Source organism: Haemaphysalis longicornis, unplaced genomic scaffold, assembly GCF_048455015.1.
Source record: "Haemaphysalis longicornis isolate Haplotype H1 unplaced genomic scaffold, Haemaphysalis longicornis Haplotype H1 scaffold_8, whole genome shotgun sequence".
In the NCBI taxonomy this organism is placed as follows: Eukaryota; Metazoa; Arthropoda; class Arachnida; order Ixodida; family Ixodidae; genus Haemaphysalis; species Haemaphysalis longicornis.
Window position 1 is genome coordinate 108,005,687 of NW_027526445.1, and position 128,466 is coordinate 108,134,152.

Below are 128,466 nucleotides of genomic sequence, written 5' to 3' on the forward strand. Positions count from 1 at the left end.
CGCTCCGAATACGTCTGGTATTAATTTTCAGAAGCATTCCATAAAGCTGCCTCATTAATCAGACCAAAATTCATAGTCTATGCTAACGGACTTAGACGAATACTGCCACCAGATTTTGATGCCTAAAAATGACATAATTGCCTTCAGTAGTTTGTACAGATGCCTCACAGAAATGTTTGCCGCGATCCGAGGCCGGATTCACATCGAAAATAGATTTTAATTGTCCCGGCCGCGAGCTACCGCCAATCGGCAGGACTAGTGAAATCGCTATCGGCGTGACGAAACATCGTCCGGCGTATCTGGCAGGTTTAGTTTGACGTCATATAGTCGTTTTGGGAACTGGAAACGATAGCATGCGCTACCGTTGTCGGTGGTATTCGTTTCTGCAGGAGGCGTGAGCGTACCACTGTGAGCAATGCTTGCAAACTTTGCGCACCTTGGGTGTTCGACGTCTTTCCTCTTCAGTTCATGGCCGGCGCATTGTGCTCCCTTGCGCTGGTGGCGAAAACTGCGCGATGTCTTATCTGAGCAGCCTGTCCGCGTCGCCAAGATCCCCACATTCTGCTTTGCAAGCTCGCGGACTGCGAAGCACTGCTCAGTGGAAGCCTGTCCGAGCAAATCTGCATTATTTTCCACGTGACGACGCGCAGCGCGAAACATGGGCTGACAGATTTCGAACGTGGCGGCGGCCGCAAAACTGTCGCCCTCGGCACAGTCGGGTGACTCGGCACTCGGATGACTGCTACGGGCCGAGCCCGACGTTGACGGAGGAGCTGCAGTAAAAGCGGAGTGGAAATGATTAGGCAGCTTTGGAATAGGGGAAGCCGGCGTTGGGTGCCGCAAAGAAGTTAGGGGAAAAACCCAAACGCAACGCGCTCGTGTGAGGCGAGTTTTTGAAGAGGGGCGTCGTTGCTCGGATCAGCTCGGCTGTTGGGAACTTTAGGCTCAGCATCGCGACGAATATTTGATCGCCGCTGTCTGTACAACAGCGAATGATCATCCCTAACACAACTTTCCACCACGGTATCATCTCCTTTTTCGCATGGGGAACTGTATTTTTGCGATAATTGCCGTTTGAGTGATCGGAGACCAATACATTTGCCGTGGGCTGTTTTCATTCTACAACGCAGGTGGCGCCATCTTTTGACCGCTCGCAGATCCGCTGTGCCGGCAGTGCCTGATCGGACTGCTGAAGCTCCGCTTCCAGTCAGCGTAAGCTTAGCATCGCGGGAAATATCTGATCGCCGCTTTTAAATTCAGCGCTGATAACAATCCCTAGCACAATCTTACACCACACTAACATCTACTTTCTCGCATGTGGAACTTTTCCGTGATCAGATTAATTGTAAGAGTGGCGACAAGCTGTTGGTATCATGCTCTACGCCGGTTCGAGCCGCAGCGACATAAAAAAACGGACGACGGCGGAGACGTAGCCGGCCTAATCGCCTCAGCTGTGGCAAAATAAAGTTGTTCTGTCTGTCTGTCTGTCGGGTGACAGCGACTCATCGGAGTGTGATGATTCAGACGACATGTCACCTGCGTGGGCGAGTGCGGGCCATGTGAAGCCGTAGCAGACGATACGGAAAACGTTCCTGACGTCACTTTGATTGACGTTAGCACCAGCATTTCTTGCGGCCACAAGACCGTGACGTAACACTTTCCGTGCTGCATTTGAACGGCCATTTGCAGCGCGATGAAGGAATTTAAAACTGATTGGAATAAATGCGTTATTATTAATTCTACGCGGGCGGCTGACAGCTTCTGGTTTGAGCTTTGTAATTACTGGACCAATAGGTACACTTTAACGCATAAAAACCAAAAGAGAGAAATTTAGTGTCAGTACTCCTTTAAAATGTGTCGCCTAGTGGAGCTCTTCGAGAGTATTTTCAGTTGGACGTTCTTCTGAACTTCGATCAGCTCGCCTCTGCAGGCTCGGTGCATCCAACCACTCATTGGAGGGGTTGACAGGTGTGCCTTGTGGCTGTTTAGAAGGCCTTGCTTATTATGGTATCTATCTTGTTCCTTTCGTCGATCCTGGGCATCAGGGACGGGGTGACGTAGACTCCGCTGCTTACGACAATGCCTTAACTATATATTTAATTGGATGAGGTTATCTTCCTTCATCCTGTGGTGCCGGTTGGCCATTCGCCAGGCGAGTCGGGTTTTGGGCCCGTATAGCTTCGAGCCCGTATGGTGTCGATATTATGCCCGTTAGGCTGAATTCAAAGGCTACGCACCCTGATGATGTTTACTGTAGAGATGGACTGCCCGCCTCTTGCATAGAGCGGGATTGCTGACGTTGTAGTTGCCGATTTGCGTTCACGCAGGGTCAGTTGGTAGAGGAGGGGCCTGATTTTGAGGAGTGCAATCCAAGAGTCTCGGTAGAACGTACGCTTCTACTGCGTCTATCGCCCTGTGAAGGACGTCTTGTAATTCTCCGGCGCTGTGTCACGTCACCGAAATCGTGACACCGTCCGCATAGATATTATTGTGTAGCCATTTCAGTTTCTTGCGATTTGTTGATCAGAACCACCAGAAAAACATCGCAGCCGATCGGTCCACCAATCAGTCATCGGCAACTCATTTTAAAGCGAAAACTAGGTAAAAGACGCAAAATTTCTGCCGCTATTACTCTGACTTGTTGTTGTTACTTTGTAGGAGATTTTACCTTGACGAGGTCCATGGCGCTTAAAGAGCTCCACGCTGGTACATCTATGCAAACCGCGTTTTAGGTTACGGCGATTCGCTGCAACGCTTCAGTGGGGCTAAGAGCTGCTAATCTGCAGTGTCTGCAACTGGTATAGTCTCGAAACAAATTTATCGCAGTTAACAGCAGGAGAGGATTTTTCGGAATTATATTGCTTGTAGAAATGTTTAATACTTTAAATATAATTCAGAACATCTTTCATCGTAAAGCGTAATTTAAAGGCGAGACAAACATATTTTGTGGGGGTGTAGTGAAGATTTAAGGGACGTGAAGACACTTTCGATAGCTTTATCTGTCTTAAGTTATGCAGTCCTTGTGATTTGCTATTCGTTGAGTCTAGGGGGAAGCTTACAGAGTAAGGGTTCTTTAAGAAATGTTCAGTTTAGTAGCCGGGAATGCTGTATTTAAAGTACACGTTCGTACGTAAACAGCAACTGTACAGAAGCACTTTGTAATCATCTGTCGGGCATTTTGTGTCCCATGGAAGCCGGAAATTCGACACCCCATGGTATATAATACTATTGCATAGAAATCTAGCGTCGATTACACTGGAACCGCTGACTGCTCCAATAATAAAAATATGAGGTCAATGAACCCACCAAATATTGCCACATGTCTCTTAATTAAATTTTGTTTGAGTAGTATCTGAGCCAGGGTCCTCCGGAATGTTGGAGGATGGCAGAACCACGAGGAACACCAAAGCTAAGTAATTCTGGCTGACAACAGGTTGACATAGCACCCGCTTGCAACCTTTTAAACTAAAAAAAAAAACTTTTGTTAGAGACGCGCAGTGGCTTACGGAGTAATATCAGCGTGCAATTGCAAAGTTGGAATAACGGAACAAGCGAATTGAATTTCCTGTCATGGCAGTAAAAACGACAATTGGTCATGTCTATCAGCCGCAATAGCGAAGAGAGAACGTAAAAGACGCCGAGGGTAAATAATGGTGATGCAGATGAGACGGCACACTGGCAATCACACTAAAACGTGCCGCGCGAGCAGATATGAAGACGTGGCACCATTGAAGTCACCGCCTCATGACGGCACGTAAAACGAGTGCGCTACCTTGCACGCGACATGTGTTCTTCGCATTCTAACGGGGAGGGGGGTGTCTGGGGATTCCACCGATAGACGCTCAACAGTCTCCATCAACAGCAACTCCAAAACGTGTTTGCCCATGGCAACCCTGTGAAAGGCGGCCAACGCAACAAACTAGCGGCCAACCCACTGAGAAACACTTGAAAAAGCCCACCAAGGAGAAAACTGGGAGTGGAGTGCCCGAAATGTCTGGAAGGAGGAATCAGTAGGTGCGACGGCGAAGAAAGTGCAGCAATTGCGGTAGACCACGAGGCGTCTGTCTCTGTAGTAGCAGGAAACAACGGCGATCGTGCCGCAGTGCTCCCACTGAAGACGCGGGAGGCTTACCATGTACAAGGAGTTAATTAGACGAAGGCGTACAAGTCGTCCGCCATGTCGACGTAGCGTGGTTTGCGAGTGGCCTGCAGAAGCCTTGCCTCCATTCCGACGAAGTTGCGCCAAAGACAAACTTGTTTAGTGCATGGCGAGTGGAGAAAATCGAATGTACAGGTGGCAGCACACGGTGGCGTGCTTACAATAGGACAATTCCAACAGGCAGAGAAATGGTCTTCGGGCGGCTTAGAACGCACTGCCCACCTCCCTCCCTCCACCGTCAGAATGAGGGCTCATGTATAGTCTCCGATGCGAGGGTCAAACAAGCGCCGGCACGTTCGGAGCAAGGACAAGTTAAATGCGTACAAGCGTAAGTACTCTCACAGAATCGAAGACGCGACCACTCAGGCATTGCTAACAGCCGCCGCGCCAACCGCGTGAAAGACGGTTCTGGCCACGCCTTATGCTCGGAGTAGCGTGCGAAGCCGGGAAGTGGTCTTCGAAAGCAGAGCTCTGAGCACTGCCAGAAATGCCGACGGTGACATTGTAACGGAGGTTAGCGCTTCAAGAAACAAGACACACGACAGAATACGAACAGGGCGGGCGGTATTTCAAATGATTTATTTCCAAGCTACATCTTTGGATATAAAGCACGAAAAAAAAAAATCCCAGCATGCGCAGCGTGAACCATTCCATACACACCTCCCAAACAATCATCGCAACAAATTCATAGATAGCACCAGCCTCTACACTAAGTCATACAAGATAAAAAGTCTACCTCAGGGGAAAAGAGAGCAACGGAATTGTCACTGACACAGTCATTACCATATTTCTTGATATAGAAAGCTTCCAATATTTCACGCGCTGTTGCATTGTGGCTTCTGCCCAAAATCTTGATTTCACTTAGCCGTGCAGCACAATCCTTGCAATTCCCACAATTTGCAGGCAACTGCGCAGACCCCCATTTCTTGATGCCATTTAATGAAGCGCTACCCTTCGTTATGATGACCTTGAACCAACTGGCCCAGCAGCAAGTTTTATTAATACAGACGGTGAGTCGCATTGCGCGCTGTTGAAGCCTGGGCGCTGCGTCAACACACACACCAAAGTCGACTCATAACAAATGCAAATGAAACACACCGTGACATTATCCCCTATACGACACGGTGCCGCACTCCATACCAACGTATCTCCTTTCGGCAATTTAACAGGTCTGATCTCGCATTCACTATAAATGCGGATTCCGTGGGTGTAATAGTATTTCTTTATTTAAAAACCATTTATTTTGTTTTATTATGGTAATGTACGTTACAATATTGGCGTGAATCTCAGATCCTTCGAAATATTTCCTACTTTAGGCACGTCGCCCATTCGTGGTACCATAGCTTGATCACGCCACTCCGAAGCCACACTTTTTTATTCATGCGACATAGAATACATTCGCATTATGAATGAAGGAAGTTATTGTTAAAATGGAAAGGTAATACCACCAGCAGGCTTAGTTCGTCTGACCTAAGGGTGGGCACCGAACGCTTCTGGTGCCGGTGTGTGGGGAATGGGGAACACAAGTAGACAGAAAAGGGAAGAGAGAGAAAAGGGTAGGATACATATGTAAATATATACTGGACAAATAAGTACATATATGTAGAACATATACATGACTAAAGACTCAGCGCATATATATACAAGACTTAAGACTAACCTCTAAAAACACTAAACAAATCCCACTCGCACGCACGCGCACACACACACACACACACACACACACACACACACACACACACACACACACACACACACACACACACACACACACACACACACACACACACACACACACACACACACACACACACACACACACACACACACACACACACACACACACACACAGAAACACACACACAAACACACACACAAACACACACACAAAAAAAACACGGACACAGTTCGGTTTGCCAACATGAAAGCGGAGAGCCGGGAGAATTCCCGAGGCTTCGAGGCACGACCCCAGGGCCTCATGGACTCCGTCCCCGGCTGATGCTCTTTTTTTCCTGTCTAGCAACTAAGCGTTGTTGTACCATGGCTGGCGACGACGTTAAACTATCCTCATTCAGCGCGAAAAGTTCACGGTAATTCTCCATAAGGATTAAATGTGCAAATTACGTGAAATTCATTAGGCCAAAGAGGAGGCCCCGAATGCACATAGGTCTCGAAAGGCATTTAGGCAGAGACACATTGAATTTCCAAACCAAGTGCACGTTTTGTGTGCTACCTCAGCCCCGAGCTCTCCGGTGAACGAAATTGCTGGTCTTGTATGGTTTTGCGCCTCCTTGCGGAGTTGGTCGCAGTGATTTCTGTTTACGGAGTATTGTTGCGAGCTCATATGCTGTCAGCTCTCCTAAACACAATTGAAGATAGTGTTGCCTATTGCGCCCACCGCAGTGAAAGACAAAGAAGGAGTACACGTTCCAGTTATCTTAATATGCCCTGCATAATGATTATCGCGGCATTCGATAGGTTGGAGCGTAACATCTAAGTGCGCATTGCAGAGACTGTCTGTTATATGACATGCGGCGGTCTCCCTGCTGATAAACCTGGCCATACTATGTATACCACCTCCGAGCTCATCAAGTGGTCAGTGTTAGTCTAGGAGGTTTGTGTTGGACTTGTGGCGCTTGAATGTTTTGTTTCAGTTTTAGAGTTCTCCTTGTTGCGGTTTAAAATGCATCTCCAGGTACATTTCAATGCAGACCAGATAAGTGCAGCGGAAATAGAATGGCTCCCTAAGACAGAAATAGCACTTCCTCATCAGGGCAGGATTCGGCTTTCCGGGTGCAGTCGAAGGCAGTAGGACCCACACTAACAGAAGACAGAAGTCAATGGCCCTCAGTCCGCCACCCCGGTAAAGTGATTGACCCAGGCGCGGTCACGACAGCGATATAGTAGAGTGTAGCAGGAATGTTTGGACTCGGGCAGGCGGCCATTGGAACATTTAATTTTCCTACAGAGTAATGCCAATCCTCCCTGGCAGTGTTGCAAAGGTAGACATCATTGTACGCAACTGAAAAAGTCACTACAAAAAAGTCCACATAATTGGGAACACATGGGTGCAGGAATCGTATACAGTAATACCTCGTTAAGTCGTAGTAAAAACCGAAACATATTTCGAGATACGCGGATTGTCGAGATAAGCAAAGTTGCGCGAATGGACTTAAAATATGGCGTTCTTTGCAAAACCGGCGGTACTACTTACCACCTCTCCAACAGGAGCTTCCAATCTTGCTTTTCATAAATGCTTTAAATAGAAAATCCGCTGAACTGTTGAGTCTGCTTTAAACTAACTGCTGAGTTTGTTTTAAGAACTTATAGGTGCCGCTGGCTGCAACATCAGTTGTCCGGCGAACGCTTGTGCTCCATACATTTTTTTTTCATCGGAAAAGGGACCCGCGCTCTATATTGGGTTTATCCCCGCACGACGCACCTCTGTCTTCGAGTACACTGCACCTCTGCGCATGTCTCTACCGTCGCATGACGTGTCACAGGGTTGCTTGACAAAGTTGATATGCCTCTAGGCTCAGGTTCGGGGAAAACATCGGCATTGTGGTAGGCGCAGCTTAACGAGAAAATAATTGAGGGACTTAGGCGCGGGAGCATCGCGAGAATCTTGTGAAACGGTCCGCCGTGGAGAAATTTTGGTTCAACTCTCAGTCAACATTTCGAGATATACGCAGTTTGGCTCAAAAATACTTAGAAATAAAGGCAACAAATACAAGGGACGTATCGGAAATGGTTCCGTACCACGTAAAATTTTGACTGAGCCGATTTTTCGAGATATGCGAGTTTGAGTTAACGAAGTATTACTATATATATGTTTATCACTACGTACAGTATCCCAGTTATCACGACCGCCTTTCTGCATATCCACCCACCCATAGCAGCCAGTGACAATGTAAAGTAAAGTAAATAATGACCCAATTTACAGCAGACAGTGTTACAATTCACGCTGCAGAGTCAGAGCTAAAGGCATTTAAAACCAATGCCTTTAAAAGCCTTTAAAAGCAAGCGCGCCAAAACATTGCTGTGTATGCGCAGCGGGCTCCTTAACTTGGTGCTGAATTCAATGCCCAAACTCGCCAGCTTTGCTTAGTTCGCAGTAGGACGTGCGACTTCTCGCATAAAATATAGCCGTCCTATGAACCAATATTCGGCTGTACCGATCAGCTCCACTAATACCGGCCAGCACCGGAAATTTACCGTCTAGACCCACTTCTTTGCTACCCAAATTTTAACCTACACAAGCAAATCCCACTGTTACCATACCTGCGCGCTAGACCAGCATTATATATTTACCAGCGTTTCCGTTCATTTAAACGGCCATACCCGCCGCGGTAGGCGAATGGCTAAGGCGTTACTCTGTTGAGTACGAGGTCGCCGGTTCGATTCCAAGCCACAGCGGCCACTTTTCTGATAGAGGCGAAAAGCAAAAATGCCCGTGTGTACGAGATTTCGGCGCACGTTAAAGATCCCCAGGTGGTCACAATTCATCCGGAGCCCTCCACTACGGCGCGCCTCAACGGCTGCGTTGCGTTGGCGCGTTGAACACCACAATAAATTCAAGCGGCCACGAAGACAAAATGCAATATGGTTCATCCGAAAGATACTACTGACACTACTATTGACACTACTTACAATAATAGTGACACTACTTTTAACGCAAACTTCACTCAAATCAGAGGAATAATGAGTAAAGCAGGGCATAGGGATGCGACACCCCAGATAGTTTTCCGCACTTAACTTATGACGTATTGTGGGCAGCGTGTTGCGCATCGCTAAGGCAGTGTTAACTTCAACGCTAAAGAAACCGCAATTACAAGCTTGCAGAATTAGCCATTTAAGGTTAAATTTAGCCCTCATTCTTCTTAAAGTAGTAAGAATGGTGGAGCAACAACGAAAGTTATGAACGAACACGCAAGCATAGAAGCACCAGTTCATACGGCGCGCACTCTGCCGGCTGTAGGTGCACAGCCGCCGGGCGCGTTAGGATTGTCTGACACAGCAATGGACAGTTGGAATAAATGGCATCGCCAATTACGTGACCCTGTTTGTCGAGCATACCGATATTTTCAAAAACGATTGCCATCAACCATAACAAGAGGGAGCCAGGCATAAATTCGATCAGAAGCAGAGCAAGTTTGCACGGCGGTTCGGGTGGTATGGCCGCGCATCTATAAAACCAGTTGGTAAACAGAGCAACCAAAAGACGTTTCAGCATTAGCAGCACCCTTAGTCAGCATACTATCGGTGGCTTTAGGTCTCTTCCCCAGAAAGGCCATCTCTGTTGTCACGAAACGCGTCATTCAACGGGAGAAATAAAATTCTGGATAAGAGGGTTTATACTCTCAGTCAATAAAGCATCGCTTGCTTCAGGGAAAGCGCGAGGGCCATAAGAAATAGCAACCATTTTGAATAAAGCAACCTTTTTTTCCCTGTTGTCCCTTTTCAGAAATAAGAATGTTCACAACTTGGGATTTACGTCGAGAAACTTTCGTATTTATAGAATACTTTTTATGCAGGTGCAGAAGTTCATAGGGAAGGCTTGAAGTTGTATAAAAAAGCTCGAACGGGACCATCCTGTGATTGGAAGTGCCGTCATTCGTGAGCAAATACTGAAAAACATGTATTTTCAGCGAAGGGAGCGCTAATCAACGGCAGGTTTTTGAACAGCTGCGGCCTTTTCACTATTACTGGAGCCATGCTTGCAGGAACTCCCACGGGGCGGCGCACAAGCGCAACAAATGACAAAGTTGGGTATGACAGCCGTCTTCTGTCAAAACCTAGGGCGAGAACCGCAGTTGTTTTGGGGACATTTTTCAAGCGCCTGCCTCCGTACAGAAGGGAGGAGATCCTCGTGGAAAGGAATTGTTTTCGTGTTTCTTTTTTCTCATTCATACTATACCAAAAAAGGCGCTCAGGATTCCTTTGTGTTTTATTATTTTGAAGTACGCGCGCCATCAAACGTGTGGAACGTTATGTAATTAGTTAGCAAATGGTTAGTAGGTGTGGACGCTTTTGCGAACAATATCTGGGTCGGCACGCATTCGATGGACGCCAGCCGGGTGCGTGCTTTAGTAACCTAACTAAGCGAGCTTTCGCATTTGTAGCCAACCGTCGACCACAGGAAAGCTGCGCACCTCCTCAAGGGTAAATTGGCGAATACTAAGTGCAATGGACCGAAAAAACTACGGAATAACAACGACGGCACGCCAAGGGAGCAGACCAAAACGTAGATAAATGGAGATCAAATGAAACCCAGGCAGGTGCAGTGGCACTGGAAAGAAGAAAAAAAATGACAAACAAGAAATACAAAACAGGCACGCGGAATCATCGAGCACGGGAAGGTTGCTATCTATAAAGCCGGTGATGGATAATACACATTCACCAGCAGGGAAACCGAAATCAAGGAGAAAAAGAAACGAAAAGAAATAAAAGGGCGCTGAGAAAAACCGGTAATTTATTCGTTATTATCAAAGAGAATACAATAAACGTAGTACCCTTACACTCTGAGAAGAAGAATGGCATGCGAGGCTCGACGCAGTACACGAAATGCGCGAAACAAAACACGAGGGTTTGTAATTTGCGATCGAGAAATTAGCTCCGAGCCCAATGAAACCTTGAAGGACTCGAGATTTATTCTAGTTAACAAACATGGAGCTGTCTCTTTCCCTCCCGCGTCGTAAGCAACTGTCTTCTTTATTTTAAGTTCTTACTGGGCGTTACAGCGGCGCGAGATGCTAACTAACTTCACCGACGGAATAAGCTTATAAGTTTGGGAACAAACATTTTTAGAATATCATTTCACGCCGTTCAAACAGTTATTTACAACTGAAGTAAATCGCTGCTACGGTGAGAATAGGAGTTTTAGCTTAGTATTCGCAACTTTTGCCATACCAATTTAAAACCAAAGTTTAATGAGGCTACGGAGTGGGTTCAAGAATGGGATTTCTGTTAAGCCAACGCCGTGTCGCCAATCCCATCCTCCCCGTTTTCATCGCCTATATTTTCCGGAGAAGTAATTTACGCGGCAGTTCGGATTCTTTTAATTTTAAGTGACACTTCATCTTTACGGTGTGGCGAACCTGTGGGAGTGTGCTGGAGCCTTCACATGGATAATAAAAAAACCGGAAGACACTTAGAAGCACTTCTTACGAGTTGTAAATGCGCAAACATGAATGGCTAGTTAAGCGATTGAAACAAACTGCTGCCGCCTGGCTTTGTGGGAATGTTTTGGGCAGCTGGAGATGCTTTGCGATCCGCACTAACGCCCTCGAATGTCTTCGATCTGTCTGCTACGTGTTGCACCGCTGCTCGTTCATCCCACCTGCGTCATGGGTGACTTCACATCGATGGTGATTTGCTTTTTGCGCTTTCCCCCTGACGTCATCTTCGTTGTATACCGGGGGGGGGGGGGGGCGGCGGAGGGTACGATTATTACCCGCTGCTGCCGACTTAGGCTAACGGTTTCTACAGCCGCGGGAAGGAACCTTTTTTCTGTTGTCGGCACCAATGGCGGCCGCAGGCGTCTTTTCTCAAGCATGTACCGCCGGACACCTCCTGATCAAAACGTCTAGGGCACTGGTACACCACAGAGAAGCCTTTTTTGTGTTACGGGCACAAGATGCCGGTTTTGTTGCTCTATTCGCGGTTCAAGTGTCTCGCCCAAAAACTTCCTTTGAAGAAGGGCGGGGATGACGCACATTGGAACATTTATTTTGAACTGTAAACAGGGGCAACGGCCGTGTGCGGTTAACAAAGGCAGTTGTTACTTATGCGTTGCTCAGCTTGCTAAGACGGAGTTGCGTCTGTAAGCACAAGCGACGACCGGAGGTAGCCAAATGCGCATTTTACGATATTCTAACGCTAGTATAGACCTGTAATGAAAAGCGATGACCTATTCAGTTCGCACACAGGTTTTTTTTAAAGTCACGCTTTTTTTATTTTGGGGCATAGTGATGCTATCACAGAAAGCAACATGTTTTATATAACACTTCCCGAGTAGTAATGAAAATGGTATACCATTGAAGAACGCCGTGAACACCGCAACGTTGGCTCGTCACTTGCTCCTGCAGGAATCATCATCCTTGATGCCAGGAAGGATGCACCGAGTAGGCGCAGTGTTGCTATGAAACCGCCCGGTAAGCCAAAGAGCATTCCCTCGCAAGAACCAGAGTGGGCCACCCAGCTGCAGTATTCGGCTATCACCTCCTATGAACGTATACAACCACGCTTGCGTTCCACAGACCCCAGCCGCTCTAAAGCACCTGACAAGGGTGACGGTGAGTGGGGTCATGCCGAAGAGGATGCTAACAGAATCTGGGTCGGACAGGCAGCCTCTGCGAGTACTTTTCCTCAGCCTTTATTAATTCGGCTCGGTTTCTTTTTCTATGACCTAATATTTTACATAATCTAACACACGCAGACAAATGAACGCAACAAAACCCGCATACACGGTGCGATACTACGTTGGGTATAATAAACTAGCATAATAAAACGAAACAGCTTTGTTTCGGTAAGGATTGCTGGTAGAATAAGACCTGACTTAGACTATCAGGTGCAGCGGGGGCCTGCCATACCGATACGTAAATATTTTTTATAGCCCGTGCTGATACGCTTCTGAGCTTCTAAGGGGGCGGGAGCAAGTCAAGCTGATTCATGGCCTGGCTGGAGCGGAGGCGTGCCCGCACGCGTTGGTATCAACACAGCGCGCGCCGCCGCTCTGGCCTGGCCGTGGATGATTGTACAGCTTTTTTTCCTTGCCTCCCCCATCTCCAAGGATGGAAAATAAAGGAAATATTAGCTAGGACGTTTAAGACTTTGCCATCTCCGTTAGGGACGTATTCATTCGTTATCGGACAAATGTGCTTCCAACGCTCTGAGTGGTTTTAGAGTGTATTAATAAAGTGCATTAGTAGAGTATCTTAGACTGCATCATGCCAGTTCTCGCGTATGATGATGCAATATATATTGGGCTTCTATAATGCTGTAGTAGCTGTAGATTTGTGGTTTGGTAGTTGGGCGTTCTTCATAGACGGTATTTTTTTTAAATACGCTTCAGCGTCTAAGCAGAAACTATCAATAAAAATAGACATGATATTATGATTTTGTGAGGGGCTTCGATTATATCTTGGAGGACCGAAGTACACGATAACTTACAAACGCCCCCGTTTGCTACCATCCCCTGCGCTTCAAACACACTGCGGCTTCGCAACCTAACTGCTTTTAGGGGTCGACAGCACACGGTCACCAGCACCAGGACGAAGTCACACACACACACACAAAAACAAGCAACAAATCAACACCGGCCATGACGGTAAAGAAGCCGAACTTCAGAAAACAAATGAGTCTTTTCTCGTGCCTAATCGTGCCCTCGATTTCGCCTAGCGTGCTTTGTCCCTGCACATTGACCCCTCCTCTGGCCAGGCCCTTCGACACGTCGGCAGCGTAGCACCTCCACGCCCACAGCAGCGGCAGGAACTAGTTCTGCAGACGCTGATGTTCGTCGCTGCTCGGCGCCTTATCCAGAGCTACCCACCCGGCCACCGTCGTCCGCTCGCCGCTGTTCCACTTTCACCGACCCGTCCGGTCTTGCCGAACGGGCTTATTTCCTCGCACGAGGAAGAGCGACAGCGGCGGCGGCCGATTCGAGGCGCCGCCAACCGCGTCTGCCGTGCCTCTCGCCATGCGGGTTGCCTTTGAAACGAGACTGCGATCGGTTGTCTGCGAGGTTTTGAGGGAAGAACAGCCTGTGGGCGTGGAAAGAAGCCAGGGCACCGTTGATGACTGTCTTTTTTGTCTTATCATTATGGCAGAGCAGAGAGGGGATGCCAGGGTGTCTCACGCCGTTCTTGCTGCTGGCGGCCCAATTGTTTCTTCTTGTCAGTATGGAGCGCCGTAGGTGTAACCCGGGTAGAAGAAGCCGCCTCGGCACGTCCAGTTTACTCGCGCCTTGTAGACACCCCCTCCCCAAAATTTTTCGTCGTCTTGTTCCGCGTAGGTTATAAAAAGCCGCGCTCGCGCCGACCGAATATCCTTTCTGCACGGGCTTCAGTGTCGCTTTTTGGGGTGCTCTCGATCGGCTGGTCTTTGGATATCAGGAGCTGCGCGGGGGTTCAGGGAGCCGGGAGTCACATTTTCAGGTGCCGTTGCGTACAATAGGCAGGACCGTACCATAACACAATGCTGGCCGTGACATCTCTCCTCATTGCCGGTAAGGTTTTCGACCTGGAGTTGGGAGAAATTGGCTTGCTCTGTTTCTGCTCTCCACAGTGTTACATATAAATACCCTCCTAATGTAGGCCGAAAAACGAAGGTGAGCGAAGCGGTCAGAGAGGGCGAAACCATTTGTGTGAAAGGAAAGGATTGAATGATTGAATGCTGCATTTTGTTCAGTTTGAAGTTATGTGTAACTTTTCTGTGTACAGTCACAACTGAAGCTAACAAGTTGGGTGGCTTTAGGCATACTGAAGCTATTTTCGGCAGTAATGCAAGATATAAATGGAAACACTTACCGACTACACACGGGAAAGGCTCACATGACATAGAAACGGAGGCTCTCATTGAACACCCTTTTGTTCTTTGTGTCCTGAAACATGCCTCAGACGTTTAGTGCTCTAATTCGATGACAGCCGAAAATTGTAATGAGTTCCTTCTATATATTAAAAGTGACCCGGAACACTTTTCTTCGCCCTTTCTTGTAAATAGAAAATGCGCTCAGAACGTAGTCAATAAGCGCATTCAGTACTATGAATAGAAGGCCCCGAAGAAAGTTTTACAGAAACTACGGCTCTCCGCCCATTAGATCACGCATAAACTTGCCCAAAACATTTTTATCTCTTTCCGGATCCGAGCATTGTCTGTCCGCTTGAGTGGCCTTATGAATGTGCTTCACGGCTGTTTGAAAGGCCTTCCGATGGCCGTTGGATCAATTGTCTATCGAGAGCCCCACAGTAAATACATAGGGCGCAGTTGTGGGCGAAAGTCCAATTGTCAATAGAAAGTCACCGTGTATCACAGACATTACTCGGGCTATGCCGCGGCTACTGGCTGGATTCTGTTCAGTTGCAGCAGCTGGCGCACACCAAAGTCACTAAAAAAACCGCAACAAAAGCAAAGCAGACTCTGCAAGGCGTATTTGCTCGACGAGCAGACCGCGCAGTACCGCTCTGTGCTGGTGATAAGGGATTCCGATTGCATCCGGGCACGAAAGAAAGGGTGAAAGCTTATGCTGATAGCGTTGCAGAGTCTCTCCAAGACAGCGAATTCTACCGCGATGACAAAAATTCTCCTAATACTGCCTGCTTCCGGGCACTGACTTCACGTTTTTGTGACAAAGCGATGCGGGTCTATCTCTCTCTCCCAGGAAGTTCGATGTATAGAGGACGGCGCCCAAAATAGGCTCCAGAAGGTCAGTTGCCGAGCAGTGCAGGTCATGTATTTAAATTTAGCCTGCTGCGTTATCACTGGAGCTTCAGAGAGTTTCGCACCTACTGGTATGTTGCTAAAAACGTAAGCGCCCATCTTTTCCGCGTGAAGTACCGCCTTGGCGACTGGTTCCTTTCTGGCTTGTTCTTTCGATGGTAGGTAATGGAGGATCCCCGCGATATAAAAAGTGAATCCCGGAACCTACTATTTTACTCCAGGAAGCTGCATGGTGTTTATATTTGGTGCGATGGAAGTATCTTTTCGCGTATATTTTGCGGAAATGAATATGGTGCGTGGATGAAAAAAATTGTGGAGCCCGGGCTACCGTGGGCAGGTGATTAGCTATCATCAAATCAGTGGTTTCTTCATTTTTACACCCTTAGGAAAAGGGTCGATACTGTCAACAGGATTGTGATTACTCTTAGGTCCGTTTTTGCTGCTCATAAAATATCCTGGCGCACTCTATATATCTCTCAGAAGTTTTCAAGTGAAGAAGACCTGGAAATAAGTGTTTTTAGCTAATACAAATGCTGGTTCATTCCACGGGAAGTCTAGCCACGTATATGCAATTTCTTCTGATTGAACTTTTCCCTGACTGGCGAGAATTGTCTTTTGCGCCAGTGCACCAATCGGTGTTATGTTACAATGACGGTGTTAAAAGCAACTATGTTAGAATGAGCGGTGAAGATTTGTCTGCTTGGGAAGTCTCAATATATTTCGTGTTATTTTTTCCAGGCAGCTTTTTTCTTTATCTAGCAACAAACTTCAATATTTCGTTAAAATTGGCCGCCATAAATTGCTGCTAGCAAGTTTTACCACTCGTGTGATATTCAGTATTATATTGCGAAATTTCTTCAAATTTGTTTGCCCTCAAATTGGCATTGATGTTATTTTGACCTTGCAAATCTTCGCAATGAATCAATATTATATTTTATATTTGTGGTTTCTTTTACTCAGGAAGAGAGCGCCGCACCCTAAATACGCTTTCCTCCCAAATGCGCAGGATTTTATTCGATCTAGACAACGATAGTAAATGGTAAAAAAAGGATAACACGAGGATAATTATTGACAGACTGGAAAGGTAAAACATGAGAAGTACTTGATGCTGGCGTGAGTTGGCGAACAGCTGCGCTCAGGGTTTTAAAAATAAAAGTTGGTCGCAAAGGCAAAACTATCGACCGTACATGATCAACCTGTAGAAAAATAATCACATCACCCTCTCTTGCAGGCGCAGTATACAGCGCTTAAAATCTCCCTGCCATGAATATTTAATTTGAACTCGTAAGAGGCGCCATTCCAATATTTGGTATTTATAATAACGAGGCTACTACGCTAGGTTAGGAAAAGTAAGGGCACACTTGCGAATAATTTTCATCGGAATAGCAAGTTTTTTTCAAGCATGCCATAAAAATGTCAATGTATACTGTATACCGGGGCTATTTCAACAGATTCGTAGTAGGTCTAGAGGCTGGGTTCCAATCCATGTCACCTTAGAAGACGGGCAGGAACCGTTTGTATACTCCTTGACTGGTTTTTACAGCGAACCTGCATATAGCTAGCCTCCTGCGGGGGTCCATGTCGGTCCGTCGACGCGAAGAAATTTGCGTCTCCAGTTTCTCGCGAATTCTCTGAAGCTCTCAATCTAATTTAGTATGTTGAAAAAAAAAACTTACGTCTGAGTTGTTAGCTAAGGTGACTGCCTCATTACGCCGTGTTGCATTTAATTTGTTGTCGTTATTAAGAACCAGATTATGGCGAATTTCATTGTGAATATATAGGAACAACAATTTTGCTCTTGTAACATGCGTAATGCAAAAAAAAAGCACCTGCGTAAGATGAGTTTCTGATGATTCGAACCTTTCATGGCCCCATCGGGTTCCTCTTTACGGCAGTTGGCTGTAGTTGGTTTATACTGGAGTTTCAAATGTTACAGTGTTCCCATCGGCTATCAGTACATGGCCTTCTAGAAAGCGGGCATAGCTACAGAAAACGGCGGTAATTATGGTTTTATCGCAATCAAGACTAATCAAGTTAGAAGACAATTAACCGCAAAGGCCGGTTTACAGAACCCCCAGTTCAATCTACTTTATCTAATTAAGTACAAGTACCTTACAGTGATTTTTAAATATTGTGGAATTCCCGCCTGTTTTCAAAACAGCTGCTTCTACGCGAGGACAACGGACTGCCCCATATTTGTCCTCTAGAATAAAACTCAAGTTCCTGAAAGCTTTCTTCAGCTAATTAACGACGAACTGGGCTCAATCGCCATTTACAAACAAGCATTTTTTTCTTGCACTGTCTGGACTAGATAGATCCGTAGATTAAGGTAAAACAAATCAAAGCTTTGCTGCTCGCGCTTCAGAAAGTGAGAGGGCTGATGATTTTTTTAAATTTAATACTGGAAGTTGTGCATGAGCGTCCAACTTCACAGTTTTACCCGCCGTGGTGGCTCAGTGGTTGAGGCGTTGAGGTGCTGAGCACGAGGTGGCGGGTTCGACTCCCGGCCACGGCAGCCACATGTCTGATGGAGGCGAAAAGCAAAAACGCTCGTGTGTACGAGATTTCGGCGCACGATAAAGGTCCCCAGGTGGTCAAAATTAATCCGGAGTACTCCACTACGGCGTGCCTCATCGCCTGCATTGCGTCGGCGCGGTAAACACTACAATGAACTCCACAGTATACTTATTTTTTAGTTATTTTACCGGCACTTACTTCCTCCCATTCGTATTGGCTCTTCTGTAGCTTCGTTGAGTTTCTACGATGGAGCACCGAAGCGCTGCATTCTTCCTGTTCCGCTGCATTCCGGCGATCTTTATCTTGGCCATTTCGTAGGCTAACGTCTACGTTTCTTCGCGAGGTCAACTTATTGCTCTTCTCTGGTGAGCGATCAAGGAAGAGGAAGTAGGCGTTGCTATAGCCGCGGAGAAGGAAAATGTGACACGCTTGTCGCCCGATAATTACGAGCGGTCTGGGTATAAAGCTTTGTTCTACGTGGTTTTTAGGTCATCTTTTCCGCGACCTGCAGCTATTAGGCAAAGCTTCAGGCCTGGTGCGCGCATTGCCAAGGCCCGTATTTTCATGAGATAACTGCCCACAATTACCGTCTACGGCCACTGCCCTAAAAGTGTAGGCTTTTAGGTTGGAGAACTCGGTAATTTATTTCATTTATTTCTGTTTTTCCTACTCAACAGTAGCGTCAGGCGATGAAAAGTATGCTAAAACCAAGCATTCGTGAGAGTATTGTTCGATAACGCTCATTCTTGTGATAGAAATGGTAATCTACTTTTGGGGACCCGAAAATAATTCATAGGGTTTCAGATTTTTCCTTCAAAAACGTGCCACGAAAACCTTGCCTGCCCATTACGCGTTACACCGAGCAGCGCCATCCCCGGGCTACAAAAACGGCAATTTAAAGGGACACTGCAACACTTTTGATTAGCGCTTTCAGTCTTTCCTTCGCGTCTTGAACCCCTGCGAAGGCTTCAGTTATCGCCAGCACGGAGCGGCACTGCGTGATTCACTCGTCGCACCAGATGCGCCTTCTATTTCTGCGCTGTTTTTGTGGCGTTTTTTAAAGTTGCCATCGAAAAGCATCCATTGCTGAAACTTAAGAAAAACCGGCCAACTGCCACTATATGGCCTTAGCGACGTAATTCGAGCCGTCGAAGAACGTCAAGATTGGAAAAAGAAAAAAAATCTTTTGAGCTAGTTCACAAGTTATCTGATGGGCATAGAGCAGTAATTTTTGCCTTAGGTGCTTCGCGACACCCAAATCTAAGTACTGGGTGTGTTGGCTGAGTACATTCTTCAAGCATTTATGATTTCAAAAATGTTGAAGGAAGTGTTGCGGGGCCCCTTTAAGGGAAGGAATACGAATGTATACCAAAGGCTCTTTGCATGAACAGGGGTGTCTAACAATCCCAAACCATCAGAACCAATGTATTGCTTCCGTTGAAAAAATTGAAAATTCTGTCCCCCTACACAGCCGTACGGAGAAGTCCCCGAATTTTAAGTAGCCATTGTTTCCTATACCGCCTCTTGCCCACTTTTTTGGCACTTGCTCGCGGATATGGCGTGTGGGAAGGCAAATTTATTTACTGGAACTCCCGTAATTTTATCAATTCGGGTCGTCTAGCTCACACGTGCATCGTACCGTTGCGCGTGACGCATAAAACCAACGTTTCTGGCCTTCCCACAAAACTCAGTCATATCATACAGCTTGTCTAAATTCGTATGTTTAGTTGAGGCCCATGCAAGCTATCGTCCACTGCGCATGCCGAAGCTGTTAACGACGCCGGTAACGGACCGCACCAATTTCACAATCACCGCTGTAGCTCCCCGTACACCGTAGAAGTAATCGTTGAATGCCCATGCGCAACCTGTGAAGGACTCCCGGAACTAACAGGCACAGGTTTCACAATCTCCGCTGCGGCTTCCTATACATGGTGGACGTTATCGTTCCCGCCGTATGCGCAAACTTTAAAAGGCAGCTTAATACTTCTTACTTTCGTCTAAGCAACAGGACTCGTTGCACCGAATTATCTTGCAATGAGCACTGGAGTTTCTTCTACAGTGAGCCATTGCACCAGCCAGGAATGCACGAGGGCTGCTGGGACGAGTAAGGCAGGTCAGCGCTTGTGTTGCGTTCAACGTATTAGGTTGCAACGAGCCACAGAACGCGGCACAAACTGCACAGAGGCGCTAGCAAGAAATGCACTAGAGCTACACACAACACAAATCAAAGTTTGTGTTGTGTGCTCCTTCACCCTGTTCATCTTGTAAATGTACGCTCTTCACGTATCAGCTTTTTCCTCGCTTAAACCAGTGCTGCGAAAGCCACCGACAAGGTCACAGGTACCCCTATAGCAGTTGTTGCACCCACGTCACGTTGCCCCTCTTCCGATACCGCAGAAAACGCCGCGATTACGACAGGACATAGGGAGTTCCCTGTTGCATGAAAAAGCACATTACAGCTTAAAGAATGACTGAAATAAGAGGCGCTCTCACCAGCTTTTTATCCATTTTTCACTTGACTCGCCATGTCGGGAAAAGCAGCAGTGTGCGTTCGATTGCATCCATTGTTTCAATCCTTATTGAAAGGAAAGCGTGTTTATAACGATCACTGGGCATTGATCCTTAGGCAGCCAGAGCTGATGTGGAAGCCGCTGAGAAATATTTATTTTTTCTTTATAAACGCTGATGGCCTTTCACTGCCGCCCTTGAAGTATCGTTAAGCAACCTAGAAGGGCGATCGTAATGTGCACAAGGGTAACGGCCGTAATGCGATTCTCGCCGTCAACGGCAATGGCCGGTCCATTGGTGCATGGTCAATCGATCGCATCTGGCCAAGACTGCCAGCCATAAATATCCTCGGTGTTGCGTCTGCACTGTCAAATTTGTGTCGCTGTTTTTTTTGCCCTTCACACATATCATGACTGGACACTAGCAGAGCCTGCGGTAGATTCCTATTTAAAGCGTGGAAGCTCAAACACAAAGAATAAAAAAGAGAACGCTCGGTATTTATGCGGACGTACAGGAAATGAAAGTAAACACAACAGTGCCATCCACAGTTCGTGTATGTGCGTATTATCATGATTACAATCCTTGTAATCTGTGTGCGCGGGTCGCTGTGCGTGCGCCTCTGTGTGAGCGCGTGTGTACTTGAGGTGTGTGTCAAGTACACCTGAACCTTCGATATAAAAACTCGGGTCATCACGACCACATAGACCATCAAAACGCTTGCTCTGATCATAATCGTCGTAAAAGTTGAGATCAGCGGGCAAAGTACTTCTTACCTGTAGGTTCACTATGCGTAGTTTTGGAAAACAATTCTCGTTGCTTCCAGGGATTGACTAGACATTGTAGACCTGGCGCAGGTTGGTTGCATCATTTGTACAATCAGAGGCCTACAGTCAAATGCCTAGCTGCGGACAAGGCTTACTACCAATCCTCAGTTCGGCTGTACATATCGCCGGGTCGAGAGCAGCTCTATCTTTTTACCTGAAAATGCACGCCATGGATCACTTTTAGGGCGCCCAATTTTCCTGTCTCCTGTCCGTTCACACAGGACGATTCAGCTAAATTTGATTTGATTGTAGGGTTTAACGTGCCGACGCAACGCAGGCGATGAGGCGCGCTGTAGTGGAGGGCTCCGGATTAATTTTTGACCTCCTGGGAATCTTTAACGTGCGCCAAAATCTCGAACACACGGGCGTTTTTGCTTTTCGCCTCCATCAGAAAAGCGGCCGCCGCAGCCGGGAATCGAACCCGCGACCTCGTGCTCAGCAGCGCAACGCCTTAGCCACTGAGCCACCGCGGCGGGTACGATTCAGCTAAAATGCCGGCGTGATCACAGGGGGAAGTAACAGTAATATTAAAAGGATAATTACGCAATTACTTAACGATTGCCACATCTGATGGTAATTTGATCTGTCTACCGACGTGATTCAGCCTTGGAGGTTTATGAGATTGGCTTCTGAAGGACGCTTAAACTACGATGCCTCTTTTTTGTGGCGCTTTCTTAGTACGGCCATCAACATTTCCGGAAGGCTTCTGGCAGTGGCGACAGCCTTGCAGCGGCAAAAAATAAAGGTTCGTGGCATTGGCACAGCCTGTCACGTAACCCTTGAGACGAGGGTCGCAGCGTTTGAAGGGTCACGTAGCCACTAGCGACGCTGGCTGAGAGCCATCGATAAAACATCCGGAATTCGAGACGAGTATACTGATGTCTCGTACGTTCATGCAAAACTAGCGTTCTAATATACTGCATCGCCTTTGTAGCACTTGCACCATCCACTAAAAGTGCAAACGCACCGACTCGCCAACTAACCTTTTAGAATCTTGTGGTCTTTCTACGCTCGCGACAAGAACAAAACTGGCACGAATAAAATTTGCGCACAACCTCCTTCATAACCGCAGCCTCACCGATGAATTAAAACATATCTCCCTAGCAGAATCAAGAGAACTAAGACACAAACATGCGTACACCATTACCGAATATACTTTAAACAAGGATTGCTTCAAGCATTCATTTTCTTATGTCAATAAGAGAATGGAGTAGTTTAGATTCATTGATTATCAGTATACAATCATTGTCAGGGTTGACCTCAAAAATCGAGGACATGTTCTGTAAATAATTTTCAAGTTTTTTTTTATCTTTTTACTCTTATGATGAGCTGTATTAGCGTTTCCCAGGAGTTTATTTTTGTGGGATAAATGTTCTCGTACCATTGTGCGTCAAGGAGTTTGTTTTTGCCGTTGAAATAACTGGCGCTGTTTTACCGTAGTGAAAGTTTTTTTGTGGTGCAATATTGGCGGTGCTCTTGTGATCGCGTGCAGCTAGCGTTGTATTGTCTTCTGGGTAATTAGAAGTGTCTTATATGCCATCTGTCAGTATGTACCAACTGTTCAGTGTTTGTATGTAATTAATGCCATATTTCAAAATGTACCTATTGAATTTTGTAAGGGCCTCGAGGCCTCCTAAGGCATTTCTACCTCCAAACTTTGTGTCCTCTTAGACATTGTCTGAAAAAATATGCCGCTGTCAAAATGTGAAACTGTCAATTGTGTATTCTGTATCCACTAACTGACCCCCTTCTGCTTTGGTTTCGTATGAGAGTGGAGGTATCGAAAATAAATATTATCTATAAAGTTGCATATTGTGATCAGTGGAGTAGCGTGCGCACGAAACTCATTCATAGATCGGCTTCAAGGTAGGGGACGTGGACAGCAGTACGGATTTTATTTCTCGTTCCGAAATACCCCAAAACACCATCTTTGTTAACAATCACGAGAATATAAAAAGATAATCGCGGTGAACTGGAGATTTAAAGGGAATCGGTGAGGTCGCAGAATAGAATGACAGGTGTAATATGAACATGCTAACGCGTAACTGAATGAGTTTCTGGTTTACAGGACGACAGGTGCCATACATAGGCCGGTCGTCTCGCGGTGCCACTCGCAATCGCCCGTAATAATGGCACTGTTATTCTGAAATCGTTATTCTGAAATTTCCATTTCAGAATAACGATCCCGCCAATGTTAGCGAAAACGTTGAGCTAAACTTATATAATGAAACGAACAGATTCAACAGCCGACCCACAAGCCGCTTTAAGTACGACGCTGCGGTGAATATAGTGTGCTATTTGCTGACGCTGACAGAAGAAACTGTCAGTAAACCTCACACTGCGATTGCGGTTTACCTTCTTGTTCCATTTTATCGCACAACTTTAACGGTACAACACGACTAACATAATCTTGAAATCAGAGAATACCAAGTAACTGCTGACATTTTACAGGTGGCAATTGGGAAGTATTTAAGTTCGTGAGCTTGTTTTGGGGCGCAAAAAAAAACGTCGTTAGGAGCCAGAACACATTTGTTTCAGTTATCCAAGTCTGCTTCTTTCAAGGGAAACAAGGGTGCATATCGTCTTCATGCCATCTTTAAAGGGTAGGGTTGTAATCTGTCTTCTCACAAGGAGAAAATGTACTATCTCTTCCTAAAGAAAGTAGAGCATAGTGCGACAGTTAAACGTGTGTCCAACCTTAACTGAAAGTGCGTCCCATTGATCGTCAAACCTTTCAACACCCTAATCACAAACGAAGAACGGACCTAGGTGACAATTTTTTAAGCACTAAGTGAACGCATGTACGAACGATATAAATATGTACCGATATTTGGTTTTTTAGATGAAGTTATACAATTGCGCTCCTTGTTCATGATCAGCTGACGTATTTTCGTATTTAGCGCAGTTCCTTTTTCGTTATTTCCGTGGAAGCCGGGTTTCATGCACGCGCCCTGCTTCCAGACATCTTATCAGAGCTTTTCGGTCGACCAGCGTGTCTATGGAGAAATGCATTGGTTTTTTTGGCAGGATGCCATCGGTGCAACTAAGAAAGCTTTTGGTTTAATAGTGCGCAGTACTGCGGCGCCGCCATCTCAACAGTGACTGTCTTTCGTGGTGGTTCACAGGCCTTCGTTCTTTCTTTCCCAGTGGTATAAGAAAAGAAGTCATCCGCCGCTGCCTATAAGATAATTCTTCGTTCTGCGAGCTGAGGGTCATGATGATGGGAATGGCAATTACGATGTGCCGCGACCTTCTTATTCGGCCGTTTTTACTATGGTTATAAGCACGACTTTGCGAGCACTGCTGGCAACGGCCATGTATGCAAGACCGCACGTATTGTTGAGCATCGGGTACAAAAAGATGCTTCCGCGTGCTTTATGTCGTCAAGGTACCGCCTGTGACTTTACCACGTGGGGTATGGGTTGAATAAGATCTTTATTCGTTTTTTTTTCTTGTTTTTTTTTTCACAGGCTAGTTTTTAAAGCCATGCAATAATGCATAAAATACTGCAAATATTTTGGAAACTAACGACATCGCGTTTTGGTAAGGTTTTGGTAGAAAAACGTCCTGAGTTTCTAGGGATCTGTAGCACGCTTCACAATTTATTATCGAGATTGTCAGCGACGTCAGCCAAGTAGTTTTGTTGTGTCATGATGCAGTCGCCACCAGAACTGATGTCGTAGAAGGCCCCAGGCTTAATGCGCCGCGGCAGTGGACAAACGATTTTTTTGTTTCCAACTAAGCAATGAATTGCTGAAAAGAATACACACTTTAACTGAAACTATATCGTTTACATAGTTGGTTAACAACCTATTAGAGCTTATTGTCCGCGGAAACAATGCGTCGCGGTTACGATTAATTGCAGCCACTGTTACCATGGTGAGAGTTACAAAATGGCGATAGTCCTCTATGTGCAATAAATACGCCCTTGACACTCTGTGTGAATGATGCGTATGATGGGCCTCTTTATTTGTCATCCTATACTGCTCGGACGCCATGATTGGTCATTTAGGCGCACAGTGCGAAAAAAAATCTTAGATATGTTTTCACATGCTTAGAATGCCACCCCCCAACCGATAGGGGTCAGGCTATATTCAATGGTGGTATACGAAAATCTATTCCACAGCGTCCACAGCTTCCTTACAGACCGACACATCCAAGTACGGTTACGAAGCGTGCTGGGCAAGGAAAGAAATGTCTCACGGAGTAGACGCTATGGTAGTGTTCTGTCTCCTGTAATTGTTAAAGTGGCCGCCGATGGAATACTTGGATAACTAAAATACAACAGGCGACCAGCTCACAAATCGGTGCACGCTTACAATATCTGCATTTGGTAGTTTGGGTACGCGCACAAGCGGCTCGCAGTAACCGCCCAATAAACTGTCCATGCCATGTAGATATATCTTTCCTCAGTCGGCCTGACACACTTTGCCTAAACGCCTTGCATTAATAGTTTCCGTGGGAGCCGGTGGACGTCCTGATGTCTGTGGAAACATACCCACTCGTCAAATCACCCACGTGTGGTTTCTTGAATTCAACCTTGGCAACGGGCAGTCGACCCAACTATTTCATCTCTGACTGCACGAGTGAACATTCAGAGAATTTCCAGAGCTGAGGGGGGGGGGGGGGGGGAGAGAAAATCACCCATGAGTTATGCTTGGCCCACAACTTTAGTAGGATTCCGTAGCAGGGATCCGTGATTTTCCCTTCAGAGTCGGGTCGTGCAACCGCTTCAAAGCGATACACAGGCAGAAAAAATGAAGACGGCAATTCAAGTTTGTGGAGTAGCAGTGAACCATACCTTTCTACAGGAAAGTGAGTTTTCTACACTCGGCTTGCTGGCCTCGCAAAGGTCGATCGTGCAGATAAGCCCTTCAGAAGACACTGATGTGAGAATAGCAATACTAAGGCGTTTTCCCACAAGAACAGCGTCACATGCCCATACTGGACTCAGCCCCTTGAGAGTCGTGTGCCCTCATTGTCCAGGGAAAACGCAGGATTCAATGCCACCATAGTCGGGTGAGAGTTTCCTACGGAAGCTCCACGTCCTCCGCCTGAGTCAAGCACAATCTCCCTGTGGAAGCAGTAAGATATTTGGCCCTTGAAAACCTAAAAATCTTACGTGAACCAGCTGAAGTTTTTTTTCTGATGGCTCAGTTGATCTTTCCTTGGGGCTAGTGGAGCGGCATACGTCATTTCATATGCACAGGTGTCCTCGGCGGCTTGACTACTCTATGCGGGTTCATCCACTGAGGGCGAGTGTGTTGCGATAGCGGCTACTGTGTGCCGGCTTAAGTGAGGCAGACCGCAGAAACTTATTTTGACTGATTCAAGGGCATAACTGCAGCTCTGGCAGCGTGCGAATCGTACCAGAAAGATCGGCCAACGCCTATTAAATCTCGTAAAAGATCTCACCAACAATGGCTTTGACTAGTGGCTACCATCCTATGTCGGCACCAAGAACAAGGAAGCCGCTGATCAGATGGCATGAAATACTGCAAGTTACATCTACTCTGAAAGTTTCCCGTGACTTCCAGATTGCCTTCATACGGGCAGTTAGCGACCATTTTAAGTCTCTGCGTGACCAGTAATGTCAACCTTGTTTCATGAAGGGACTAACAGCGGGTGGAACACTGTGCAAAGATAGTAGCTTCGCTTTTGAAGCTGGACCTCATGCGACGGCCTGCCTCTGAGCTCGTTATGTCGTCATTTGGGGGGGGGTTGCAGAAAACGTGGAACACTAGCGTATGTACTGCCCAGATTATGCTGCAAAGTGGATCACAATATTTCCGGCAATGCACCGGTTAACAGCCCCCCACATCACTGGAGACTGCTTTGACAGCCCCAGTGGGGCATTTTACACTTCTTAGAGAGATATCCGCATCGTTAATGACACACTGCTCGTAGACGTCTAGTGAAGGAGGCATATATTTGACGCATATGGCGAGAGCCCGGTGGAGCAGTTGCCTTTATGTCGTGCAAGGCCAGCGCTACCTGGTCTAACTACATCCCCAATTAACAAGGAGTGATGGATGCGCTAATGGTTTATAGAATGAAAATTGTTCATACCAGCCACACTAAACAAAGTAATTTAGAATGACATACTTACAAACTGCGCCGAATTATTAGCCCCGTTAGCAAGCTTGTGGAGTCTCTTTGAAAAGGCACTTCGTGCCATACAGAGAGAGTTCATTTTTATTGGTGATTTCGTGAGAGTACATCGGGGAAATGTCTAGCCCTACTGCGTCATCAACTGACAGATTGTGCAGCTGGTACCGCTACCCCAGAGGACTTCAATATATCTGGAACAAAGTAGCCCCATGCCTTAAACTTGGCATTGAACTAAATTCAAGGCCTCGCCTGTAATGCTCATTGTGCTACAAATTTCGCCTAATACTTACGGTATTAAAAGTAAGTAGTTGGGAAAGTAATGCTTTGTCAGTAAATGGGAAAATGAGACGCGCTACATTTAGTAAATTTCTGAGGCCTCGTGCTATTTCGCTCTATTCTGCGATGGAATACTGAGTACGAAGTGCACCAAAGTAGATCCAGGTTTTTCTGTACCGCTTAAAACGCACTTTATGTTTAGAAAAATTGTTTTGCACTTAGCCCCTCCCTGAGCCCGCATGGCAGTGAACCGTACGCCTTGAGCATCAGAAAAAGGGACGGAGCTTCACATTTTGCGTGTACGAATCGCGTACTCATAGAAAAACTGGTTTCTAAGGGTAATAAAGACGCAACGATTGTTCCTCAAGTGTTAAGCAACCTAGCCGACTTTGGCCTTTGTATCACCGGCATCGGTTAGGGTTGCGATGAGGAATTTCCAAATCTAGAAAAAAAAATGCTCAAATGGCACATCTTGCGCGACGCAAACCAAAGGGCATGTGAAAATTTGTTTACTCATGACAACTTCATAACCATCATAATTTGTAACGGCGCGGCATTTGGACGCATTTGATGCCGATGAACCCCGCAAGTGGAGTTCGCCCAACCCCGTCTCTCTAACACGCTCTGGGGTTTGGTGTCTCTGCTTATTATTCCTACATGGTGGACAGCCGTGAAGCCTCAAAGGGATTTCGCAGTCTTCAGTTCTTCGCGCCAGAACCGAGAACTCGCGGCAGTAATATTGGATACTCACGAAGCAGCTTAGGCAATAACGTTGCTGTTAAACAAAATGTTTTAAAGCCAAAGCTTTCTTAGTGGGGCCAATGGCGTCCTGTGGAAAAACTAATGCATTTCCCCTTTGACCGGTTGGTCGACCGAACAGCTCTAAGATCTCTGAACACATGGCGAACTCGAAAAATTTTTGGTCCCAAAACGGTTACTTTAAAATAGCAAAAAAGGAATGGTTCTAGATCATACAGAACACGCGTCGACCATAAAAGAGGAGCACAATAGTATACCTTTATTTTATAAACCACGCATCGGTATACATTGACGTCGTTTGTAGATGCGTTCATTGAGTGGGCGAACAATCGCCGCATATGTTCGTTATTCTTTTGCGGTTTAGGACTTGGAAGGTTTGCAACCGATTCCACGCACTATCACCGAAGATTAGACGCAATTTTAGAGAAAGTTGTGACGCACGATGTACGCAGTATTTATGTAGGAAAGCTTTCGGGCTTGCCATGAATTTCTTTAACAAAGAATGGTAGAGAGGTTAGGAGTGAAACGCATACCACAGCGTTAGTCTATGTTGTCATAACGACTGCAGTCCAGGTAGCAGCATATGAGAACTGCTTGCAAGACGCTTCAGTGTACCACTGTATAGGAGTTTGTGTTTTGTCAGCTTCGACAGACTGTCTGACATATCGAAAAAAAACAAATTGTCGAATTTGATCATTGGGCCATAGAGTGCTAGCATTAGAGTTTACAAAGTGTGCACCTTTCAGGCCTGTCTTCGTGCGCCCTGGCCGCAACAACGACGCGGACACCCCCCGGTTGCAGCACCGAGAGCTTCGAGAAGTGTGGCACCGATCTTATCATCTTTGCCGGAGGGCCAGTTATACCCACAAACAAGGACCAGCTGGTTACGTCGTGTCCGTAAGTGTGGGACACCAACCTTTCACTCCAGTTTCCACTTTGAAATAGACGCAAAAATTGCGCGCTAATAAGAAGGTAAGTTCTTTTTTCTAATTTTCCTCTGCTGCTAAAAACACAGTCCAAACATAAGCACAGCTTTGTACGTCTCGGCAATATGGCGAATACCAATGACATTAAATCTAAGATCTAAGGGAGACCACGCGAACGAATAATGGTCAGTGAAGATTGAGATCTGTACGGAGTTGCCTATACAATGCGGAAGCAGTTATGAAGGGCAAACCGGCAGAGACGTGAATGGGTGAACGAAGGAATGATGCTACTTGCTCCTAATCGGCCCTGAGAGTGCTGAAGAAGACATTTTTACCCCATGGCGGGGATGTCATGGTTCCCCAGAAGTAGTAGGAGTGGTAGTAATTAACGTCTATTGAGCTGGAAAGGAAAGGCTGAAGGAGGACGTAGACAGCATTATAAGTTCAGGAGGCCGCGAGCTAGCGCTGATTCCAACGCCCGGTTGTCTGTAGTAGGGCCTAGCTTAACAGTGGAGACTCTCACAAATCCGGTGATGTGTTAAAAAAAGGGTTCGTGGGCGGTGATGTGTTAAAAAAGGGGTTCGTGGAGGTCTCGGCAAGAGTCCATAATTTTTGCGTGCAAAATTGTTGAAGCGTTGGAACTAGCAAAAACATTCACTTGCCTTTCACTCCCTGAAGGATGACCAGCAAGGCTGGACGCCGTCCAAGGAGTGCATTAAGCAAAACACGTTTCTTTGAAACTTGCGATTTAGCTTACTTCCTTGCCAATTAGCTGCACGAAACTTAGTAGGGCTCCAGCTTTATTCAAGGGGAAAAATGTGGCTATCTGTTTTGTTTCCCTCTATCGCCATAGGTTATCGCCATAGGTATCTTACCGTCCGTGTAACGCACCCAACCAAACGGCACAACCACGGAGGAAACCAAACAGGTCGCATTTGCCAGTGGGACTCCAACGTTTAAGCATGTCCACATTAAACATTCCTCCAAGCACAATAGACATGTCATTGGTGCGGGCATGAAGCCTCGCTTCTCGTGCATGCCGCCCTACCTGTACCCCCACCCCCCCATGCATGCAAAACATGGCAGCGGGTGATGTACGTGTGTTTAGACGTAAAAGACACCGGCGAAAATGTTGATGTAAAGCCCGTCAAGCATAACAAGAATTATTTACGCACGTAGGCATTCCAAGCGGGCAAGTTCCGAATCCGCGAGGGGTTCGTACCTACTCGATGTGATGGAACTTGAGATAGCAACTGCAGTGACTGCATGTTTTGCAGCAGCGGCTTTCTGTTGTTTTCGCTCCCGTTCGCGCTTCTTTTCACGCCGACCCTCCTCTATACACCCCTCATTTTCCATCGAGCGACGAAAGCGCGTCCGTCCTATAGGGAATGAAAAGTACAACACTTGATAACGTGGCTAGCGCCATTATCTGCCCGTTGTCAAAGAGACATGACGGCATCGAGGGGTATAACACTTGCGAAAGAAGTGTCGGGGTTGATGAGGAGGACCGCAGAAACGGTGCCGTGTAAAGCGGCTTAACAGGATTTAAAAACCGCGAAGGAAAGGGGTGGGGGGTGATATTTCATAGTGGGTATTGAGCGGTTAACGATGTGCGCAACTTCGTAGGCAAAGCTCGCTGCGGCAAGATTTCTTGACAGTAGAGTGGTTGCAAGAATTTCGGTGCTTGAAATAAAATGGTCATTCGTTACTCCACGCCTATCGATATACCTCATACAAAAGTTTGTAGTACACATCAAACGTGTGTGACTGCTGAAAAAAATATCATAATAAGCTACCAACGTTTTGGGTCTGCCAGCTTGAGGTTGTTTTTTCTCCTATTGTGGTAGTACGACGTCAGCTGTTTATCTTCGTGCTGTCCTCCAGGGCGTCTTGCTTGCCTACTTTGTTCCCATATTAGTACAGGGGGGGGGGGGGGGGGGGGGCTGTGTCATTTGCGTACATGGTCAATCTGTAATAGCGCGGTTCGTTGTCTCTCCTCTCATGGTCAGGCTATGATGGCACAATCACTTTCCCGCGTTAAACGGTGATTACGGATGTCGCGAAGGAAAAAGCGCACGCGCTAGTAAATGTCGCCCGTGGCGGTTGTGAGAAGCACTTATCTATGCAAAAGAAAGTGGTGTTTTCGCATTCAACAATGCCTCGGGCGCTATTTATGCAAGGAATATTGCAAAACGAGCACGGTCGCGTGCCAATGCTAATCTCAAATTTACCCCTCTTTAACTTTTCTATGCATCTTGTTTCCTCCGCCCAGGAAGGAGAAGGCTTCGGAGAAGTGTGCCCGCTCGTATTCCACCAAATGCCTCGCCCGTTTTCCCCGAGGCATGGTCATGCTTTTACTCGACGGCATCCGCAACGAGGTCAACGTCAAGTGCAACACAACCAGCCCCGGTGGGAAAGGTGTGTGCGCGTCTTCCTTTTACTGCCGACCAGCCGTGGCCTCAACACGTGTAACTCTGATGATTGCAAACCGGCAGAGGCATCCTCCCCTAGCTCGCACCCTTGAACCGTGCTACAGCGGAAAACGGATAACGATCACGAGTGGCTGAGCGCACTGCTTGTTTGCCCGCCAGTCGCGCTGACGTTCATCCTCGGCTTTCCCGCCCAAAAAGGCGATCGATATGGAACCTAGTAAAACCGTATATATTTCGCATGGAGGAAGGGGCAGACTTGTCAATGGGCACTACGAACTAGCTTTGCTGAACCACAAGTAATGTTTGCGTAATTCGCCATGAGAATGTTAAACTTAAAGCTGATATTTATTCTAATAAAAATAATTAATTTAAAGTTGAAGTTTCCGTGGCCCTGGGACATGCTTGGACAAAGTTCTAAACTTCAAAGTGCGCACAAACTAAGCTTTCACAAAGTAAGCTTTCACATTCAATATCAGCTTGGCCAAAACATTTTGCGTCATGCTAAATAACTCCGGAGTAATCACATCGGCCAGAACTGTGACAACCCGGAAAGCTGCACCTAATCAGCAGAAGCAAAAGTCATAAATATTTGAAGTCCATTCAGCAGGATTGTTTTGATCTATTAGCGTGCCTATGTGATACGGCGACATGTTTAGCACGGCTTCGCCCTTAGGAAGGCTGACATGAGTACCTAACGCAACCTGCAGCCGTCAAGAACGTTTTTTTTAATCCGCAGAAAGAAGCTCACTACTAGGAGCAAATACAGGTATACTGGGGTTTTTACACACCGTGAGTTGTTACCAACATGGTCAGCATATACTTGTAACAACGAAAGCATCCTGTATAGCGTTGACATTTTCTAGTATTCTAGCAATCGAACGGCTATTTCGTCTGCTATCCGGGCAGACAACTCTCGTTGTTTACTCGTTTTAATGATGTTATGTGTCGCACGTGTAAACAAGCGACATGCATGCTTCCAAAACCCTGTTCCCTGTAGAAAACTAAGCGATCTTTGAAGACTGCAGTCATTAGAGAGCACAGATAGAGGCGACCACCTAAATTTTGGGAACAGAACCACAAAATTCAATTTGAGCTCTTCATGGTGGTTAAGCTCTTCAGTTGTAAACGAGCAATGATGCCCTTATGATACAACTAACCATGACGTCACTGGCTCTGTTGTAGCCACATCACATCCTGTCCGCTATGTTGACTTTCTACCGACTATGGTGCTTGGGATACTTTGAGAGCGGTAAAAAGTACAAAGAGGTCCCTATGAACAAGTATAATCTTCACCTCTGTTCCTACATTGGCATAGTTTTGTGCGTACTATGAAGCCGTATTCCAGGGTGAAGGTCATGCCTACGTTCAACATAATTACGCGCAATTGTGAATGCTGACACTGGTTAAGCAAGCACCAAGAATGCTAATCTCACTGTAGGTCTTGTGCCCGCTGACTGTCCTTGGAACATTTGCACAAGCACTCCTTTGGCATCAAAATTACGATGGTGTAGCTTTGCCATTAATTTTTTTAATCCATCTGAATGGCAAGATAAGGATGTTCCTCTTGCTGCGTAATTTACCTTCTTTGCCAATACGAACACATGAGGCAAGAAAAAAAGAAGTATCCAGAGGCATTACTCACAAGCCCTTTACATGGTTTTATTCAGGCTGCAGGCCCAAGAGAGAGAGAGAGAGAGAGAGAGAGAGAGAGAGAGAGAGAGAGAGAGAGAGAGAGAGAGAGAGAGATGGGAAGCTTTAATGAATACTAAGGATGTTGCGGCGGGACCAAGGTTCTGCAAAATGTGACTACAGTTGCATAGTAACAGCGCTTTCCTCGTAATAATTTGTACAGCCATGCAGTGATGCCCCTTGTCTTTATCTTTTTTGGCAGAGTACCTGAAGCACGCGCCCTGCTTAAACACTAACGGGGGAAAGTTACACCAGTGCATGCGCGACCTGACACTGGTTCTGGACCAGAGTGTGGATGCACCCCAGAAGAGCCGTCTCGGGCTCTCGTGCTGGTAAGAAGTGCAGCAGTAATAACCTTCACACTTGTTTTTTTTTTCGACGGCAAAAGTGGAACAAGGTCGTATTTAACCACTTTTGTGGGCCTTTATCGGGACATCTCAAACGGTAAAGCGTTACACCAAAGCTACCTTTTCAAGGGCCCTTTACCAGTGACCATATTGTATTTTGGCACAAATCCAGCTCTTCGTAGGTAACACAATAACACAGGCAGCGAGCACCGTTTTAGGGCTAACTAAAAATACGGCCAATAAATAGGCGTACGTTTTTTTTTTTCAAGGTAAACAGTATCTTTCGGGAATATACAACGTTTCCAACAAGAACAGCTTCTACAACGCCTAAATTATTTCTGAATACGAATAATTGATGAGGAACCAAACAAAATGTTCTGGTCTGACGAACGCTCTACTTTTAGTTGTGACGCAAGGACGCATCAAATTGCAAACCAGGCCCGTCCAAAGTAACAAAAATAATACCTAAATGTAAGCTAAACTGATAAACAAGGACACAAGGACACACAAGCAAGGACAAGCAAGGACACCCGTTGTTCCCGTTGCACGGGAACAACGGGTAGTCATAAGTGGCACTTCATCATCACCAGTTGAAGTTCTGTCTGGCGTGCCCCAGGGATCAGTTCTTGGCCCGCTGCTGTTTTTGGTTTTTGTGAATGATCTACCCAATGGTATCCGGTCAAATATCAGATTGTACGCCGATGACTGCGTCTTGTACTACCCTGTCAAGAGTGTCAGTGATTCACATGTATTACAATCAGATTTATTCAAAGTATCAGAATGGTGTACGCAATGGCAGATGAATTTAAACATAGCTAAATGCTACCATGTAACATTTACTAATAAGAAAAAACCACTGCAGTGTAGTTATCTTTAAACAATAATGTATTACAAAGTGTACAACAAATGAAATATCTAGGTGTAACATTGAACTCTAAATTAGATTGGACAGACCATATTCATGCAACAGCTGCAAAAGCTTCTCGGCTCTTGTACTTTTTTCAGAGAAATTTCAAACATTCCCCTCAATCACTAAAAGAAACACTTTATTTCACCAACATTAGGCCTATTTTGGAATACGCGTGCGCAGTGTGGGACCCATATACGGAAGTGTTGAAAGAACAGCTGGAAAGGGTACAGAAGCGTGCAGCCAGATTTGTTACAGGGAACTTCAACTTGAATGTAAGAAGCTCTGTCATCCGAGATAACTTAGGGTGGCAAACATTATGCTCGCGTAGAAAAAATTGTAGATTAAAGCTTCTCCATAACATTAAGATACGGTCAACTGGAATTAACAAAAACACTTACCTAAAAACGCCGAATTACGTGTCCGCACGAAGAGACAATTTAGAAAAAATTAAACCGTTCCAGTGCCGCATCAATGTATTTAGTATTCCTTCTTTCCCAATACAATTAACGATTGGAACGTGCTCCCGAATGAAATTGTGCGCTGACCAAATGTTTTGACTGCTCTTGAAAGTGTTTCCTGAATGCTAACATTTGATTTACTGCTTTTGACCGTATATTGTTGCTTTGTTCGGAATTATGTTCTGTTGCTATGTTCTGCTGCGTTCTGATTACAGAGACAAACCTGTATTCCCACTGTATAGCTTGCATTTCTATGATTACTTGTTGTTTTTGTGATTAATAATTAACCCCCCTACAAAAATGCCCAACGGGCGCTGTAGGTATTTGGAATAAAAAAAAAATAAACAATTGTACAAAAAGATACGCGGGCACCTGCCTTCCTCTTGTTATGTTAAACTGCTTCACAGTCAAGCATTAGAGAAAAAAAGCGATAAAAACACACTCAACAGGTGGCCCAATAACTTATGTTCTGCCTAAGCATTTCCAAAGGCTCCTCAGAACTAAGAAATGTTGACCGGCATCGACCGTGCCACTAGCGGAATAACACTTTGGAGAGTTCTTCCTTCTGTATACTTCGTCTTCATGCAAACATCGTGGAAGACGGAAATGGGGCACTTTCTATTTTACACTGTGCGAGGGAGCGCTGAAAACACTTAGCCTCTACCACCAAAATACACCTCCTAACTGGCCACAGAATGATCCGCACTGAAGTGTACAACTACCCAATAACGTGTAATTCATTCGGGTCTGTTGTAAACCATATTTATTGTCAGTGAGTGTCAAACGTGTAAAAAAAATATGTAACTATATGTACAGGAAAAAATGAATTAATTCAAAATACTTTCCCTCTAATACCTGCAAGGCCCAATAAATATTAAATATTTTCCGGTTGTTTTTGGTTGGACAATAAGGTGGTATGAGAAGAGGTGCCACGTGTACTAAACATGGCCATTAGAGGTGGAGTGTCAGACGTGTAAAGAAATATGTAACTATATGTACAGGAAAAAATGAATTAATTAAAAATACTTTCCCTCTAATACCTGCAAGGCCCAATAAATATTAAATATTTTCCGGTTGTTTTTGGTTGGACAATAAGGTGGTATGAGAAGAGGTGCCACATGGCCATTAGAGGTGGCTGATGAATATCATTTTCTCCGCCCTGCTTGGATGGGATAATACTTTAGAACTATAACTGGGTGGAAGCGTTCGCTCTTTCTTACTGTTTAGAGTGAGTAGAGAGCGCCAGTTACGTTCACCGGTTAATCGCGTTTAGTGTGTGCCCTCCATGACTTTTTTTGGTTATATTACTTATCGACGAACAAATTTTGGTGTCTGTGCCTAGTTCCATTCGCAGCTTTTTGCGGAAGTTGCAAAAATCCCGGTGCTCGTTGTGTTTACATATTCCCCCATAAATTTGCGCTGCCTGTGTTGGATCTACGCAGCTCGTTCAACACCTACAGGACGTGCATGACGGATGCCGTAAAAGGGTCGTGCGAGAGCTCAACCTCGGCTTACGTAGACAAGCTCATCACTGGATACGCAGGTGAGGAATATTTTGCTCCGTTCTATAAAGATAGAATAAAAATATAGCACATTGAGTACTATATATATATATATATATATATATATATATATATATATATATATATATATATATATATATATATATATATATATATATATATATATATATATATATATATATATATATATATATATATATATATTGAAAAATAGGTATAGCTTCTAACAAAACTGTTTATTGGTCGACGTTTTGGTCGGATGCCGACCTTTATCAAGGCAACATTTCCTATTTTTCTGCACGTATTTATAAGCTCGTCGTCCAACGACGCCGCAAAAAGAGAGAGAGCGAGAGAGAGAGAGAGAGAGAGAGAGAGAGAGAGAGAGAGAGAGAGAGAGAGAGAGAGAGAGAGAGAGAGAGAGAGAGAGAGAGAGAGAGAGAGAGAGAGAGAGAGAGAGAGAGAGAGAGAGAGAGAGAGAGGGGGGGGTGATTTGGGGAGAAAAGCAACAGCAAACACACCCTCTCGGCGAGTTGAGGTAAAGGTTAACAAAAAGAGCAATTGAGAGAGAGAAAAAAGAAAACAAAAAGAAACCTAAACATGCATAGGGGAGAGAAGAGTACCCAAATCTTTCAAAACGCTGTCCTCTATCATTCGTCAGCTTGTAGAAAGAGTGACAGGGACCGCCCGCTTCAGAAGGGCGCCGCTCTGCTCAAGAAAGGAAAGCGCAAAGAGTAACAGAAAGCATCTCACACAATCACTGGGAGCACAGCATTCCAATGGTCACTGACATTACGGGAATGGTGTACAGGAAGCGGTCGCAGCCGGACACATGTTTCAGTGGCGCCAACCCTACAAACAAATAGGAAGGCTCGGTTGGCGCCACTGAAACATGTGTGCGGCTGCGACCGCTGACTGGTCAGATATTCTTAATGAAGCCACTGTGCTGAAGAACGCGTTCCTAGTACGCAAACTAAAGTCTGCCATACTTTGTTGCCTAATAAACGATAGGATTACCGGCGACGCACCGCGGCGGCTCAGTGCTAAGGCGTTGTGCTGGTGAGAGGAGGTCGCGGGTTCGAATCCCGGCCACGGCAGCCGCTTTTCTGATGGAGGCGAAAACAAGAACCCCTGTGTGTACGAGATTTCCGCGCACCTCCAAGATCCCCAGGGGGTCTAAATTAATCCGGAGCCGTCCACTACAGCGCGCCTCATCGCCTGCGTTGCGTCGGCGCGTTAAACCCTACCATCAACCGATCAATTATTACCGGCGGAAGTAAATAACTAAAAGCGCGTCACACTATTCTGGCGGGTCCAGAATTCCGGCATATGAATAACGGGGAGGAGAAGATGGGGAGGGCCGAAGTTTTAGTCGGCGGGAAAACACGCAAGTTTCCAAAGCTTTCAATGATGGCAAATGACGCCCACTGAAGTTTGTAGATAAGGTAGGACTCTCGGACCTCGCAATCGCGATGGATTTTAAAATTTTATTTGAGACTTATGGCCACCAGCTGTTCAGCAGCATGGCCAGTTTTCAAGTGCCTTAATAGAGGCAAAGAAGGGCAGTTTTTAGCATGAGAACAGTCATTATTAGGCCCCAAATTGAAGTGCATGTCAGTGTGGCCGATGTATTGTTGGCCCCGAAGGGTGCATTTCAGCCGATATACAACGTCGCCGATATACAACGTCAAAAGCCTGGTTAAGCGCGTTCGGTGACCGACAGCCGCAGCCTCCCGGTGACCATGGTCGCTCTTTTCGCGAGATTCTTCTGGGTCTGCAGGTCCGAGCTACCCAGCGCCTTCTCCCAGAGATTTACTGAGGGTATCAAGGGAAAGGGGCCTTCAGAGCATGCCCATATGAGATGGGCGACTGTGTCCTTCGCACCACACGCAGGGCCATTGGGCGACAGATATAACGTCGGGCGAACGTGATGGCAGTGTGTTCGTCTGTAGTAGGCGCAACAGACGTTCTTCGGCATTAGTAAGATTCCGATGTGTGCGCGGAGTCACATTTAAAGTTACGTTTTACATTAACAGAATAGTTTGAAGCTGTGCTGTCGGTGCGCTCTGTCGTGGCCATTTTCGAGCATACCGTAAACCGCGGTTTGTTGCTGGGCATGCAACCAGTAGTTTGCGGTCGGCTGATGCTGGATTTAGTGAGAAAGTCGTCCAGATTCTTGCTCCGTCTATAAATGACGATTGTCGGCTCGGGAAAGTTTGTTTTTAGGCGTTCCATTGAACAAGGATATTGTGGTGTTTTCTGATTGTGTATGCAACTTTCGCACCTGAGGCTGAATGTGTGAAAACAAGGTTTGATGGCAGATCAGGGTTCGGAGATAATTTACGGAGAATTGTGGTGCGGCTAAAGTGGTTAGCTAGTGTAATCGCGTTGTCAATTACCTTCTCTGGGTACTTTTGATTCAAGCGCGCGCTTTGGAGTTCCTGCCAGTTTGAATCGAAGTCAGCTTAGCCAGTTCAGATTAACCTAAAAAGATGAGCCTGGCAGTAATGTCCTGCCGTCTTGCAGTGTCTGATATAGCTGCTGTTGAAGTGTAAATAATGGCACGTATCTGTCGGTTTTCTATTAACATTACTATGAAGTCTGCCCTGAGAAACCGTGACTGCAACATCCTGAAAATTTATCCTGTGTATAGAGTAGGGATGGGAGGGGGAGATATTAGGGTGCGCTAGTTAAATTTCACCATGCGGCCATATCATGAATATATCGCCAATATATATTTTGTAATACAGTTGCTTAAAATTCAGAGTTTCGAGAAAGTTTTACTCAAGACGTCCCATAACAATAATGGCGTAGGTGGGCCTGATTCTAGTTTCCATTGACGTTCCGCTGACCTGCACCTAATTGAGATCGTCAAACTCGACATTGTTAGGTTCAAAGATAAGGTGGAGGAAAGTTCCAAGGGTAAGAGAATCATTCATGCGCCGACTCCAAGGGTAAGAGAATTCATCACGCGCCGACTGCTCATACCCACATCCTCAAGGAAGGCATCAAGGAAGGCATGCTCAAATCTATGCTCAAACCAATCCTATTTCGACGTGTTTCATTTTCTTCATTATACTTACCGGTATATATAAATATATATATATATATATATATGTGTGTGTGTGTGTGTGTGTGTGTGTGTGTGTGTGTGTGTGTGTGTGTGTGTTTAGCACACAAAAGTAAGCCCACATTTCGAAAAGGAAAGAAAGAGGGAACTTTTCATTTCACCAGATATTGTTCCTATATGCCGCTTATTGCAATAATCGGTTCGTTGCTCTGTGAGAGAAGAGGCGCGTTTCAACGATGCTAACAAGCCCGTCTCCACGTTGGTCTAAAAAAGAGTACTTACTGCGAAACCTATAAACCCAGTCCTAAGCAGACGCGCGACCAGCCACGTCTGCAGGCCTCATGGCGTCCTCGAACGCAACAAGCATCAAATGCTCTTGGCCCACATTTCCAGCAGCCTTCGTGCCACTATCAGCTATTAAAACAAGTGGGCCGGTGTCTCGTTTTTTCCGTCCCTTTCCAATATGCAGTCCTTGAACATGGCACACCTCCCCTCACGCGTCCCACATTAAACCCCCTGTATACCGCTCGGAGTCAGCAGGCACGTAGAGCTTAAAAGCGATAGCCCCGTTTATGGTTTTGGTTTGCGTAATCTCGGAGGCGGTTCTATTTTAGCTGCTTCCAATGCCATGGCCGATGCGTGTTGAAAGGGAGTAAACATGCAAGGGAAAGTATTTATATAACTCAGTCGACCTACATTCTTTGAGAGCAATGTCAGAAAGACAAATCATTCAAAGATCACTTAACGTCCACTACCGCACTCAGCGGCCGCTAATTCTGTGTCATTGATCTTGTGCACTACTTACGTAGCCTTGTATCGTCAACGAGCAAAGCGAAGATAATACCTCCACCGATCGCAACGTTATTGGCTCCCGGCCTCTAGGCACGTGCCACCTCAACAACATTCTGTTATCAACGCATGATTTCTTCGTTGTTATTCACCTATCCAGCTCAATGACATCAGTATTCAACACCATGTGCTACCGGCGTTTATTCTTTCGCCAAATTTAATTACCTTCCCATTTTAAGCTGTCGTTACCTTGGAAAGACAGATTTGATAACGCGAAGCTGACTATTGCTTCTATATAACCATTACGTTAACTTCTATTCCGCGATGCCAAGAGTTAAAATGTTTTGGTTTCTCGAACAGCTGGCGCGCAGCCTGAATGCCTTGCTAGACCTGACGCTCGCTTCTAAAGCTAAAGCTTTCTTAGTGGGACCGATGTTGTGCTGTAAAAAAACTACAGCATTTTTCTATAGAACAGTGAATATACCGAAAAGCTCTAATAATATCTCTTTGCACACGGCGCGTGCGTGAAACACTGTTGCGATTGCGTCAAAACGGTTACTCGAAAATCTCCAAAAAGGAAGCGTTCTATATCAGAGAATACACGCAACGATCACGAAGAAATAGCACAATAGTATACCTCTATCTTATAAACAACGTATCGGCATACATTTGGATTGTTCGTAGATGCATTTACATAGTGCGGGAAAAATCGTTGCATCAATTTCGTTCTCGATTGCGATTTGTGTGTTTGATGGTTTGGTGATGGTCTGGACACACTTGCATGGAAGATCGTACGCACCTTTAGCCTTCGCACTTCGCGCAACGTTCTTTTGGAAGGGCCGGTAAATTTTTACCCGGAGCCGTGACTCTTCAGACAGGAACACATGCGGGGCCACTAAAATAGGCACGTTTGGTATCTTGTGCATGATGCGCTGCATTTTAAAAAGGCATTGTGAGAGCGTCGCTTTGCACATCGATGGACATAATTGGATCGAATTAACTGACATTATATTATATTTCGTTGTATAGTGCTGCACACGGGCCGTTTTCTCCTGTGGAGGATAAGTACTGTTTGGAAAAACATCTTGTGCCGTACCGTTCCCTTGGCGTATACCAATTATGGTGCTGCATTTAGCGTGCTCTATTACGCGAATTCGCGGCTATACTTAATTTAACGCGATAGCGTTAATAGGCTCATTTTTCTATTACCCAGTGGCTCCTAGCCGTCCGCTATCACCCGTGCTCATCAGGCGTCCACGAAAATACGTCACCACTGCCCCCAGGAAGCTACGACTGAGGCAACGAGATTCGAGGGTTCTGCTGAACCTGTAGTAAGGCGCTACGGCAACAAAAGTTTGGAAACGCGGACAATGACACGCCGGATACGAAAGAAAGGAGACGCGTTTGCACGTTATCCCACCCCTGTGCGATGAAGTTTGTTCAATGCCCAGTCTCTGGTAGCATGCTCGGCCGATGTGGTCTCCAGCCGTGCCCGCAACTTGCGTCATCACACCAAAACGTGTTTCCACCAGAAGATAAAAAATATAAATTTCTGGTGATTCATGCCCCGAGGCTATGCGTGGGCAACGAGGCATGTCGTAGTGAAAGCTCCCAGAAGAACTTTGACTACCCGCCGCGGTGGCTCAGTGGCTCAGGCGTTGCGCTGCTGGCCACGAGGTCGCGGGTTCGATTCCAGGCTACGGCAGCCGCTTCTCTGATGGAGGCGAAAAGCAAAAGCGCCCGCATGTACAAGATTTCGGTGCACGTTAAACATACGCAGGTGGTCAAAATTAATCCGGAGCCCTCCGCTACCGCGCGCCTCATCGCCTCTGTAGCGTCGGCGCGTCAAACCTGCAAGTCGAAGTTTCGCCAGTGATACTGTGACTTGCATCTTAGGATACAAACGTAGATGTCTCGGAAACTTTTTCACCTTTCCTTTTTATCGAACATTGTATCGTTAGATGACGTTTGAGTTTTATTCCTCGACTCAAGTTAGATAGGTGGCAAATATTTACCACGTATCTGATCCGTAGCTTCATTTTCCCAGAGGGTGCCGATTCACGCATTTTAAATTTGCTATGAGGCAACGATTTTTTTAAATACCGCTTGTCCAATTACCTAACACAAAGTTGAAACAGTAACTATTCGCTGTGGCTGAAAGTATCCCCGTCTTATATTGGTGGCGAACCCAAAAAAGTTGAAATTGTGAAGGATTGTTAAAAGTGTTCACCGTTTGCGTAGTTTTTTGTGTCTCCCCTCGGAATTCAGCTTCGTCGTAACTGCTATCCCTAATAGCAATATGAACCTCACAATAACTTAAAAATCATGCTTCCAGGTAATCATTGGTGCAATGGAGTAATATCAAACTTCGCAGCGTCTGTGAAGGCTTCTCGTAGTAAATATGTTTTCTGCAAGCCACAAACAATTTAACAGTTCCCAAGCTAAGGCACACTTCCGCAACAATTTGTGCACTAAGTGGCGAGTTTCGGCGTTCGGGTCCGGGAGGCGTACGGTACGTTTCGCAGAGGAAAAACTTTTCATACCTTTTTACGTATCCCAAAACAAGATAATACCAAGTACCTCAAAGAATCTCGGCCCTCCTTGACCCCGTCCTCCCTGCCTTCCAATTCCCCCGCGGCTTCGGGCCACCCTTTTTTAATAAAGTTTGCTTCCTTCTCAAAGACTGGCATGGTTCCACTGCGAAGCGGTTCTTGGTCGAGGATTTCATGGGACAGAATGTGGTAATACGGTCGCAGAAATATGGAGAGGGCATAGCTTAGCTACGAGGAGAGCGAAAGCCAAGATGACGTACTGCAGGTAAAAAGAATGCTTGAACAATACTCTTATATAGCAAAGCGTTTTAAAAGTAGTAAATCTAGTGGCAATGCTTTCACTTTTCAACATTGCTGAACAAAAAGAAAATGTTACGCGTATTTGAGGCAAATTATTGTTATATGAGGGGTATTTGCATTGTTTTTTTGATAAAGTATTACCTGGTTCCTTGATTCTTGTGGTATCAGAAAAAAATCCCCCGAGAAAAAACAAAAGCGCTATCGGTGCCCTCACGTGGCTGTGTTCCAAGTTCAGAATTAACAAATGGTTCCAGTACATGCGCGAGCAGTGGAACACGGGAAAAGGTGATTTCGCGCGAGCGGGAATACATCTGCTGCCTTTGCGAAGTTGTATGGAACTTGGCCTTGCGCGTAGGGATCGGCAGGGAAGCTTCGTAGTTAATATCAGCGTTTTTGACGTTAAATCAGTGAAGCAGAGCTACTTACTGTTTCCCAGTCTACACTCGTGTTTTCGGAGACGAAATTGATGGAAATTGCGGTCTAGAGAATTTGCGATTCATTACTCTACATATTAGGGCACAAAATTCTCGCGTCGCTTTTGAACGTCCAGCTGTTTTCGAAAATGCCGAAAGACCAACAAACAACCAAGACTTATTGATGGAACTTTATTGCCCATAAGGCGAAAGGAGAAAATAAAAACAGCGAGACGGCCTTCGTTCTTTGTATATACACTCACCATGTGTGGTGCGTGCAGTGGGAAGAGGAGAAAGCATGACGAGGATAAAACTTCTTATCACGTGTTCAAAAAACACATGTGTAAGCCAGGTTAGGCTAGTGGCACGGTGTTCTCACAAGTGACCCTAAACACGTTGTGTTCGTCTGTATTCTTATATCATTAGGTCATCGTCGTCATTCTTCGGACAAAAAATTCCCCCGCATTTCCCCGAGGGGGAGAATGTGAAAGTGCGAATGCACGGTTGTCGGCCCGCTTGCGGCGCTTGCGCTCGGCCCCCGCAGCCCACCGCCTCGCCGCCTTCTCTTCCATCTCTTCCATCGGGTTTGTAGTATCACGTGTACACCACGCAGTTATCAAGCCGCTATAACGCCGCTGAGTCGCCAACGCACGGCGCTGACGACGTAGTTTGAATGCGTTAAAGATATAAGGCGCGTTACTAACACTGATATCAGCGTCGCGTCCGTGGCTTAGTCGGTAGAGCGTCGCGCTGCGGCCGCAAAGTCCTCGGATCGATACCTGGCGCCGGATGCTGTTTTTTTTTATATAGAGAGGAGGACTGCGGACGCCGCCGCAGGCGGTGGAAGGTTTGGGGTCGCTTATAAAGTGCATTCGCACTTAATATTGAAGCGCTCTGTAGAGTACACTATCGTTCAAAAGAACATAGCCTCCGGCAGTCTACACTAGTTTATTCTAGGGCTACCGGCTGGAACAGCAGCCCTGGAAAAGCGTTTTTGGTAACGATAGCCCTTCTTGGGCTACCTTGAAGTGGAAATGTTTATCTGCCTATCCCTCTGCCTATCACTCAAAACAGGCGCCCCGCCAAAGGGAAAGAATCCTTCCCATCGAATGACGTTTGCGCAGAAATGTTCGAAACTACTAAAAGAGCTTGCATGGCTCATACTGGCATGGCCATTATTCAGGGCATGGCACTGAACCTCATTATACATGGCATTAAACCTCAGGCATAGTTGAAGCAAAATGTGAGTCTGTAATTTCGTTCATCAGCAATCTTGTAATTACAATACAATCGCAAAGGACGAGAACTACACTGTAAAAAATATGTCGAAGACGGACCCGACAACGCAAAAACGCAAGAGAAAGATGATGCCCAGTTTTGTTACAAGCAAAACGAAAAAATAAAGGGTAAATTAGTATGTTTGTTGTGGCAACATATGGAGCGTTAGGGGTGCGAACGCGGGATTTTTGAAAAATTCAACCAACCGCTTTTCCATTTTTAGTTCGCGCCGTAGAAACGGGGAGAGGAGACCGGGTTACACGACACGACTGTAAGAAGTCCACAGTCTTTAAACAACATTGCAGCAAAGCAACCTGACGAGCAACCATTTTTTGTAAATTTGTAAGACCTTAGCCTAGGTGGAATTATGCTTACAGGGTTTTTTGTACACAGTAGATTTCTCGTTTTGGAGCAGGGCGTCCTTGCTTATGGCTGTTTGCTTGTCGTTAGTTTGTCGCCTACAACAGCATAGAAAAAAGTGGCATTCGCGCTGTACGGCCGTGATGGGCATCCACCCAGAGTCACCTATTCAGTTTCTGAAGCGTCAATCACAACAACTCTGCCGCGTGTCTGACTGACAATAAGAAATAATAGGCGCTTTGCTATTTAGTTTCATGGATATCTCAGAAAGCCCCATCCTCGAAATCAATGCTTGCACATGCGGAGGCAGGTATACCAAATGAGGAATACCCAGAAGTACACAGCTTGGCCATGTACATTGGGTGATTCTACGGCCATTTGCTTAGTGCCCATTGGCATTCATAAACGAAACACAATCGTGATTTAAATTTCGTCACCGGTTTTACAGCCACAAGTTTACAATGTACGAGCCCATATGCTAACAGCGGCTGACAAGAAATGCAAGACCTTGCCCTCTACAGTTAGAGGCTAGTCGGTCCCAATACAATACCCACAAACCTGCGTAATTCGGACAGAATTAACATTTAAAACTGTTTCTCGTTTGACATCCCCAAGTTTAGGAGGAATAGTATGGAATGCCGGCCTTGAAATCCTCACAGCAACAGCGGCCGGTGCGGGTCGTTGTTTTCCTTCGTAGCTTCATTGGATTTGTAATGAGGGGCGTCCTCAAATACCGGCATTGGGTAACCTCTGATAGTGTTTGCTGCTGCTTACTTGTAGTCATTTTTTATCTAGACAGCCGATTATCTGCACTCACAGAGTGAACGGGTGAGGCGTCGCTATGTCTGGAGAAATCGTGACTAACCTTTTCAAGGGGAAAGTTATTCAGTGCGCGAAATGCGATAGGGAGGGTTCTCGCTTAGCCAATCAGGAAGTAAGAGAAGGGGCAAGCAGCCAAATGAGCCAGCTGGTGAATCGACAAAGCCAAGCGTTTCATTTATGGCTTGTCCACCATTGCAAGTACGCGAGGAAGGAAACTCCGAATTGATAGCAAATGAGCAGTTTAGGCTGGCGTGCGCTAAAAAAATGGTCCTGCGAAACAAAATTGCAAGCAATTTGAGAGAGTAGGCAGCAGATCAACCTGCCAGTCTTGAGCGCAGATGACTACATCGGAACCCCTTTTCCAGCTTATTAATGCTAACTATCTTTTTCATAGCAGCCGTGCCCACATCAGTCATGCCCCTTAGCGCTAAAGTTAGTGCCAGTGAAAGAATCTTCTCGCTGAAATGCGCACGCAGTTGCATGCCTATATATAAAGCCTAGATAACGGTTTTAATTGGTAGATAACATTTCATGGATAATACATTTGTGACGCCGTTTCTTCCACTCTTAATAACGGGAAAGCAGTTTTTCTTACTACCGAAATATTTACAAACCAAGGTAGATTGTGCTTGTGAGTCCTGCACTTAAAACCATTTTCTTTTCGAAATTTTAAATGCAAAAAGATTTACGCCATCTTTCACATCGACGGCAATTCCTGATGCATATACTTTCAAACGGCAATTCTCAATACTACTACTCTTCATTTGACCGCAGCTCGATGGCAAGAGAGAAAATGTAAATTGATTGATTGATTCTGTGGTTTAACGCACCGAAGCAACACCTTGAAGAAGAGGTGTGACATTGTGTTGTGCTCCGCATTAATGTTGATCACCTGGGGATCTTTACATGGCAAAAATGTCGACGAACGAGCGTATATCTTTTGCCTTTATCAAAAAAGCAGCTGCCGAGGCCGGGATCTCACCCGCCTTTTTGCGCTCCGCTGCGAAAAAGTAAAACAGTGAACATCAATTGCGATAGTTATTTCACAGAGTACTTGGCTGACGTGGGTACCGTACAAGGCTGGTCAATACTTATTGAGGTGAACACCCCTTCAATGTGGGCAAGAAGAATTTGGTAAAGAGCCCTTTTGCAGATACAAGCTTACCTGATCTACAGACCCATTCCACTGTGGTGCCACTGATTCTTGGAACGTTTGCTGTCATTCATTTGCCTGACAGCTGTGAAATATTTTGCCTTGCGCCGAACAATTTTTGCCAATTTCTATTAACCATGTGGCCACGTTGACGGCCTGAGGTAGCTACGTGCCTAAGTCTTTAAGCTTATAAGCCCCATAAACCGAAGACGAAAATGAGCGTAAAATGGCTGTTTAGTCTGCGAAGTGTGTCTTCTTAAACGAGAGAATGGTTTACTATTATCTTGGTATTCTTTTATCATCCATTAGCCGCATCCGCTCCTTCTTTCTAGGTATTTCAGTGTGCTCCCGCTTGAGCGTTATTGGCAGAGCGCAGTGCGCAAAAATACTTAGAAGCCAGCAACACGAAGTGTTCAGGAATGAGACGTTATCGTTTTTCTCAATCGTCCATCCGCACGATGCACTTCTCTTTCTCTAGCTGCTCAAAATATAACCTGGGCATAAAGGTTAATCCCCTCCAAAAAAAAAAGAAGAAAAAAAATAAAAGCTAAAACCCACTCCTTAGGGCCTATGCGAGTTCAAGAAAAGCGGTAAACTCTTGATATCAATCTCACTTACTGATCTTTCTTCGATGGCTCTTGAACGCAGGAGACCTTCTTGACACGGTGTGCGTCAACTTCAAGACGGGATCTGACGCTTGCAAGTCTCTTCCGTCACTGCCAAAGTCAACCAAGACTGGAAGGTCGACGTCCCTGTTGTCACCACTAGCACGCATCGTGACCAGTCTCAACGGATGAGGCGTTCGCCTGCGCGCCAACTGAGAATGGCACTATTATAGCCAGGGGTTATGCGAGAAGAATATTACAAATATTCCCTCTTTGCAAGGCACATTTGGATGAAATGCTTTAACTGCGTTTGCTCTGCATTTAAGTCCATTACCAGATGTCTCAGGAATCTGTACGAAGTGCAAGGTGACGAACAAGAAAAAAAAAACAGGAGTCCAAAACATTGTACAATCATTTCTTCGAATGTTTTTGCATGTTAGTTATTACGCTACCTGGCGGAATGACTACTTCGATGTAGTAAAACCTACCACAAGTAGCGTTGTCTTCTTTTTCTCCCCGTTTCATGTGATGTGCTCCTGTGAAACCGGTACAGAAGTCTAACAGCAGTACTACCACTGGTTCTTTGAATCCAAGTACAAAGTGGCTATAGACCAAGAATGCAGCCGCTAATTATGTAAGGGATAAATGAAATAATTTTCAAGCATTCGGTATTTTACTCTTCAAAACAGTCTGCCGTTTTTCTTGATTAACAATTGGTTTCAAACAGCACTAAGAAAACTCCAATATTCCCGAAAAAGGTAAGTGCAGCCATTGACTGTTGTAGTTGCCATATAAGCATGGGGGTTACGGATTACACGAGTAGAGCAGCGAAAATTGCATTTGGACTAGTGTACACATCCTAAAAGGGAGCAGCTACAAGGGATCTTACGCTAAAGGAAACCCCAAGAACATAGCCCTTTCTTAAAAATAAAGCTTTTGCAACGTGTAAAATAATAGCACACTTCGTATTTAGTGGGATGATTGCAAGAACAAAAAATACGCAAAGTGTTTTGAAATGATTGACTACCGTTATTGTACCGAATCCTCACGATGTAAGCGTATATGCTATGACGGCAACTCCAAGTTTAACTCTGCAAAATAGTAGAGAAAGTTATAATCACAAGGCCCGTTATATATGGTTCTTCACTAAGCAGAAACACAAATAAAAAGGCACTAAACGCCAAATGAAAACCCTCTAAGCGATTCACAGTACCCACTCTTTTCGTTTCGCCATGCTCTTCCGTTTTACTCCGCAGACATTTTTGGTAGACGTCGTCTTCCCGGACTGACAATGAAATCCCAGGCAATACATGCTGTCCGCAGTTTTCAAGTTTTTGAATTCCGGAAAACTTTTTCTCCGGATGATTTGCCGCAAATTCTTAAACAATTTGGGTCGCGTGGAGGAATTTCCTCTACAGCTTCCAGTGTTAGGTCCCCCTGTTTACCGACGACACCCGCTGGGAATTACGGTGTTGTTTACGTCATGTCGCGCTCAGTGTGGAGGTTGATGCCACTGCCGCAGCCGCCACCGTCAACAACGTGACTCACTGGCGCCCTGTTTGGGGCAAACGACTGCGCCCCCGACCCCTTCTTGCAGCTCTCTTCTGACGCAGGCGAGGCAGTAAAAGTAACGAAAGTAGAGTTGAAAGGAGCACCTGCTCCCCTCTGCAAGGTTAAGGGCCCAAGCATGCGCGAGATTAACGGCCATGACGTAGCGCCTGAAGTCCCAGGTCGCACAACTTTCTTCGCTGTGCCCTTCTATAGCACCACGCAGTCGTATTGCTTGCAAACTATGGGTGCATTAAGAGGACTGGGTTTCGAATTGTGCATTGCAGTAGACATCCTTGCATCTCACACTTTTCAAGTATCGGGCAACGCTAGTACATGCACGCTGTGCAGAGAGTCTCCTTGCTTGGCCGTGGCAAGGCGTTTCATGATGCGATTTTACGGACGCTACGAGTACACTGTCTGCCCCGAGGGAAAATAGCCAACCTGCATTATGTATGAGCCCGCCCGAGGCAGCGTCTGCGAAGTGAATAGTGCGAGATAATGCGAGTAGCGGTGAGTATTATCGTTGTTCCTTGCGAAGACGAATAGCCCAAAGTATCCACAACTAATGACGGGTACTTGTGTAGTGTAGCAAGCAGTGGCCATAAATGCATCTGCATAAGGTTTGTCGGACCGGCAAATTTTACTTCTTAGTTTTTTTGTAGTTACTTTCTTTCAGTATCGTCTGTGCTCGCCACAAAAAGACCGAAACTAGCTGCAATGTTTCATTGTAATTAAAAAAGCCCACTGTGATTAGAGTCAGTGCTGCACAAAGATAACGTCGCCTAGGGGACGGTGTTCCGGATAAGAAAGATATCGGAAACCTAACATTGAGTAATTGTTACCAGAATTTCAATGCGACAGCATAAGTGCCTCATGACGCGAAAATTCTGCATTTGTCTTCGGGGCAACAAAAATACCGTGCAAAAACGGACGACAGCGCAAACAAAAAGGTACTGATAATAACATTGGGCGAAGTTGTCTGTGGGATTCAAACATGCCGCGTCTCCAGTAGATGTTTGGACCACCTGTAAGTTACTTCAGGTTAACGCAAATTTACTCTGCAACGAAAGACAAGAGGCTTGAAGAGAACCCCACCATTGTCAGTCTGGTGGTAGTGCACAATCGTCTTTCGAAGGCCTTGGCCGCCATGCCTGGAGACACGAGACCATCTTGTTGCAGGCTAAGCGTGATATACCACGCTATTGAAATACCGCGCAGGAGCACGCAGGAGCGAAGAATACTCCAAGACAGGCAAAAATGAAGAAAGGAAAGCAAATAAACACATTCAAATACGATGCTGTAGCTACGAGGTCTGTGACGAGAATCACGAGAGGAAGCCAAAATGGTTCCTCATTCAAAGCATCTAAACAAATTTAGCTGCCCCGAAAAACGGTTATTAAAAGGCTTGATAGCTCTAATAAATAACTCTCATCTCTCATGTATTTGTGCCTAGCGGATTGTGTCACGTTTCTAACTGACGCTGTGATAGGCTGATTTCGAAAAAAGTGTCGCCTTAGAAAGCCCAGGCATATAAATGACGAATTCGTAATTTCAGTGGAAAATAAGCCTTCTCAGGCGCAGAGTAGCGTCTGTAGAAGTCAACAAATACTAGCGCGAATAAACCTGAATAAACACCATAACATTGCCCTCACGGATTCCACGATCAATTTTCTCGTGCTTCTGTCGATGAATCCTCAGCCCGACTAGTAATAAATCACACAAACGTTTAGTGACAAGAGAACCCACGTAACCTTCTGCGAGAATATAAATCGAGCTGGATTGCTCTTTAATTATAGAATAAGCACCACACGGCTGACCACGAGTAGTACTTCACGCGCATCAAGGCTTCCAAAGACCATTAACACCTAAGTAATCCAACGCCCCACTCGGAAAACGCTCAATTGAGGAAAATATGCTTCCCACACAGGTATCGGTCGTAATTAATTGGCAATAGTGAGACTTTGGCGAGAGCCCAAGCTGTATTATACCTACGAGCGCCCTGAGATTCCAGCGCTTATTATTCGCGAGAAGGAAGGGAGCGAGAAAAAATAACTTACAAAGTGTGTGAACGATGCACGAATACCGCCAACGTACCTAGAACTTTCTTTCGTAGGAGCGAACGCTTCTTAGCTCATAGGCATGCGGTACTTGAAAATTAATGACCACGCAAAACACTACGCCAACCCAAAAGCCAAGAACACGAAAATATGTAATAATAATTTTTTTTCGCTATGAAACGCCGTTCAAAAAAGTGATGGGAATGCGATTAGCACGCAAAGCCGCAGCGATGAAGGTGAAATATGTGGGCGCATTTTTTCCCAAACAGCGCTGCATAAATGCACCTTAGATACTCAGACCACCACCTCGATATTTTTATTGCTTAAAAAGAGCTGGAAACTATGCATCTGCATGCAGAACCCAAGACGTCTGAGTATTAAGAACGAAAAAGAGCGGCAGCCAACTGAGTTTTTATGGCTTGTGCGTCCGAAATTAAAGGTGATCGACAGTTTAAATGCTCGAAATCATGTGTTGAAAAAAAAAACACGTGTGGCAAGGACAAGGCATTAGAACTGCATATTTTTCAATACTGCGAAACGCAACGGCGCTTCTTAGTTCAGCTTAGGCGTCAGCCTGCAGCGTTCCAGATGAATGAAAACATATTCTCCAGTGAAATCATTTATTTATTAGAAGGCTTAACGAGCCGAAGCTACTCAGCTGATGAGGCGCGTGGTAGCGGAGGGATCCGCATTAATTTTGAACACGTAGGGATCTTCAACGTGCGCGGAAATTTCGGACATACGGGCGTTTTATCTGTTCACCTGCATCAGAAAAGTGGCTTCCACGGCCGGTAATCGAACCCGCGTCCAACAGCTCAGCAGCAGAATGCCCCAGCCATTGAGACCCAGCGGCGGGTCTGGAACTGTACTCTGTATTCTGTATTGAATAGTCTTGAACTATATTCTCCTCAATCAAACGAAACTCTACGGAAGACCGATTTTGCTTTCTTAACATGTAGTGACCTTCGATTTCAACACGAACACGTACCTTGTATACTTGGGCATAAGACAAAAAAATCAAGTAGAACAATTTCTTGTTGCCATTGGTACCATGTTAATACAAACAGCGGATGTTAGTTGCGCGTTATTCATGTTACAAGTAATGATCACTACGCGGTTGCGTTCCCATACTGGGCTTGCGTATGTTAATTATGACGGAATATTGGACCTACCGCTTAGCCAATAAAAACATTACTCCATTCTTATCTAAAGGCTTCAATTATCCTTCGTACAAACCCCTTTGAGCATCCCGCCAACATTTCCGACACGGGAATGAATGCTAACAATAGCCCTGTTTTAGGTTGTTCGCTTAAACATTCTTGAAGTTTATTGTGAGTGGCCTGTTTGGGTTCCGTTGCACCGACATTCATGAGTCACGACTCTGTGGCGACTGGGGATAACCAGAATCAGATAGCGGCCAGCCGGAATGGTTAATCAGATGCGGCACACCAAAATCTGGATTACGTGGCTCAAGCATGCTAATAACTTTAACAGGGGAAGTAGTTGACAGTGAAATTTCGGCTCGGCTGCATTATCGTTAGCCCAGAAAACTAGGTCCACGCTTTCATAGGCGTTTCTTATTTGCACTGCCCAATGTTCAGAGTAATGTATAGATTGTATAAGGCATGTCCGGTCGGAGTACACATCATATTGTCACGAAGACAAGGACGACGCAGTTGTCTTGAAGGAGAAACAAGTTTATTGGAGCGAACTTGTGCTCCCCTAACAACTCAAAAGAATACAGACGCGGCGAAGCAGCGGTCAACAAAGTGACTTGCGTCGGCGAGCGCCGCAGAATCGAATGCCGCGGCGACTGCTGTGCAGGCTTTTATCTTTCGGCGGGAGAGTTTCTGGAACCGTCGATTCCCATACAGAACATTGTAGATCACCGAATGTTATTCTGGGCTAGCGGCGTTAGGGCGAAACACTCTGCTTATCTGAATGAGATAGCCGTGCGGCATAAAAATAAAGAATGGAACACGCGCTTCGCGTGGGACACAGATAACAGAGCCGGGCGCGGCGGGGCATTAAAAACAAACAATAAATAAACAAACCCGTACATGGTTCGAGGCATTACCCCCTTCTAAGAGTGCATCGACCCGATGCTAACATAAAACAACAGTCTAAACAAACAGCCACAACAAAAAACAACAAAAAGAGTGCGTCATCTCGCGAAGTACGGTATGAGCCGAACCACGTGGACGACTTCGGGTCGCGTGCGTCGTCGTGATGTGCCGGAATCACCACTTTGTAGCGGCCAGCATCCACCAGCTGCTGGTCCGTTATACGAACTCGAGCGAGATGGTGGGCCTCCTCAGCACGTTGAAGGTATCCTTGGACGTCGGCGTTGAGGTCGTCGTCTTCTACATGCGGAAGCATGGCGTCGAGGATCGTAGTCGGCCGTCTTCAGTAGACAAGCTCGAATGGTGTCATCTGCGTCGCTGTATTGTACGCAAACGTGACATACGGGAGGACTTCGTCCCACGTCTTATGTTCAACGTCGACATACATGGACAGCATATCCGCAATCGTCTTGTTCAGACGTTCCGTTAGTCCGTTCGTTTGGGGGTGGTGATCCGTGTTGCTGTAGTGTAAGATTCCTTGCATCAGCTCCGCGGTAAAGGCCGTTCCGCGGTACGTGATTAGGACTTCAGGGGCTCCAGGTCGTAGCACAACCTGGTTTATAAAGAACTTGGCGACTTCTTGTGCTGTCCCCCTCGGAAGAGCGGCGGTCTCTGCGTAGCGCGTCATGTAGTCTGTCGCTACGACAATCCCCTTGTTCTCTGATCGTGACGTAGGGAACGGGCCTAGAAGGTCCATTCCAATCTGTTGAAAGGGCCTCGACAGGATGGTGATCGGTTGCAGGAGTCCGGCGGGTCTTGTCGGCGGCCTTTTTCGTCGCTGGCAGTCACGTCAATTCCGAACGTAGTGGATGACGTCAGATGTAAGGCGGGGCCAGAAGTACTTCGCCTTAATTTTTGCAATAGTGCGAGCTGTGCCGAGATGTCCGGAAGACGGGTCGTCGTGGGACGCTTCGAAATTTCGTCACGCGGCAATATTATGGCGCTAAGAGTATTCGTATAGGCTGAAAAATCGATGCATGGCGCGCAACATGGCTAGGATACCCGGTAGACCAGAATAACTACATTTGGCTAGCTTACCCATATTTGCATTTCGCGAGTTAATTGCAACAGGTCATGAAAGAGGGTTACTTACGAGAAAGGAAGAGTGTATTAGAACTGTTCGGAAGTGGCTTCCAACTCCATAAAGGTCTGCTCTACCGCCGTAACTTCCGGTCTGATGGACCAGCATTGCTACTCGTTGTTCAGAGCCCACGCGGTTGTCAGTACTACAGCAGCTCCATGTCGTACCCACAGGTGGTCACCTTAGCTTAACTCGTACTTATGACCGCACACACCGCCACACCTACTGGCCTGGTCTGTACAAATAAGTGCAGCGCTACTTGAAAGCATGAAACTTTAGTCAACCGCAGGAGTCACATAACTGTGCTGTCAGCAAGTGCACCTCAGACCATAGGCGTCGCATTACAACATTTTCACTGGGTTGCCATCGACTTACTCTGGCCCCTTTCCTGAATGCTTGCGATTGCTACCGTTTATATAGAATTTTTTTTTCATTACTCGCGCACTTTCAACAAGTCATTTGACTGGCGTTGCAGATTTTCTCCTCCGATATGTCATTTGGGAGCCCGACGCTACTCGACAAGTTCTATCAACTGAGGTCCGTGTGTCCTGTCCCGAGTTGTCAACGACCATCTTCTCGAGTAACGAGGCGGGTTGATGTGAGTTGATAACGTAAAACAGCTGATACACACATGGACGGAAGAACAGAAAGGCCTACAAGGGCTAACGATCAAGTCAGATCTGAGGAGGGTTGACGGTCGGCGCTTTTCTAACTAGTTTCTTCCGTCCGCGCGTGTTTCCGCAATTTTACGATATGGACATTGTGCACTCATGCTCCGTCACCCACAAAACTTTGATATTGAGCCATAACACCCTCAAACGAATGGTCTTCCAGAACGCCTTAACCGAACACTCACGGACAGGCTCTCGATGTACGTGTCAGCTGACCACCGAGACTTTGACCATACGTTGCCTTACGTCACTTTTGCCTACAGCACGACTGGATTCTCCCCGTTTTATCTTCTTCATGGACGAGAACCGATATTACAAATGGACACGTTGATTTTTTCCTGCACACCTTCCACAGAAAATGCCAATGTAGCTATCACGTGGGCCCAACTGGCACGGCACATCGCTCGGGTAAAAATATCAGTGTCCCAAAAGTAGCAAATACGCGCTACAATCACTGCAGCGGGAGCATTAGCTCCTCCCATGGAACGCTTGTTATGCTATGGAACCTCAGTTGTCCACTGGAACTGGCTCAGAAACTTCTCTTGTATTACACCAACCATGCGTTGATTCAGGTCACAGACGTGTCTTACGCGATTTCCCAGCACTGCTCTGCGGTGCGCCAGGTTACCGCACGCAGATGTCATTAATGTCGGAAAGCTATAGTCCGAACACTCGCCCCCTCCTCTTCCTGATCCCTAGAAGCGTTTACTCCCGGAGGGGTATGCTCATCGGCGCTTGGAGACCAGCGGCGAGGAAGATAGAGCCAGTCGAAAAGCTCAGTGCCTAATTTCCACGGGTAGAAGTGCCTGGGCCATGCCAGCTATTCCCCTAGCGCTTGAGGTAACGATGAGGAAGGCGAGGATTTGATCCCGCTGTTGGCACGGCCGGCTTGACTGACTTGTCGTGACACCTCCTACGTACGCTGTGCCTAACCTGCGGATACCTCTAGATACCCTATCCCCCTTGTGCCTCCCTCTTAACAAAATGAAAAGCTACGACAAAGCAGTGCATAAAACGTGAAGGAATCATATATTTTAAGTGCAGCAGCACTTTTTAAAATGCTCGACTTAAATGTTATCTCAACAAATCACCGAACGAAGAAGTGGATTAACCATAAATAAGCTAATGCATTCATTTATCTCGCAAAAATCAATCAGGCACTGATTGCAGAAGCAAATTCATATATGGGGCAGGACATTGAACTTTGAAAGGAAATTTAGACGTTTCTTTTGTGTTTTAGCTGAAAGATTTCACCTTCCCCAGTTCTTCAACATGTTACACCCCTACCACTGGTTATCATTTTGTAAATATGCACGTAACCAAATCTGAAGTTGCTGTCTGCTGTATCGGTTTATTTTTCTATCCTGTAAAGCAGCTCATAACACACCAAGAACAGCCAATGCCACCCACACGTGGATCAAGTCGTAAGCGGCAGCTACATAGCAGAGAGTGTAGAAAGTGTCAAAAGTGGAGTTAGAAGCCAGCTCAGTCTTCTCGTGGCTTCCACATATAATATCCTGTTTTTGTTGTCATTGTTGACGTACACGTGTGGTGGCAGTAGTAACGCTAAAGCCAGCTCATGGTCAGCTTGATATTCTCATACAACATTTTTTACCAAGGCGAAGTACATGACGGGAAAGGAAACGGATCTAAAGACGTCTGCCTGAAGTACTGGGACTGCCCGCTTGGCAATGCTTACGATCCCTGAAAGACCACATAGACAATACAAGTTTTCTTCGTGAAAAAATTGTTTGGAAGAAACAACACAACGACGCCGATTTTCTCTGAAATTTTAAAAAAGAACTCATATAATAAGGTACACACAAGAAGTAGTGGGGACCAACCAGCCACTTTTTTTAGGAGCCATTATGAGGATCCAGGTAGTACTTTATTGTGTGATTTGCGGCCGCCCTCTACACCACTGCCGAAAGACATGATTGTCATTGTAGTTGTGGTCTAGTCCATAATTATCGTACTACACCTCTGCCGAAAAAAATGGCTGTCATTGTAAGTGTGCTCCAGCTCATAGTGATCGTACTACACCACTGCCGAAAAACATTACTGTCATTGTAGTTGTGCCTCTAGTACATAGTGATCGCACCAGTTGAACGAATATGAATATTCTTACAACATGAAGTAACATCAGAGATTCAAAGATTTGAACATCAAGATAACGCACGAATACCCTTTTTTCAGTGTTGTATTAACCCCTAGTCACATGGTCAGGTTGCTAGTAAATTGACGCGCCTGCTTTAACAGCGAAGCTGTTAAGTAAATCGTAGTATTTTGTGTCTGCAGTTAAAAATACCAAGAAAAATGACAGCATCTCCACTCCGTGGATGATGACGAGGGTGCGGAGTGCGGGTACTCGAAATGACACCCAAGTTGCGCGCCGAGTGACATCCGATTTGCGCCCCGACCGTCATTCGATTTGAGGAGTGAGTTGCATGCACCTTGATTATTCCCTAAATGAAACGGCTACTCACGGCTCAAATGGAAGTCCGCTTGATTTTCGCCTGATGGAGATGTGTGCACGGATGAACACGGACGGACGTTGGAAGGTCCTAAGGTACTCCGCACCTTTGCAGTAAGGGAGTACGCAGTTTGACTCTCGGGTACTAACTCATGGTCGTAGCCGAATGGGTAAGATGACTGACGCTAACTCTGTCTGGTCTACCAGACTCAGGCTCAAATCCTGCCGGTGCGTGTGCGACTTTTTTGCGATTGTAAATGCTATGCACGGACACAGACGGCGATTGTGCGGTCCTACGCAACTCCGAACTTAAAATTGCCGAGACCACGTACGTAACAGTGGGCCTCAGGGTGACCATGCGGCAGTAAACTAAATAAGAAAAAATGCCTAGCGCTGGTCCTTCCGTGCTTTGCGGTGTCCGCCCAGCATTCCTGGCGCGTGTCGTCTAGCCAAAAATACAACTTTAGGAAGTTGATCAAAATTGCCAAAAGAAGCTCCGGTGTTCGCCGTAACCGTAGAAACACTTGCTGGGAACGAGCAACAAGGCTCCAGCGTTCGCCGTAATCGTGGCAACACTAGCTCGGAACGAGAAAGACACGTCATAGCGTAAGCCCCCTCAAAGGTGATGTTCAATGAATATCGGTACCAAAAGTGAAAGACCACACTCATAGCAATAATGATGGAGTAAAAGTCATGGTGGCAGCGAAGAAGAAGCAAATCGGCTGCAATCGTAGAAATAAACCTTCGTAATGGTTCGTGAAGGATGCGTGCAGCTTCGCTACCTTCAAGTCTTAAGCGCTAGCGTGAGCCTGCTCCATCTTTTGTTGGATGCTGTTTCCTTCCCCAGTTGCCGTGCTCTCTCCACTAAGCAGCACTATTCATTTCCTTAATAAAAGTACTTGTCATCCTCGTTATCTCACCTACTGCGTTACTGCTGTGGCTGCGCAAGGCGAATCTGAAAGCTATCTTTATATAGTGCGTCTTTTTGGTGAGAACCACACTTTCCGTGGCGGTGAGTGATTTGCCAAAGGTAATTTTTTAAATAAAACAAGATTGCTTTTAAGGTGAAAGTCTCAGATCTCGTGGTTCTTGGAAGTCGTGAAATGCGAAAATCATTTTTACGTCCGCAGAATAGAAAAAAAATGAAGGGAGCTCACACTAACGCGCGAGGCTTGAAGGTATCGAATCTGCACGCAAGGTTCACGACTACCACGAATGTTAAATACACGATTCCTGCCGATTTGCTTCTTCTTCGTTGCCGCAACGGGCTTTACGACATTTTCTTGTTTTTTTAACTGCCGGGCGGTCGCCGTAGTCACGGCCAATGTCCGTAATTTGGTTATCGTGGCTTGACAAAGATGCGCTGAGGCCGCTTGGCGGTCGCCGCGATGCAGGCATATACGAGCGTTAGCCTTTTTTGTTTTTAACTGCGAATGCACTTCTTAAGCGAGCCTGAATCGTCCGCCGGCGTCGTCCGCATAGCAACAGCTGCGGGTGCACGCGCTCCTCGTCTTCCCTAGCAACGGGGGGAGATGGGCGCGCGCTACTCTCCTCCTCCTCTCTCCGCTCAGTGATTGCGGGTGTTGGGCGCCTCCTCTCCACTTCGGGCGGGAGAGCTCTCGCTCGCGTAGCGGGCGCTCCGCATTCCGACGCGTGAGGGCGCTCGTGTAGCGGCCGCGTGGCGCGGGAGGGTATTAGTCGAGCGCGCGCCGTCGTCGAGAGCGGTCGCTGGTCCTACATCTCGATAACGGTGATGGCGGACCGGGCAACGGTACCAGCAATAACGAGTGAAATATCTTTCTTTGTAGTTGTGTGCGTGTGTGTAATCTCTCGACTACTCATTAAGATGACGATATCCACCGTAATCGCGCAATCAACAACCGTGCATTCGCACTTACACACTCTCCCCCTCGGGGAAGTGCGAGGGAATTTTTTTTTAACTGCCGGGTGGTCACCACAATCTTGGCCCATCTTCCTAAGGGGGTTGCTTGGCTTGGGAAACGTCAGCCAGGGAGGCTGGTCGGTCGCCGCGAGCCACGCACACACGAGAGGTCGGCATTTTCGGGCTTTTGTTAACTGCCGGCCGGTCTCCGCAATATCCGCAGATCTCCCTGAGTGGGAATGCTTGGATGGACAAACGTTCTCCGGGGACGTTGGGCGGTCGCCGCAAGTCCTGCGCTCACTTGTGCGCGCTCGGCAATTTCTTCGTATTTGTACAGCGGGTAAAAAAATAACGACTTGCTAAACAGCTTCGCTGTTAAAAAGGTTAGAACGTGAGATGCGAGGTACGCGGCCCGAGAGGAATATCACGCACCTTATTATGCAATGTCGAAGGGCTCCGACCCTCTTCGAATCCTCCGATTGTCCTCCTACGGTCGGATCCTCGTCCAACGCACCTGAGGCTGCTCTGCAGAAGGATTGGCTGCTGCTGCAGTGCAAAACGAGTCGCCTTGAGAGTTAAAAGTGCTCTCGGGGGCGCACAGGTGGTTTCTGGCGATGGTGAACAAGCGGACGAAGCTTCAAAGGAGGCTGTCCAGGGGGATGGTGCAGTTGTAACGGGCACGGCCGCGAAGTGCAGCTGAACGTTCAGCAGCAGAAACAGTATAGCCCACCTATAGCGAACCCGGTTTTGATAAAGTCGCGGCTCTAAAGAACTAATCTTTGTTTTCTGTTACCGAATGTACACATACTTTATGTTCAGACATAGCGAAGAACGGAAATAACGAAGTGATTACCGTTTACCGACGTGTTCGTTGTAAGCGGGCTGGACTATATACAGCACTTCTCACTAGGCTTTCTTTTGCGATAGATTGCCCTACGACAAAGCAAAAATTTTCCATGGGCAGAACACTGCACCCGTAACGCACAAAAATTCAAGAAGAGAACCGTTGTAGGTCACCCATATCCAGCGCTTGATATCTGGGAGTCTGCCAAGATAGAGCCCTGTGCATCGGAGGTGTTGCGTTGGGGCGTCTCGAAGACCTCCACAAGTCCACAGTAAATGTTCAACGTCAGCTCCTGCCGCAAGAAGCCCACATAAGGAGCAAGTGTACGCAAACAGCGCGTGATATCGGGCAGACCAAGCGTGCGTAACTGTTGGGGATAACGCCACCTCAACCCGAAACCTCTGCAGCACGACCTCCTCCGAACGAGCAAGCCCACTGGGCAGGTCAGTTCCACGCGGTGGAAATAAAGCAGGCGTGGCGCGAGGGAGGGTTTTCTTTTCCACCAGCGGTTCTTCAATGGTAGATAATGGGAGAAGTGGTAGTGGCCGTAGGAGGTCCGTGGGACAGGCCCGATCCACCGCTGCGTGGACAGGAAGCATGTTCCGGCGAATCCACAAAACGCGTACAGGGCATGGATAAGTGTCCATAATCTCGTGAATGCGTGCGGCCAGGCGACGCGACGCGAATCCCGAATAGCTGCCGTTCAGTCAGTATACAGTTCCAGCTTGTCCCCAGCAGTCAAAGTCGATGCAAGCGTCTGTGGGCCATCCTGAATGGCAGTAAGTTCTGCTAGCAGGCTTGGGAGTGCATGGAATTACTCGTACGCGCAGCGTTTATTTAGGGCAGGGTAGGAGAGACACGTCAAGGCCGTGGTGACGAAGCAGTCGTATGCCCCGGCGTCCACAAAAGCCTGGATAACCTGCGGTTGCGTCTCAGGTGCCTAGTCAGGGATATGGAGGACGGCAACTGGAGGCTCGTGAATGCCCGACAGACTTGTTGTCATTCACCTGATGCTACAGCCAGGGCGGCCTTGCGGCAGAAAAGGCTGTATGGTATTCAGCGGCTGGCCCATGTACGCGGCGAAAGCTGCGTCCTCTGGAACCAGTCCACATTTCACCAGGCGTCCAAAACGACGCTAATAAATAAGTTCATGTAGTGTGTTTAGCTGTGCTTCTGCTTGGAGCTATGGAATTGGTGTTAGGCGGGGGAGGCCAGTAATAGTGCGAATGGGGGCCTTGTTAATAGCCGCCAGCCGGTCCCAGTCCTGTCGTATTATGTTCTGGAACTGTACCAGGTACACGAGCAATGGTTGTAGTACGGAGAGCACTAGGAAGCGGGCAATCGTCCAGCAGATCCCGCCAGATTTCTGAGCGTAGCTCCGAACGATGAGGAGCGTTTTTCCGCCTTTCCGCCGAGCTGATCGGAGCCACTGAGCCGCTGAACCTGAAGCCGATATCACCAATCCCAGAACCCGAAGGTGTCCAACAACTGGAATGGCGCACCCATTTCGCTGCAGTGCCATCGAAGATAATGCTAGGGAGCGATTGCACCAAGCATTCGCGACAGGAAGCGCAGCAGTCTTCTCTTGAGAGAGGGTAACGCCCGCATACTCGCATCACTTCTGGCAGTTCGTTAACGCTTGCTGGAGGCACTCTGCTTATCGGGACTGGTCGGGATGAACTGACCATACAGTATTGCATCCGCGTACATGAGGAAATACAAGTCTTGAATAGTGGAACGATGCTAAGCTAGCGGCAACAAGACAATGTTCAAAAGTAGCGGGGACAGAACAGAGCCTTGTGGTACGCCGCGTACCGGTACCGAAGCTTCCGCGTGCCGAAGCTTCCAGCATTGATGCGTATAGAAAAAAACGGTGTTGAAGAAAGCGTCGGATAAAGTCAAAGAGTTTGTCTTGGAGGTGACTAATTGCAGCGTGACTATGTTGCAGCGTGACTATATTGCAGCGTGACTAATGTTGTCATACGCCTTGCATATGTCCTTAGCTAGTACACTGCTCACACGGCGAGAACAACCTCCTACCAAAACCATAGATGACAGGTATTCCAAGCCATCTTCAGTACGAAGATGAGGCCTGAATTCGATTTCAACCGGGTGATACCATTAAAAAGTATCTAACCACCACTGAAGATGCGAGGCAAGCATTCGCTCTGACAGCTCGCACAGCTTAGCTGTCAAAGCTATTGGCCGCAAGTTGCGAAGTTCGTGCGGTGGTTTCCTGGGCTTTGTGATCGGAACAATATCCGCCCAAAGCCATGATGCAGAAAGTTGACCACGAAGCCGCATCTGATTTACGGAGTCCAGAAGCATCGTGAATGTTGGGTCGACAATATTTTTGTATACCTAATAAGTGATACCATCGGGACCCGGAGCACTCCCCACTTTAGCTCGATTGATCGCGTAAAGAGTTCAGCCATTGTGAACGATAACTGAATTCCAGACATTGCATCATGAGTTGGAGGTGCGCCCACAGTGCTAGGAAGGAGAAACAGAATCGGCATTGCCACTGGCGCAGCATCAAAGGCCGCAAACAACCCGGGCAACGTCGGGGGCGAATTGTGGAGGATCCTTGCTTGATGCATTTCAAGCACTGGCTGCTTCTTGCGGAGGGCGACTGCCGGATTCTATGGCGCGAAAGGTGCGCCAGAGAGCGCCGTAGAAGATGACGGAGCAAGACAAGCGCACCAGTCAATTCATCGCTGACTGGACAGTCGTTTCTCGTGCAGTCTAGCAGCAGCGGTGAGGCGCTGGTACAGCAGCCTGGCAAATATCGACGAAGAGTCCCGGGTGGAAATTATTATTTCAGCTTGCTTACGTTTGGTCTAGAGTTGCAGGAGCCGGAGATCAGGCTTTGGGCGTGTCTTCACTACCCGAAAATTCTGGGAGGCATCCGCAAGGACTCGGCTAAGCAGATCGGTGGGTTTTGGGATGATCGCTGAGATGGAAGTGTTGAGGGTAGATCGGAAGGTATCCAGTTCACCACTGTGCACCGGCGACGAAGGCGACCCGTTGATTCCGGAATTTTCCTTCCTGGTTCCTAGAATGTTCTCATCATGCACCGTAATTCCACATTCCACATGCACATTCAAAGCCCGGGCCGTGTTATTCAACCAATCGTAGTATTTCTGAGAAGCAAATAACAGTTCTTGTGTAAAGAGGGTAGATACGGTGGTGAGAAGTTTTTGTCTTTCCACCTAATCGCATGTGCAGTGGGGACACATGTCTATGTTGATGTCTCTAGGGGTTTATATATGTGTTTCCTGTGGAAATTCACTTTTCACTTTTCACCTTCCTTCTTGGTCGGGTTCTTGTTCGTGCTAAAATTTCAATGTTGTATGTTCACCAATGAGCTCGTCGCTCCACTTTACTTCAGTTTGCTCCTGTACAACAAAGGTAGGTTTTTAAGCATGATTATTATGCAAACTAGGACCGCAAAACCGCGTGGGACAGAATTTCAGTGTCCTCCTTCAAGGAGGAAAATTTTTTGAAATCAAAGGATCGCTCATGTGCTTTGGGACAACAAAAGTGAAAATATGGTATGTGTGGATTCCCGCAGCCTTTAGATATACAATGAAAAACCAGTGAATGCCATTCTGGTACTCTCAAGCTATTTAAGAAAAGTTGATTCTCCTACGCTTGACCGTTGTTCATTTATCTCGTCCACAAATCGTGAGAAGCTGCAGAAGGGAATTCTTTATCAGAGCAGGGTGAAGCCCACGGTTGTATTACTGCTGAGAGCTGTCTCTGAAGAACCGGTGATGGAAGTGTACGGATTGGGGGGCAGCGAAAACCGGACGGAAACAGAGATAATAAAGCCGGAGGCCAAAGTCACAACAATTGCATCTTTTTTTGACAGGGTGTGCAATGACGAGTGATATGACGTAGACACCCAGTTTAGCCGTTGAAACCCTGTGTTCGTCCTATTTTTGTCTATTACAAAACATATTTGGTGCTGTTTTGCTATTTATGGCATCGTGAAGAAACCAAACTCACAGTAAAACTCACTTAAGAAGGTGTGAAAAGTATCTGACGACTGGTAATCGACCAGATTTAGAGGAAATCCCCGGTATCAGACGATTAAGTATATATTGCAAGCCATGTTTTAATTAAACATATGTGTTGGTTTCTATTCAACCTGTTAACAGTTCGGATGCTGCGGAATAAAAAAAACGGTTTGAAAACACCGTATTGATACCTCAAAAAAGAATGCATATGGTATTACGACATTCATACCATTTGGAATCCGGCTAGGCATTGGCTTTAGCTAGGAAACATTCCTAGTTCTGAAACCCGAGTAACAGACAGCTTGCCGCGTGGGAAGAAAACATCCGTGAGCAAAAATATCTTGTCGTCTCAAACTACGCCCTCATTTTTTTTCCGCTTCACCTCAAAGAAACACGTGAGCGAGGGCGTTTCGCTGCAAACGCCATCGGCATTCATGTCATTTACAAGGTCTAAAGTTGATGACAGACGCACGTTTGTCGCTCCTTTATCTGAGCACATGTGCTGGGAGTATATTTTTTTCCTACGAGACGCCTCATAAACAGCCCCAAGCTTTCACGGTCAAGGGCAGATTATGGCTTTAGTAGCAAACGTTTAGAGTATCCTTTATGCGTGTCTTACCTCTCCCACCATTTTCCTCTGTCTGTGCCACGGATTGCACGCGAGCTGCGCAATGTTTTTGCCGGGGCTGCGAGGACTGCATTCATGGCTAAAGACACAAGAAAGAAAAAAAAACGAAGCAGGCAGCGCCATCAGGCTAAGTGCAGCGCATCGCTTTTCTGCCTCCCTAATGCTGCCCTTGTTTTTCTCCTTTATGCTTCCATTAACCCTACACTCTTGGCAACGGTCGATGCTTGGTGCTTCTTCTCAAGAGTCGTTCATCGACGCAGCAAGTTAAACCGAACAAAGGCGTGTCCAGGCTTTGCAACTAACGTATTAGCGAAAATAGTAACCATACTTTTTATGCAGTTCATTATTGGCGGGCAACCGATACAAGGAAGGAGGACGCAGCCGTAATACGACGTAAGTCGATTGCAAGAGAGGACTGTTTGCTAACAGAGGACGTGTATTTTGTGCATAGCACGTAGCCGCGATCTTGTGAGACTCGAGGCAGAGAAAAGTGTAGGTTTACTCGAGCGGATGAGCCAACTATTCTGAGGTTTGCAGTACCAAATGTGCAGATGCAGCGCCCACAAACCATGAAGTGAAATGCGCATGAGAGAGGTCGTTATTACTGAAAAAGCCGTTTTTCTGAAAGTGCGTAAGCACTGTACCATTTCCTCACTCTCATCGTAATCATCATCACGCTTCATTCGCCAAAAATCTTGCAGTCCCTCCCACGTGGTTTTTTTTGTGTGCATTCTTGCCCGCAAAGCTTTCTTAGTTTTGTCTCTCTATCAAATGGCCCTCCTGTTATCCATCAGCATTACACACCATTCCTTTCCCAAGTCAGTGCACGCCGTATGGTTGCCGTTTAATAGATATCTTATTAAATGGGGTGATCACCCGCTTTTCTAGCGTAAACATACCTAGACGATACTAAATACCCCTGATTCACAATAAAAGATGTGTAGAATTTTCCTGAGAAGGCATGTTTTGAATAAAATAATGCCTGGACATCACAAAAATAGAGAATTGCTTGCGCTTGCACACATGATGTTAGTGTTAAAACCCACGACGTCAAAAGGAATTGATCAAGAACTTTTCTCCAGTATTCAAAGCTAGAAAACTAGCCAGCAAGCGAAGCTAGGTGCCGGGCTCACAGAAACTTGGACACGGAATATCACTCCGCATTTATGGGCTTGATCGATCCCGCTTATTTTGCTTAAAGAGGACTCACATGATCACATTCCTATGGGACGTAGTAATTCGAAACTAACGCTCTTAAAAAGCGTCGCGTGCCGATAAGAAAAAAGTATTGAGAGTTCACAGAAATGTTACAAACTGCCTTCTTTGCTTCTTTCAGAAATACATCACTTCCTTACTAAAACAAAAAAAAATAAAGAACACATGGAAGTTGCATATTTTTTAAATGAGAAAACTTGGCGCTGTAAAATTCATGTTTGTGCAATGTTTCGTTTTCGTGTGCGATTTTTTTAAGCTGATGGGTCATGATGTACCCATTCTCTCAGGAACGTTAACAGGTGATTCCCCTTAATTTGAATTTGAAGGGCTTCTGAGTTTGTTCTCTGGTTGACATTGCAGTTTTCCACTTTCCAAGTGTTAGCTCTGGCATTTTCTTTTTTATGGATCGTTAAGCTAATCTAGGGTATTATTTTCATGGTTCTTAGTGCGACCCCAACTCTCTGTGGGTAGGCCCTCACCAGAAGTACACATGAATATTGTTCTAACTATATTTTAAAGAACACATCAGTTGGGACGTTTTACTAAGTTCATTTATATTCAGTTCGGCGTGCCTGAAGCAGGTGCTACATGGTTAAAATGTGTTTTTATTTTTTTTTTTGCAAAAGGAAAAGGAAGAGAGTATGAAAGGATATTTCCAATGATTGAGTACATATAAGTTTTTGGAACGACAGATGTAAGTTACTACCGAAAACTTATAATACTTACCTAATTCAGCACCACCTATTTCCACACGCGCTATATTGCGTTCCTTCGATTTTGAAAGTAAAAACAATTGGCCAAATATATTTACAAATATCACCTTTTCGCTCTATTTCCTTACTGATTTCAAAAAAGCGTTGCCCTGCATTCTTCGTTAACATTGCCTCGGGTGTATGAGTATTCCCAAAGCAAAGCTTTCCGAGTAGAGTTCCCGAAGCATTTTGGTTTAGCAGGAGCCCCAGCGCGACCGATCAAAAAAGACTATTTCTTCGGAAAATTTTAAATTACTCAAGTAATTTTCACTAATCCTTAACCTTGATTTTTTTCGAAATGAGTTTTGTAGCACCTTTTTTTGATACAGCGGCAAATGGTTACGGAGATATTGTGTTTCCGTGTCTGACTCCTTTTCTAACAGGGACCCGCCGCGGTTGCTCAGTGGCTAAGGCGTGGGGCTGCTGAGCACCAGGGCGCGAGTTCGATTCCCAGCCGCGGCGGCAGCTTTTCTGAGGGAGGCGAAAAGCAAGAACTCCCGTGTGTACGAAATTTCGTCGAACGTTAAAGAACCCCACATGGTCGAAATTAATCCGGAGCCCTCCACTACATCGCGCCTCATCGCCTGCGTTGCGTCTGCGCGTTAAGCCAGACAGTGAATCAATCAATCAATTTTCCGATAGAGAATTGCTCGCCCTTTTGTGAGGAGTTACAGCACCAACTCACACATCGTATTTGTTTACAAACTGCGCTACGTACGCGTCCCGTATTCCCCAATTTTTATGGCTTCTACCACGTTTGGTGGCTTGGAGTCAAATGTCATTTCATAATCAATAAGAGCTGTATGTAAAGGTTTATTATACTGTTACGTATATCAGACATACTTTTTATCACTTGGCCTATTGCATGAATTCGATGTATTGCTGATAAACTGAGCCTAAAAATCGCTTTCAATTTTCAGTGCTTAAAATGTGTCGTGTCACTATTGGGATTCATCATTCCGTTTGTAAATAATTTATACTGAACGGAGAGTAGACGGATGGGGTACGTTCTCCTTTATACAGTCACGACCGGTGCATATCATGCAGATGCGTGATTGGGAGAACAACATAGAATACAGGAATTTTATTTCGTCGTTTACTTTTCAATAAGTTATGATTTCATTTCCACTGCCCCCAAATACAAAGCGGTGACCAAACGTGGTGCTCTAAATACAACAAAATACGGATACGGGTGCTATACGCGGCGGAGCTATACCTGCGCATTTGGCATGCACCAGTGAAGCGCTGCAGATTTGTTTGGAGCAACGGCTGGTGTTTACTCTAAAGGAAAGTTTCCACGTGTGGGTGTTTTAAATGCAGAGCATTTCTTAGCCTCGCCTGTTCCTGCGTCGGACGGTGTCAACAGTTCCGCGTCCGCAGCAGGTGCGCCTCTCCTTCCCTCCTCTCTCTCAACAGCAGCTGGCGCGCGCATGCGTCGTAGTCAGCCCGTTCGCTCCGTCGCGGTCTCGGCCTAACAGGTGCGTGATAGCAGCGCGGTGGGGCGTGGAAGGGCGCGCGCTGCTTGCGCATGCGCGCTCGCCCCCCCGTACTGCTCTCCCTCTACTGCGCGCGCTGCAAATATAGCGGCTAGCGGTCGCTCGTATTTCAGTCACTGCGTTGCTCCTTCCTTCCTTGGTTGACGCTCGTGCCCACGTTTACTCGTGTCTGCTACTCCAGCATCACGGAAGAAGCGATGGAAGCAACACTGCCTTCAATCAGTACTGAGGCCCCAATGCTCTGTATTTACTCGTGTTCCCCTCGCGGGAAGGCGCGGGAATTTTTTTCTTTTGCTGCTCCATTGAAATAAGAAATACAAAGGTCGGGCCCTTTCGACATCAAGCCCACATTGTCGGAATCAGATGCACAGTGTGTTAGCCATCTGAGCCACTGAGGCGATTTTGGCCTTTAGTACGAAGGCTCGGTGAACCACCTGAAAACACGGGCCAACAATGCAAACAATGCCGCAGGAGGTGATAACAATTTTGGGAAATGAACCGCTTAATGCATGAATGCATAAATCTGCAATGCTTACTGCTAGCCCTTTTTATTGAACGCAAAATTAACGGAATGCGTCTAATATGAAGGGCCTGCTAGGAGCAACAAAAGCTTGTATAATCATGACGTTTCGAATTAAGACCTGTAACACCTTTTTTGACTATAGTGAAAGAAAACTGCTTTAAACAGGAATATTTGTGCATAAATAAAAATACGAAAATGCGGAGGAAGCATTAAACTAACGATAAATTACGCAGAATACGTACAGGAACGTTTTCAAAGCTGAGGATATTTTTATAAGGATTTAGGTAGTGTGACATACAAGTTTTCGTCCACGACGCCTGATTTCAAGCGGAGAAAAAAAACAGAAAAAAAGCCCTATGTGCACGTTCATATTCAGCAGGACTGCACACATTCTGTGCTTGCACTCATTATTCCTTAAACTACTAGAGGGGCGTAATCATCGCACATATGTTGGGTCTGTGCATGAAGCCGATATTAATCTTGGATTGGAATTATATTTCACAGACCACTTTGTACGGTAAATGGTTTTCTAACGGGCAAAGTCAACACGCTATTTTTAATTCATATTGTAACGTAAATGTTTGTATTAATGTTAAAAACTTTTTATGAACAGTTTGGAAAACAAGAATGTAAATAAAAGTTCTTGTCGCCTGTAATTTTCATGACAGAAAATTACCTGAATTTTCAAAATAATACATTCTTTAGAAAACATTTGTTTTATTTTTTGCTGATAATACTTAATGGTATTGTTCTACTTTTTATAATTTTTGACATGTAAAGACTTGTGCGAAACATTGAAATTGTGGCATTCAATTTAACAAATGGGCGTGCTGGTTTGTGGGGCTTAGTTTATTGATTTTGGCGATGTCTCTATATGGGTGTAGGTCATAATGGCACGAGGACAGCTACGTCCCCCAAGGTACTTCTTCGTGGAGTAGTCAGTAACTTGCTCGTCTTATCGTGACACACGCCTTCGGGGGGGGGGGGGGGGGATTACACCAGAAGTCGAAGGAGAGAGCAGTGGAACGTAGCTCTGTGGTCTCAGCCTCCAATGACGAGGAAGATGTGTTGGGCGGTCAAGCCTGTGCGAACTCTGTCATGCCTGTAAAGTCCATCGCATCTGTTTGTAAATAGATATGTTCACCGTCAACGATGCAGTAAGTCATCTTTGTACTGCTGACAAGCAACGTTACTTTATTTCTAATATTTGGTACGGGTGTCGTTTGTTTTTGCGCACAAGTTAGAAGGCAGAAGTTTTGTTTGCTGAGAAGTCAGAACACTGTGACCGTTTAGGTCCAGGTGTTCTGTGCGGATTTATAAGTACAATGTTTCAGTGTATTGGATTTTGAAGATGAAGAGGTATTCTTTAAGGAATTACAGAATGGTTACTACATCCCTACTAAAATTACCTAGCGGTAAAAAATGTCGGCGTCAGAACTACGAAAGTAGCGCTTCCCACGGACTACGTTAGTCCCCCCCCCCCCACCCAAAAAATATCAGTTCGATTTGAGAATAAACTAGTAGGTGTCTTTTGGTTGTCGAAAAAAAGATATTGGTGCTAGTTCTATTTATTTATTTATTTATTTATTTATTTATTTATTTATTTATTTATTTATTTATTTATTTATTTACTTATTTATTTATTTATTTATTATTTATTTATTTATTATGCCTCAAAGGCCCAAGTCGGGTATTATGGTTGGGCATAATTAGCAACAGGTTAACGATACAACAACAGCCTTGAATAGATGTGGGTCGGCGTGGTGCACGGCGAATGCAGGCAAGTTGTTCCAGTCCTGGGCGGTTGCAACAAAAAAGGAGCGGGGATGAGCAGTACTTGAGAGCAAGTCTTAAATTCCTACAAAGAAAACCCAGCGCACGATTACCGGAGGTGCTACCTTGTTAACGTGAGCGTTGTTAACGTGAGCGGATAAAACTATCTAGTAAAAACATATCTGGTAAAATGTTAACGTTAAGGTATATTGCAGGAGCTCGCGTGGCGCGTCGATTTCCGGCACTGGTCGGGAGAAAAATGGCACATTTGAGAAGAGGCCGGTAGAATCTTTTGTGCGCTTAGGTGGCCCAAGGTTGATATTTGTGGATAAAATACACAATTTTCACAATACAGTACCGATAATGTACAATAAATTGCCAGGACGTTTGCCCCCACAAGCATTCGCCGGAACGTACAGGATGCCTAACCTGCACATCGTGAAGCTCTCCGATTTTTTAGCCTTCGCACAACTTCGCTTGTTCAAGGAGCGCGTTGCTTTAGACTTCAAGGAGAGTTAGAGGCATGGAACAGTTTTCGCAACGACAGCGTTGTCGATAGCAGTTTACGATTGTCGGGTATTCTTCGCCACTCCTTCAAATAAAGGGGCGTTAAAATTAACAAAAAATGCATAGCTTTGGGCTGAGGTTGACAAGGGCCGCAGGTGTGGTTAGCGAATCGCATATGGTTAAAGAATTTGCTGATGTAGTGGATGGCGTGCGGAGGCGGTGCTATAACATATCGACAAAACACCCGAGACAAATTATTATAAGATAAAAACCTATATATACATAAAGGTAAAGGCGGAATACCGTTATGTCCCCTTAAGCATGGCTTAAAAAACGACGATGGGCATTTGGCGTGTCCAACATACCTTGTAACAGAGTGAAAGCGAATGTTGTCTGAAAGCATTTCCGCTGAAGCTTTTATATTTCCGCTACTCCTATTTACCTGCTTCTGACTCTGAAACCACGTCATGCTTCATGTGCGTGCAATTGCTGCGTGCGCAGGCTGAACATGTTAAAGCGCGTTTATTCGTGCTGCAATGTAAAACAATGCTCGGTCACATGATCTTCCAAACCGCTCCAAGTTTGCATGTTCAAAGAACAGGGACAGTAGTAGTAGTAATAGTAGTAGTGTCCACTTTGATTCCGAGATGACCCAGCAACGGCACTCAGGAGATCCTACTCTTCTCTTCCAGCAGAAAGCAAGAATATTTTCTTTGCAATCGTCATTCACATAGTCATGAATTGCCCTCGACTGGCCGTGTCTTGCTGTTCTTGCCACTGAAGGGCAAGCTTTTTTGCAGTGGTTTTTCAATCCGCTGGTTGACCCTTCCTGTGAGATAAATATAAGTTCAAGGGGAACCCCCTTCGAAAGAGAAGAAGTGTTTTTCTGTAGCATGTTTCGCTGGACCTGTTTGTTGCTGAATAAATCGGCTTCCGTGGCCTCATCGTACAGTGGCGGACGTCTTTGTCGTCCTCCTCGCTCACTTTGAGGACATTACGGCAGCGATGTTGATGGGGGAAGGGGGGGATGGGAGGCCTCCCTGAAGAAAGATGGTCACAATCGCCATTTGGCTGTTGATGTTTTTGAGCAGAGGAACCGATGGATGCCTTGATTGCTCGAATGCTAGCAAACAGGTGCCTGCGCAAGTGCGGGGTTTTGTTCATTCCAGTTTTATCCAAATAAATCTACCGGGCGGCTAAGGCGCATCGGTGCATAGCACCTATGTTTGAATACTTCTCGAGGATCATGTCGCAGCTCATTTTTCTTATGGATATCAACTGTCTCGTTCGTCTAAAACGGTATTTCACGAAATATTGATGCTTTTGTATCGCCTACATCGGTTTGACCTACGAAAGCGTTTAATTATTTTGCGGTTTTTGTAAGACGTGAGAAGGAAGCCCACGTTGGGTGCATCTGGCGGCCAGGTTTGTCAACCACTCTTACGCGTCATCAGGAGGGAAAAATACCACAGTTCCACAAAAAATATATGGCATAAAACCACGTAGCGGATTGAAAAATAAACAAACAAGGTGGCACATCGCAAACTGCAAGTTGTGAACTCAGGGTCTGCTTACTTCCTTACCACCCTTCTCGCGGAAGTTCATCGTGAGGTAGTTGATTTTCCCATTTCACACCTTATGCTTTATTTATGCAACCCGCTTATGCACTTCGTCTAATGCGGTCGGTCTTTTAGGCGCTCGGACTATCCCAAGTAAAGTCAACAGTTTTGCTTTCTTGGTAAGGGTAGATTTTTTTAGTGCTAATCTAATGCGCTGCTCAACAAACATAAATTATACTACGACAATAAGGCATAACAAAACCATAACTTTTAGGAAAAAGCAACCACATCTTAAGTATGGGACCATTTTCTTGTCTGATTGCACGAACCAATAACAACATTACCGTGGGATCAGTGTTGCGAATGGGCACTGAGCACTCCACATTTGATTCTAACTCATCTCCTGGGATTTAACATTGAATTCAAATATAAACACCTCGTCTCCTCAGACATGTCTCTCCTTCCTTTCAGCTGCTCGCTCCCAATCTTCACGGTTACCAGCCTAAATGCGAACCTCAGGCAACATTTACCATGTGCAAATCACACGTGGCGTTACCGCAATAGACACATGGTCCTGCTCCCGGTAATGATGGCGAGGCAAGACAGCACATGCATCACTTGGACTATTGACCTGCATTATTGGCCGCGAGGCCCACCACTGGAGAGGCTGGCGCTGCGATCGTTTTGACGTCACTTGTAGGATCACCGTTCCCAACTTGCTGCACAGATGGCTTGCAGCGCGAGACACTTAGCTTAGGGCGCGCGTTCTAAAAGTATTTTTGTGTTAATTTCCGTCGTTTGAAGTTAATTCTCAGTGCGGCAAGCCCAGTTTGACGTCAAGGGGGTTTTATAACCGTATCAACTGTGGTACATTCTCCGCAAACAACATGAGCGTGGTGGCGTACGTGTGCGACCGAAGCATAAACTGCGGCTCGTTTCCCCGATCAACAATGTAGACTACGATGATTGCCAAGCTAAGCTTCTACATTTCCCTTGTTTGCAACAATTGTGTAAAGCAAGAAATCATGAAGCGTTTACTGCTCGCAGAAATGCTCCGGGCACACACCGCCGTGCCTGCCCGCACGGCCGACGGAGCAGCTCGAACCGACGCAGGTCGCAGCAGCAACAACTTGTCGCCGCTTTTTAAAATCACTCTAGTTGTGGAAAAGTAATTCGACAGCGGTGAATGTGGATGTTAGAGTGGTGAAAAATTTTGCTAGGTAGTGTGATCGGCTGTGGTTTTCAAAGCGATGCTCAAATATCTGCCGCGATCTACGCCGATAGTTCCCGAAGATCAGTCCCGGCACCGCCGGCCCGTTCACGCGCGGTGCGGCGAGCGGCCAAAGGATAGGTGCCTGCGCGCAAGCATCGGCCGAGGCCATGGCAGGTTCTTGATCATCGATCGCTTAAACGGACGCGGATACAAAGTTACACATACAAGAAAGAGGGTGACAGTGAAGTGAAAAGTTGTATTTGGGACTCTCATTCGCAACTGTAACGATAGCGGCGAGGAAATATCTGCCGCGACGTTAAGCCTAAAGTTCCGAACATTCGATTACGTGCATCCGAAGACGGCGGCGAGCGGTTCGAGAAGACCCTTTCGTCGCGCGCGCGCGTGTTGCGTTTGGGTTCCCCCATCACTTTGGGGGGCCCCCAACACTCGGTTCTCCTATTTTAAAACTCCCAATTACCCGAATTCATTAACGACGTGTTTCACCTCGTACACAGCCTCGCCTTCTGTGAGCAATCGTTAGGTTCATTGATGCTAGAGTAAGGCAGGCTCACTGTGACATAAAAGAGACCACGTTACAAATATACATTCCTACGCCGAAGTCCCAATGAAAACTAAATATAGCCACGTCCAAACCCGCTCGCAGGCGTTGAAAACTCGCCTTTGTATACCATTTATACATTGCGGACAAGTTGTCGCGAAAAGTAAACATATCAGCCGTGCAGAGTACATGCTACGGCAGTGATCGTTAATCGAATCCGGGAATAACTATGAAAAACATTGTAAGGGTAATAGGCACGGCTTAAGCCAAAGTGGGCATCATAGCAGTACTTTTAAGCATGCGCGGTGAAGCAATCCGATGACCGTTCACACGTAGGCATTCATTTACCAGGCAAGGCGAGCAGCAGGCGCGGTGAGATCACAAGTGAGCGACGCGCTTCCGTTGCTGTTACAAGGTGTTTCCTTGCACACACAGTCTCGTACATGTCACGTCGCAAGTATTCCATAATGAATTTACAGTGTACTTTTCTCGGCATCAGTTGCATCGTCCTTGGCGTTAGCTGGCTGCGTACGAGCTGTGGGGCGCGGCGGTGTCGCCGGGAAAAAGCGAGTCGCTGATTGCTCGCCCGGATTATTCGGGTTGCAGACAACTTTTTGTGTAATTTGCATCAAACCCACAAGGAGAAGGGGGGGGGGCGGGGGCGGGGGTCCGGGCACGGTGGCCACAGACACACACACACACACAAAAACACGCGGCCGCTTATGCACAGGAAATGGGTTGTAGCAGACGACAACCCGACCCGGCGTTCAACAAGTGACGTCATTCGTAGGTGGCGCCACGGTATGTCCTCGGGGCCAATACCACTCGCTCCGGTTGATACTGAGTGGGAATCAAACACTGTTTCCAACGGCTCCGAGCCGCCCCTCGTTCATACAGAACATATGCCGAACGAATACTTCTCTGGATGTTTAACCTTCGACCAATATTATTCGTGCCCAGCATCTGTAAGATATGCGGGCCTGGTAAACACCAGACTCGTATTATTATTTTGAATGTGTGCGCCCATGTTCACGGCTGTCATAAGCTGGCTTACAATTTTTATGTCATCGGACATGGATATTTTGGCTACAGTAAAGTGGTCGTCGTGCTTATCGTGTTGGTAGTCCGCATTACGGGCTGACTGTCGATGTGGGACAAGCATTCGCACATTTTAGTCGATGTGTTATCCTTTAAGAGCTGGCCGTATCTTTCTCCACCCAAGGCCCCACAACCGCCCTCCTCTTCATCGTGGTAAGGCTGGAGCCCTATGCCTGCCGAGAATGTTCCGTGCCACTCCCCATTTGTATGACCGCAATTTTCCACGAGCACATTTGTTGTGCGGCTTAAAGTAATTGATTGATTGATTGGTTGATTGATTGATTGATTGATTGATTGATTGATTGATTGATTGATTGATTGATTGATTGATTGATTGATTGATTGATTGATTGTGAGTTTTAACGCGTCGACGCTAGACAGGTGATGAGGCGCGCCGTAGTGGAAGGCTTCAGATTCATTTTGGCCACCTTGGGATCTTTAACGTGCGCCGAAATCTCGAACACGCGGGCGTTTTTGCTATTCGCTTCCATCTGAAAAGCGGCCGCCGCAGACGGGAATCGACCCTGCGACCTTGGCTCAGCAGCACAACGCCATACCCACTGAGTCACCGCGGCGGGTAGGATTAGCGAGTGGTGTCTCAAGATTACTGTAGGCTAAAATCTACCCCACTCAGAATTGGGTCTCGTCTGACGTAATATTCCTGCAGCAGCGTGACCCCCTAGATATATTGATCTTGTCCATGGCCTTTGTGGGCTAACCACATCTACTATCTGGGATACTCCTTCTTGGTTTTCCTACTCGCTCCCTTTTTTGGTCGTAGGAATTCCTCGAATAAAAAAAAAAAGATTACAACTTCCGTAGCTTCATAGTTACCCGCCGCGGTGGCTCAGTGGCTAAGGCGTTGCGCTGCTGAGCACGAGGTCGCGGGTTCGATTCCCGGCCGCGGCGGCCGCTTTTCTCAAGGAGGCGAAAAGCAAAAACGCCCGTGTGTACGAGATTTCGGCGCACGATAAAGATCCCCACGTGGTCAAAATTAATCCGGAGCCCTCCACTACGGCGTGCCTCATCGCCTGCATTGCGTCGGCGCGTTAAACCCAACAATCAATCAATCAATCAAGCTTCATAGTTGCCCACAAACACACCTTCAAAGGTATCTTTTTATAATGGTAATAAAGCGCCGCGTAATCCGGAAACCAAGAATGTTTATTTTTCATGTTCTGGACTTCACAAGAAATTACAAAATATGTACGTACCTTGCTCTACAGTGATGCTTGCAGAAAAGCCACATTCGTTGCTGAACATCTCCCGTTTGTTTAATTCCCATCCTTAACAGGAGAAATCTATTGTTTAATACGGTGCCAATTGTGTCCACGCCTGCATGGACATGCGCAAACATTCAAATTTGTGTTGCTTGCCGCTCAGCGCATTTCATGCCTCAATGGCTTTGTGGCTTCTCGAGCTTGCTAGCGACTGCTCATATCCTCTGTCGTGAAAACAATTTGCATATTTCTAACCTCAGCAATTTTTTTCCCCAACGTGCGTGCGCAGTATGCCCATGAGTTTCAAAAGCTCAACTGTCTTTCAACCATGATTTTCTTCGTGGGGGTGTTGTGGCGACAGTTGAAAGCAGAGAAAACTGTCGATGCAGTACAATAGTGGCGAGGTTTTCTATGGCTTTCTCTTATTCTACCTACTAGCATATGTGTTTTGACGGGGGCGTTACCATGCTTCTAAGGTTTTTTTTTTGCATTACTGCCGTCCAAACTGGAATTGCATAAAAATTATTTTGCAGCTCTGAACGTCGGTGTGCCTATGAAATACAGAGGTACCGCACACACAATATTGTGTATAAAGAAAATAATGCGTTAAATAGCTCCTGTTCTCCCTTCTTTCCTGCCTTTTCTTGATGACGTGCTAGAGGTCACGTTATAAGCAGCGCGGTGCATTCTGCTTCTCTGCTTCTGTGCCTACAGCGGTAAGCACAATTGTATGGAGCTGAGCGAGCAGCTAAGGCAGAGTGCACGGATACGGAGGCCATCGCTGTAATTTATGTGGTGAATGCGTGAATCACCGCTGCTACCGGCCTTGAGCCACGCTTCCATTCCTTTCAGTTTTTCCTGACAAGTTCACCGGCTCGGCAGGCGGCAAAGCGCGCAAACTGCCAGTTTGATGGCCTCGCAAGGGAATGCCTTCACTCAGAGCGGCAATAGGTTAGATTTCGCGAATGTTTTCCCGCAGTGTAATGTTATCTTTATCTGTTCACATAAAGGAGTTGTTTCGACTGCTGGGTGCCTACGGGTGAGCCTAGCTAAACTGCATGCAACCTTAAGAAAAGTGCTTTGGTCAATACGAGTTATACTCGAGTGCTCGTTGACTCATTTTTGTACCTGTATGTTAGAAACAACTGAGAACAAGAGGCCGCCACTTGTTGGAAATTGAGAAAAAGTGGGAAGTGGGAAGCTAAGATATCATGGCGAAAAGGTTACAGAAATTGCTCAATAAAGACACCGCTAACACCTTGCTCTTCCGTCTTCGCTATAGAACTACTGTCACAAATAGAACGGCAGGATTTTTGTCCATTACTTTATTCCTCACATTTTGTCATCTGGCCTTAGCCTTTTTATCGATTGGGTTTTTTCTTTCCTCCTTCAGCTTTACCAACGCCACCGAGCACTCTGTCAATGATGACATACCGGCACACCTTCCAGTTTTTTCTCGAATAAAGAGTTTTTCTTTCTTTTTTTCTCCATCTCTCTCTCCCTCTTTTTTTTCTCTTGCTCTCTCTCTCTCTCTCTCTTTCTCTGGTTACAGTGCAGACCGCTACAATCCCAAATGTTATTTTTGCCCCAGGGAGAGAAAAGTGCATTAAGATTTTGAGGAGATGTAATTCCCAGTACGGCATATAAATATAAACCCTGTGGAAACGAGACGCAGTTGTCCAGGGAAAAACGAACAGGAGGCAAAACACTAAGCTTTCGAAGAGGTGAGCACTTCGGCAGGTTGATATTATCTTACACGAAGTTGAATCACCCTTTGTAAGACCGCACTTTTCCGGAGCAATGCGGTTGTGCGGCTTAGAGAGTGGTGTCTCAAGATTATTGTAGGATAAAATCTACCGCAGTCACATTTGGTATGTGGCTTTCGGTACATGTTTGGTCACCCTACGTGCACCGTGCAATTAAATTTGTAGAATACAAAAAGCCTTGGTGGGATCCGCTTCCTTACTACAGTGGTAAAGGCTGAGAATTCAGCTTAGTGAAAGTTCGCATAGCCTTCATTCCAATCCTAAAGCCAGTCAGGTAAGCAAGTTCACCGGATGTTGGACACGACGAAGCTCTCTTTTGTCTGTTTCTGCCCGCAGTGTCTGAACCACCAAGTAACACTTTATTACACTGTTGAAAGCATAAAAGCCCTGCAGGTGTACTACAGTTCACCTGATTGAACATTGCACTCGTCGCGGAGATTTTTGTGCAATTCAGTGTTACACTTAAAATGCTTTTGAAGCGCAATACACCGTGCAATAGTAAAATCATGAGAAAGCCAATGGTGATCGTATTGGTCTCCCTTGTGCGACCCACATGATACTTATTGACGCACTTTCAATAAACATATTTAATACAAAACACCTACGCCATACGGCCTGTGTTTGCTGGTTGGATCTCGGTGGACCACGATGTTGTTTCAGAAAAGCTGTCAAAATTTTTAAAAATCCAAATTCACTTTGATTGCTCGTATTTACGTATATTGCTCCCCCATATGCTCTGTCACATGCGGCGATAGTGGTACCGGTAGTCTTTGCTCGTTGCACGCCACGGCACTGTAGCTAAAATGGAGCGCCCGAAAATGTCAGTCCGGTAGAAAAAGGCAGAAACTCCACTGCTGCGCAAATAATGTTTACACTTCAGTCTTAAAATTTCGTGTTTAATTCTGGGATTTCGCGATGACTGCCCGTCGTCGTCGAAACAAAGAGCACAGCCACGGAATGCTCAGTGCAAAGCGAGTGCGCTCCTTTCTATACGATTCTACACATTTCGTCTGCGCTATGAAACAGTGCAAACAGCTATGGACGGTGGTGACCATGTCAATTCTGCTGTTGAGATGAGGCTGTCCAGATCAAGGTTGTATAAGCAGGCTGTCTAATGGCTTGGGCGAAAATTCAGCTAAAATTGGCTGCTCCACATAGGAGCGTCCAGACATCAAGCGAACCAGGGGCACGGCAATGGCCGTCATAATTACAATTCGCCTCCTTCATTTCTTGACGCAATATCTGTACCCGAGATTATCAGTATTCATAGACTTCTTAAGACGAATAGTTTGGTTAGGAGTAGAGAACAAAAGCTGCCAACTGGCTTTACAACATTTTTTTCACTGATTAGCTCATTCCACCCACTTTTTTGTGATCTCGTTTGTAGCTGTCATCGTCATCAACAACAGCCTAGCATTTATCGACTACAAGAAAGCGCGTTACTAAGTAGACACTGCAGCCGTGCTAAAAGCATTAGATGGCTATGGAATAGAAGACATCTACACAAAACTTCTAGACGACGTATAGTGGATGCACGGGCAAGTTAACGCTTCACAAGCAAAGCAATAAACTCCATACAGGGAGATACTATCTCCCCATAACGGTTCCCAGCATCTCTGGAGGAGTCATTTAGAAAGCTTGACTGCGAAAATACAGGATTGAGGATAAAAGGAGAATACTTCAGTCATTTGAAGTTTCCAAACGTCATAGTCTTGCTGAATAAACCTGGAGAACACCTACAAAAAATGCTTCAGGACCTAAAATCAGAGAGCATGACCGCGGGGCTTAAAAACAAGTGGCGAAATAAGAATGTCGGAAGCGCTCTCTTTAGCTTACAAAACGAAACAATAGAACACGTAAATGAATATAAATACCTTGGACAGATGGTAAGTGCTGACGCTATTCACGAGATAGAGATCGGGCGCAGAAGAGGTATGGGTTGTGGAGCACTCGGCAAGCACTGCCAAATCGTAAAAATTAAGCTACCTCTTTCACTAAAAATAAAGATATACAACCAGTGCCTACTGCCGGTGATGCATAGGGAGCGAAAACGTGGCGCTCTACTAAACAACTGGGTAAGCAAACATAGATTGGCTCAACGCACCACTAACGAATAATGATAGGAATAACCCTCAGGTGCAGAAACGAGCTTCCTGGATTTGGGAAAAAAAGGAGAGTAGATGATAGCAATGCTAGCCAACTAGTGAGATGAACCGACAACGGGTTGAAAATTAAAGTAACAGAGTGGATACCAAGTTATGCGCCTAGAAGAAGGGGAAGCCGAATAACACAATGGAGGGATGAAATTGGGAAATTGGGTGGTCAACAGCAGACTCGAGCAGCGCAGGGCAGGAGTGGTTGGAACTCAATGGGAGAGGCATTCGGCCTACCCGGGCCCTGTGCGGCCCCTTATTATTTTATTTCAAACCCAGCAACTAGCGATGTTTCCGGGTTAATCATTCAGAAAGGGGTTTGGTGTTCTGCTCTTTTTGTGTAGAAGGTTAAAAGCCAAGTTAAGAGCCAGCCTCCATGACTAGCCAGAGGACAGATGACCACTACTATTGCGGGTAAGGCACTACACATGAACTCCTATTCATTGATACGTTATTGGCATAAAATCCCCGCCCATTAGCAATGTCTTTGAGGCACAGGCCTCCACCCTGGCAGACCACCTGACCTTCATCGGTGGATATGAGGGACACGAACGGGAGTTTACCTAGACTTGTAACAACATTTATGCGATCGGGTATACTATCGCAATAAAAAACAAAAGTGGCACATCGTTTTCGAATGACGATTCTCCTCGTCGCTAATGCACGACGGGCACAATAGGTCAATTATGTGCGCTTGGGAAAATTTTGCAGGTAATATCTCGAACTGATACCCTTGTTTCGGATGTTGAGTGAAGCATCATCCATTACCCCTGGCTTTTACTTTGCTGCGCTTCTTTATAGGTGTGGTACCAAGTTATTATATGTGGTCAACTATTAATGGTTCGCTGTAAATAATATGGCTTCTAGGGGTCGACTACTTTCAAATCCTAGAAGAATCAGTCCTCCAGCAAGGTTTCCAGGTCTGGCGATTTGTCGCCAAATTTGCGACTTTTCAAGACTCGTGGTGACGGAAATTTCTGAGAGGTGACTTGGCTGCTTTCTGTAACGTTCTAGCATTGCTTGTTACATATATTGTGAGGCCCTTCGGACGCCCCACTTTTCCCAAAAAGTGTCCTATAAGAGCTTTCGGTGCATTCAAGCCATCGAGACAAATTGAACAAACAGAACAAACTTTTAGGCAGGTGACGGTGATCTGGCGCAATCTAGACAAACCAGTCCCTCAACACACCACCCACCGTACAGCTCCCCTTACAGACACAAATCGAAACCTGCCTTCCTCTTTTTACTATCTCGCACCTGATGACGTATAAATCAGCGCTATTATAAATAGTGTCAAAGCCTTCAAGCAAGGCCGCCCGTTTTAAGTGTAATGCTTCAGTAGTTTCAGAGACCTCGAGATTTCATGCGAAGTGGTTGGAAGTGTGTATGACGATGTATAATAAGCAAGGGAAAGTGATCAAGCTGCGAAAGTGGTAAAACATGGTGTACACCGAATGTATGTATAAGTCATTCATATTATTTGAATTCATTGTCTGAGCTTGGATATTTTAGCCTTTTTGTAGCAGTAGTCAACCTCTGTCGCTTCCCCGCACCACAACAAACAAATAAAATTTGTGATACGGTTTATCACTGCTCTGAATTTCTGCACTTTGTCCGCGAGACTAATGAAAAAGCACTTCCCAGCATTACCTTGCAGAAAATGGCTACTTTTAGGGCTCCTTTCAAACATTCGCTCCAAGTTGGCGACTTCTTTTGCTACTTCCGGCAATTCTCGGTGACTTTTTTTTTAAAGGACTTGACAACCCAGGCTTCCGGAAGCTGTGGAAACAGTCTAATAAAAACAATGCCTAAATAGTTCACAAGCATTTCATGTAATTGGGCGAGCTAGTGTGTTCATGTGTTCTTTAAGGCGCTTGTGGAAATGAAAGGCAGTGAAGCCATGCGCAAAAAAACATACACAGGCATTGAGAGATACAAAAATATGGACACATCACAACTGGCTAAATTAGAATTCGTCTGAACACTTACAGAATTCGGTCCATACGCAGTCACGGAGCAGCTTCCAAAGCAGCTGTCACCGTTTGAGCAGATTTCAAGGTGTTCGTGTAACCCTTCTTTATTTGAAGTTTTGATACTGATACAAGCACGTGTTTCTGGTAATGTGCCGACGCTACACAGGCAGTGAGTCACGCCGTAGGGGAGGGATCCGGATTCATTTTCACCACCTCGGTTCTTTAACGTGCGCCGAATTGTCGAACACACGGGCGGTTTAGTTTTTCGCCTCGAGCAGAAAAGCGGCCGCCGCGGCCTGGAATTCACCCCGCGTCGGAGGCATTGAGCCGCCACGGCGGGTGAGTTTCTGTTATTACCTAAAGTGGTAGCATTCTCTACGCTTAAGTTATACTTATTCCGAAGCAGTCATTGTCACAGCTGTCCGTCAAACATTTTCTCCCTGTGTACTGTTTCTTTCCCCTTTTATCAAAGTATTTATTTTATTTGTTTCACGAGATCTGGCCGGACCAGTGAGTCGGCTTTGTATATAAGGCATTCTAAACGGATTCATGCGCCGAAGCTGCTATCAAGTTATGAAACAATAAAAATGCCCGGGAATAAATATTCCGTAGGATATTGCGTTTTTGTTTCTCACCCGTGGAAGAAGAAATGCCGTGGTCTAGGTTAAACAAGCGTCCTCAGTCTCCGCGACCCACTGCTTGCCGCTTTACCACTGCACCGGGTACTTCATATATCATAACCTTGGAAGCTCAATGAGCTGTTTCCAGGGTTCAGATGGCCAGGAGCCAAAACAAAAACTGTACCCAACTCGGTTGGAGTTAATGTGTTGAGTTTCTGGCAGGTAGCCGGGGCAAAAAACGTCTTTGCACGGGTAGAAATCTCCACCAATAGAAATGGTGCACTTGTGCACAATGATATCAGTAAAAAATTTATGAACGCCTTATTAGTATGTATTTTATCTCTCTATATATATATGCCAGGTAGCTTTCTCAGAATGACGTAGAGCTCTATGTTTTGGGGGCTGGCGCTCGTGCAAAATATATTCACAGTTTTTAGAGCCAGGCCAGGGGGATATGTGCTTTTTTTTTTTCAAAGCGAAAATGAAAAGGCTGCTTGTTTGCACCATTAGGTGATGTGAAAAGAATTTAAAGTACAAAGTATTCCGAGGGCGGCCTAAAACAACTTGTAACCAAAGCATACGGTACCTACGTATTCTCTTTCTCTTGGTGGGTGTTTAATACCCCAAAGTTACTTCGCACGGATAATATCGCTTTCTGCTGATTCTTTGCATGGAGTTGAACAGTGCAGGGACGGGACTAAGAGCAGAGGAGACAAACACGGGCGCTGTGCGTTTGTCGCCTCCGATCTTAGTCCCGTCCCTGCGCTGTTCAACTCCATGCTATGAACTAACTAACCCATTACAAACCCTCCCGCTGATTCTTCCGTTCCAGTTTTTTACGAAATTATTCTCTCTGTTTATTGATGTTCGCTCAAAGATTTTTACGATGTCCCCAGACGTTTTTGGTGCAAACTATTCGTAGCAGAACTCTAAGGCCACTTTTTTCGGTGGTGTTTTAGAAAAAAAAAATTCTTGGAAGCTTCCACTCGCGCTCAAAACTTGAATGGCGGAGCTGAGGTACGTCGGTATTAACGAACACAGAGTTGAGTTTCAGTATCCTTGTTTATTTGCATAGCTTCACAGCTAGTAATCATCGTCATATGCATCGAAGAGGTTGTTGTCTTCTTCGCGGCGAGTGGTGGGTGCAAAGCCATTCTCACCATTCTCAACTTTCACCACCTCCTCATCGTCGACTCTAAGTAGCGTGGCGGGATCTCATAGTCGGCTTGGGAAGGATTGGCGCACTTTTAGCCATGTCGTCCATTATCCGCAAAGGCTTCTACAGAATGTGGCGGCACCGGTGACGTTGCCCAATGAGGGCAAACTTTCATATTTAGCCTTACCGCTGGAGTTATTTTAAATGCGTGGTAGCACTTGACGACAGCGCTGGGTTTTTTTTTTTTGCGCATGCCACGGCGGTAGCCGAATACTCGGCGGTCACCGCGAAGCACGCGCTCACAAGCACTCGACATTTTCTTGGTATTTTTTCCTCCAACAGTGAACTTACTGCTTGTACAACCACTCTGCTGTTAAAACGCTGCCAACCTTCCAGGTTCCGGTACCCTTTGGATCGGCATAGAGTACGTGTAGCCACCTGCTTGTCCTTAATCACGCATCCATTGCAAACCAAAACAAAGAACACCGTCAGAAAGTACGTTATGGAAGGTTTGTATTTATTATTCTGCAGAAGACGTGTTCAGACTTCACATATGTAGTTGCGTAACTCGTGTGAGAACATATCCAGAAAGCAAAATGTTTGTATTTTTACCTTTTGGCTTAATGGTAACTAAGCGCTTTTTGAGGAAGGAATGGATGGTCTGTATTCTAATTAGCATATGTTTGGTGGGGGCGCTGTTTGTGGAAAACTGAAGGCTGTTACAGTTTATTGCTCGCAGAAAAGCTTTCCGCAGGCCATATACCCCGATTCTAAGCCGGGGAAAGGGAGACGACTCTCGCTATCAGTCCTTTCACCGCCTTTCTACGTTCTCATGAATAGCCCCCCGTCTTTGCCCCGCTGGTGGAGAGGGTGTGTTTCTGTAGGTCCTTGCAGTCTCTTGTATGCTTGTCCTGGTTTGATACACTGATTCTGAGTGTGAATGAATAATCTTATGTGAGTGTGGGTTTTCCCTGTGTGAGCGTGTGCTGTGACGGCGGCTTATGCAATCTCGGGCCGCCAATCTAATAAATAGCCAGCTGTGAGCACAGCGACCGTCGAGTCACTTGCGATCCTCACTGAACACCGTCGAGATGAACCGTGCACTTTTAGTCCTGTGCTTCGCCCTAGGCTGCGTGGTTGGAGGTACGTAACCACTTATTTTTCCATCTTCTTAAGTCGGAAATGGGGCCGAGACGAACCCTTTCTGATGATGAGTAAATTTCTCTAAGGTAATGCCGAAACGGAGACCGCTGGTGTCAAAAATCTGTGACATTTTTTTTTTCATTTGGGTAACTTCCGATTGCTTGCATGTCAGTGGCTCGTAGGAGAAAATATCCAGGAAGCAACAGTGTTGGGTATTTTTGTTTGGATGGATGGTCAGAAGTTGTGCCATCCCTTCAAGTGAAACCTCCGCACTGTTTCTTGGATAGTGCTGCTTGACTAAAAGGCGTAAAAATATTTCGTCGTTTCGCTTTTGTAACAGTTGGGATGTGCACCAAGAAACTGTATTTACCAACTCTATCTTTTAGGTTTAATGAAACTGCGCGGAAGCAACGGCATGTCAAAAAGTGTCTGATATGAGAAGGGAACCTTCACTGAAGCGGAGTTTAGCGCTGTATCGTTGGCAGATATGAAAGACCTTTGTATAACCGTTTGCTGAGAAACCTTGTGTCGGACCTTAATTTCATGTCGCGTATGGGAACGCCTTGTAGTACATCTCTTCTTTTACCGGAAAGAAATACGTGTTTTAAATACGCGTAAAACTATAACGCTCTCACATCAAACGTGCATTTATTTTTATTAAATGCGGCTTGAAATATCTGTACCTTCTTCACTCTAAACTTTACTGATTCATTCTGGTTTTAGCATAGATGCTCCTGGAATGGTTTACTCCTAAATTTATTACTGTTCCCAAGTGGCGAGACCGGTGGCAGTGTCGCTCTCCAGTGCTTCAAACACATACAGTTTAACTATAAACTGTTCGAAAATGGCAAGCTCTTTAGCCGCACAAAGCGAGGAACAACACAGGCCCCGCGCTGGGATCTCCACAAAAGATTTAGCGAAATTTCAGGACGATGTACATGTACACGCCGAATATACCGCATAACCGCGACGCTATCTCCCACTCTTTATCAGTGGCTATGCAGTGTTTGGTTTGGGCAGTTTATGCAGCAGTGCTGCAGTCCTTGAAAAACAAAGGACAGGTGGGAAAGATAAGCGCCCGTCTGAATGTTTTCTTTTTATACAAAGGCACGACCATCGCCACGCAATAAAAAAAATGAAGAGGTAGTCAGGGCTCGGTATTATTCAAGGCACGAAAGTGTTCAAGCTTCACGTCCTTTCATTTTATGCGTACCAATTATCCGACAATTCTACCATCTGAAATGTTTAGAAATTTCTCTAAAAAAGATTTATATCGTCAAAAAGTGCATAAATTGTGGAAATAGGTTGAGTTCAAAGTTATTTATATAACCATATAAAAAAATTAGGTACGTGGGCCTTAGCCTCTGCAAGCCTTGGTTTTACTGAGTTAAGCTTTGAGTTTGTTGTAATTATTATACTACCCGTGGCAAGCCTGTCTTTGTCTATGGTAGTGGCCGCGCTTCCGGCGTTTTCCGAGCCAAACGGCTCGCCGGCCGATAACCGCGGGTTGGTCAGATGCCACGTGCAGACGACAGCTCAAACCTCCAGACACCGCGAAACACCCAGAGAAGACGCTCCCCTTTTGCCCCCCCTCCCCCCCTCTCGTTCATGGCCAGCTTGCTTGCACGCGGCGAATCACGTGGTCAGGCGCGACCCAGCTGCGGTGATGACATGCCCCAAGATGTCAGCGCCGAACGCCGCCGTTGACGGAGCTCCACCCTGCTCGTCACGTGATCCGTTGCCGCAGATACGGCGCAGCTGCGGTGAACTCACGGTCATATTGTCACGAAGCCAAAGATGACGCAGTTGGGTTGAAGTAACAGCAAGTTGATTGGAGCGAACTTGTGCTCCCCTAACGAGTAAAAAGATACACAGGTGGCGAAGCAGCAGTCAACAAAATGACGTGCGCAGGCGAGTGTGGGCGAAATGAATACTGCGGCGTCTGCTATGCGGGCATTTTATCGCTGAACGCGAGCGTTTCTCGAACCGTCGAACTGCCTCCAGAACACTGTAGATTAGAGAATATTATCCTAGGCTGGTGACGTTAGTTCGATACACTTTCCCTCTCAAAGGAGACAACACGTACGGCATACAGGATCGAACGCGCGCTTCACTTAGCCCACGGATCACACAGATAAAACAGCCTGGCGCAGCCGGTCGCCAAAAACAAAACATAAATAAACAAACGGAATGCATGGTTCTCTGCAATATTTACCGTGATGGCGAAACCGATGGACGAGATGAGTAAAGCTTTGCTTTAAAGATCATTCTGGCTGCATTCAAGCAAAGGTGGAATTCGCATCACATGTAACGTTTTCCCAAGAGGGTGCGCGTGACGATGTCCTGTACGGCACACAACACACCAATGAAGAATGCTCTTTCAAATAGATTGATTGATTGTAGGGTTTAACGCGCCGACGCAACGCAGGCGATGAGGCGCGCCGTAGTGGAGGGCTCCGGATTAATTTTGACCACCTGGGGATCTTTAACGTGAGCCGAAATCTCGGACACACGGACGTTTTTGCTTTTCGCCTCCATCAGAAAAGCCGCCGCCGCGGCCGGGAATCGAACCCACGACCTCGTGCTCAGCAGCACAACGCCATAGCCACTGAGCCACCGCGGCGGGTCTCTTTCAAATCAAGTGTACAGTTTAAAAAAATTCTCGTGTCTCCACGAAGTGAACCATGACGAGTAGACGAAGCACCGAGGATCGTTCTTGCCGTAAATCACCTGTGGCATTGCCCACTCGCGCTTGTGAATGAGTAACAACGCGTGTGTACAGTATATAACATGCCAATCCAATCCAATTCAGTACAATTCAATTTCATCCAATTTAAATCCAATCCATACCAATCCAATTTCAAATACAATCCAATCCAGTCCAATCCAATCCAATCTAATGCTCCTCGCGCATGCGTAGCACCGTGTACACGGGCGCCAAGCCCCGCACAAAGCGAGGTCCTAGGGTGCTTCGCCCCTAAAATTAGCCGCGTATCTGCTGACTTCAACGCAAATGTCGAACAACCGTAATCTTCGGCAGCCCTATCCACGTGAAAGCCTCTCTTCTCTCCTCAGCCCCACTTTTACCATCATTCCCACCTATCTCGCAACTCCTACTACAACAACAGCGGAGGTTCGCTCATGTCAATTCAGTTTTAGCGCGTTCCACTGCTGGGACGCCATGTAATACAACCTTTCGTTACCGTTGGACTTGGAGTGCAGGCACGCGGTTTAATGAAGCTACCCACGCGAGCTGTTACTGTAACTGTGAGTCAAATAATTGTTTTCAACGCATATGTTGTCAGGTCGTATACAAGACGCGAATTTATCAAGACTGCTTAAATATACGTCTTTCAAAATACCTGGCTGAAAAACAGAGTGCCTGAACCAATATGGGCGTACCCATCAGTGAAAACTACCAGGTTGAAATAAATTTCCTGTCATAAAATGGGGCCGGTTAGACCAGTAAACGCTTATGCATGAAAAAAAAAAAAAGAACACTGATCGAAACAAGGAAACTAGAAAAACCGGAACGGATACCTGAAGCGTCTGCAACACGATATCAAAGAAGTATTTGAATATCTCGCGATTTCACTTCGGGATAGGTTCAATGGACTTCTGTGTTCTGCAAAACGAAATCGTCAAACCCAACACATAGGCGAAAGGTATTACAATAAAATATTGCAGTCAATGTCATTTATCTTGATGTTATTTGTTTCGACACATTTTCCTTCCTTGCTTGTAATATATACAACGCCTTCGGAAATGCCATTTTACCTTTTATCTTGCGGTTAGTTGTTATTTGCTCTGTCGCAAATGGCAACGTTTTATTGGCAGGTGATCAATGTAAGAAAATTGTGATTAGATGGCACTGTCCTGGTTGACCTTTATTACGAACGAGAGTAAGAGGGCGTTTCAGATTCCGCCTTCTGCTGGTTTGTTGCTGATCCCACCATTGACGTAATAGGTACACAAATTTGTGGAAGAATGGCATCACCGGTGTTATCGAGAGCTGTCATAGTCGCTTTGTATACTTGAGGCGTGTTTATCGCGGAGTGTCGTGCTTAACGAGGTTCCGCAAGGGGAGTAATTCTGCGTCACTGTCTCCCTTCCCACGTACGTTCCGACATACTGCACATGCCTAAATTACCATAAAAAGTTAAAGTATAAAGGAATACATCAGATTTTCGACAGCAAAGATGGGTTACAGTGGAGGACGCTTAGACTCACCTTTTCATTCCCCACCGGAAGATCGTACTTGTATGTCGAACAGTGGTTAATAGTATAAAGTTCCGCATTGGATAAGGTTGGCGCATTGCTGGCGGCCATTTCTACCCCTTTCAAATTAGGTAGTATCTGCATTGTTCTACAAATAGCGACACAAAAATAAAGAACTTCGTGGTTTACCCTGATTCGGTGGCAATAGCGGAAGCACAACCCGCCGCGGTGGTTCAGTGGCTAAGGCGTTGCGCTGCTGAGCACGAGGTCGCGGGTTCGATTCCCGGCCGCGGCGGCCGCTTTTCTGATGGAGGCGAAAAGCAAAAACGCCCGTGTGTACGAGATTTCGGCGCATGATAAAGATCCCCAGGTGGTCAAAATTAATCCGGAGTCCTCCACTACGGCGCGCCTCATCGCCTGCGTTGCGTTGGCGCGTTAAATCCCACCATCAATCAATCAATCGATAGCGGAAGCACAAGTACAAGTGTGTTGTCGTGCGGCGACAAACCTCAACTATACCAAAATGGAAGCACAGTTGATTTCGCCATCTCGAATATGAGCCAAAAACTCTCCTGTGGTGATATTCGCAGAACCTCAGTCATTTTGGGCTGCTTCCAATTTTTGACGTGACATATTTAAATTCCTCAATTTTCAGGTTACGTTACTTGTTGAAACATTGTGATTCAAAAAGTACAATTGTGTATTTTTATTCAGAATAGAGCGGGACACAAAAGCTTTATATACAGACGGATATAAAAAAATTGGAAGAAAGTAAGTTTCAGCACACTGAAACTGCATACCGTACAATCAATAAAATCGGCACCGTTCTCTGGGTTTATCATTTACTAGTCATTAATATTACATCAATTCCTATAACGACGTACTATTAAATTGTGTGACTTTAACCCCCCTTTTTTAGCCACAGCTCTTTTAAAAGCCAAAATGTTGTTTTGGAGTTACATTTGTCCACTTCAGTCCTCGTGAAAAGCAAACATGAGATCGATCTCAAGGTTAAAAAGTTCTTAAAGCTTCGGGTCCCAAAATCAACGGGATTCTTGCCTACCCTTTAGCTACAAACGACTCAAGCAGCATATTTCCTTCTTGGTATGCTGTTAACAATAAAACTTGAAAGGTCAGGATTCTTGATCTCGGTGTTTGCAAATTTTAAATTGCGTTTTTGTTTCCAAGTGTTCAAAAAAGGCAACTTGACATTACATTTGATGCACGCTATAATAGAACATTTTACTTTTTGTACAAATAAAATGAATGGTAATCACCACGTTATTACACAACGTCATGTTCACCTTTTTAGACCCATGACGTGGGCGTCGAACTTTTGCGCAAAAATTCTTATTATCAGAAGAGAACGCTTTATTAGGATAGCATCAATAATAGGCAATCGTTTGAAGAGTTTGGGTATGCCCCTAGTTGTGACTTTGATTCCTACAACGGGTGGAAACGAGAAAGTAATCAGGGTCATGGAGTTGCTTCCTCCTATTAAGGTTATTGCATTGCCCTTATTTGAAAAAAAAAAAACACATGCGGAGTGAAATGGTCGAAAAATTAGGGGGATAATGTTCCTTACAAAAATTATGTTGTAGGCAAGATTCCAATCACTATTTGTCCGAGTCACTCAACATGATAATGACGGCGAAGCGGCCATTACAGAGTATCTACAAGAGCTGAAATCGCGAGCACAATCCTGTACCGCAACCATTTCTATCCAACTGTCACCGGCTTCGCCCCCTTCGCTTTGGTTTGCGTCGGAAGCTTCCCCTACTTGGAGATCGATCTATGTATGTTCTTTTACAAGAGAACAAACCAAACGCGTAAGATATCTGACAGTAAATTAAAACCTCACAAAAACTACACTAGCATGGATACAGCGTTCTCCTCCAAGCCACACATTATTGCAGACATTCCGCATGCAGTCTCAAGAAAATCTGTAACAAGAGTGCAGCGAAATATTAACCAACGAAGTCATTGCTGAGAATATTGAAGGGTGAACTCTTTGTGACCTCTTGCGCAGGTGTTTCCAGCTCTGCCATCTTCAAGGATGTCAAGGGGTGCACGGCCACGGAAGCGGAGAAGTGCGGCATTGACTTTATACCCTTTTTCGTGACGCCAAAACTAGCAGAAACACCGAAAGGCCTTCAAGATCAGTGCAAGTGAGTTCAAGAATGACGTCTTTCTACAATTCGAGAATTTGGAGACTAACGGAAAAAATAAATCTTTCATGCTTCGCATCTCCCGGAGGAATGCAGATATTGGCAGAATAAAGAAAACTTTTTGAGGTATACTTCATTCAGGTGATCGTTTCTGGGGTTATATATAAACGTAATGTGGAACTCGCAGCCGTCATTTCAGAGAAACAAAAATGTAAGCAGGACTCCGCGAATCTCGAGCTAACATCTGCAGGCCATATTATACACGTAACGTTTTTACCGTTCGGTGCTAGTCACAACATGCCCATGTTGTAAGCCTTCGTGAAATGCCATCGAACACAGATTCAAGTTTTAATTACTGGCCATTTTTTTCCTAAACTCCCTCACTAGCTGCCAACAGGGAAACAAGGGCAGGACATAGAGCTCCCCAAGCGCTTTACACACACCGGCCCCTTTTCTTAGTTTTGATGCCACATCTAAAAAAATACCTCGCCACCTTCTAGCAACCTTAAAGCTTATTTTGAATGTTGTTTCCGAAAAGTGACCCTTCTTTAGTCTGGCGCTAAAATGAGCCACTTTTTCGTTTTCAAAAACCTCAGAGAACATCCTTGTGCTATCCTTTATAAGGCAGCTCATTGCTTCCGGTCTCTCATTGCACCTACTTACACCCGTATTAGAAATTATTGATAGAGATATATTTCATTTTTTATTGGTCAAGGAAAAGCAGTCCTTCGCTTCCCGTTACCCTGCGAGATTTGCGAGCTTCCCGCTTCGCGGGCACGTATAATATTTGGCTGAGGTAGCACTAGCAGTGTATTGTAAAAGTTGCGTAATGTTGTTTGCACGGCCCAAGGCATGCCTGCTGCGGGGTCACGTTAAAAAATTACTTAGCGTAATTTACTGAACAAAAATGGAAGCCTGCGTAAGCGATCATCTCTCTAGATTGCAAGTTCGAGAAATATAGAACGTATGTATATTACATCTTATGGCGACAAGAACAGCCCTATACAGTTTTAAACAAATGTAAATTCGTTTTGGTGCAGGTTTAAGTACTTACTATTATTGCAGACGAAAATAGTAAACTGCTTTTTTATCAAACGTACAGCGGTAGGCTCCTATTTGTACCAGCGATTGCCCACTGACCCATCGTTTTCATTTAAAAGCAGTCTAAGCTTCAAAAATATATACAAAAAGTGAATTCATAGTGTTTCTGACGAGCAGTGACCATTACACGACGTGTCACTGTGAGGGCGTATCATTTAACTGAGTTTACAAGAAGGGGAAAACGAAGTAAAATTGAATTTTGTGGAATACGTGCGCTGACGTAACTCCGGTCTTCGTGTTACGTTTAAATTTTAAGGTACCTTTTAAATCAATATAACCTAACTCCTCTCCGGGACTGAAATTCTAGAATTTCCAATCTATTTCACCTCGAGACAAGCAAAAGCCTCGCGGCTTTTTTAAATAGCGAAAAATTACCGCTTTGTGTCTTTTTTTTTCAACCTATTTCAGACAGTACGTGAGCCAAATAAAATGCATCGAACGATTCGGTGCGAAGTGCCTGGATGGTCTACCCAAGGGCGTCGTACTGCTCACGGCCGGAGCCGCCCTCGATGAATACAACAGCGTGTGCAATACCACTAGCCCAAGGCATAAGTGTACGTTTCCTTTTTATCCCAGTTATTGCAGCGCTACCATTACTTCAACCAGGATGATCTTGGACGCTCTTTAGAAACTTGGAAATCAAAATACGCCGGAAAATTTTGAAAGCAACGAGAACTTGTGGACACGAAAATGTTTCAGCTCAGTATCAATATCGCACGGGTCTCTCTGAAACATCGACCTTAAACTAGAACTAGACTGAGAGGCTTTGAACGAAATTGGTGCTACGATTTACGCTGGTCACTTACGCACCTGAGATGAGTTCCTGGGTTAGACCACTGTGGTCACCGCTTTTCCTTTAGATGCGGATAACGAACACACCAGTGGGCACTGCATTTTGAAGCACCTAAGACATGCTGTGACAGGACAAAATTACTAGTTCAGAACTCTTTTCCTAGTATGCCTTATAGCCATAGTGAAGCTTTGGCGCGTGCAACTACAGGCTGGGCCTTTTTTAGTACTCCAACCTTAAAATAAAAAAGAATTCTTGGACAGATTTGCGAAAGACGTAAAAAAAGATCAGGTCACATTTTGTGAAAAAGCATCTGTTGCATTGCACCTTATTGCCCTTACAACCATTCTTTTGATATTATCGTTCCGGGAAGGTATTTCGACTCTTCTTTTCATTAGATAACGTATATGTCGGTTGTTATGAGTAAGCAAACTTGTAAGTTTTTCCGTTCTTTAGAAAGGTGCAAAGTAATGTACAAGGCTCTTACGTACACCAAAATAATAGGGAATTTGCTACGGCATCGCTAGGTTAGAATATTCCATTCTGTGCTTTTCATAAAGGTTATCAAAACTGCACCTACACTAGGTTTAAAAAGAAAGATTAGCTGTTCATAGATGCGGAAACCTCCAGCTCCAAGTTTTTAAACGCCCTTAGTGGTCGCAAGGAAAACAAGAAAATGTACACGAAAAGTATTCTGCTATTTTATTGTTTCATAACAACAGCAAGAGGGCAAAACCACTAACAATTTTACCTGGATTCTTGCTCAAGTATGGTCAGGGCGCTTCTGAATTGTTAAAATTGTTGAATTAAAGCTAGCAATAAAAACCTTTTCTGCATAATAAAAATTTAGGGTTCATGCTAGCGCTACAACGTGATAGTTCATGTATCATTTTGTTTGTGTTTTATTGGTTATGCCTGCAGCTCAGAGTTATCTTATCTCCCATTGAAAGCAGGACATACATTTTCTTCTTTCTGCCTAACGATATGGTGGGCTACCTTCGCTTGATGAAAGAAAGACGCAACCGTTTTTTTACTTCTCTAAACTTGTTTAGTTTGACGAAAATGTTTTCCACCCAGTCGGATGGGTCTGGATAGAACATTTCTTAAACAAATTGGTCGCAATTCAGTCCTGCGAAAGAGGACGCACAGGAAAGCTGTTGTAAATCACTAGAAAAGGTCATGCAGGAGCGTATGAAATGTTTTTCGTCGCCTCAGTTGGCTCGCCGCTTCCTCTCGGCTAGTGCCCACGAAAATCGTTTTCGCCCACAGTGATGAAACAGTTGGGGAGAAAAGGTTTACAGCTTAGCTGTAATATAAATATATGAAGTAAAAGTCTGCGACATTTCACTCTTCGATTCTCGAAGATGCATGCCACTTGTTTTATCTACTTTATCGATATTTGTCCTTCATTGTGCGTTTTATTTTGTACTTCGCAATTTCACTCCAATAATCTGTATTCGATACCGATTCCACCAGGCGTTCTCGACTACGCCGGAATTTGTAGCAACAACTGACATTTAGCTCGTGCTTGAACGCCTTCTTCTAAATGCTTGCCTACGCAAGGGCACGTATGTCATTGAACGTTTCTTTTCAACACACTGCAGTGTACCTAGACAGCATCAAGTGCGTCAACAAAGCCGGTGCGCCAATGCAATCCTGTATGAAGGCAATGTTCGTAGCCCTGCACCGTGCTTCTGCAGCACCCGAACGCCAGCAGATTCCATACTCCTGTTGGTGAGTGCCCCTTTAACACCCTTCTACGAGAGCGCGAAAAAAAAGATACCACCCAAGTTAGAAGAAACGCGAAAGCTAAAAGTGCTCCCGAATTTCGTTTAAAGCACGTCCATAGAACGTCAAACCTTGAACGACCCAAATCACTAACGGGGAGCAAACCCAAGCGGCGATTTCTTGCTTATTAAATAAGCACATTTACGAACTATCTAAATGTACATTGACCCATGGTATATGACATAACGGTATTCTATCGAACTTATTGTTCATGATCAGTGCGTGTGTTCTTATCTAGAACCGTTCTTTTCCGGCGATTTCGAATTCATCGTTTTGAATCAATGGAAGCCCCGTTTCACGCATGCACTGTGGGTTAAGCGATGTTATTAAAGCATTTCAGTAGACCAACCAGTCTATGGGGAATGCATTAGTGTTTTTAGAGAACTTCAATGGGCCCCACTGAGAAAGTTTTCGATTTAAATAACAGTCCTTGCCCCATGGAACGCTAAATGGTTAGTGCAGTTGTTCCCAAATGGAAACATAATGCCGTAGCTAAGGATACATCATGTCGCCTAAGGGATTTTCCGTTTAAAGGGGCCATTTTCTATCCCTATGGATGAAGCTCTCTGTTTGCTAATGCAATAGCGTAAATTGTTATACACAATAATCTTTTTTGGCCGCGAAGGCGAAATAGAAAAACACCCATCTTGGGGAAGCTTTGGGATTATGCAAATAAAGTACATGAAATCTGTCTGTAGCCTAATTATTCCAGATCCCGGAACAGTAAAAAGAAAGAAACAGAAAGAATAACTTTATTTTTGATCCACTATAAAGATACGACAGCCACAGGAAGAAAATAAAAAGGCCACCTCCCTAATGTAAGACAAAAATACTTTTACGCAGTAGTCAAATTGTTTCCGATACTCTCCGACCACCGCAGTAAGCTGGTCGCGATAATTTTAAAAACAGAGTGCGTGTGAAGTATGTGTACTCATCTGCAGTCACGAAAAAAATTATTCGTGTGGGACGTAGCACCTACTCAATGTAGCATAAACAACATAAAAGCAACCCCCACTGCAGAATGACGAAAAATATTGCTTTTCGTTTCGAACCACTTAATTTTATTCCACATATTTGCATGAATAATTTTGAGCAGAAATCCCTTGCCAATGTGAACATTAATTTAAAAGGAGAAATTGAAGATTTAACTCCACTGTTTCGCGTGATACTTCTATAGAAAGGCGTGTAAACCTCCTAGCTGTTCATAAGCGCGCGCCTGAATATTGCGGGGAAGCACGCATTCTCTTTTTACACTTCTGTTTTCCTTTTACCAACTGGCGCGGCAGGCTTCATTATCAGCATTTAAACTAATGTGCATGTATATTTTCCTTTCTTTTGGATCCCACACGAGCTATCATATTTTTAAAGGGTGAGTGTTTGGCGCTGAGGTCACTGGCCTAGAGTAATCTTTAAGGACCTCCAGTGTTCTCGCCGTAATCCGGCGTTTCGAGAAACAATCGTTCCGAAACATAAATACTCCCGCGGCAGCAGCCATGGTATTCGATTGATTGACGCCAGTCTGTGCAAGTCAGTTCTGTGACTCTTTCTGCGCCGCTTGTATTTCCGTGTGGTTTTTGGGGAGCACAAGTTCGCTCCAATAAATGCTTTTCTTTGAAGAAAACCTGCGTCATCCTTGACTACGTGACAATATACCTCGGCTGAAAATTGCGTGTGTAGTGAATTCACTCAAGTCAATTTCGTTAAACGCCAGCACCAGGCAGTGTGTGTACTTTTATTTTCACACGCAGAAAAGAGCAAAAAGCCGTATGAAACATGTCCTTTTAACATTCTCTCTCTTTTTACACTCGCAGCTACTACCAGGACTTTGTTGAATGCGCGGAAAAAGCTTTGACGGGAAACTGTAACCACCCGGCTGCCAAACAGTTCTTCAACGAGATCATCGATCACGTGTTTGGAGAGTCACTCAACCTGGTCTGCAATAAGTACAAGAAGGGCACGGGTACCTGCGAGGCTCTCCCCGCCCTGTCTACCAAAAACGACGCGGAGGCTGGTAAAAAGGGATTCATTGAGCCACTGGCCAAAATTGCCGGAAACATTGGCTAAGCGCGCAAGGTTTAGAACGTTTACTACTCAGCGAGATGTTTGAAATGTGGCTGGCCATTGCGGGTCTGCTGCTCCCGCGTAATCAGCACAAGTTCGTCATGCGCTTCATTTCACAAAAAGGAGGAGAGACAAAAAAGTCAGCGACTTATCCGCACTAAGATGTCGAAACGTCCCAGAAACAGGCTGGTACGTAGAACCGTGCGCCTAGAATGTATTCTAGTACTATCGAAACAAAAACGCTGATTCCCTCATGAGTAAGAATTTTTGCGCTGTTTTCAAAAATTTCGTGACTGCAGAAATAAATGAGCCCTTTCGGTGGTATAGTGCCTCCCAAACTTCTTCGCTTTTTTTTTTCAATATAACTATTAGCTTCGGGCACTTGAAGATGACTTCGGCAATATGACTGGGGTCGACGGACCACGTAACGCATGTAACTTCACTGCGTACTTTCCCCACTTATGTTTCATACTTGCTTAATGCGGCCGCTCATCTTTATCATATCATATAGACCCTTGCTACCTTAGTGAAAGAATCGTGACAATGAGGGATATACTGAAATGCGCAAGGAATAATTTTGTGTGTGGGAGGAACTGCATATCAGCGATTTCGCATAAGGAATACACAAAAATAGCGTGACGAGGGGTTCTGTCTCTTGGGTGTTCGATTTGGCTGCTAGAAATATTACCACTCAATTTTAGCTCAAAACTATCAACTTGCTCATTTGAGTTTCTCGTAAGTCATACCAATGTTCATTCTTTGTGAAAGAACGGATTGTGAAGTCTGAGCCCGAAGTACATATACGGGATAGTAATTCCCGTACTCATTGTCAGAAATAATTATGTAAGAATGTGCTATAATAAAGAAATTTTCTATTGTTCTTGTGTGGTTATCATTTTGTACTGCCCTGCTCTTATAAGCTCTTTTCTGTCACGTAGTCCCAAACAAAAAGATACTAAAAAACAAAAGTAAAGACGTAGTCGTAGGCAAAAAAACAAACAGGAGTCGCGAACAAAAACAGACGCCAACAAAAAAATAGAGAAAACAGCAACAAAAATGCTATGGACCGTTACATTTGTATCGTTTACATGACAAAAAGTTGAACAAACTGGCTACTACAAGAACCGTGAATACAAAATGCAACCGTGTGATAAATGAAACTGCTTGTTTTTATAATCTACCGGAATTCTTTTGGCCCCGCAGTTACAACTCACGATATAGTTCCTAGTGTAAACAGATGTTCATAAGTACGTCATGTGCTAAAAAAAGAGTGCTTTCTTACCCCCGATACCGGCACAAGGCAATCACCGATGTGTTTGTTCACAATACTGCGATCTGTTAAACTTTAGGCCATATTGATAACGGTATCAATGTTAGTGGGTAGTATTCCTTTGTGTGAACGTGTTCTTTTCTTCAGAAACACTTTGCCCGTCTTACGAGTGCAAGGCTGGTCGTTTTTTGAATAGGCGGCGCGGATAGTACGATATGTGTTGGGGTGCTGAAGGAGCATTGTAATATGATTTCCATGTGATACTACGAGCTCAGAGACGGCCTCATCAGCTATTAGTAACGATGAACAAGAGCAAACGTTCGATCAGGACAGAGGCAAAGTTCTGGCAGCACATACATTGTGCTTGTGTTCACGCTGTTGCACGAAACTGTTGACAAAACAATCATTTATTTTATATTTTTATTCTCACATATTGCTCTGCCATAACTGGGGCATTGCATGAGAGGGTACAGAATAATCAAACAATAACACTGAAGCAAACAACCGGGCACACAATTTTGTGACTAACCCATCAAATTCTTCCCGAACTTTACAGTGTTTATTCTACGCAAAGCACCATGGAGCTTTTTCCGCAGCTTTACCATGCGCGGAAAAAAGAAGAGTTTAATACAATCCAAACGACGCCGGATGGTAAATTGTTTAAAGCATCTGCATTGCGCGTTTTGGGCTCTCGTACATAAGGGGCCTAAACGCGGCTTGTTTTGCGTGAACTCTCGCGCATACGGCGATGTTTTAGTGAAAGAAGGAACAAGAAGTGAGCATGTGAAGACGGTGAAGTGTCTCTATCCTAAACCTTAAAAATGAACCGTACAGCCTTTTTCTGCACAGATTCGCACTGTTTTTATTTCACCCAAGATGAGGCGACCAAGCCATCTTGGCCTACTCCAGCATCGGCTAACTCAATAAATTGTCCGAATGAGGTTACGGTTTCCTTATTGAGGTTGCTTGTATAACCATAAACCACAACAATGTTACCGCAGGACCCCTCGCAAGTCCAGGAAACATTACACGCCCCAGTGTCTACAGAATCGACAAGGCATGGTGCAGCTTTCCTTATTCAATTCGGCCTTGTCAGCTGCCACGCGCATTCCCAAGTGAATTGGTCTTTATCGGCGGATAGCCCACTCAGACCATCCCGTCTGACCGCAATTCTTTTAGGTGAAAGATGGCCCGCGTACTTACACTGTTACTATTTTTCCTTCTGGCTTTGTCGTATTGCGTAGGGCATAATGGCGGATTCGGCGCTGTATATTCTTCGGAGCAAACTTGCGCACCCGGATGTAGGTCATTACCATTTCGTCATTTGTTTTGAAAACGGAGCGCACTTTATGTTAGATTTAGCTTTGCCAGAATTCATCTTAATTCATCGAGCGTCTAGCTCGGAAAGATTCACTACCACCGACAGGCCCAGCAACGGTTTGCATCATTTAAGAAACACCAACCCGCGACTGGGTCTGCACACTCGTGAAACGCATAAACCAGCGAATTGATAAATTCCAGTGGCTAATTCGTACGCATTCAAAATGTCCAGCCAACTCTGGCCCCCGAACACGCAAGTTTAGGGGTACTACGGCTGCAGACATGGGCGTAGGCGCGGGGGTGCAAAAGGGGCAATTGACCCCTCTATCCCCCCACCGCCCCCCGAGGCCCCACTACAACAATTGCCCCTTTACCCTAGTCCTATTCCTTTCCCCCAATACAACGGGTTTGGCCGCCCTCGCGACAAAATCATAAGGACAACCTTGGCTGCAAACGTTTCGCCCAGACAAAATGATGTTGCATGCTGGGACCATACGGGCAACGCGAAGTAGCGAAGCGTAATATTTATCGGACGTAGTGAATGATGAGTGTCAGTAGCACTAGAACAACTGTTACTGATTATGCTACTAGAATGATGAGTGTCACAAGCACATAAACAAGAAGAATTAACGTTTTTATGCATCTCCTGGCCAAACTACACTTACTCGAACGGTAAATACAGCTCAAGGATATGAAGAAATCGGCAGTTTCATGCCACAGCCGAACTGCTTGTTCCCGCCAGTCTGGCCGACAAATTTTCGTAATCACGTGCATAACTTCGGCAACCGAGATAAGGGCTGTTGTACGCCACTGCTTCTTTTGCATGCGGAAGAAAGCAAAACTAGCGAAGTAAACCCGGAGAGATGGGGGCGTTGCTGTCGTTTAAAGGAGTGATCCCGTCCACTTTTTCACTCATTGTAGTTGTACTTGTCTTAGCACCACTGTACTTTGTTTCAACGCAAACAGCTATGCAGTGCGGTTCCTTACCCTTGCGCGTGGCATGCGCTACTGAAGTGGTGGTCGTTTCGACATCGCTTCGGCCAACTTTTCTTCATCCGTGGCTTTGGTGATGCCACCCTGGCCACTACGTGGAACAGCTCAGAAAAACTTGACACCCTGCATCGCTTTTATTTGTTTCAGGAAATGGGAATAATATTGTATGCAGTCGTTTACGCCCTCTGATGTGGAAACACCGAGCTCAGACATTACCAGCTTTTACACGTTAGTTGCGGAGAAAGTTTTCTCCCCGCGAGCCGTGAGCGCGTGCGATATCTGTGCATAACTGGGATGAGAGGTTTTCTACATTGCTGTTTACAGTTATCAGAAAAAGACGCCCTTTATTGGCGGCGTTTTCTTGACAAAAAGCCTCTCCATGGAGAATAAAATACACTGCGATACTCTTTATACCCACGTTATATAAAACTACTTGCATGTAGCGAAGGGCCAGTGCGATGAAGCTAATTAGCGGGTAATCATACATCGGCCCGTTTTCCGGCTGTACTGTTCCTGAACACCAATTCTGCAGGAAAACAGCACCCGGGGGAGCAGCAGGAGAAAACCGGTCGTTCGGCAAATTTCAATTATTATGAGAAGGCAGAACATAAAAGCAGTTAACGCTGTGGATTTTGCCGTTACTGGAGTGCCTATTTTGGTATACGAATGCCATTTCAGTATTAAACCGAAGACTTTATGTGATTTAGTGACGGCCTCTGTAATACGAATACGTTCTGAAGAAAAGCCAACTTTCTCTGTTGATGAAAAAATCATGCGCCCTCCGTCAAACGAGGACGATGGTTTAACGCGAAAATTTCTCGTGGTGGAATTTTTGGTCGGCAAACCCACACTGCGAGCTTGTGCTACTCTGGAGGAAACACCACTTTTCGGGAATACCCACAGCAACTGTCGGGCGAGCATTCCGTAGGCCTAAGGTTTGAGTTTGGGGTGCACTGTGCGAATCGGTACCTACTGGTTGGCGCTCGCTTCGACTGTGTGAAATAGAGTAATCGGATAGACGCCGGGTTCATAACGCGAGGTACCCAGGTTCGATTACGTCCAGGGAAAGCGTCTTACCTTCACATCACCCCCGATCATTCATCGTCATCGTCAGACAAATTTAGCTTTGCTGCAAGGCGTATTGGCGTACAACGGCATTAGTGAGAACACTAAAGTTTAGCTTGAATAAAACGCATCCCTGCGAAACTTGGCGACAGCCCTGTGAGGTTTTTTTTCCGCTGAAGTAATCTTCACTAATGGGTTTTGAACATTTCTCCCAAAGGAGTTTTCTGAGCACCCCGTCTGAAGTGTAAAGTGTAAATAATTTCGGAGATACTACGCTTCCCAGCCTGGGTCTATTTTTGATAGTACACTCCTTTCCCATTTGGGAAGAGTTACTGTACCTTCGCACTGATCGTATTTCTTTCGGAACAGCGCTACGTACGCGTCACGTATTCCACAATTTTTAATGCTTGCATAGCAGTTTTTATGTCCATGGAATCACATGCTCTTTCATATTCATTTCGAACCATGTTAAAAAGTTGATATTTCGGAGAAGACAGCGCGGTTTACACACGGACACACAAGGGAGTACTTGACACACACGAGCGCTTTCAGCGCTCGTGTGTGTCAAGTGCTCTCCCTTTGTTTGTCAACGCTTGTCAGCGCTTGTCAGCGCTCGTGTGTGTCAAGTCACAGCCGCTCGATGGAACCTAGTTTCCATCGAGCGGCCGTGGTCAAGTACTCTCCCCTGTGTCCGTGTATGAACCGCGCTGTCCTCTCCTAATCATGTTAAACCAACACGCCCAGATTGCCACGTTATTATATTTCTCAGCAGATATTGTATTACTTTGCTGATTTCACGAATGCGATTAAATGTTGACAAACTGATACTAAGCATACTTGCTGTTTGGAGTGCTGGAAATATATCGTGCCACTGTTTCGTTAAGCGTTACATTTGCACGTAATTTATAGTAAACTTTTACTTTTATGACTGCACTATTTATACTGGATAGGCCGCTGGGGAACATTCACCGTTATACTGTCAAGACGAGTGCATGTGATGTAGACATGTAGAGCAATACAAATAGGGAACGTTTGTATCGCCATGTCTGTTTTAAGGAAACACCATTTCACTCAGCCTGAAACCCGATACGAAGCTTTGCCAGGACGTAGTCCCCTAAACACAACAGCATGAATACGGGAAGTTTCACACGACGGAGATATATTTGCGTACGTGGCATGCACTAGGGATTTGCGCCCTATATATTCGGCGGATGTTTACTCTGACCGAAAATTTCCAGGTGTGGGGGTTTACGTTTTTTCGCTACATTATTGGAAGAAATAAAAAGTTAGAATATGGCGGAATACATACAGGAACGTTTTTAATGTTGACATTATTCCCGTGAGGGATTAACCAATATGACTTTATACACATTTTCGTCCATCATGGCGGCTTTCTGATAGGGCAGACGCAAGAAAACTCCCGGGTGCGCATGTAGTGTTGAACAGGAATCTACACATTTTGTGCTTGCAGTCAATATTCGTTATTTCTGCTTCAGTGGCATCCTCGTCACACATGTTTGATCTGTGCGTGAAGTAGAAATTTATTTTAAATACACAACCCAGGTCGCCCGGAGTAAGCCTTAATGTCAAATTACGCACGTTATTTCTCGCTACCTATTTTGATTTTGTATTGTGTAAGTGTTTTCAATTTTTTCTTGTTTTTTATAGCGCAATTTTAAAATCACAAAAATAAATCAAAGTTTTTGTTTCTTAATAATCCACACACAGCAATTTTGGTGTTGTCAAAATAACTTTAACCTTCGTTCATATTTTTTATATTCTTTCAATCTTATGACTTAATCCAATTGTTTACCTATGAATATAAACCACTAAAACATCCTTTCCTGTACAACATTGTTAAAGCACACCCGGATATGTTACTAATATATGTTGATGATCGCAGGCGTAGGCGACAACTATCGTAGATGAGGCGAATTTAATGGGCGTCAGTAATCTTTTCAGGAGTGCGGTTATGTCACTTGGGGAACGCCGTCGTCTTCGCAGATAAGGGAGCACAGTGACGTGTCCATCTTTCCTCCTTCCCGTAACATATCCCCTCGGGCGGCCTTTGCACGTTTAGTCTACGAAGCGAGCAGTGGGGTGTAGCTCCATGGTCACAGCCTCCGACGACAAGGTAGCGTCCGGCCATCGCGGACTCTGTCATGGCCGTCACGCACATGCAGCCAATATGTCGACCGCCTCTCATTGTGACTAAATATCTCCACCATCAGCCATGGATAGTCAGCTCCCTGTCCTTCTGCCCCGTTACAATATTTTTTTTTCTTTTGTGCATTTGGTAACAGTGGAATTCTTTTTTTGCGTGGATTAGTATGCTCTGAAGTTAGAACGCTGAAACGCTTGAGGCCCAGCTGTTATGCGCATATGAGGATGGACAGTTGTGCATTTCAATGGGGACACGTGCACAGCTATTACCGTAAAATACCGAGAGATGCCCCACCCCCGAAAGATAACCCACCCCTGTTTTTGTCACAATTTTCTAATTTTTTTCAAAAACACCGAAAGATAACCCACCCCTGACAATAGCATCATCCCAGCCGGGGATGACGCCCGGGAAAACGAGGTTAGCTAGCGTGGGTAGGGTGAGATAACAGGTCACAGGTCACGGGAACCTGAAAAGGTGCGGTATATCAACAGCCCTCGATGGATAAGAAGACTCAGAGCTTCATGAGCGGCTCGTTTCGGCGATCCCTCCTTCTGCTGCCTGTCAACCGCGTCCAACTCTGTGCGTGTAGAGGTGGTCGACCTTTTGTTTGACAGTGAGAGCGACTGTTCGTTCGACGGTTTTGACGACGAATGAATACAGTGCTAATAACCGCGTGTTCGCTCTTTGGCTGCGATACATTTCTCATCTTTTAATTACTGCACACCGAAAGTTAGCCCACGTCATATTTTCACTCGATTTGCTCTCGTTCTTAGGTGGGCTATCTCTGGGGATTTTACGGTAGACAGCTTTAGTTTCCCGTCCGTAGAAGCTTCACGTACGTACAACGTTCACGGATGATGAGTGCGCATGTTCAGAACGCGGTAATGGTGGCACCCTGCCCTCTTGCTTCGCAACGATAACAGCTTCGTCGCTAATTCCAAGGTGCGAGATGGTGTTCTAACCTGATAACTTTGTTTGCAATTTGCCTATTCTAATCCTCACCCACAGTTTCAATCGAAAAACAGCTTTTGTTTTTCAAATACAAGGGCGATTTTTCAGGTATTAAGCCTGACAAAGTAGCGTTTGTCGTCGTCATAGCAATAGGCTGGATAGATTACGAGTTGCTACAGCAGTGTCTCTGTCTGTTTATGGGTGGCTCTAGCAATACCGCGCGGCTATGGGCGGATAGCGCGTGCATCCAGGCGCCCCACACCCAGGGGTGCATCGCACACGTCTAACTATAAGGGTTTGAAATTACAGGCGCGTAGGCTACGTAGTTTTCACATTTCTGTACTATACGCACGTGAAACTAAAACTGTCTATTATGTATGGCCGATTTTGAAGATCGGGTAGTTATTTCACTAAGAATTACAGAGTGGTTATTACGCCACCAATAACGTTTGCCAGCGATAATAAAGGGCGGGTGTAAGGTCCACTCATGAGGTCACTGGCCAGGCGCCCAGGCCGCAAGTGTGAAAGGAAAGATCCCCGCCGCTCGTTCTAAAGGCATTGCACAGCGAACACTACGCTGTGGTCGCCGCAAAACTCGCTGTGGCGCGTTCGGAAGACGGCTTGTCTGGATGGAGGACTGCCGCGGGAATAATCCCGCTTTAAGAATGCAGACGGCCCCGCCAAGTTCCCAGAATTGTTGACATAGCGGGCAACGGAGGGGTGGTGATCGTCATCTGACGGCGCGGCGCGGCGGCTTGTCCGCAAGATATCATTGTTACACGCCCTCGTCGGCACGGCGTATAGTCAAACCCGTTTATAGCGAACTGCAATATGCACCGCGATTAGTTCGATATATCCAATAGTTCGATATAGCCGAACCCGCCTATAACGAGCTTATTGTTACGAGTTCGCAATCCGCGGGAGCGCCCCCGCGCCCCCCCCCTCACCAATTCCGCCCCCCGCGGATGCATACACGAACACAGTACAGTAGCCATCACCATACCAAAATAATCGATTTATTGCAATAAAGCTACTTCCGCCTTAACTGCCCACGTTGCAAAAAAAGTGGTGATTTTTGTTTTCACTTTCGTTTTGGTGGCTTCAACTAGCATAGCATTCTCTACACGAAACATTGTTTGCACCAGTCCGAGTCCGCGTCCTCAAAAATCTAAGAAGCATTGGCGGAGCACATCGACTGCCGAAAGCGCTTCATTATAAGCGTCGGACGGATTTCACTCGCGACATCATCGGGTACGCTGGCGAGCTCTTCCCACAGTTCACCGATGCTGCTGTCTTGTTCCGGACTCGCTGACTGGGCGGGTTCCATCGCGAGTCCCGCGCGTCGGAAACAGTTATGGAAAGTACTGCACGCCACGTCGCTCCATGCGAGGCGCAATGTCTCAGTCGCGTCTCTTGCTCGGTGGTCGCGGCCAATCAGCATCTCAATCGCCGCTCCGAGATCGTGCATTTCGGTGGCCATTCTAGGCGCCCAGAGTTCGATATATCGGATGTGAACTTTGTTATAAGCAATATGTTTCCCATGTATTTCCGTAACTGAAATATTTTTGTTCGATATATAGCATATTTCGCTCTATCCGGGTTCGTTATAGCCGGGTTCGACTGTATAGCCGCCGCTTCCCCCACCCTCCCGCCCCCCCCTTTGGAGGCTTGTGTATTCGCCGACTCGCACTTGCTCGGCGCCGGCTTTTGACCCGAAGGTGGTGGCGCCTTATTGAATATTCCGCAGATGGCTCAGTGAAAGCTGTCTACCCGAATTTGGGCCCTCTCTAACATTTGTACGGAAACTAGAGGGTGTTCCCGAGAGGGAGTAATACCGAGGTGTTCTAAGGCCGAACTTGGCCGCTAGAAATCTTTCTTGTCTGAGCTCTCAGGTAGGCAGGTTCCCGGCGAGAAAAGGAGTCTCGACCGCTAAGGCTAGGTTGGGATATGTGAGTCCCCCAAACGAGAGGTTGACTGGAAGGTCGCGTCGGAAGTTTAGGGTAGAGCTGTGTACTCGGCAGCTATACGGGTCCTGCAGTGGGAACAGAGTCCCGGCCGTCGTTTCTCGAGCGTTTTGTGTACGCTTCGAGCATAGCAGAGTTAGACGAAGTTTGAGAAGCTCGAGTGACTTGTGCGCACTTAGAGCTATAGTGCCTAACTGAAGTTTGAAGTTTTTCCTTTTGTTACTCGTGTATCACGTTAATTTAATCTAAATAGTTGGATATAAACTCAAATCCAAAGGCCTCGAGTCCATCGATTCGGGCACCATCTCCGAGAGCTTCAACACCAGCGCCATGCGAGCCTCCTGCCAAATCAACCGAAGCCCGGGCGGTTGGGTTCCTGATCGCTACCGGACTTTAGGGAAACAAACATCACCAATCTTTACTGCGGGGAAAGACCTTCCAGATTTGCGTTTTCTATGCACTACTCTAGTCCACAAAATATTGGTATGGTCTGCAAACAAGTATGTGAATCCCTTTCCACGTTCGAAAGTATATCTGTGCTAGTTTCATTAAAGCGCGAAAAAATTAGAATAGCAATGAGGTTACAAATAACTAGCAAAACATGAAGTATATATCATACCGCGGGATCTCACGCGGTGCGTCCTTTTTGGCGGTGGTCGGGAGACAAGAGAGTCCTTTAAGGAAGAGACAAAAAGATTTTTTTGCACTTAGGTGGCCCAAGTAACACCGTCGTTGGTAAAATGAATAATTTTCACAACACACTGGAGATAACCTAAATTATATTTCTAGGACGTACGCCACCCTAATCATTCACGGGAACGTCTAGCATGTCTAAGACGAATCGCATAAATATGGCCGATTTTAAAGGCATTGAAAAATCTAGTATTTGCCAGGCCCGTTCGCCACGGATTGTAACAGGGGCGTTTCAGCAACGATGGAGTTGTCGGTGATGCTAGATTAAGCTTGACAGGTAGTACTCGTTATTCTTTCATATAAAAGCACGTCAGAAGTTATACATAACGCGAATATTTGCTTTGATGTTGACAAAGACAACAGTTTTTGTAGAATTGGATATTAGGTTGATTGATTGATTGATTGATTTGATTGATTGTAGGGTTTAACGCGCCGACGCAACGCAGGCGATGAGGCGCGCCGTAGTGGAGGGCTCCGGATTAATTTTGACCACCTGGGGATCTTTAACGTGCGCCGAAATCTCGTACACAATTGGATATTAGGAACGAAGTTACTACTGTAAGGGTGAGTTGGTGTGATGGCGGTACTATAACCTGCAGAATAAACACGCAAGTAAAGGTGAGAATTGAAAGAAATGAAACCTAAATAGACGTAATGGTACAGGCACGATACCGTTAAATCCTTTTTGGAAGCGATTAAAACGAGCATGGCCATTTGGTGACTGCCTACCATACCTTCTATCACGGTGCACTTTAATGGGTCTGAAATAATTTTTGTTGGAGCTTTCCTAAGTCCACCCAATCATATTTCCATTACTCCTATTCACCTACTTCCGGTATTAGAACGAGCTTGCTCCGGGTTCACACTGTAAAGTGTGTCTCTGTTTCCATTGTAAAGAGTTTCCATGGGAAAGTTTCCATAGGAAAGAAATGGAGAGAGTCGTGGAAGTAACAGTAGTAGTTTTTATTTTCACTGCGATACCAACCATCTGCTGCTTTGGGGAGCTCCACGGCCACAGGGAACTATAATAGCTTCTTACGATCGGCATTCATTGGATTTTCTGTTGTTCATTACTGCCCGTGTCGCGGAGTTAGGACGCTGCTCTTTCCGCTGAAAGATCGCCTTCTTTGCAGCGGTCATTTTCTCCGCTCGTAGCCGCTTTTGTAAGGTAATGAACCAGAGGGGAAGGCCTGTCAAAAACAGAAAATGATTTCTTAGAGCAGGTTTCTACGGACCTAGTTGTTGCTTCCTTTGGCGGATGCCGTAGCCTTACGTACAGGGGCAGACGTCGTCGGCGCTGTCTTTGCCAAATTTATGCACATTACTACAGGGATGTTGATGGGGGGTCCTCACTGAAAAAAATGGTTTGATGGAATTTGAAGTTTAACGCGCGGACGCTAAAAGGCAGTGAGGCGCGTGGTAGTGGAGGGCCCCGGATTTATTTTGACCACCTTAGGATCTTTCGCGTGCTCTGAAATCTCTAATGCACGGAAGTTTTCGCCTTGCACCTCAATAAGAAAAATGGATATAACGGCCGAGAATCTTCTTTTTTTGCGAAAGATTGCCCTACGGCATAAGTTAAAGTTTTCCAATAGATCCCACGTCCTTGTGCTCAGCAGCACAAAGACTCAGCTACTCGGCCACCGTGAAAGGTTGACGAAATAACTTTGGAATCGCCGTTCGCTCTTCGTGTTTTTCAGCACAGAACCTGAAGTATGCCTTGATCGCTCGAATTCTGGCCAGGAATTGCGTACGTATACATGCATGGCGTTCCGTTCCCTGTAGCTTTATCCACATAGGTCAACTTCGCGGAAAAGGCGCATTGGTTCAGAGCACCCATAATCAAAACTGCCTTTTACGATAACGTTTAATTACTTCCCGTTTCTAGCTCGAGGCAAGAAGAAAGCGGATCTGGGCGCTTTTTGAAGGCCAGGCTTGTCTACAACTCTTCCGTGTAAAGAGGACAACAAAATACAATAGCTCCACACTAACGCATGACATACAACTACATGAAGGATTGAAATAACCAATCAAGGTGCCACACCGCAAGCTACAATGCCTGACTCATGGTCTGCTTATTTTCTAACCTCCTTACTTTCGGAATTTCCGCATGAAATAGTTGCTTTTCGGATTTTTTCACTTTTGTTTTATTCATGAACCCCACAAACGCACTCCACCTAATGCACTCGACCGTTTTTGCAGTTGAACTTTCTCAACGAAAGTTAAGAGTTTAGCCTTCTCAAAAAAGCTCTACACCATTTTTACCAATATATAACATGGGTAGGTTTTCTAATTGTAATGGGTTGAGCTGTAGAATAAACACCGTAAGTTCAAACACGACCAGTAAGCATAACAAGTATATGCCTTTTAGAAAGGCAACCATATACAGCCGTGTGATACTTTATTCATATTACTGTGCGAACCAGTAATAATAATACTTTTGAATCACTGTTGCATATCAGCATGATTTACTTTTCGGGGATTTAACATTTGATGTAGTTTGAATTAGTTCTACTACTCAGATGCTCCTTTTGCCCCTTCAGCTCCTCCGCTGCTGGTAATAATTTTTGTCCATGTGAATCCAGCAGTAGCCGCAGCATTCACCATGGGAGAGTTTCACGTGGTTCTACCGCAGGGAATACATGCCGGTCATAACGGCAGACATGGCAGGACTTGCGTTACTTGGAAAATTCACCAGCTAATAATGCTCGACCCTTAATGGCCAACAACCACTTACTGCAAGATTTGTTGACGGGCTAATTTGTCTGATGCTTAAAAAGCCATGAAGATTGCGCAGAAAGACGACTGAGAGAGAGAGAGAGACAACAGGACGAGTGCAGCTTACAACTGTTTTCAGTTTTTACTTGCGCTCGTTGTGTTGTCTCTCTCTGAGTGTGGTCCCTCAACGCAATCGTCATGGCTTTTCAAGAAACACTTAAAGGTTGACGCTTGCTGGCCAACAAGCACTTAACCTGACGACTCCAACCTCACTCTTGTACGTTCAATGCATCGGCCGAACAAAGACTTCTCCATGTACAAAACCTTCAGCCATATGTATTCATTTGCAGAATCTGTAAGCTAAGAAGTCCTGAAAACCACCGCAGTCTCTATAATTGGAATATCGGTGCCCTTGGTCCTACCTGTCACTAGCTGACGCCCATCCTCCCTCAAGCACTTATGGCTGTTTTGGCTGCAATAAGGCGGTAGTTGTACTTCACGTGGGGGGGGGGGGGGGTTATCCTTACTGCCCGACTTTCCACGTGGGTAAAACATTCGACAATTTTAGTAGATCTGTAATTCATGAAGAGCTGGGTGTGGCCTTTCCCAGCCAAAGGCCCACCACCGCACTCTTACCCACGCTATGGCTTTCGATGTATCTTAAGACCTTTGGCACATTAGAACAACATAATTGTCCCTTAGAGATTCGGTTGTGTGGCTTAGAGAGTGGTCTGTCAAGCATACTGTTGGCTACAATCTACCTCAGGCATAACAGATTATATTGTGACATAATATTGCCGCACCAGCGTGACTCCTCTCACTAAAGGGATCTTGTCTATAGCCTTCACGTACTCGTCTCAACTACTACTCTGTTGCACCTCCTTGCTTTGACTACTGCCTACTATTTACTTCGATGCAATATATGTCCCCAGTTCTCATTTCGGTGAAGCCGATTTATTCCGGTCCGCTCCGGGGCTCCTCCTCACCGCCGCCGACCCCGCTTTCTCAACGGTTATCAAGCAGGATATCCCCCTCGCCACTACCGATTCCTCATTCACAATATCCGCAGTCGACTGACAGCGTCCTTAGCGCCGCTAAGAGATGATTGCGGAGAATGAAACGCAGCTAGAATGTGTTAAAACTCCTGAAAGCCGCCGCTACCGCCACGGGCTCACGTTCCACCTCACCCAAAAACTGCGGGTCCCAGCCAGTTGAAATTAACTCGCCCCATTGGAACGCCAGCATGGGCACATGCCACATCGTGACTTCTGCGGCCCTTGTGGACAGGCTTGTCATAGTTCTTCTGGCGGAAGAATAATAATAGAAATTAGTCAAACCATGTATAAAGTCTTTCTCTTTCCCTTACTAGGTGTATTTCACACCTAATTAAGCACCCATCCCAGGTTACCGCTTTAGGCGTGCACGGGTTGGGGGTGGCGGTTTGGGCATACACGCACAGCAGGGCTTAATGCCGCTACCGATGACGTACACGTTGTGGTGGTAGGAGATTTATTTTTCAACAACGATATAACAAACCTACTACAGACCATCACAAGAAAAGTTTGGAAAGTGATAAACCCAAAGTACTCACCATCATCGCCCATATCAGTGTCCAAAAAATGGTACAGACCTTTCCTCACCCGAGGCTGCAGAGGAATTCAATTCTGTTTTTTGTTCTGTGTTTACAAATGAATGCTCATTACCAGCCACTCTTATATTAACAGTGGCTGGTCGCTCGATTCAGCAATGGATGACTAAGGAGGGTATTGCTGCAGCCAATGATAGACTCCCGACCAACTCTGCACCAGGCCCGGATGAAATATGCACCAAACTACTAAAAGTGACTACAGTGGTCATATCCCCGATCTTAGCTGCTTTATCTCAGCAATCGATAAACACAGGATGCATACCGTTTGCTTGGAGAATTGCCCGTGTCATCCCTATCTTCAAGTCAGGCGACCCATCTGTGCCTCTTAATTACAGACCGACCTCCTTAACCAGCATAGTTTGCAAACTTCTAGAACACATATTGTCATCTGCTGTAATGAGCTACCTAACAAAACACACCTTCTTTTTTTCTGATCAACATGGTTTTCTGAGAGGCCGTTCTTGTGAAACTCAGTTATTCGAATTAATGACTGACCTTCTTAATGCAATACATTCGTCCTCACAAATAGATGCTATATTCATAGATTTCGCGAAGGCCTTCGACAAGGTCCCTCACATCCGCCTAATGGAAGAACTTACTGCTCTTAATACCAACACTTACGTTAACAGGTGGATTAAGAATTTCCTAACCCATCGGTTTCAGACGGTAACCATTATTGATCATTCCTCCTATTTAGCTCAAGTACCTTCCGGTGTTCCACAGGACTCAGTCTTGGGTTTTATGTTATTTTTAATATATATCAACGACATTAACGCTAATATCCGTTTTACTATTCGATTTTTTGCGCATGACTACGTCATTTATAAGCAAATTAAAAACCCCTAAGATTTGTTATCTTGCAAGCAGACCTCAATCAACAGACGAAATGGCGTAGGGATTGGTAATTGGAAGTAAATGTGCCCAAAACTAACGCCATAACAGTTACCAAAACTAGCGCGTCTGAGCCCCGTCACTATTTTCTCAATAGTATGCCGTTACAAACCGTAACCATGGTAAAATACTTGGTGGTCCACATAACGTCTGATCTAACCTGGAATCACTATATCGATACAATCACCAGCAAACGTTCTAAATCCCTTGGATTCATCAGGCGCAATCTGCATTCAGCTAACCCATCCACAAAACTTCTGGCCTACCAAACACTTGTTCGAACAAAGATTGAATATGCAGCGCTAATCTGCAACCCCCACAAGTCGTATCTCGTAAATAAACTTGAAGCACTCCAAAATAAAGCTTCCCGATTCATTCTCAGGAACTACTCACGAACATCAAGAATAACAGAAATGAAACAATCCCTGAACTTACCACCTCTACAACAACGCCGGATTCATAGCCTTTTATCGGTTTTTCATAGGTTATACCACAGCCAGTCTTCTTTCGCTGCCTGGCACATAAGACCCGCTGGTCGCGTTTTTACCCCTTTAGATAATGCATTCACAGTTCAACCAATATTCGCGCGTACCAACCTATTTTTCTTCTCGCCACTCTTACTTGCTATTCGTCACTGGAATCAGCTCCCAGGTAACATCGTCCCCCTCATTAACCACGACTCATTTATCAAAGAGTTTCAGGTATTCCTCAATGTAAAAATAATTTTTCAGTGTTTATGTCATTTTTGAACCTCTAAGATTGGTTCAATGTTCGATGTTTGTGTCATTTTGAACCTGGGTCATTTTTGAACCCTTGCATTTTAGAAATTGGATAACTGTTTTACGCCTTTTTGTGCACCATTTTTTTGCAGCTATGCATTTCGACATGAATGAGTTTGTATTGGCATTTATATGGGTGTTGCTCGTTTTAATATTACAATGTGTTTTCTTTTTCACTGCGACCCCTATGTAGCGCCCGTAAGGGCCTTTAGGGTAAATTAATAAAAAAAACTCACAAGCTCATTTCCCACAACAGAACCTATGATGTTATACTAGCCTGCGCTGACATTGCCGGAGGTCGGCAAAAGCAAACGCAAATTAGGCAGGGCGCATAAGCTTGCCGAACCAGCTATTTGCGCATAAATGTAATGAATATCTATTTTACAGTCGTAAGAATGGTGCGGTAAACAACAAAAATTACAAAAATACACGCAAACTTAGAAGTACCGATGCGCCTGTTTGTGATACTGGGCCCACTATGCTTATTTTAGCATAACAGCAGGCCGACGCTTTGGAGTTGCCTTATACCATGCTGGCCGACTAGCGTAAGCGACGTTGCCTTTCGGGACCCTGTTTGTCAAGCATACTCCATGTTTAACTAAGTGGTTACTTTCTACCGTAACAAAAACAAGCCAGGTGTAAATACGGTCAAAAACAAAGCAACGGCGGAGTGCTGAGTATGCAAGCGCCATCGGGGAAGACTGGCGGCAAGCAAGGCTGCAGAAACAAATGGCGCAGTAGTGGTTGGTTTGTATACGCGCCGTTATGGCTTCATTGTAGAAGTCACTGGAACACACGATTTGGCAAGAGAATAAAAATTTTAACCTAACACTATAAAACACGAAATCTTTCGAATAAAACAAACTTGTATTCTGTCTTCATGGCTTTAGGCGGCTTTTAGAGCGACACGTTTGACCCTGTCTCTCAGTTCTAAGCACCCGCTCATGACCGGTTTCCAATTTATGCGTCCATGGCTTGCGAGTGAAGGAAGGACAAAGGCCAGCGCGTATCTGTTGGTTTCATGCCCCTTATGATGACGTGCCTGTTGTGTTGGCGTGAGGTGGGAACGTGGCGGTCAAGCAGCCCATTGCGACCGGTACAGTGTCCTCAGTAATAGAGCGAATGGGGTTGGCGTGTTAACAAACAGAAAGATGGCTACGACGCGGTAGAAAAAGATACAGATCTCCGCCCGTCCTCTCAGATAAAGCCCGGGTCTTACAAATTTCATTCGCATAGTTGACTGGTAAGTATGCTCATTCGCAAATTACAAACAAGGTGCTTTGTTTCGTGTGCACCATGGAGGGAGTGCAGCGTCGCGCGTCCTCATCCTTCAAAAAGTAGAAAAGCGCAATTGAAGGGCACTAAAAAAAGGGCACCAAGATATTTTTTTCTCACAACTAACATCCGAACAGGAATTGCATCCCAGTTGTTTTCACCTCTGCACAGACGGTGTTCGTGCGAAAATCTGACGTGGTGCATGCATGCTTTTCCGTGTACAGAAAACAAAACACGCTCAGTAGTTCGTTTTCAGCCTTCTTTCCTGCCTTTTCTGGATGACGGGCTACAAGTAACGTTGGAAGCAGCGCGGTGCATTCAGATTTTCTGCTGCTTGGCCTATACCAGTACGTCGCATTTTATGGGGCTGAGCGTACCGCTAAGCCAGAGTGCACGGATACGGAGGCCGTCACTGTAATTTATGCGTGAATGCGTGAAGCACCGCTGCGGCCTGCCTTGAGCCCACCCTTCAATTCCTTTCCGTTTTTCCTGGGAATTTCACCGGTTTGGCATGCACCAAGGCAAGCTTACTATCAGTTGGCGTGCCTTCCAAGGGGTTGATTCCACGGCACAGCGGCCGTCGGCCAGTTTTGGCGCGCGTTTTGCGGCAATGTTTTTTTTTTTTAATCTCAATCAGCCTGCATAGACTAGAGTTGTTTCACGCGATGCGCGTTTCTGCTCCTGTGAGCCTATCGCTAAAACAAATTTAACCCAATAAAAAAGGCCATTGAACACGTTGTGTTCCGTTACTTGTCTACGTATTTTTATTTGTCTATGTGTAACACCACTAAAAAATCTGATTCGTGATTCGTTGAAAAATGAAAAAAAAAAGCGTGACCTTGACCGCTATAGCACCATGGCGAAGAATTTTAAAAGCATTCATCAGATTTGTATTGACCTCCCTAAGAAAATAGCGGAATAGTTGAACGGCGTTACACGATGCTCTTCAGACTTTCTTGTTGAACTACTCTCACAAAGGTAAAAGTATACCGTTTTATTCCTCAAAATGCCTCATCTATCCTCAGCAATTTGTTCTTTTGGTATTGCTTTGCTATTTACCTTCTTCCGCCGCCAACTGTCTTGTTGGTACTGGCATTCCGGCACACATTCTAGTTTTCACTTCGAATAAAGAGTTCTCTCTTTCTCTCTCTTCCTTTCTACCGCTCTCTCTTCCTCTCCCTCTCTCACCCCGCAGAACAGAATACCACAACAATTGTTATTTTTGCCTGCTGGACAGCAGAGAACATTTTGATTGGCGAAATATATCTCGCAGAAACTAAATTCGCGCTATGGAATCAAAATTCAATGATGCCGGTAACGAATCACAATAATCAAAAAAAAAAAAAAAAAACAAACACACATGAAGCGAAACACTGTTTTCAGCGGAGTGATCAATTCGGCGAGTAGGTGCAATATTAACATTCGGGAAGGGAGAGGACTAAGGTAGAAAGCTGGGGCAGTTTGGGCGTGATTTTGGAATCCAGAGTTAGAAACTATTTTATTAGGCAACAAAAAATGTCAAAACTTTCGTACATAGAAGGAGGCCCCAAAGTCCGTAGGACTATGGTGCATGTGGACCTTCATAGATTTGTGAACCTATCGATCTATGGAGCTTCTATAGATTTTCATTGGTCCTAAGGAGGCCCCCAAAAACTGGAGGCCATTGGTAATACGCTACACAAAAGGGAAGAAGAGACACACACACACAGCGCTGGAATTACTAGTGCTTTAATGAAACGATGCTCGCCTAACTAGATACAAATTTCCTTCCCTTGTGCAGACGCACATTTTCCGCTCTTTTGCATTCAGGAGTTAAAGCAATGCACAGGACCACCCTTACACGGGTTGCAGTCGGGTTAAAAAAGCAATATCATTATCTGCGATTACAGCGGAGGGTTCCCTAATGCATTTCCCCCCGTGTTTATATCTCACGAAGGCTTCGATTATCTCTCATCCCTGCTTCGTCGCACCACGCCCACTATGGACACGCTTTTCATATCCGGAGTGCAATGCCACTGTAAAACACGTTCTGCGAAACTGCAGCCCCTTCCATTGTTGAGGGACATGCGGTGTTTGCGAACTCCGAATTAGGAGAAAGAAAACGCCAAATCTCTCATACAATTGAAGAAACAAAACCTATCCCAGCTTGAGAAACAAGTTCGGAAAAGCCAGGAAACCGTCGTGCAAGTGGTATATGCTGGCAAGACCTACAAAGCGGATTGCCCATTTAAAGAGATGGTGACAGAAGAAGGATGGTGGGAAAAGCTCATTCTTAAAACCCTCCCTTGGACTACTGGAGCCCGTTGACGCTTCTTCAGTGAAGAGCTGTGTTAGAGTGGTGTAAACTTTGAATGATAGACTGGCTGGTGGCAACGCAGCATTATCGGTCGCTATATAAGTCCTGTTCCCTCCCCCACAACGAACTCTTCGTGGCAGTGCATGAACTGATAGACACTTGTGGGGTGGTTGCATTTCAGAATAGCAGCGGCTATTAAACGGAGACCTGTCCCGAGCTTTGAACCATGTATCTCTCATGTACTATTATGAGCAATATGAAAGGGAACACAGGAACGCGTGGCAAACAGCCTCTAAACAGACTCTTAGCGATACGCGGGTGGCGCTGTGAAAAACAAGGGGGAAAGGAGGGTGCTCTTCCAGTAATTGTTGGCACTCCCACCATGCTGGCATTTCTACAAAGCAGCAGCTTACGCCATGTCGCCGATAATATGGTATCGTCCGACAGCCGATAAGACGCCCGGCGGGAATGGGGACAGTTGTTAGAACAGCGTCCCCCTTTCCGCTTTGTTTCCGACGGTGACCGCTGCGTATCACTCATAGCTGTGTCTGAGGGTATTTTTTACGCGTTCGTGCGTTTCCTTTCATATTGCTCATAATAGTACAGTACTGAAATACCGTGATTTCTTGTTTGTACAGAAAAAAGGCACCTGTACTGTTTTCTGCCTTGCTCCTGTTCCATGGCATGTCTTTGTAGCAAAATGTGAGCGTATGCTCCGAGAATTCATTGACGATACACGTGTGATTGGTATTTTCAGATACGTTTGCAATTTGTTGGTCATTTTAAATTCGAACAGTAGCAGTGTGCGTCTACATGAGATGGATAACATTATAACGGTTTCTAAAGACTGCTCGAAGCAACTAAACTTTACGCGAGAGATATCCCCGACAACAGCATCAGGTTTCTGTATCTTAGAATAATTTTTAAATGACGAACGTCTGTGGTGGGTATGTGTACCCCGCTCAAAGGAAGGTCTCTTACCGCTTGCTTCCTCACCGTCGAAACTAGTAAAATTCAGCATTGTCAACATGTATTTTTACAACGCGATAAAGAAGAGCGGTTCTCCCTCAATAGAACAAAGCTTTCCCCAGCAAGTCGAACTTCGTCTCACCGCACGGTTCCCAGCGACACTGTTGAAGGGATAGCCGAAACCCTGCCTGGAAAATCGAAACAGCCACCCGCAAACTCTGAATCACACGAAAACAAAGGCTGCAAGGTTCCTGTAATAATCCATTGCCACGCAATATTCATAACATGACGGGGGTGAAAAGCAAAAACCCCTGTGTGTTCGAGATTTCCGTGCAAGTTGAAGATTCCCAAGTGTTAAAGATCCCCAGGTAAATATTACTCTGGAGCCCTCCACTACGGGTCGCCTCATCGCCTGTATAGCGTCGGGGCGTTAAACTCCATAATCAATCAATATTCCCTAGAATGAAGAGTTTAGCCCAGGAACATAGTTTAAGAATGGCATTTTCTGCTTCTCGCAAACTCTCGAGCTGATGCGCTCGCATACACAAGAAGGAGGCCAAGAAATATTCATGGAAACCGCAGCATCAAACAACATTCATTGATTGCGCGGACCGCGTCATCTACTCAATTCCGCGTTCCTGGAGAAACATTTACATTCGTCAAACGGGCCTCTCTATTAATAATGACAGTTCGCGAACACCGCACGTGCCTCAACAAAAGAAGGGGCTACAACTTGGGCGAACATGTACGCCAGTGCCCCAGCACCCCAGATGTGACAAGTGTGTACATACTGGGGCGTAGTGTGACAAAGCAGGAATGATAGATAATCTGAGCCTTCAGGCTATGTAAACATGGTGAATAAGTGGTAATGAACCCTCCGTTGTAATCATAGATACATAAATTGCTTTTCTTAGCAGCCGCAATAAGAGTGAGATCGGTAGCGTGCTTTGCATTGTCTCCCGAATGCGAAAGGTGTCGAAAAATCTGCAACTTCCTAAGGGAAGGAAGTTTGTATTTAGTTAGGGCACAACAGATTCAATGAATCAGTTGTAAGTCCAGTGCCGTCCGTGTGTGTCTTCTCCCCTCCTGTGTAGCGCCTTACCACTGCCTCCCACTTTAAAAAGTGAAGAGACTTGTGCGTAGCGTTTTGTGCATGCTTGGCCACCTTACTTGCACCCTGGAGTAGGCAGTGTAAGCGTATTGAACAGCTGGCAAAGTTCTTTGCTTGACCGGCAGGTATGGGACCACCACAGTCCAGCTAGCGCTGGGTGAAGGCGGCCAGTGTCGCCAGGTCTACCACATGTTTTGGTGATCCGAGATGGAGCTGGTCCTCCCACTGCTCAAATTTGGGGTTAACCTTTGGAGTAAGGGGTAGTGTCTGATAAACCTCCTACACTATTTAGTAGAGAATGCACTCTGGAAGTATTACACATTCTATTATCAAAAATCTGTAGTAGGATGCGCACGTGTACTCAGACCACAAATTTAGTTAATGCAAAGTTTCCAAGTTGCCCCCCTGGCAGGGGTAAAGCTGTTGGCATCATCAAATCGGCCGCCAACGAGGCACGAGCGACCTATTTGCTTGCTGTATTCACGCGCCGTGTCCTAACAAGTAAGCCATTTGTTTTTCTTCTACTGTTGAACCCATCAATATTGGAGGGAGTTTATTTTCGCTTCGAGGTGCTGCGTATACCCTCCGCCTCTTTGAACGCTTGATGCTGTCCGAAATTTTCTTTCTAATTTTTTACTACAGTGTTCCAGTTGGAATGCTAGTGAAGAGCCACAATCCCTTCACTGAGAGCAGCAGTAGAACGCAATTAGTGCCAGTTTAGGTCTTCCTTGTGCGAACTGCAGTATACTTCTTTCTGCAACTGTGATACAAGCATTTCATATGCAACGATTACATTAATGGCCTTTGTTTGCCGTTTGGCAAGCCGCTGGGAAACAAGCGCTGTTAAGGAGAGCTTTCAAATTACAAAAAAAAGAAATTCTAGCACTCGGTTTGGTTCCGCAAGTCTACGTAGATTGCCCCCCCCCCCCCCCCCCCTTCAGGCTTCATGTGACATGCGCCTCTTAAGGTGGCAGAATGCAACAGTTTGTTGCATGCCAGAGCACCGTGCTTAAAATGACGGCACCAAAATGACGGTCCTATAGCAGAGAAGTAGGATCTGTACGGCCGCGACGATAATTTTGCGAGCTTATTCTTAAAATTTGGTATTTCCTCTCCACGTTTAGAAATAACTACCCTGTTTTCGAAATGCACGTGGAGCCACAGAAGCATCAGTTCAGAGCCAGTGCGCTACTTATCGACGATTATAGCATTGCACGTGTTTCGTGAAACAGTGAAAGCAGTTGTGGTAGACGCTTGCAACTAAAACTGTTTATCTAGAGGAAGGTTGTTTATAAAGATTATGTTTAAGCTGGGTAGTTCAATAACCTGTCGCATCAGTTGGGTCCACACCATTTTCCCCACGTAGGAGCGTTCAGACGTTACATTAACCGATGCGCCGCTATGTTTACCAAATCGACATAGTGCAAACAAATTTGCTTGATGCAAGATATGTGCTCGTAAGCACTCACTTGATTCCAAAGCAAAGAGGAATCAATTGGGTGTGTAGTGAGTGACAGAAGCAGCAAATATGCGTGAAAAAATTTTTTAGTGAGTGGTTCTAATCACCCACTTTCAAATTTTATCCGTTTAGGCCCTCTTTATTGCTGCGTTTGTTTTTCTTCCAACTCAAACAACTTGCACTGTTCCTGGATTAGTCATTTCAGAGAGAGGGGGCCGCTGTATTCCTACGGGGATTAGGTAAAACGGCGAGTTGAGAGCGCGCCTGCGGCGAGCATGAACTGTCAATACATACTGCAATAAAATGTGGCAAAACACCCACACCAAACAATATACACGAGCCCCAAGAGAGGCAGAAACGCACACAGAACAGGCGCGCAATAGTGTAATTACTGTCAATGTTCACATACTTTTGTGCATACGGGCGCCTCAAACAGCACAGACGCGTTCTCACCGACATTTCAAAAATTGATGTCATCGCTTGAGGAGACTTGAAGGCCTTTTTGTAATTTTTCTTGTGCTTGTCTATCTCAAGTTCGACGCTGATAGAAGCCTATTTCCCCCTTATTATATAAATGTCCTACGTCCTGCAGAGTAGAATTGCACTTATTAAGAATTTAAAATTCATTGCAGCTGCTTCGCGAAGCATTGTTCCGTCTGTGTACTGTTTCTTTTCTCTTCTTGGTGTTTCTTTTCTCTTCTTGCAACACTGCTTGCCACTTTGCCACTGCAATGGCTACTGTATATTTTAATAACTTTGGAAGCTGACTAAGCTGTTTAAAAAGCTCGGATTTCCATGAACCAAAAGAACACGTGAACAGACATGAACACAAGAACACATGAAACCTTTCACTCGTAGAATTTTTGTGATGTGTTTGTGGCTGTTAGCAGGAAAAAAAATCATTTGATGGGTAAAAATCTCACGTAAGAGTTATGTAGCGCCCGTGCGCGATGTAATCAGTAAACATTTCATACACACCTAACGAAGAAAGATTGTCTGTATTTGTATGTCAGGCAGTGTTTCGAGCCCGATAGGCACCACAGTTTTTTCACATCCAACATCCGTGAGCAATAAATCCGCAGCGCTTACATACAGGCTGCGGAGGGCGTACGTTTTTGTTAGAAGCAAAAATTATCAAGGCTTTGTCGCCCTGTGCTTCTTCGTTACGTCTTTTTCGCTTTTGTTTTTTCAGTATGTTCCAGCAACTAACTCGCCCAGATCAAGTTCCTGATTTTTATGGCTGCTTGTTTGCAGCAATCTGTGATGGTAAAAAAGGTCAAATTTTTAAGCATTGCGACGGCCCAATTCAACCATAAAGAACACTTCCGAACTTCGAATTTCCAGTATCCTTGGTACCCGCACACAATACGTGCAACCACGTGTTCGTTCTTGAGGTAACCCTTCGGCTTGTCCAGCTTTAGTACACTAGTTCCAAGTTTAAATGAGTAATCTGCGCTTGTGTATGTGTGTGTTTATTTCTTTTCCCGTGTGTGCCTGTGCTTTGGCGCCTTCTTACGCAATCGCGATCGGTCAATATAAAAAAAGCAAGCTCCAGCATTCTGACAGTCCAGCGACTTGCATTTCCGACTGAGCTCCGGCAAGATGAACCGTGCACTTGCGGTCTTCAGTGTTGCGCTCTGTTGCCTAGTTAGAGGTGAGTGAAGACAACGGGTTATATTTCCGGCTTCGTTAGTCGAAATAGGTGCCAAGAAGAACTCGCGTCTACCATAAGAAAAGTTTGCCAAGATAATGCTGAGAACGGAGACAGGTAATGTTAAGAATCTTCAAAGTATGTTTATAATTCTGGGGAATAATTAGCTGACTTTCGATTGGTCGCTTGCAGCTGGTTGGACGGATAGTGAATATATTCTTGATTCGTTCACTTGATAATACAGTTATGTTTCATTAAGAGTGGTTCGTGCATGCAATGGCGTAGTTAGCACTTCGCACCATGTTTTCTAACAGTAGTGGTAGGCACCGAAACACCCATTTTCCCCATGCGTCTTTTACTGTAACGGAAACTGCGTGGAAGCACCGACATCTAAAAAAGGGCCGGTAAAGAGGAGAAAACTATTGAAACGGATAATAGGGATGCAATATTGACGGCATTTGGTGGACACTATATTCTGCATTTGTTAAGACGTCATGTAGGCTGCTTTAGTTTCGGGAAAGAATGCAGAGCCGGGATTATATCTTTTTATTAGTAACAAATCCATGATTTGAATCCGGGAAATATTTTCATACAGCCTCACATAAAATCTACATGACTATTTAATAGTTGTGCTTTCAACAATGGCGATCTCCTTTAGTTTCGATTGTACTACATCACTAGGTCTCACGATATCACGTTTTTAGATCCTGTCCCGGTATTGGCAATATGGTTCCACACTGCTTAAAACACATAAATTCACGTATTTGTTTAACAAGAGAAACCATCTCAAACGCACAGAGTGAAACCAGGCCCGAGATAGGTCTCTCCCCAAAAGATTCGAGAAGTCCCAGGACATGATACACGTAGTCACGGCGAAATGTACAAATTACCTCGCTATCTCCCCGCCTCCAACACAGTAAAAAGGGTGCTTGGCCCTCGCCGTTTATGATGCGCTGAATTACAGCTTGAGAAACCACAGACAAGGAATAGAAAAATAGGTGCCAGCCTGAACGCTTCCTTTCCATAAAAGCAAATCACTATTTGTTGCAAAATGAAGAATAAAACCGTCATCAGCACTCAAAGCAACAAAGTCTTCAAGCGTTACGTCCTTTTACGTTATAACTGCGCTTGGCCCCCTTCAGAATCGCTTTGAATAAGGGTAGTTCCAGATGCTACGTTCTGCTGGGTTCACTCCACGTGCAATGACGTAATACGGACGCACATATGTGGGAGAACGGTATCACGGATTGTTATCGCCCCCTATCAAAAGCGTTCATTAGGGCATGAAGAGCCTAAGGGCGTGTACATGCCATATTTGTGTGGTTGTCGGCGTTCCGCATGAGAAGTAATTGCGTGTCTAGATGCTCCCGTTTCTAATGTGCCACTTTCATGCAGCCAAATACGAAAAAAAGGTTAAAGCAGAAAGAGAACTGATGGGTTAAGACAGAAAAGACGGGTGACATGGACGTACGCGTGTACAAGCCACTTTTCTTCAATACAGAAACGCGTGTTAATTTTCCTGAACAATTGTAAATAGTGAGTGCCTGAATGATGAAGCTTGAAGTGATGCTGGTGGTCACATATCTTCCCAAAACGGCTAGTATTCGCATTGCTCGACTAATGGCGTCTCATAAAGAAAGCATTTTCTTGTTTGCCATCTGAGACGGGCATGGGACAGAAACACATTATGGGACAGAGGTAATTTCGAAATGTGGCAGCGTGAAAACAGAGTTTGTTTTGCCATCCCAAATATTGGCCAAACAATCTTCAGTTGTAAAATATAAAATTCTTTGGTCCGTTAGTGATTCCTCCAGTTTCGGCTGCGACATATTTCGATTGCTAATATTCAAATCATAGTAATCCTAACCCCATTTTGAATAAAAGCTGCGCATGACTACAGTTCTGTCGTTTTGCTTAGGCTTGAACGCAAAAACATTAGATGAAGATAGGGACCCAATAACCATAAATAAAGTCACCTGCAGTGTGTTGAAACAGTCTATAGTATAATAGATGAAATGAGGATCTTTCTTTGTGTTCATCGTTGAATAGTCCTTCACGATGCACTAGAATGGAGAAAATCCCCCTTCGAATGAATATAACCTTAACACTGCCTTCTACACGTTTAACAGCAGAATAATGTTTCAGAGTTACACGCCGTCATTATTCCATTCTAGCTTTGTCATAAAACCTGAGATAAATGTCAATGTTAACCAACGGATAAAGCTTTGGTTCATAAAAACAACGACTCCCGTCCATTCTCTCACTGAAAACAACTCAGGCATCATATTTCGTGCTTTGTACGCACTTAAAAATAAAAATTGGTGCAACTTCATGAGGGGGAATTCGCGGTGTAGGTCTTCGCAAAGGTGATGTAGCATTTGATTTTTGCAACTGACAGAGAAAGGGCGTCTTGACAATACTATGAAGCACGTACTAGAATTCTGGTGTCACTTTCCTTTTAAAAGAAAGTACTTGAATTGGTCGAACACTTTATTGCGCATCGTCATGTACGCAGTTTTGAGCCGAAGACGCGAACGTATACCTTTTAAATAAAATTCACGCGATGTATTGATGCAACTGCAACCGCAGGCAATAATACGAGGATTTCGTTTGTGCTCCGACCAGTGACTGCGATCTGTTGAAAGTTTTTAATTAAGAACTAATCAGCGCCGTGCACGGGCTTGCTGCTTTTATGGTCATTGTATCTCTCTGACTTGACAAATTACCCATGGAGTAAAATGGTCATTAAAATTGTGGTGATAATGTTCTTTGGTTAAAATTGTGTTGGATATCTGAGCCTATACGCTGTGTTCTCCTGATATTGACTGCGTAGCGGCCACAAGAGAGAAGTTAGAGGAGCTAAAATTGAGGGCACAAACCTTTAACACGACCATCTTGGTACAACTGTAACCGGCTTCACCTTTCTTCTTTTTGGTTTGCTCCGCACCTTGTCTCTATACGCAAAGAGTTCTACCTCTGCTGTTTTAGACTAAAGCTAACCAAACGCGTTATATATCTGACGGTATATTAAACGTCATAAAAACTACACACGAATGGCTACCGCGTCCACCTGCCATTCACCAATCCTTGCTTGAGCATCTATCAGTAAATCTCAAGGCAGTATGTTACAAGACCGCCATGCACTAACGAGCTTATTGCAGGAATAATTAGGGACGAACTCTTTTTCCGTATGCGGAGGCGTTTACAGTTCTGCCATCTTCAAGGATGACGAGGGTTGCACGGCCGGTGAAGCTGAGAAGTGCGGCGTTGACTTCATACCCTTTTATGTGACGCCGAAACTACCGGAAACACCAAAAGGCCTCAAATATCAGTGCAAGTGAGTTCACAAGTGAAGTGTTTGTACGATTAGAGAATGAAGAGATAAATGCAAAAAGTAAATTTCCCATGCTTCACACGTTCATGCAAAGGGGAGAGACTGGCCTAATAAAAAAATTATGTATTTCGAATTTGCACTAATAATAGTTGCGGCGGGTGATGCATTGAGCGTAGAGAAAATATTTGCGGGACTAAGAATCTCTAGTTTTGTATTCACAGGCTTATATTACCTACGTGAGATGTGGACAGTTGTGGGATGAGTCACAACCTTTATTGTGTCGCAATCCTTTACGAGGTTCCATCGGACGCCGATTTATGATTGAAGTACGCGAAGAGTCACAGCCATCAGTCCAAACAACCGCAGGGCTTCGAGCACCCTAGTGATGGAGACGTGCTGTTCCCGTTTTGTACTTTTTAGGAGACATCCCAATTTTTACTTAGGCAGCTTCTAGCAAAGAGAAATCGCATTTTAGATGCTGTTTCAGAAAAGTGATTCATTTGTAGTCTGATGCTTAAATAGGCCACTTTTTGGCAGTTTTCAAAACTCTTAGAGAACATCATTCTCATATAATTCAGGAGCCACCTTACTCCTTCATTCCCTTACTGCACCTAGTTAGGTACCAGTTAGTGATAATTGATAAAGAAATATTTCACTATTTAGTGGCCAAGGGAAAGCACTACTGAGTTCCCCCTTTCACTTATTAAAGAAAGAGATCGCTTACACGAGATATATTAGGTATGCCCTCGAGCTACCATTTCGGGTAAAGAAATGAGGGACCCTGCAGCACTTACCACCGACCAATCGGAATACATTTTGGGGTAAAGACTACAGCAATCTCCTTCAGCTGGAACGAAAAAAATATATCAGAGGCCGAAGAGTTTTCTCTTTTTCTCCCTAACATAGTAGCCTTTTTCCGCTACGCTGTAAGACTAAACCGGCATTGGGGCCTTCTCGCAAGTGCGTTCAGCCTATCCGGGCGTTTCTGAAAAACTAAACTTTTTTTGTCGAGGGATCTGCTGGAAAGCGAAGTATTAAGTTCGTCGCTTAAGCGCTTCGAAAACTTGAAACACACAAGAAAACGCCAAAACTCTACGTACAGGGTCTGGCACATGAGACGTTGATGCACAGCTTTGACGACGGAGGATAGCCACAGGAAAGGCGAGAAATAAAGCGTGGCGTCGCCAGCAACAGCAAATAGGACAGTAACCGCTGTAATACAGCAGTGAATAATGCTCGAGAGAGCACGCTTGATTTTCAAGCACTGTTAACAGTGATTTGCGAGTTTACCACCCCACACACACTGGTCATATTTGGCTGAGCTATTGCTGCCGGTGTAATCATAACGTCGTGCAGGTTTGTATGCAGGCATCATACAGGGCTGCAGGGCTTCTTGAAAGATAAAAAATCACGGAGTAGAATTTACCGAACAAAGGTGATATTTTACTTAATAGCTCTTCTGAGAAGATTGTAATTTAAAGAAATAATCATGAAGTAATTTACTCATTACTCAGAGA

General features: G+C 45.5%; 2 protein-coding genes across 2 annotated transcripts; both read left to right on the plus strand.

Moving 5' to 3' along the window:
- The first annotated feature begins 14,145 nt into the window (after positions 1-14,145).
- Positions 14,146-48,696, plus strand: LOC144148967 (uncharacterized). Its single transcript, XM_077680486.1, has 6 exons — positions 14,146-14,384; positions 29,337-29,487; positions 31,789-31,934; positions 33,840-33,969; positions 36,795-36,895; positions 48,258-48,696. The coding sequence occupies exons 1-6, from the start codon at positions 14,354-14,356 to the stop codon at positions 48,404-48,406; spliced, it is 708 nt and encodes a 235-aa protein (XP_077536612.1). The 5' UTR covers positions 14,146-14,353; the 3' UTR covers positions 48,407-48,696.
- Positions 48,697-86,147: 37,451 nt separating this feature from the next.
- LOC144149170 (uncharacterized) lies at positions 86,148-99,278 on the plus strand. Its single transcript, XM_077680703.1, has 5 exons — positions 86,148-86,272; positions 92,520-92,658; positions 94,168-94,313; positions 96,154-96,283; positions 98,149-99,278. The coding sequence occupies exons 1-5, from the start codon at positions 86,221-86,223 to the stop codon at positions 98,399-98,401; spliced, it is 720 nt and encodes a 239-aa protein (XP_077536829.1). The 5' UTR covers positions 86,148-86,220; the 3' UTR covers positions 98,402-99,278.
- Positions 99,279-128,466: the final 29,188 nt, after the last annotated feature.

What these genes read in the sequence shown, in the direction of transcription:
- LOC144148967 (XM_077680486.1), top strand. Translation starts at nt 14,354, where the DNA reads ATGCTGGCCGTGACATCTCTCCTCATTGCCG. An exon ending in GACATCTCTCCTCATTGCCG is followed by an intron (nt 14,385 to 29,336) that starts GTAAGGTTTTCG and finishes TGCACCTTTCAG; the next exon opens with GCCTGTCTTCGTGCGCCCTG. An exon ending in GCTCATCACTGGATACGCAG is followed by an intron (nt 36,896 to 48,257) that starts GTGAGGAATATT and finishes TCTTGAACGCAG; the next exon opens with GAGACCTTCTTGACACGGTG.
- LOC144149170 (XM_077680703.1), top strand. Translation starts at nt 86,221, where the DNA reads ATGAACCGTGCACTTTTAGTCCTGTGCTTCGCCCTAGGCTGCGTGGTT. An exon ending in CCTAGGCTGCGTGGTTGGAG is followed by an intron (nt 86,273 to 92,519) that starts GTACGTAACCAC and finishes CCTCTTGCGCAG; the next exon opens with GTGTTTCCAGCTCTGCCATC. An exon ending in CAGATTCCATACTCCTGTTG is followed by an intron (nt 96,284 to 98,148) that starts GTGAGTGCCCCT and finishes TTACACTCGCAG; the next exon opens with CTACTACCAGGACTTTGTTG.